The sequence below is a fragment of the Polyodon spathula genome, chromosome 12, assembly GCF_017654505.1.
Source record: "Polyodon spathula isolate WHYD16114869_AA chromosome 12, ASM1765450v1, whole genome shotgun sequence".
Classification (NCBI taxonomy): Eukaryota; Metazoa; Chordata; class Actinopteri; order Acipenseriformes; family Polyodontidae; genus Polyodon; species Polyodon spathula.
Genome location: NC_054545.1, coordinates 42,346,408 through 42,481,638, shown reverse-complemented (window position 1 = coordinate 42,481,638; position 135,231 = coordinate 42,346,408). Strand labels below are relative to the sequence as shown.

Here is a 135,231-nt window from a genome sequence, read left to right as displayed (position 1 = left end):
GTTTTTGGCATTTACTGTGTAAAGGAGCACTTGTATGGTAAAACGAGTTTTTATGCAAAGTGTAAGAACGTTGTAATCTAACTTTTCCATGTAAGTGTGGCAATAGATAAATCGAAGGGTTTTAAATTACTGTACTGCACTTTTAATCCTGTCTAAATTTTATGCCCCAAACTGAACTGCAAAAGTACGGTAAAAGGCGACTGGTAAAAGAAAGGAAGGAAGGAAGGAAGGAAGGAAAGGTTACATTTCTCCCAGACGAAGCAGAGAGGGCTCACAAGCCCTGCTTAGCCAGGGAAGCTGAGACCTCGTCAGCGAGTGTGGCGAGCTGCGGAGAATCTATCATGTTGATGCTGCCAGTGGAGGAAACGTTGCTAAGGCGACGGGAGGAGCCTTCCGGAGAGGCAGTGGGTGATTTGTAGACGATCTCAGCTCCGTGGTCAGTGCGGGCTTTGGCTGTTTCGCGGAAGGACAGCTTGTGAGTTTCAATCTGTCAGGAGAAAGACATTTTCGATCACATTTTCGAACACAGACAGACATGGTTTTGCAGGTTCCTTTTAATACTCTGGGTGCTATTTTACTAGATTCCTACAGAAATCTTCAGGAGAGCATTTCAATTATGAAAACAGTAGGCAGACCGAGATCAGGCTTTAAATGATGGGGTTTGCATTACTCTGTGACACACACTGAGCTAACGTAACAGAAAATGGAGATGTAAAATATACTCAATGTTTTGAAAGTCACTGTGGCTTATAAACAATCAAACATTTTATAAGCTGTTCATTTGTACCAATCATTCAAATTACTCATACAATGGTCTCTGTGAGCCACTGTCTGATGCCTACAAGAACCAGCAATGCCCAAACCAAGCTCCCTCCAAATTTAGATGAAAGGTTTCCAGATAAGGTAGGTGTGACCTTGTTGTAAGTATTCATCACAATATCTCACTGTACACTTCAATACAAGTTTTGCAGTGAGATTTAAGAGGAAAATGCAAGCTCTTTACTAAGTAAGCCCTCCGTTAGTAAATATTCTGCCAAGTAATTCATAACCTTGCAGTGCCCACATGCCCAACCGCTACTGAGAAACTGTTTCTATTTTAGTGTCATTGAAGTGAATAGGAATGCTTCTCCTTTGAATTTAATCTTGTATCTTATCTCTCTCATTAGTGTCTCTGGGGAGGATGACTCTGCAGGCTTGGCAGGTGTGAATTCTAGGACATTTGTCCCCAGGTTGCTTTTCCCAGCTTAGACTCGTCTGGGTATACCTCGAAGATATCAAAAGGGACTAAACTGTACCTGTTAGTCAAACATCATTTTCAATAAAGAAACAATTTAATTTTAATAGCAAAGGATACTAAATTAGATTTAGTATTAGATTAGGTTACGTAATTTGATAAAGACTTTCGTCTGATCTCTGAAATTATATCTTGGAATCTGACTTGGTCAAGTTAATGTGGCCAGTAGACCACAATGTAGCACAACTGGCACTGAGGATCAGGCGGCTTCAAAAGAGGCCAAGAAATTGGGAGTGAATGGAGATGGTTCCTGCAGGACTGTCTGAAGAAATGTGGAGAAGCTCACTTTACCTTGGGCTTGCGCTATCCCTACAAAACCAGAAAGCATTTAATCTGATATGTGTATATAGGTCAGTCTCTGATTACTGGGGCTGATTTGTGACACAACGTTGTTCACGCTACAGTCAACATTCTGTTTACTTAAATACGATATCCGTTGCAATGTGAATATCATTATGTCCCAGTGATCAGATGCAGACTCCTGTTCCATTTTCAATCATAGGGCTACAGATTTTCCATTCTGGAGAATAGCAAATTCAGTTTTTCAAAAATGAACAATTCCATTTTTTCAAAAAATTAACAATTTCGCTTTTCCCACTTTATCAATTTATTTTATCACTTGAACACAAATATGCTGATAGTTAAAATAAGTAAAATAATACATGTTACCACAACTTGCTGTCTACTTTTTTTTTTTTTATCAAAGGCAAGATTTCCAATCAGACTCTTGTTGCTGTAATATAGTAAGTAAAGCACCTGAAGACGCTTCCATGTCTGAATGTTTACAGACATCACTTGGCTCATTGCTGGCATTAAAATAAGCAGGAAAACGTAATCATACTAAAACAGTTCAGAAAACAAATGTCCCGCACTGTTGTGAGACTCGGATCTACAGTCTTCCACTTCCACTTCAGTCTACAAGGTGTTTTGAAAAGACCTGTTTAGCTTATTGACTACATCCTTTACACAGTAAAGCGATCCATTTCCTTTAAGGATTGTAGAGCTAGAAAAAATAGCTTTGAGCTTGTTTCTTCATCGTCCAGATAATATAATTGAATTAAGAAATGGGGTTGGTTTAACTTTGCAGATGTATGGCTTTATTAAATGCAGGTAGAGTGGAAAGAAATAAACTACACAATAATGAAATACGATACTGATTTAGCTTGCTTACTTCGGGAATGCCTCGCCCTGAGCGCAGTACTTTGGGTCTTAGTTTTTCAGCACCGGAGAATGCAGAGCTTCCTCATTGTTTGTTGCAGTCTTTTAAACTTTTTTGTTCTCTACATGTTTACGACTGGCAATATGATCTGTAACGGTATCCTCCCACAGAGTACCAGAGAATGTTTCAGCTCTACTGTCTTTTGCTGAAATGTTGCTTCGCTGGTGCAGCCGGCGTGTTGACTTTCAGCAGAGACGCCTGTGAAGTCACATGATGAATAAACACAACTCGGCTGGGTGTAGTGCAACACCCCCCCCCCCCCCCCGCCAAAAAAATGCAGAAAACTGGAGTTCTGAGGAGAAAAGGAAAATTCCATTCCCAAAATCCCTAATTCCGTATTTCCATCCACGATTCCGCAATTGCGGAAAATCAGTAGCCCTACCATCATAAGTCTGTCCTTCTCAATTGCGGGCACAACCACAAAAACTGCATTTTTGCCCAATTGGTAAACAGTTAAGTGATAAGCGAGGTTCGTTTAGTAACGAGTTATACAAAATCACCTCTTTGACTGATAATCATTACTAAACCCTTGAGTCTGTGGAGAGAGGGATTGAAGGGAAAATGAGGTAACACAGCTAACAATGAGTGACAAATGCATAAATACAAATGAGTTACAGCAGAAAAAATACTAAGCTTCTGCACATTATCCACAAAAATATTACAGAATGCTTGAACTAAACTATTTGATGTAACAATATGCTTTTGCTATTAAAGTTAAGTCAAACACTGCTTTTGTATGATCACAATGTTCACTAGATCCTCCTCCAATCAGAGCCTTTCTTACTGTGCCCTGGCGGTGCGCATACTTACTGGAGTCCTCAGCTTGTAACACAGGGGATTCCTCAGGAATGACCGACTCACTAACTGGGGACTGGCACCCTGTACTGGGGCTGGGACTCTGACAGTCCCCGTTTTGTGAGGCGTCTTTCAAGCTCTTTGACGTTTCTTTCACCTTCTCCTTCTATGGATGAAAACCAGCGAGTTGCAAAAAAAACATGCATCGCCATTGAAGAAACCAAATGAAACGGGTAACAAAAATAATAGATCAAAACTGCCATATGGAAATAAAACATATTACTATAGTTGCATGATGCACATGATAGACTGGCATGTATTTTTTAAATATATGAAAAAACATATATTTAAATATGTTACATATGTATTATTTTCCATTTGGGCAATTCGAACAAAAACAAAACAAACAAACAAACCAAAAAAAATCACTTATGCCACAGGTAGGGTTTTTTTTTTTTTGGAGTGGTTTTTTTAACACAAACGTGTCCTCCCATCTAGCAGTCAGTTAGCAAAGCTACTGCTATCAGTTTGTATAGTCCAATAAATGTTTTCTTTCTCCTTCTCTGTGACACAGCGAGTTTCAAATGAAAACCTGAAAGTAACGGGCAGTGAAAGTGGAGAATGGAGCAGGTGCGGGTGACACCAAGAGAGACATAAAAGCACAAAAGAGAAGGGAAAGAAAGGCAGGGAGTGAGGCAGCGACAGCTACAGTCGTTCAGGAAATGGATGCTGTCCGGCACCAAACAGGTTTGCCCTTGAAGCTAGCTACCTTTTCCGAGACTCTTCTAAATGCAATATTAAATGTGTTAAGACCAAAAACCACCAAGAAAATGAAAAAGTGGATTTTAAACGTTAAGTTAAAAACCAACGATAGTAAAATTGGAGGAAAAAAAAAACAGTCTGAGGCCTTTCAGGGTTTGCTATGAGCTCACTTTTGCCCAGCTCAGTTCTTTCTCTCAAAGCTCTGATGTTATTTAATGTCTAAGGTTTGCAGTAAAACCCAGAATGACTCTGAAAGCTGTCATGCAGTGTGAGGCTCATCCCCAATGTTCTACTGTACAAACAATCAATATATGTCCCTTAGTATTAATACCTAAAACAACAGAAACACATGTAAATATGTAACCTGAAACTGTTAAACAGACCAATCTAATATGAACGAAACATTCCCTTTATATGAATACCTCAACTATTCGTCAGTCTGGCACACAAGTCACTTCATTTACCTGCAGTTTTCAGAGCTCACTCAGCCTGCTGGACAGCCATACGCCAATGTGTACTGTACATCTCTTAATAAAACCCTCTTCAGAAGCTTTTAAAGCTAATTGAAACCAGCATGATTGCAGTAAAGAATGAAAGAGTCAGCAAGCCAAGATACTGAAGTGGCATCATAGAAACTGATAGGACAGACTTAACAGAATCAGAGATGTCTTTACACCATCATTAACATACACATCAATCTTTTAACATCCGATGAGATCTGTAAATTGTATCATGACAAATAACCTACAAATATATTAAATATTACATGTATGTGCATAAAGCCGTGAATGAATGAATTACCAATTTGGAAATAAAGCCTTTTTTTAGTCTCAAAAGCATTAAATAGTTAAAATACATTACTTGTTTGTTTTCTAATGTATTATAATATTATAGACTTAGTGTAATGACATTTTCAAAGCATTTTGCACCATTTTCTTATTTTTAATTTCAGTTATTTTAATTTAATTGAGAATGTATATATATATATAGAAGGAAACTGAAAAACAATCTTCTAGCGCTGGTGCGTGTATATATATATATATATATATATATATATCTATATCTATATATATATATATCGATATATCTATATCTATATATATATATATATATATATATATATATATATATATATATATATATGGATTACATATAAACTCCTTTATTGTTGGAGGAAAAAGCTTTGGAAATAGACCTTAATGCCTGCTGATCCACACTGTAAAAGAAGAACGCATCTGAGAATCTTTTTCTTAAAACAGTAATCTGATTGCCAACTGAAATTCTCTTTTACCTTTTTCTGTCCTCCTCCCGGAACATGCCCGATGTTATCGAGAGATCCGATCTTTGATTGGACCTTGAAATCCAGCTTCTCTTTTTTGATCTCCACATTGCCACCACCTGGTTAAAAAAGGGAACACACCATACGTTAACCACCACACCCTTGAAAGACTTTTCTAGTCTTTTGTCATAATTGTGGCAATGAAATGATTAGCGTTGAATAGACAGAAGAGGTTAGGCCAATAGCAGGTGATGGGACAAAACAGAGTGACTGAGGCAGGCCCCAGCACAAAATATATAAAATTGTCACCGATATCACTTTCCCCTTTGTGAAAACCCACATCTATAACAGTGCCTGTGAGTCACTAAGACAATTTTGTCTTATCTTTAAATGTTAGTTATAGATACGAGTCTCGTATCTTGTAAAGGCTTTGTGATGGTGGTCCACTATGAAAGGCAAAATAAAGATTATTATTTATTATTATTTATAAGCCAGGGTTGGTCCTATTTCTGCAAAATGTAAATCAGAGGCATTATTTAGATCTTCCACTATTTGCTTCAAGTGAATTAACTCCAATGCATAGCCTCCACAAAAGACCTGCTGTTTTCTGTCAGAAATGATTCTACTGGGTTGACTGCACATGGTTTCTTTGTTGAAGTTGAGTACTGTATGTGAACCAGGTCTGCCTGTCACTCACAACAGGAATGAAAGAACAGAGGGAGTGATTCTGCACGAGAAGCAGTGGGCACAAGACGGTTTGCCTGGTCGAAGCCCAAAATAACTTATTCTAATCTCAAGCTTTGCCCAAAGTCCGCGGGCAATTCATGAATCACCCGGGCATTGCCCGCATTTTGGGGTTTGCTCGTAACAGACACCAGTGGAAGCTACTTTGGGAACAGGGAGATATATTGTATTTAGACTGGGAAATCGTAATGAAGAATACGGTGGTTTTTGGTATTGCTTTTTGAATTCCTCTGAATAATTTAAGCAGCTCAGTGTCTTTTCAAGGTCAGTAGGGGGTGGGGGGGTGGTGGGGGGGGGGGGGGGGGGGGGGGGGGGGGGGGGGGGGGGGGGGGGAATTGATTAAATAAAAACAGGAATTCATTTTTATTCACCCGTTTTTTGGAAACGACTAACCTGAAAGAGCATCTGCACTGAAATACGAACACAAAAAGGAATTATTGTTCTGTTTGAATATACACTATACAATATACATTCTGTCATATTTCCACCTTACCAGACTTTCAATTTAATGTTTATTACATTTCTAACACATTTTATACAGATGTACATTTTGGTGACCAAGGATGATTAAAAAAAAAAAAAACAGTATTAAAAGAATATCTATTGTTCCCCACTATCACCAGGCTTTAGGGTTTTTAAATAAAACCAGGAAGCTATTGGGCTTGCATATTAATTAGAAGAGAAGCTGTTTCAATACCTGGTTTGTGACGGATGTTGTCCTTGGAGCCACATTTTGATGACACATTAGACACATCGACCTTTTTGTGGACTATTTGAACCTGAAAAAAAAAAGGTTTAGTTATAAAAATGATCTCAAGTCCTTCATAACACAACACCCAGGCACCCGGCTGCTGCAGGCAAATGGACATGCGCCAACACCATGACTGTTTCCAAAGCGCCAGATTAGTTTGTGGTAAAAAGGTACTCTTCCGTTTTCTCCTTACAGTAACACATTTCTTAAAACCAAAAGCAAAGGGAGCTTGATAACTCTTAGAGGCGTATTGAATCCTGTATATTGTTGTTTGTGGGCCACAATAAGTGGTACCCATGATTTACTGAAGGGTTTGGTGACTTTTAAACGCACAATACTAAATGGAATTCCATTTACAAGGATTTGCATATCCACTTTAACACAATTTAATAATTTCAATCAGTGTCACACTAGCAGAAAATTACTAAATATTCCTCCTTTTGTTTTATAAAGGCAATGGATCTTCTTTCGCAACTGAAACACCAAATCAGAAACTGCTAATGGTATTTCACGAGTTCCTTTTTATTTTTTATTTTTAAGAAATGTTATTGGAAGAAGAAACTTCTCCCAGGGATCGCAGTGAAAAGAAAAAATAAGATATTGGATGATCAGTGAGTTTAATGAAAAAAAAAATGTAGGACAATAAAAATGAAATACCTTTTTGCAGTAAAACTTAAAGATAATGTCGAGAAGTACTGAAACAACAAAAATAATAGTTTGTATAATGAAATGTAAAATGTTAAACCAAAGCAACAAACAAATAAACAAGATGTGTGCTAACGGTATACTGAAGATGATCTTTACAGATTATATGGGGCTATTTTAAAACAAATTAATAATAAAACAAAATTGTACAATAAGAAATAAATAACTCAGATATTTTACTTGGAGGTGGGGAGGGAGTTAATTAAATTAACGGTGTTTACGCAGAAAACTTTGAAGACAGCCCACATACTATGCCTCAAAACGTATGGTGTAAATGACATTCAACACCAATAGAAAGTATATTTCCCCCTCTTCTTATGTACATGTTTGATATAAAGATCTGTTCTTGAAACCAGCAATGTAGCTCTGTTCTTTAAGGGAAACATGATTGTATTTACAAACACAACAAACTGACACATACCACCTGTTTTACACACCTTTGATTCTTCAAACTTGGCTAGATCCTCTAAAGAGTTCTGAGTTTTACAGCAAACATGATATAATCTGAAATGTTATACTGACATGCCATTTGTTAAAGCTGCAGTGCCCCACACACGTGTTTAATTTAACCCTAAAATACATTTGCTTAACCTTGCTCCAGTTCATTGATTAGCAATGTGAGGTAAACTGCTTTATCACAAAGCAGACCTCAGCTCTAAAGACTCAAGCTTCCTCTACAAAACAAAACCTGCTTACAATCTTCCACTGCAAGTTCCATTTTACAAACCATATGGGACACTACACCTTTAAAAACTTGAAGTAGTCACTCTCTGACAATCCTGTATTTAATTAGCACTGCCATTGTCTTTAGCCAGCTCTCAGTCAGGCTGGTACGCACTACAAAAGCCACGATGCTTTCCACCTCAAGACAAAAAACAGTCTCCTCATGCACTGAAGTCCAAAGATGCAGCTCCTCTGGGAAAATAAGTCAAAGGGACTAAAATCTTTTCAATACTGTCCCCAGTCCCTTAGGGCATGCATCCAGAGGATTCCACACTGTGACTGCCTCAGTGATAACCTTGAAAAGATTTCTGTATACTGAAAACTCAGACAGGTTTTAAAGGTTGGTCTGCATTCTTGTTACAGTATGTAGATCAGTAAGTATTGTTAGCAAGGTGAGGGTGTGAATACTGCTGCTGTCTTACCAGGACAGCTGATATCTGATAATGAGATATCTCAATGGACACATCTGTATTCAAGTGGTATACTGTTGCTTATACTATTACAGTGGCAGTTTCCGTGAATGTTGATTGATCTTGTCTTAATTTTGCCAATTTGAAAACAGAACTTCAGTAAGAGGTATCATTGCTATTTGGTAGAAATTATGTCAAGCAGACACGCGTTTTAGCCAAAGCCTCCATCAGCGTGTTTTGCTTTTTTTTTTCGTTTTGCTGTGAGACATGTGATTCTTGGAAAACAATATTGTGCATTTATATCGAATGCTTTGATACTTTTTCATTGGTTCCTCTGTACTGGTTTTTGCCTCTCCCAGGTAACTGGCAGAAGCAGTTACTCTACAGAATATAATGGATATTGTTAGGGCTGTCAAGCAATTAAAAAAAATGAACCGCAATTAATCTCGCAATTATTATTATTTTTTTAACTCTTCGTTAATCTTGGTTTTTAATCGCATATTGAATTGATACAATAACTACATCCATCTAATTCAAGTTTGTTTATTATTGATGTTATTGTTCTTCTTCTTATTATTTATAAGGCCTTACATGGTCTTGGACCTTATCTTCAAGATCTGCTGACCCCACGTGTCCCTGGTCCATCCCTGAGATCAGAAAATGCTAATCTTCTGAGTCAATAAAAATTCGTTTGAACTCTGTCGGAGCCAGGCCATTTACTTGATCCCAATTCATATCAGGAATGCTAGCACAACTGAACCTTTTAAATTCTGCTTGAAAAAACTAATTTTTGTTTGGGTCTGTTTATTTGTAGCTGGATTATATATTTAGGGCTTCCAGTTTTCAGTTTTTATTTTCCTTCTCTCTCCCTCACTTTAAATCTTAATTAATAGTTGTTAAGCCTTAACTGAATACCAGATTGTTTAAATTAGCGATGCACTGCTAGAAACTACCGCAGTGGAAATTAATAAACTGAATTAGATTAGAGCCCAACGTAATGCAGCTTCAAACAGAATCAGGTGAGATCAATGCATGTCATTTGTTAACTCAATCAAAACATGAGGGTAAAAAGAAACATTTTATTATTATTATCATCATCATCCAAAAAAAAACAACCCAGCATAAAAAAACCTCTTGTCCTGTGTCTGGATTCATATTGTTGCCCCTTCTTTCCAGTTTTATATTTATTCACACAGAATTATACAGAACACTCCAGCATTTGCTGTACTGACAACTGCAAAATCACAATGGAGTGAGTTTATAACTCATCTTAATGCATTTCAAATGATACTGTATATTTTCTTAGTTTCCTTTAAAAGGGTCTCCTTTACTGATGTGTTTCATTGCCATTTAATAAAAAAAAAAAAGTATTTTATGAACTTAAAATTGTCTAAATAAAACAAAGCATTCACTGAGTAACGGCTATGTTCTCTTTAATTGTAAATACTGTTACAGTATTATACTTTTAGTATTTTGCACTAATTCTCTATACGACTAACTTTCAAAGCAAACGCTGACACGCTCAATGCGCGCGAGTACATAGTTAAAATGGTGCCATAAGGAATGAATTACGGTATGCTAAGGGTCAAAACAGACGAGTGCGATCAACACGCCTTAAAAAAAAAAAAAATTCCCAAAAATGTACGCGTTAATCGCAGAAGTTAACTGCTAATAATTGACAGCCCTACTTATTATATATCGTATTATTACCGCACTGTACATATTGATAAAACAATATAAAGTTTTGGGTCTATTGCCACATGCAATGTTATAAGTTATAAACATGACAGCCTGGTGCTGAAGACGCTTTAGTGTCGTGGTAAAGATTGATAACATTAGGACAGCAGTCAGATACTGCCTACTGTTGGAAGAGTTTACATGCAACTCGTCAATGGTTCAAATAAGAACTGCAATTGGTGTAATTTTTATTTCACCTTATTCTGAAACCTCCATCCTGTTGCTGGTTCAGAATGTAGATACCAAATAAGTGGATTCAAATCTGATGATGGGACTTTACAGCGGTGGCTGAAAAATTTAAGGACAGAAACACAATGATACAAAGTTTACATATTTATAACAGATGCCAGCCTTTGTTTTATTCCCAGCATCCATTAGCACTGTCAACAGCATTAGAAGCGCAGTCTCATCTAGGATTTGGAGTCATGGTATTTGGTATCTTGCTCTTAACTGTACCGTAATTCTTGATATGTATTTTATTTTTTTTTGTAACCCTAAGTCGACCTGGGTAAGGGCGCCTGCTAAGAAATAATAATAATAATAATAATAATAATAATAATAATAATAATAATAATAATAATAATAATAAAATGAGAATGCGGGCAGAAGTCAACTGCTAATATACCGTCAAAACTAATGGCACCATTTTGTTGGTATTGCGGGATTTTCAACAGCTTAGACACTGACTGCCATTCTGTCCTTGAACTTTTGGCCAGCGCTGTAGGATGGTGATAACTGCAGGAAGACTCAAGCATCGCACTGAGCTCATCCCCAAGTTACTCACATTGCCACCTGCAGGGAGATGCTTGATATTGTCTTTGGAGCCACACTTAGACTGAACATTACTTAAGTCCATCTTCTTATTTAATATTTGCACCTGCAATAGGTAGGAAAGATAATTATGCTTTAACTGGTCGGGTCTTTCTATTACTGCATTTGCTGACTGAATATATTTAAGAGATAACTATAGTGATAGCCTGGCAAGTGTACAATTCAATACCATAGCTCATGAATTTCCTTCCACCACCTCTTACACAATACATTGCTTCTAATGGGATCTGGGTAGAGCACTTGCAGCCACTGGTTGCTAGCAACTAGCAACTGGATATTGTATTTATTGGTTCCTAGCTGATAAGAAGACTCTTGCACTGACTGATTGAAGAGGATATCCTAACTCAGCTGATGTACCCTCACCACACAAGCTGTACTACACCAATGGAAGCAGACGAACGCAAGGACCAGGGAAAATTCCCTTATGATAGATCCTCACTTTATCTAGAGAATCCTAGTTCAGCAAGGCCCTGCTAAGATGTGGTTTATTGGAATTAATATTTCATGAATTGTGTTGCCTATTGGTTAATATAGTTTATAATTTTATGACTGTAAAACTCCCCTGAAGAAAAAAAAACAACTACTCTATAAACGCCGAATGAACATCAGAGACTGACTGTTTTGTTCACTTCCTCCCTGTTCATAGTGCAGTTTACTGTATTTTAGAATAGAGGTACAGCACACACTGAATCCCATTGGTGCTGTTATTGGAATTGACCAGTTCTCAGGAAGCCTAAACACATCAAAACTTCTGAATAGTTACTTTTGGACAATACTAGAAAAAACTCCAAAATGATTAACTATACATTCATTATACTAAAAAAACCTATAAAACTTACTAACTTTGGAACTTAGCTCCCACTCTAGTACAAATGAACATAAATGAAGTCCTCCTTTAACCTTATACACATTGCGTCTCCCCTTACATTGCTGGAGGACATCCAGTCACACATGGAGAAAAAAAAAAAAAAAAAAAACTCTTCATGAGTTCAGAGCTGATTTAGCACTGACCTGTTGCTCAGATTGCTGGTGCTGATCACTACAAATCTCAACCTCGTCAAGACAGTAATGAAAATGGATAAGCCCCAGCCTTGAATACATAATTCATTACCATTCTGAACAGCTTTAATCAACCAGAGCAACATGGTGCTTGGGAAAGCGGGAAACTCCACTCCTGTTGTTAATCTTACCTTCCCGCCTCCCGGCTGGTGTTTAATGTTATCAATTGATCCGATTTTGGATTTCACGTTTTTCAGATCCGGCATCGGGGCCAGGGGCACGGGGGTCCTGTTTTTGATGGAAGCCGGGGATTTAGGTGGAGTGCGCACCACGGCTACCTTCTTCACCTCCTTGGTGGCCCCTCCTGGCGGCAGGTGGGAGCGGCTGGAAGGAGACTTGGGCATACTTGGGCTGCTGTAGCCACTGCGCTCAGGGGTCCTTGGGGAATCTGTTTGGCAAGAGAGCAGGTAAATACAAGGGAGGTGAATAACACGCCTCCACCAAGGATGAACCGACATACGTCTGCAGAAGAGCACCTCATAACAAATACCCATGCGTTGTTTCATCAAGTTCCCAAGATAGAGCCTTCTTCAATCTATCCAATCAGTGTCTGCCATTAAAGGGTAGGCCACCATGACAAACATTCATTCTCTGTGAACTTCTCCTAGTAAGTGTGCATGTCTTTACTCTCCCTGCTCCTTTACAAACCTAAACGAAGGCTTAAGTAAGATCGCCGAGATATGCCCATACCCAGTGGAGGAATTCTGCAGAACAGCTAAACACTGTCAACCACAATTTCATTCATTTATACATCAGCAGAGTTTTCTTTACCTCTATCAGATTTTCCAGTCCCCGGTTTTCTGTCATCTGCCTTAGAAGCTAAAATATAATATTACATAAAGCAAATGAAAAATAATATTACATAAAGGAAACGCAAAATATTAAACATATACAAAATATTTTTTCCACACTATGACTTTGGATTATACAGGATCCAGTGTACACAGCGTATCGCATTCTGGTAACTTGCACTACTTGATCTTACCAGGAGAACCAGCAGAGGGTCCTCTTGGAGCTACGGCAGTGGGTGTTTTGGCAGGGATTCTGCTTCCACTAGCAGGCGCTCTAGCACCACCTGGTGGCCTGGAGGCTGGGCTCTTCACATCACTCTTCGCCTCCACTCCCTGCAGCCAACACAAACACTGGTGTCACAGTCTGACAACAACGCAACCATCTGCAGTTGTTACATGTTTTAAAAGTACTACCCCAAGAGCCACGGTAAGTACATTCAAAATCAAGCAATTCTGTGACCTATGTAATCTGGTGATCATGAAAAGTGCAGGATTCTATCACTGGAGACTGTGTTCTCCATTTAATCCACTAACATGCAAGCTTTGTTGTGAACGTTGAGATCAAACTGAAATGCTTGAGGATTATTGCATTAATGCCACCTGCACACCACCTCAACTTAAAAACTATGACTGTACTCATTCTATATCTGACTCTGACAATCAATCAATCAATCAAATGTATTTTGTATAACGCCTTTCATGCCAAGGCATCCCAAAGAGCTTCACATGACAAATATACTATACAATAATATAATATACAATAAAACATCAAAAAAAAAAAAAAAAAAAAAAAAAAAAAACGGATGGGGAAAATAATAAAAAAGATAAATAAAACAAATACAATACATATTAACTGCAGAAAGATGTGTTTGAAGCTTTGATTTAAATGCATTTATTGAGTCAGCTTTAAGGATTTCAAATTGGAAGATTGTTCCATAATACAGGTGAATAATGACTAAAGGCTCTTCCACCACAAGCGTTTGATGATTGTAATCACCGACAGGGGGATAATACTGAGTAAATAATGGGTTATCACTCCAAAAGGTGGGGAGAAACAAGCAGAAGCCATCTAGTGGCAAGTAAAGGAACAGGGGGCTTGTTTTCATAAAGCATTAGAGTGTCGGTCAATGTAGAGGACTGCAACGCATTGACCGGCAGGCTAATACTGTATGCCAGCACTACTTACCCTTGCCTTCACCTCTTTGGATTCTGCACTGGTGGCTTTGGCAGTGACTGAGGAGGAAGCAGGTGTGGACGAAGCCGGGCTGGAGGTTTTTTTCAAAGGGGTTGTTGTGATTGAGGAGGGTCGTTTTGGGGTGAGGGTGGCTCTAGCTTTAGCAGAAGATGGTGTGGGCGTCTTTGTGTTTATAAAAAAATAAAAAATAAAAACAAATAAAAAAGGCCAAAAACATAAAGCAAACAATTTACTGAACAAAATTTAAATAAATTAAATGAGACAAATGATATGCTGATGAAATAAACACAGGGAAACCCGGATGGGTTTTTGCTAGGTTGGTATGAGAAGTTGCCAAAATAAAAATGAGAAAATTAATTTATATAATTTTTTTTTTTTTAAATTTAGAGAGACCAATTATTATTTGTATTCTTTGCACAGCCTGGATGCGAACTGGCACCGTTCAAGCTGTGCGACTCATCCTGCGCTCCCCACGGCAGCGCTGTAACTGAATTAAGGGACCCACATTTATGTTATTCCAAAATAATTACATACTTTTATTTTTGCTTTAGTGGGCAGCTGCTAACAATTTCAAATACCAAACTTAAAAGAAAATGCTCTAAAAAAATGTAAATTGAAGAAAGCAGATGTTTTCCAAGCAAAATGATTCAAAATGAATGTCAGCAGTAAAGCCAGCGCTGTATAATTACAGTGGATAAAATATGAAAGACCTCTCTTTTACCAATTGTGGTTCTTGACGTAAAGATATATAATAAATGCAATTGCAAAGCTGACTAAACAGAAAGCACTAATATGGCAAATGTCCTATATATATATATATATATATATATATATATATATATATATATATATATATATATATATATATATATATATATATAGACACACACACACACACATATACTGCTTATTACTGCATCATGAACAGGCACAGGAATAAGTCCATTAAACTTATGGAACAAAACCTGTTACCAGTAGTGTGACCAGTTTTGTGTAGTGCAAAGCGAGGAACTAAATATTCCACACATACCTTTCCCTTTTTATCAGCAGCCACGGCTTGTTCTTTATCACCTTCAGCCTTAGCACTAGCTATGAAGGAGGGAAGCAAAAATCTTTTTTTTTTTCCCAAAGCACTGCTATGAAAAGTCTAAGCATAAAATCTTTATTTTTTTTTTTTCCCATTTTATTAAAAATTTCAGTGTAACAACCATAACCCGCCCCCCACCCACCCCCCCCCCCCCCCCCCCCAGTGTATGTGGTGTACCCCCCCCCCCCCCCCCCCCCCCCCCCCCCCCCCCCCCACTACCCCCCCCCCCCCCCCCCCCCCCCCCCCCCCCCCCCCACCCCCCCCCCCCCAAAACAGTAGTTCATAATAGTTATAAGCCATCAATCACAGAATTGCACCTCACAATAGTAGAAACAGAATGAAGTGTCTTATATTGTGTGTTTTTTTTAACCTAGGGTTTTACTGAGTAAAAGATGTTCCTCTTTTACGGCACCATTCAGTATACAAACCTAGAAACATAGGAGGGTAACCCCCAAAACTCACCACAGTCCTAGTAAAAGTGTCAACACATTCTAAAACCCTTTCATCTAGGGACACATGCAGGATATACTGCAACTCTGGAAAACGTTGCAATGGAATAGGGAAAATTGCTAGTGCGGTATTATTATTTTTTTAATTCCTTCAAATCTTTTTTTTTTTTTGCTAATCATTAAATCATGAACGTTGGACTATGTTGGGTTGTCATTACAGCACACTGGAATATGTCAGATATTCTACTGTATCAATCATAAGAGGAGATTACATCATATCTGTCTGGCACTTGCCAGCTGAAGATGAAACATTTTTGTAAGCTGGAAAGATATTTGGTTATACTGTATACTAGCAAAGTGGATTGCAGTACATGAATTTACTGGAAATGATATTGCTTTGTGAATAAGCCTATTTATTATAAGTAGTTTCGTAGCTATCACAGCTGTTGGTTGTCCTTCAAAGCCAGTCTCTAAGGAGCTGAGCTTTTACTTCAGTTATTGTAGTTCATGTATTGTTGTCCAAGTGTAACTGTACTCACATATAGTTGTTCTAGTTAAAAACTATTTTGTTTTCGAATCCAAATAAATACCGTCCCCAATACAAAATACACTGTCACTATGGCATCCTGGCTGGATATTGAATAACTCTGCCTTGCAAATATCATGTGTAGAGTTACCAGGTTCACAACCTTTCCTGCTCTATCAGCTACGCACGGAGCAATCAAATTCATCTGTCTGTATTTACAATAACAGAATAACTCGGTGCATCTCTATATGAGCACTGCTGAATTATATACAGATTCTGAACTGTATTGTAGTTGTACATTTAAAATGAAGCAATGTAGTGGGTTAGGGTTCCAATGTGACACATCTTAAATGACACCTAACACAGACTAAAGTTACTGCTGTGTGCTGTGGTTTTGCTGACAGGTCAATCTCTTTAAACTCTCTTTATAAGGGTTATAATTAATGCAGAACACTCTACCATTGCCCTTTTACAGGCTGGTGCTGTCAATATGAAATACACAGCTGATAAGGTTTACTGCTAAATTCTGATTCAAGTTCAATGTTAAATGTTAAATGCTTGACATTAGAATATATCGTGTTGATATTTAGCACAATGTAATAAAAAAGTATAATTTAAAACCCTTTTTAAATGATAATAATCAATATTTATCAATAGCATGCATTTAATGGTTTAAAAATACAATATTAAGGTTATTAAAAAGTTTACAGGAAAATGTTCAACAATTCTGTTTAGATTCAAAATCGGTAGTAAACTTCAGTAATTGAAATGGTTAAGCACAGATGTGATACAGCTGCTTTTCCTAACAAGCACTAAAGCTTTCTTTGGCTAGATAGGTTGTTTTGCTGCTCTTTTTATATTTCCTGTTTTCATTCTTTTTCCAAATTTGAACAGTATAAAACTCAGCAAAAACAAAAGGAACCAAACTGTTTATCATTCAGCAGCCAAAAGATGGCATTAAGAGATTTACCAGTGCCAGCCGGGGGGAACAAAGTAGGTATTTTGAAGCATTTTTTCCAATAGTTTCAGTAGCCAAAATGACAAAATAATAACACTTAAATTATACATTGGGGTCTATTTTAATGATCTTAACAGCAGCAGACCAAATACTGCCAACTTTAAATCTATGAGAACTGCAGTTACAAATAAGGCTATTTGTCATTGGTGCTTGTTCAGTTCCTAAAAGCTAACAGCTTCCAGAAGCGCCTCCAGACAGCTCTTCAATGATCCTGTAAGAGCACATGACTCTTGATGGCCTCCAGGGTATTTCATTGACCCCCATTTAAAATCACTAAATACAACATACAGTACACGAGACAAAACGCTTCAGAGAGTAAAGGCAACTGTTTAAAGATCTTCCACTATTCAGATAACTGAAAATGTACCATGCAGTACTGCAATGACACTGTAATTTGTATTTATTTTTAATAAATAATTCTATGTAATGTATGTGTTACAGTGTAAAAAATGCTACTGAAAACAAGGGGTCTTTATTTGTAAAAACATAAAAGCAAGTGGGTATTACAAATCCATATAATGTTTAGGTAAATTAAATTTCCAAACACCACCCCCCCCCCCCCCCCAAAAAAAAAGAAAAAAAATAAATACATAGAGAGTATTTCTAAATACAGAGCATTTCTAAATGATTATTCTAGAAGCAAGGGATTCAACCCCAGGCAGTGGCTGTTCCTGCCGTGCCTGGCAACTTTTAATTGGTCATTTTTCCCACTGAAACCACAGGAAGATATTTACAGCAACTTTAATTAGCTGACTTCTATTGTGGTAGCCATGGAAACCCTAGAAGTACACCAGGTAATTGCTGGTTTCCAGCTAGAAAGAGACACAACAATTCAAAATTTATTTACATGATTACACCACATTGGTGGATAATGGGAGGCAGTACTCGACTCACTAGTTGCAGAGTCCATGCATTTAAACACTTCTAGAGGAGGCACTGTTAGCAGTCACTGACACTACCAGGGTTAGATTCGACACATATGGCATAAAAACCTACATGAGAACTGTCAGGTCTCACTAAGGATTTCACAACCTGACAGTTCCCGCGAGGGGGATTTTAAGAAAAGAAAGGCCAAGAGAATGGTGGTGACATGGAATGCTCACAAACATGCAACGTGACATGCAAAAAGTCTCACAAACAGCCAACAAAGTTTCAGATGCAAAAAAAAATCAAAGAAATCTAATTCAAAGTTAACCACTACAAGCAGGAGGCTCATCTTTGTAAATCATAATTAAGTATTTGAAGACGCTGTGGGCCGTTTCAGGGGTGCTGGTTGACTTACTCAAAAGCTCAGCTGCTGTCGAAAAGAATTTGTGCAATAAAATGGGGTTTAAACAGAATTAAAACAGACCTTTTCTCTGTAAGACTGGAACGCCTGTTTTTCTTGCTGGAGAAGCCTCCCTCTTCTGTAATTTCTGAAATGTGGCATTAGCCTTGGGTGATGCAGATGCGTCTTTTTGGGTATCTTCTTCTGCATGTTGTTCTAAACTCTCTTTAGCCACTGTTACTAGATGGAATTCCTTATTTTCACCCTGTTCTAACGCCTCTACGCTTTTCTCTTCAACAGATGTATCTAAAGTTAGATCAGATTTTGCTTCACTGTCTGTTTTTTGAGCTGCTTTGACGGCAGCAATAAGGTCTTCATCTGTGCTCTCCATATACCCTGTTTCTAAGGCACACAAGTCCTTATCTGGTTTTCTTTCTTCATCTTTTTCTGACTTGGGTTCAGTTTCCTCATTGGTGGTTGTAAAAGTGCAGGCCACAACATTCATAGCTTCTTCCTCCTGTTCAAAGCTTGACGCTGCGACCAGAGAAGAGAGTTCCCTCTTGGCATCCAGTTCTGTATTTGGAGATGCCTCTGATTCTATCGAATCCTCGTGGCAAGAGTCAGCACTTTCATGCTCTGATGGCATCTCTGTAGGCCTTTCTTCTCGCTCAACTGCTTCAGCTGCTGAATCTTTATGGGCATCTTCAGCTTGATGGGAGGATTCTGTGTAATCGAAAGAAAGCCCTTTGTTTCTGATTAAATCGGAATGGTCATGAATATTTAAGAATTCGGGCGATTTCTGATCTGAGAAGTGTGAACCAGCTTCGTTTTTGTACTCAGTTGGGGTCAACTTAAGGGACAACCCATTATCTTCTCCTCCAGTTGGTGACAGTGACTGACCATTCTTATCAGGTACGCTAGGCTTCTGAACTGCATGGCTGGCCTCCTCCATGGCAAGGTTGTCACTGCTGACATCTGCTGGTAAATGATCACGTTTCACAGATTTCAGAGTTCCATAAGCTTGAAGATCATCATCCTCTGTAAGAGTGTCTTCCAGGGAAATTTTATCAGAGGGACTTTCTTTCAACTCGGTCTCATACTTTTCATGGCCTATAGCTGCAGAACCCAACAGCATCTGCTCCTCGTTCCCAAATGAAGATTCTGGAGCGTCAGTCTTTATGAACTGTCCCGGAACAGCTTGGTTAGCAGACTGAATCCCAACCTCAATCTCGTCCTCAACATAATCCTGACCTTTAATCTTCCAGCTCTCCGTTAGACTTTGGGTTCCTGCTGGAAGTTCCTCTAGTTTTTGAAAAGCAGAATAATAACCACATTGTGGATGAGGGTTAATACCAATCATGTTTTTAATCAACATCAAAAGAAAAAAAAAATCTATATGTACAAAATAACTATAGGAAGGAGACAACAAGAAAAACAACCCAAATACAGAGACAGATAAAACAGGATGTTCTGACCTTTTAGAAAAGACAGTGGAAATAACTACCGTGCTACAGTAAATACATCAAACGTAGTATAAAAGTGACGAAGGCACATTTATGAGAAGAGTGTAATGGGTTTTAACAAAATGATTGTGAAAGCAGGTCCTTCACCGGCAACTACATGTAAATCTTCAAGCAAAGTATGAGGAATCTTAACTCAGATTAACAATGCTTCACATCTGCTCTACTAAATGCACACATTTAGACAATTATAAATGTAATGTGCAACAGTCATAGCCACTGGAAGAAAGGTACTACAGTGGGACAGTACAGCATTTATATTTTGACATTCAAATCAAAGCACAAACTGGAAAGGCACTGCAGAGTCAAGGTACCATATCAGGACCACTGTGGAATACTTCTTCATCAGTTGTGCAGGTACTGCTGGCAATGCTGTGGTAAGCTCATGGTTATGATAAGCTTTCTAATTGTAATCTATTGCTAGTATAATCTAATCTCAAATGATATGGTTCTGAAGAAGTGACCTCGAAGGAAAGGGTCAGTATAGTAAATACATGGTATTTACTATACTGATATTGGATATTTTTCTATTTTTTTTTTTATAAGGGTTTTGGAAAAAAAATGTCATATTTTAAAAAGGTTGTAAGTACTGTAGCTGTTCTTTCATTTATAAATGTGCCTTAAAGTCAACACAAAATAAGAAAAAAATAATAAAATGAAAAACAAGAAACACTGTCTATGTAATTGCACACACTATTACAAGTTATGGTCATATCTCACCTTGGATTAGAAGCAATGTGAAAATGAATTGCAATGACAATGAAAACAATGCAACGCTAAGAGCGGCATTGTCTGTTATGAACAAGCATTTCATCAGAAAAAAAATGTAATAAAACAAAACCTTCACACGGGTGTCATATTAGGGTTGAGCAGCTTTTAAAAAATAACGTGACTGACCATCTCTCCTGTTGACTGAATTCAGTGTCATTCCTGAGCTTCTCTCAAACTAAGTCTGCTGAATGGCGTGGGTGTTTTGTGACTACTGTAATATCCAATGTTGTAAGCTGAGCCCAGCACACTCCCTTTGCTTGTGACCTGCGCCCTATGAGAAAGCAGGCCTCCACAAGAGAAAGGCACGGGAGACTACTAATCTAGTCTGCCATATTACAGAACACACCTTCCAAGCTCCTATTACAGTGATCGAATAGCCCACTTCAGGTCCATTACTGAGCGGCAGTGAACGTTTACATTAGTGAAGCATAATAATTCAAGATCCATTATCACAGACAGGCACAATGTTCTGCATAAGGTCTGTTTGAAACCATCAGTATTCTGAACACGTCACCTGAAGAATCACCTTCAAAGTTTATAGGTACACAGCCATTCTTAATTCATATGGGCAGACAACAGCTGATGATTTCTGGTCCATTATCTCACAATACAGGCACTGGTACTTATTCTCATCATACGTTCTGGTAGGAATTCAGCAGCACAACACAATTTCATGCCATATGATCCAGTAGTTGGGATGTAGTTTCTGTATAGCTAGTTGTTGTATTACAGCACAACACAATACAATCAAAAGCAACAGGAAATATAATCATACCTTGATCTGCCACGGGGGTTGTCTGAGGAGCTGCCAACCCTGCTACAGGAACTGCTTGTGCCAATATGTTTTTAACAAGGAATCAGACAACATGGGACACAGAGAAAGGGAGAGACATAGTTAAATATCTGGCAAAGAGTGAGTGATATGGTAACTCCATAAAATAAATTTCTTATCACTGTAAAACAAACTAGCCTGCCACACTGCAAACCTGGAAACTTTCACAGGATAGTGGGAGTTTCATAGGACAGGTTAGCACGTGGCAGCATTTCATACAAAATAAATGGTTTTACTATTCATTGTGCATTGATGAATCAGAACCCAAAGCCTCATGAACACGTGCTCCCCCAATCTCATCTGTTTTGCTTCTGAACAAGCATCGCTATCATTTTTTATCTTTTTACACATCATACAAAGTATCAGGACCATAACATGTTTTGTATTGCGATCTTATTATATTGTTACAACCCCAATCAAAATGAACATTTAAATCTCACACAACAAAGATGAAATGTGTAAGGAAGAGCCCACAGCCCCATTAGAATCCAATTGCAGACTCCCGTTCCACACATTATATAAGATCGATGACCTTACTGGAATGTTAGAAGATTTGATTTAGAAGCAGGGGAAACTCTCCAGAGACCAGTTCTATTAGAGAAGGGATACTCATTCAAAAATCTTATCTAATGTTACATTTGAACGAGTCATAAATAATATAATACAGGGTTGTCCAAAGGATGGCTTAGAAAAGCAGCAAAACTGTTGTTTAAAAACATGACACACAAGGGAAATCATATGATTTGTCGTTTCCTTTAAAAAGTATCGAATGTATTTATTTGAACATTGATATTTCATTCTAAGGTTTTTTTTTTGTATAGCTGAAAAATAAACAGTTAGGCAATAAAAAAAAAACCCACACAATTACTTTGGAAACATTTTTTTTTCTAGAATGTCAAGGTAAAACCAAATCGATACCAAAACTCATTAAAAGGTCTTCTTCACAGGCTCTCTCAGTGACAGTTACCGCATATCATTCATTTACATACAGTGCATTTTTTAACATACTAAGTCCTGGCTTGGTCAAAATATCTGAAGGTAGTTCTAAAGTCCAGGACTGGGTATGGGGCTAGAACAAGTTACAAGCCCTGAGGCATTAAAACGCTGTGTGAGCGGCTGGCTTGTGCTCAGTACTGTGGCTGTAACTGCTGTGCTGACCTGTAGTTCCTTCTGGAGATTCTGCAGGATTCTCTTCCACAGTTAAACCTTCCTCCATTAATGGAGTCGAGGCATCTGTTAAACCAACAACATTAACCTTTAACCTTAGTTTCCATAAGTGAAAGCAAATCAATACCTGCAGAACACTACTGACTAATGTTTAGGTTTAAAATCAAGAGCATGAAATAGTACTAGCGGGAGAAAGGCAGCAAGAACAAAGCAGAAAAGCAGGGTAGGGCACTTTGGATACTTCATTAGCCATTTAAAGGCATCGGCTGGACATAATAAAAAAACAAACAAACAAACAAAAAAAAAACTTTGCCTGGATTTATTTATTTCGTTTACTGCTTTTATCGCTTCCCCTGTTGTGTAGAACATTCATTTTGTGTATGTATTTACAGATTATCTACTGTATTCATTATGTTTTATTTGCAACAGCAGGAGGTAGAAACCGTTTTGGATATGCATTAACAATGTTGCGTCATGGTCAGGTTGCTTATTCTTTAATGAAAACTTCAGCTACACAATGATCAACCTAGAAGCGAAAACGACTTGGAAAACAGAGCAAGGGACAAACATGACTGATATATAACAAGTAAAAGTGACAGAAGAATGCGCCAAAGGTAGACAGGAGCACAAAGAACAGTTAATAGAGCAGATGAAAAGAGAACTGAGTTTTTCTTCAAAGCAGAAGAGGAAGAAACGTGCAGTAGGCTGCATGGCAACCTGCCAAATACGCTATACAAGAAGAGCTGCCACTACAATTACATCACCAACTGGATGTTAAAAGCAGAACAGTGAAAGAAACAGCATTTGAATGCAGCACTTGTTTTTACTGACAAAGCATCGAGGAAACAAAAGCAGTGGATAAGATAGAGAAGAGATGGTTTTTTTTTTTTTTTGCCAAAGGAAAAAGTATTTTGGAATAAAGAACTGTTAGTGTTCAAAGGTATATAGCTTTCAATACCAATTTAATGTAATGTATTTTTTTCTCTTTTAATTTAGCTTTTCATATTGTTTGCCATAATTGAGTGTTTCTAGCTTGCTGAGAAAATATTTATTTCTAGGTCACTGACTAATTCCGCATTCTAGAAATAATCATGCAACACCAGTACAGTATATTATAGAGCATGTGAAGCTGACCACTCAGAACTATTGCCTGTATCATCAGAAAGTAAGGAAAAAGATACAAGCACCATGCTCCCTTGCTATAAGACAGCCCTTTATATTGTGAAAGGAGTTTGGCTCTGTTACCTATGGCTCTTGATAACAGCTTTTATAAAAGGAAGCACTGCAACAAACAACACAATAAAATGGCATCTCAAGCATACAAAATTGAGGTAAGGACCAGGAAAGAGAGAAACCCACTTACAAAGGCATACTAATATATATGATACTAATTAAAGCTGAAGAAAAAGGAGTCGGTGTGAAATGGATTCTGAAAAGCTATAAAGTGCAAAGGAGGAAAAGGCGAGCTTCAGTCTGCACTGGCATTCACAGATCACAACTTTGCTTCTTCAAGGCACAGCAGGTTTGGAAATCCAGCAGCACCAATTTGCAAATGTTTAAGTTCATTGTAATGGTATTTAAGGTGTTTTAAAATACCATGCTAAGTTAACTACCAGCAGTAGAAAACTAAATTGACCTGCCTTTTTTTGGTTATTACAATCTATGTCCTATTCATTTGGAAGACTTACTGTATGGAGTTGGATACAACACAGCACCCTGCATGAACAGGGTGGTAATCCCAAAATCCATTTAAATGAGAAAGTTGCTTACAACTTAGCACATTAATAAAAGCCCAGCTTAACTTTTATGATTGGTCAATGACTGAAAATGCAGTGTAAATAAACTAGGTTTGCTGAACAGATGCTGCTGGCTCTTAAAGCAGAAGAGTATATACTTTAAGGGCGTACCCTGGGAACCTCCCTCAGTACAGGGGGCGCTCTTAGCTTCGCAGACCTCGGGCCCTGACTCTTCACATCCTTCCTCAGTGCCTGGCTCCTGGAACTCAACTGAAAGGCAAACATTTATTATAAAAAACTACAGACATTTTTTTAACCCCCTTTACATCTGAAGCATCCTTTTATAAAATGTAAATACAGTACATTTTAACGAGGGACACACAGTACTAGTCATTCTCTGCTACAGGGTTAATAAGAGTGCCCAAATGTCTGTCTAAATATACCATGCATAAGGGTGCAGCTACAAGAAATGCTGAGAATTATTTCACTTTTAAACATTTGTGCTAGTTACACAATTGTCACACCATAAACATACAATTGGCAAAAGGCAGGGGTTTCATAATATAAAGAACTACAGTTTAAGCATATACAGAGTGACCCATGACAGTTGTATTGCCTAGCACAGGGGTTCCCTAAATTTCCTGGCTAATGTCCCCCAATGAGATTGCACATCATGACTGAAAAACCTGAGCCAATGAATCCGTAGACATGTCAAATGTTGTTCTCCTTACAATCACCCCCTTCGGTTGTATAATTCAGTAGGGTTGGGACAATATTGAAAATCTCTGAAATGATGATCGCAGGATAAAAATCGTGATAATTGCAATTATCGTGGAGTTTGCTCATTTAGATTCCACTGGTTATGCAGTAGTCCCTCGCTAAACCGTGGACAGTTTAAAAAACTAAAACTAAAAAAAACCATGCACGCACATTTTTACTGCTCAGTTTATTTGAAATGTATTTCCCTTTTGGCTAAAATACCATTCCTGTGTTGTGTTCCTTGTACACATTAAGAATGACTGTACAGTACACAGTATACAGATAGTAAAATCAAATGAATACCCAGTGCATTGCTTTGCTTTAGCCCTTAGGCTACTGTAAATGGTAACAGCAACACACAAAATAAATCATGTCTTCCCTGTACACATTATGGTGTGATACCACACAGTACCTTATATACATATTGCACACAATAAAGAAATAATAAGTCCATTTTAAATGTACATAGAATAGTTTACAGTATATGCGTGGCTGCAAGAGAAACGCATCACCTATCTATTATTTTCAAAAATATTGTTTTCTGTTGGTATGATAACCTCAGTGTAGCATATTTTGCACACAGGGCACCTCCATTTTCTGCAAGAATCCCGAAACAGATACTGAACTTGTAGCACTTTTCTTTGTTATGCTGTTTTGAAAGAGAGTGCTCACGGCTGCTTTCTCTCGTAAAAGCCTCCCAGCCACTGTCGATGCCGCTAGGGAGGAAGTGGTGGTTGCACTGATACACTGCAAGATGTACTAATTCAACATTACTGAATACTTGGAATTACCTGTGGAACAACGAAACAAAAATGCAATATCGTACATTTCCGATAACTCAGTAATTACTTTTATAACGCCATTTTGTTACCGTGAGTTCTGTTCGATATGATATTAAAGTTATTGTAAATCGTCCCAACCCTATAATACACCGTTATCGTGGGCACCAAAAATAGATTATGTTACATTTCTAAATAACCCCAAAGAATCCGAACAGCAGATCTCCCAGCCTGGGGAAAGCTGTATTTTCAGGTGTCTTGTCACTTCATGCATTGCGTCCTCCTGAAATCATCCTGCAGCTCCTAGTTTGAAACCACTGGCCTAGTACATTGTGACTCTTCTAAGCGATTACATGGACAATATAAAATGTAACATCCAAAATGCACGTCACGCTAATAAATGGGGGATTACAGTATTTGAAACATTAGTATTTTTTGTTTGTAAATTCTTGTAGAATTTACAGAACAATAGGACAGAGAGGTTCAACTAATTTACAGCGCAAACACTTCCACACATCTGTAGCAATAAACACTGTATGGACCTGACTCCCATCTGCAGATCAGTAAATATTCACTTCACAATGCCATTTTAAACAGTGCTTTTATAGTCCAAATCCCAGTGTTACTAAACCACAGAAACAGGATATGTCACCACTGAAGCTGTCTTATACAGCTAGATACTTTTACTGTTTTGAAAGAATCTAACAGCAGTTTTGGAAAAAAAAAGAAGTAATAACAAATTATATTTAAGCAAAATAACTTTTTCAAATAATATTATCATTTTACAGCAGGTTTTTCAACCAAAAATGATTAGTATGAAGTCCAGTTAACTCTGTTGGTCCCTTTGTCAGTGTGCATGCTATGTTAATATTTAAATACAGTACATGTGGAAATCACTAACAACTATATAACACTCAATGGTGGTGTGTAATAGAACTAAAACTAAAATTAAATGACAAATGACAAGAAGTCAATTAAGCTGAATTGACCCATACAGTATGTGCATTTTTTCCCATGATAATTATTGTAGTTGAGGAGTGGGCTAAGTTATAGGTGCGCTGTAAACATTTCTATTGGTTTTTCCAATACTTACTCCCTCCCAGTCCATTTCCTCCCGATGGAGCTCCTCGGCTGGGTCACACAGCCCCTCCGTGCCTGCATGTGGAGCCACAGGGATTCAGAAGGGGGAGAAGGATCGCACTAGCGAAGCCTGCAAGCCTGGGAACGCTAGGCTACGCACTACGCACACCATAGCAATGTTATCATTGCGCCAATACAAAGGAAGGTCACAAGGGTGGGAAGAAGTGATGTTTTAATACACCAGGATTAAGGATTCGCAAAAATGACCTTGCAGTCAGCTGCGGGCGGTGAGGTAAAAGCTCCTGATTCTCCACCTTTAAAGACTAAATATGAATATGAAGAATGAAGATTGTGCTGCGTGCTGTATGATCCAAATGGAACAAACTGATCAGTTAATTTATGAGCCCCAGTGCTACTGCTGCCCTTTTAATCAGAATTCCACATTAATACAGGAGGATCTATTTATTTATACTGCCATAAAAATTTTCAAAGCCACAACAATAGACTGCATTCATTAAATATTAGCATGATAAAAAAACTAAAAAGAACTCTTTAGCCCCAGTAATGTTTAAATAGCTAGCCCCAGTAATGTTTAAATAGATAGCCCCAGTAATGTTTAAATAGCTAGCCCCAGTAATGTTTAAATAGCTAGCCCCAGTAATGTTTAAATAGCTAGCCCCAGTAATGTTTAAATAGCTAGCCCCAGTAATGTTTAAATAGATAGCCCCAGTAATGTTTAAATAGCTAGCCCCAGTAATGTTTAAATAGCTAGCCCCAGTAATGTTTAAATAGCTAGCCCCAATAATTTTTAAATAGCTAGCCCCAGTAATGTTTAAATAGCTAGCCCCAGTAATTTTTAAATAGCTAGCCCCAGTAATGTTTAAATATTACGGTTCAAAGTACAGTATACAACATGAAAATGGTGAAACTGCTGACACTGACAAAGACAGGCTAATGATTTGAAATGGTAGACCTCTAAGTTGATATTTTCATGTCAAAACGGAGCAGTTTCATCATGCCCGCTTGCGTTCAGCCGATGAGTTTTAAGGAATTGACCCAGATCCCGGGATTAGGACTGTGCTGCTGCAATCAGATACTGAAGACCCGTGAAGCATGTTGTTACAGACAGATTAAAACGCAGCTCACAAGAGGCCGATTCAGTTTCATTTGTTGGTTCAACATGACCAACAGCTTTTACAGAAGAAAAGCAGAATGCAGACTTCACTTTGACTTACTGTGCCGACCACCAGCACTATACATCCTGTGCATCTGCACGTCCATGATGGACCTCGCCTTTCACAATCAGCATTTCCTGTGGTTTGATAAAAGCACCAAATTGAACCCCCCCCCCCCCCCCAATGACTACATTAATAACTGCTACAGTCACTATAATAAGGGATTTGGTGCCCAGGCATTTTGTTACTCCTAAACCCATTCTGTGAACAATGATTGTTCCCTGGTCACTCGGTAGAGATCATGTATAATTACAGTCTTGCAGTGAACAGGTGTGCAAGTTGCTTTGTTAACATGCAGTGCTGTACCTAGCATTTCAGATCTCAATTACCTTTCATTTGACCTTCCCCTGATCCCAGGTGTGCTGTGACGGGTACCCCGTTCTCCTTGACCTCCACCCTAGGGAGAACAGCATTCTGGAGGGGAGCGTGCCCCTCCTGCCCTGGGACCTCCTCTGGGACTGTCTCGGCTGGGGCTGCTTCCATGGGCTCTCCTGAGTTGAACTGTAGAGACTGGCTCTCAGTGGCAGCTGCATTCATTGTAAAGTCTTGGTGTTGCTGAGCCATGCTGACACGAAGTTAGCCTGGTAATAAACAAACACACGAGAACAATCTTTAATGTAAAGTACCTTGTGGGCGTGGGGTTTCCAACCTTCTTCAAAGTGGGGACCTATCTCGGGTTACTGGGTGGTAAGATCAACTCACACACTTTCATGACCTGACTTTACAAAGCACACAACTTCAGTACAATTTATAGCACAGTTTCCTAATATTTTATTTCTTACTTGTTTCATTTCCTACTATGTGTGATCTGTATGATTCCCTATGGTTTCTGAAAAGACAAGTCTGTTTGTGGGGAAATAAGGCGAGGAGTGTTTTTAGAAAATATTGTTAGGCAGGAAGTTGCTGTAGTAAGCCTGGCACATATATGAAATGACAGAGAAGACACAAAGGGATATTAAACAGGTAACACATTAATACTAGGAAAATGTATATGATACAAGATAACCCTTCCTTTTAATAAAAATCCACTTAATTGAAAACCTTCCATCAAAAATATGGATAATTGTGGCTAAATCACTTCCCCTTTAACAAATGAACACTTGATAGCCATATAAAAATAAAGGGGTTAAAATGTGTTAATTGCTGTATTTGTGCAGGATAAGTGCACAGACAACACATGAAACAACATGACAAGGCTACTGCAGGACCTGTCACTCAGGAGCTGTGCTCCCTACCAATGTATTCCTTTAATGAGGAACTTCTGTCTTCTTTAAAACAAATCTAGAATCCTGACCAATACGCTACGTATGTTGTTCCTCTAACAATATGAATAAATGTAGGCCTTGTACCTGCAGTACTTCTCCAAAAGAGTACCAAACTAAAAATAGCTATTCACACATTTTAACATACAGAATACTGTCACTTTAAAATTACCAAACAGATTATAAATAGCCCTGTTTATCTGTATGCCTGAACGCTGCTGTAGACTTTAATTACCGCACTTCACTGTATCTCCCTCTGTGTATTTTGCATTTGCAGGATAAACTGAAGGGAGGATCGATACAATCACAGTAAAACTTAGTATACTGAAGGCTAATTAAAAACAGAGAATGTAAGTGACACAGTGGATTAGTTCCCCAGCCTTACTCCTCTAGAGGCCCAAGAACAGGAGTTGGAGACGGGAGGGCCAACAGGCCACTGCCCACTCACTTTCTAAACAGGGGTGCCCTGCCCACTCACTTTCTAAACGGGGGGGCTGCCCACTCACTTTTTAAACAGGGGGGGCCCTGCCTATCCACTTTCAACAGCGAGGGCGAGAAAAAAAAAAAAAAATATATATATATATATATATATATATATATATATATATATATATATATATATTTTTTTTTTTCAATACCTCCCCCGGTCTCACAGATGGGATCTATTTCATTACAGCTACATCAACTACAGCATAGTTTCAAATCTGTAAAACACAGCAATATGTAGTATTGAAATTGATAAGGGAGTGCCCTCCCTCATTAAAGTTTATCATGTTTATCATCATTTTTCAGTTTTACCATGCGCTTTCTATGGTTATTATACTATGCTTTTTAATATGCCTTACTAAACCTCCCTGGGTTTAAGTACTACCATGCTTTCTCTATGCTTTATTACACATTCTTATACTTTTACTATGAAACACCTTTATAAGACCTCAGTGTGCATGAAAGTTTGATAAAATAGCACCCAAGAACAGGGAAGTAATGAGGGGCACAACGAGCTGTATTTTTTATTGAATTATCCACTCCGAAATTGGAGGCTATTTTGCTAATGCATGATCAAATTAGCAGCCCTACTTTCTGCTACTACAGCAGCCTTGACTGCACACAGGGGGATTCTAAAGTGCTACAGTATATACCTGCAAACTGTACTGCTAGTTTGTACTGCAGCCTCTTGTTTGGAATTCATGACATGTGTATCCTGTCACTTCTTTAACATGTCTTTATTTTTTGGACATCTGGGGCCCTTGAAAGGGTGAGGTGTTCATCTGAGGTATCCTTAAAACTTCCTGTTTCCAAGCTCTGTAACTCAACAGTTACACCCCAGGTAATTATGCACAGAAAAAACACAACTATGCAAAATTATGCGGTATCTCTGTACAAGTATGTGCAAAGTAACAAAAGTATTGTGCAGTTGTGTTGGGTTCATCTCCCATATGGGATATCAAAATAGTAGCAGAAGTAAAAAAAAAAAAAAAAAAAAATTTGAAAAAAAACAGAATATTTTTTTATTTTAACATAAAGTCTTTCTAAATTCCAATATTGAAATAAAGGAACTCTTTGTTTGCCTTCCAAAAGAGAACGCCTCCGATCGGACAAGACAAGACTATACAGCTAGTTGCTGCGCACAGCACCAGCTGTATTTTTAATGCATTTATGTATCTGAAAGTTAATGTTTTCAAACTAAGAAGATGGTCAGCTGTCGATGACCAAACCAAGCCGACGGCAATTTCCCCTGGCGGTAGAGCGCTCAGGATAGCATAGGGTGCCACCTTCACAGTGTGCAAAACAAAAAACATCTTTTACTCTCTTTTGCTGATGTGTCTGCAACGTGGGACCTTTGTCGTGGTATTTTCTCAGTGTGATCCGGCATTTTTCTCTATCCTTCTCTGTTAGTGGCAACACTATCTAATATTACACGCCTATGCGTGGTGATACGTTTTATGCGTAAAATTACACAGGCGTAAACAGTAATTACATTTATAATTTACGGTATCTGGATGCCAGACTTGTAATATTATTTTTTGGGGGTTTTTTTTGTTTATTTGTCTACTCAATAAACACTAACAAAGTCTGTAATGCAAATGATCCACTAATGGCAGCTAAAGCAGTCCTGTCTAACATGCATGCTACATTTTACAAAACATGACTGTAGGAAACACAACTTGTGACTACTGTGCTGAATGCCAACTTTATTTTTTAGTCCAGAACAAAAACTAGCCCCCCATTTACTCCACGGTCACCAACACAGTTAGCATACACATAATATGAAGCCAATATCTCAAAGGGTTAGGTCTCTACTATTCACAAACCAAAATGCCACTATGGCGGTCAAGGGACAAAGTAGCGCATTGCTATATTTTGCCCTAGGAGTTTCTATAAAGCCATCATCTCAAATGATTTATGAGATACTGTATTAACATACATATCACAGTGACTACAAGACAGACCAACAAACAAACACTTGAAATGGATGTGTATTGCCACACTGTACCTGAGCACCGATGTGTTTCATTTAGAAAACACTGATTGGAAATAGCTATGTCTCACTGGTTAAAACTACTTTCAAAGTATTACTCTATTATACAGTACAAACAAAACTTACACAAAAAGCTCACCTATTCCAGTAAATAATAGTAGGCAGCCAGACAGCAAAACATTCAGTACTGAACATTAAATATTTCTCACAAACATATTTTATAACAGCTGTTATAAAAATTAAAACTGAATTCTCTCAAATCTGAAAAGGTACACTGCCTTGTGACATAGCATATGCTGACACTACAGAATTGGTGGAATCCTGGAAAGCTACAAATGCAGGCTCCAATGATATAAAATATTTTACAATCATTTTGAGCAAAAAACAGCCAAATCTACCTTTTTGTGTAGCGTGTTCAGATCGCCAGTGACATCGTTTTAAATAATGACGGTAAAAGACGTTAGAAACTTCTGAGCCCTGCTTCTAAGGGTGAGTTGCCCTCCAACGAACGCTGGGTCTTTATCTATCACTCCAAGTGCCAGTCTCACAAGACAGCCTCTTATCTCAATCCACCAGCCTGACCCACCCTCTGAAGAAAACAACTGATATGCAATCATGTACAGAAGAGAACTTTTAAATGCAGCCCTTGATCCCAACTGGATCTTGTCGTTAAACTCATAATTGTAAACTTTAACCTCTTTGCTGTCACATACTGTGTAAAGCTCTGACCAAAAGTTTTGCATCACCCTATAGAATGAACTAATTTTGCCTCAAAGTCGAATGAAACCTGCTGAATAATGTTCCGTTAACAAATTGAATTACACACCGCTTTGTAGTTTTCCACATACTTAACGAAAAACTGAAACATTTCGAAATCTAACATGAAATACTGTACTACTTCTGAAATATCATTTTGTAGTATCTTTGATTACATGATGTTAAAAAAAAGGTCAAAATTATGTTCATATAGTTTTTATTTTTTTTATTATGTCTCACTCCTAAAATTGTAAGTGATGCTAAATTTTTTGGCCATAGTTGTACTTTTCCCAATTTTATTCACATGACAGGATGCGCTAAACAAACTACTGTATGTGCCTTTAAAGTTCTCTGGGTTCAGGGTCTGTTATCTGTGGCATATTAACACTGCCTTCCTAAAACTGGACTTAAACTGTTTTTATATTACTACATATAAGGAATGTGTCCTTCCCAAGGATTCCCTAAGGAAATCCTAGCATATACTACACGATTGACATTTTAGAACCTTAATAAATACACCCACTGCTCGGTTTTTATTATAATCAACAAGGTGTTCACGTGTGGCAGCAGTGCACTAGCAAAAGCCCCAAGGCAGTGTCGTCAGCTCCCTAGCAACAAACCTCCTCTGTTGTTATTGGGAATGGACTATTTCAATGCAGCAGGTTTGTGCATTTCAGAAAGGAGAGAAATTTCTCATGAAATTAATTGGAGACTGAAGAAGCAATTACCCTCCGCTGTATGAATTAAAACGGTGTGCTGCTTTTTATACGAAAGATGAGAAAAAGCAGGTTGCGTAGAGGATTTATTCTGGAACCTGACGCCCCCGATAAAACGAGGGAGTGCTTGTACAGTATTTATTTATTGGCCTATTCATTTTTCTAGGGGTCTCTTGCTTTATCGCGGCCCTTGATATATAGCAGATTTATACTGGACCCCCACACCCGCGATATATCGAGTGGGTGTGTAGTTTAAAAAAACAAATCTGCACACTTTTACATACAGTGCACAAACAGCGTTCAGAACAGTGCGATCACAAACTAGCCACTATAGACCTATTCGGCTATTCTTACCTCTGCTAGTCGTCTAATTATTAGTCGTTTCTTCTAAATAGTGATGTGATGAATCATTGTTTAACAAAGGTTTATCGACGTGACTCGATGTGAAAAGTCTGCTATAGGTCTACAAAACGTTCCGGAGAGATGTGTGAACATTTGCTGATTACTGCCCCATTCCTCTCTGGGAAGTGGGAGATAGAAATATATACAGTAAAACCTGCCTTTATATTAATCTATTTCCTTACAATATATCAGTATTCTGTGCAGTGATCGCGTCCTACGTGTGTACGTTATGGGCATCCCCTTCACAAATGGAAATGGTTTCTCCTCATTAGAACTGGACTGGATCATTTTCACAGATCAATAAAGACATCATAAGATTTCCATGCATGCAGCCACCTCCAGATCTCCCAGCATGCTCTCTGTTGAACACAGCATGTTTACCAATTAAGCCCACAGCCTGACTGGTACTGAAGTGAAGCAGATGTAATGTAATTAAAGTAAGGAAGGTCAGACACACTAAAGACCAGCTTTAAAACCCAGCTATGCCACTTGTTTATAAATCTCCATTAGTATTCAAAAAGTGCTAACAACCTTACAGTAAACAAAACTAGACTCCAATGAAGCCACAAGGTCTAAAACTGGCTGCAGAGCAGACCTACACTACAGTATTTATACTGTCATATGGTCATTCGATATTGCTACATTCCCAGGTAATTTCTATCATTTGGGGAAACCTCTGTACATGTGAGACAACTTGCTCACTAAAATGTTTTATTTTAATTTCAGAGGATGCGATGGTCTGTTCTGGGATATTTGGGTCCCGTGGGGTCTGGGTTGAGTAAAACTGGCAACAAAGGCTCTACTACCAGTTGTTCTGCATTCACCCATGTTTGAAGATTGCAGTGCACTGAGTAAATTGTACTGTATCTCTGTGATAAAGCAATTTGTGTTAGCAAGAAGCAACTTAAAGACTTCAGGACCAGTTCATTTATTTAATTTTTTTGGTTACCAGCCTTCCAGGCCATCTCTCTGAGAAACTGCTCTTCTTTAAAAAAACAAACAAACAAAAAAGCTTAATACTACAGCTGGGCCTCTTTCTGTATTAGCCACTCAACATCAGTTAAAACCGTTCAGCATTTCATGTTCTGTGACTGGATAAGAAACACACGCATTGCAACATGATGCAGCAGATTCCAGGTTAAATGGAACATGTGTAATGCTACACCCACAGCACTCTTACAGTGCCTGACTAGAGTTTAGCACAACACACATCTCTATAATGTAAAGCTGTAATAAAGGAAAGAAAGCAATACATTTAATCAAATTTCAACAGAAACTATCAACATGAAATGTCATTCGTTTTATTTGCAGAAATCACCTGTCAAATGTAATGACTTATTTATATTAATTTGATACCACCCCCATCTACTCTGTTTACAGAAACGATATGTTGCATCTCAATGTCTTCAACGGTCATTTAAAAAACTGTAAATAAATGAAGCTAGCAAGGAATCTTTCAAGTCTCTCTACACAGCATTTTAAAATGCCGCAAGTGATTCCAGCATCCCACTGAAGACATCCTGCTCCATTAACCTGACTGTTCTCCACTGCACATGTTTACTGAGCTGTACCCTGCTTTAATTAACTGAACTGATGTACTGTGGATTATAATGAATGCGTGCTCATCCTGCATTCTGCTAAGTAGTGGTTTTGGTGAGGGAGCTTCGTTACTTGACAGCAAAGGGGGCAGGCCAGACTCAAACAAACTCAAATTTCAGACCCTAAAAACACAGAAATGAGAACGTGCCGTAGCCATAGGGCCAGGTGTCTTGTGCTGTGCATGTTCTATTGTTATCTACTCCCTTCATACCACTAAAGAATCAAGTTGGGTGATATATTGTATATACCGGTATAATTTTATTCACAATAAAAATATTATGGAGTTGGATTATATTGTGTTTTTTTCTTTTTTTTCCCGCCAGTATACAAAAAAGATGCAAGCTGCTAAATGAAAATAAATAAATAATGAAATAAACCAAAATGGTATTATGTGAGAAAGTAAAGAGGAAGGCATCGCGCACAGACGATGTTCGGGCATTTCAATCACCAGGCCACTCCAGTGATGCTCCTCTTGCACAATGTGATGGCGGTGACAAGTAAGCAGGGAGAAACAGACGAGATCAGGGAAGTTTTAACTTCCCAGCCAAATGTAGGAGATGACCTGGTACCAAAGAAGGGCACAAGCTCAATAGTTTGCACTATATCAGTGAGGATAAGGTTGCCACCATCCAAACAAGAGTGGTGTCAGAGTTGGAGAGCACGAAAGGAGCTCCACTGGCATTGCCAGCAGCAGCAGCACTGAGACCAACCCCCAAGGAGAAGGGGGAGCACCAGCCAAAAGGACCAAGAAGACCTTGGGCAGATTTTTCAAGATGAGCACCATGCCAGGAGCTACAGCTGCCCCCAATGTCCCTGAGAAGGAAGCAATAGATCTTGAAGTGAATCACTACTTGCTTGCTCCTCTGGGTTGACAGTGAATCAGATCCACTGACCTGGTGGAATGCTCTGCAGGTGAACTCTTCAAGACTGAGCAAACTTGCACAGAAATACCTGTGCACTCCAGCATTCTCCATCTGAGAGAGTCTTCAGCACACGTGGAAACACTGTCACGTGCAGTCGTTCCAAACAAACCTGAAGCTGTGGACAGACTTGTTTTTTTTGGGGGGGAAAAAAACTTAAAACAGCCTGGACAGCTGGGTGAATTGCACTTCACTGCATGAGAGTAACTGGGGTAGGTTCTCTACTATTACATAAAAGTGACAACATGTTTTCAGTTGTTTGGTGGGTGAAGGAATTTCGGGGAAATTTATTGTCAAAAGAAGGCAGACGTGATTTCTGTTTTGCATTTACGGGTAATTTCCAGCACTTTAGGGAGTAAGTCTTTTGTGCTCATTGTGTGTTTTTAGAGATGAAACAGTTTATTTTGTTAAACTTTATTTTGTTAGTTAATTTCTTTTTTTGTACAGCACACTCTGCTCAGATACCATGTGTATTTATTTTTGTGCTTCTCTTGTTACATGCAGCCTTTACGTTCTTAGCTTGTCTCATTCTTTTGTTTCTGGTGTCCTATTTTTTATTAAACTTTCATGCTGTTCTGGGGCACTACGCAAAATAAAGACCTGTTAATTTAAAAATCATTAAAATTCTTTACATCTGCTGCCCCACTGTCCTTTTCAGGGCACGTAATTAAAAGTAAACCTCGATACAAATGTTTAAAATATCGTGATATATATCGTTATCATCTGTAAGGTCGAAAACACTGTGATATTATTTTTAATACATATTACATATCGTCCATCCCTACTCCCACATTCTTTGTTTAGATAAGCACATAGAACATTATATTTGAAATTATGAAATTAGTCATGACACTGAAAAGGTTTAAAAAGGACACAATCAGTAGTTAATCACATGTTTACTAATTACATTGCTATAGCAGTGAAGAGGTGGGAAGTGGTTAGAATTTTGCAATGCAGGCATTTTGAAGACATTCGCCCCAGAATTAGAAGCAGCACATCTACAGTACATGTTCTAATTGGGTTAAATACATTTATTTCAGCCCTGAGGAAAAACAGCACAAGACGATACTCTCTGTTTGTGTTCCGTGAAACCGGGACACGACACTAACTGAACAAGTTTTCTTTCTTTCGATGTTGGTTGAGAGTAAAATCACACAGCACATATGTCTCATGCAATCTACAGTGCCTGCAAAATCAATTCAAAGCGAGTAAGTAATGATTACTTATCTCATTGTTATTGTTTTCCCAGGAGAAATGCACTTGATACAGGTCACTCAGGGTGGTTTCTAACCTGCACTCTGAAATGTCCACTATAAACTGGAGGTATTATTTTTCAGCTTGTGGAACTGGGATCAGGTTATACCTAGACATTCATTTCCAAGGACTTGGCTTATAATTTATAATTTAGCCAACATATTGCACTGTACAGTACAGTAAGTTCTAAAGCTGACCAGTATGTCAACATGCCTGAATGCCTGAACTGAAATTAACAACCATCTGTCCACTTGCTTTCTGCAGTACAGTAATATGCATGCTGCGCTGCTGAACTGAGCCCTAGGGCTCAGCTTGTTAAGAGCCTCATGAGTTCCCTGCACCCTTGCACAGTCTGCAATTCCAATGTGCACGAGGCATTTAAGACCTTAGGGTGTGCTTGAGTAAAGATTATGTCTCCACAGGATTTGGTACAGTATTTCGGATGTCGTTTCCGGAAGTCGCTTCTCCCACTGAAGGACCATACAATGTTTTATATACAGTGCTACAGATATGAAATAGCTTTTTTTTAAAGAAAAGGCAGGATTCCCATATTAAGTCTGCCTTTTACAATACATTGTTTCTAATCATAGAAAGTAAATTGACAAGTGACAGGTTTTTGATGTATTAACATTGCAATCACTATTTCAGTTTACAGTAATACTGTACAAACTTTGGCTTAAAGTTTATTTTACAAACCATGCTAACCGCCCTGGGCTAAATTGTTATGCTTGGGCTGAACTGTGCTTTGTCTGACTTCTACGTACAAATTGATCTTCAATGACAAAGCAAAAGGTAATGCAATGGTTTGGTTCTGTAAGGTGCAATGGTAGCACAAGGGCAACTACAACTGGCCCCAGCAGTTTTCTATGACCACGGAATTCAGTGCATGATAGAGTATCTTTGGCAGCTTAGTAACAAAAGAGACTTTACTTCTGCCTGACCTTGCAAAGCTCCCTCTGTAAAAGAATGCTGATGCAATTCCAGCCCTGCTGCACTACATAATGCTGAAAACAATACATGACAACAGGGGGGACAAAAAACATCCAAACCCCTGCCAGACTACAACAAATACTGTGAAGGGTAAACAAGCTATCCTGGCAGGAGCACCCCAAATCCAATTAAGTGTGGGTAATTACCATCCAATATCTGCCAAGCCAGACCTAGTGCACAAGAGCTTTAAAGGCATGTGAGACTGCAACTTCCTAAAAATGTCCTTGCTGAACAACAACTACTTCATCAGAACCCAAATTATAAACATTACAGACATATCTTACAAAGAACACACCACCTAATTCCAATATATATTTTTTAATCCTTTTAAAACTATTCCTTCATTTCTGTGATTTAGGAGGCTGTGTGGTCCAGTGGTTAAAGAAAACAGCTTGTAACCAGGAGGTCCCCAGTTCAAATCCTGGCTCAGCCACTGACTCACTGTGTGGGACCCTGAGCAAGTCACTTAATCTTGGTCTTTCGGGTGAGACGTTGTTGTAAGTGACTCTGCAGCTGATGCATAGTTCACACACCCTAGTCTCTGCAAGTCACCTTGGAGAAAGGCTTCTGCTAAAGAAACAAATAATAATAATAAGTGAATACATACAGTATGTAAGGTGTCTCTTACTGTATGAGACGTCACTTCACAGTTTGAGCAGCCAGAACCGCTCAGCTTGGCTTCATGCTCCTCTCATCTAAACTGCACGAGATGACCTCTCTTATTCAATAAGAGACACCCTGCACGCGAGGTATTAACTAGTAGTATAGGCCTAATAATAATCTTTCTTTTTATATAGCGCCTTTCATAGTGGACCACCATCACAAAGCACTTTACAAGATACGAGATAATAGTTTTCTACAATGTGTAGCGTACAGGATGAAACTCCTTCGGAGTAGTACGGCATTAGTGATATCTGGCAATTGAAAATTACTAACGAATCACTCACATTTCTCTAATACTGTAAAGTGCAAAGATGTGGAGGCTAATTGGTGTGAACTGGGTTCATTTATTCAGTTGATGGAAAGGGATATTTAAATTCCCTCTCCTATTCTCACTCCAGTGCCATTCACTTCAATATTCTGTGGTATGAATAGGCTAGAAATATAATTGTGGTTTAAATTATTGAAATAGGGTCCCTCCTAGCACATTCATTGACTTAAACTAAAACAAGCTCTGATATTAGAAAGTTTTTTTTTTTTTTTCAATTAGCTTAATAGAAACAATGGTAATGGAGTTGAAGAGCGAGTCTAAAATGGCAGATGCAGTGCTTCCGTTGCCAGTTGTCTCAGCTAGATTCTCAGACGATAAAAAGGTCTACTTAGCAATTCTAGACCTTTAGTGCAGCTCATCAGAATTCTAGCTTGGCAGCAGAACTGCTGGGCCGAGGGAAAAAAAAAAAAAAAAAAAAAAGGAACAATGGGAATGAATCAACGAGGGGAATACAAAGAGGGAGAGCCAGACACTGCCCGGCCTTGTTTCAGATTATTAACACGGCAGCGTGTATCTCAAATAGGACTCCATCTCAGACTGTTTTGGCAATTTCATGTTTCTGGTGAGTCATGATCACATGGAACATTCAGATGGAGAGACCATTTCATAAAACAGAAGATTAGTTTGGATTGCTGTCAGCCACCCTACTCCTCATTTTTATCCAAATATTGGTATGCATTCTGGAATTATATTACAGTACAATCAAAGAGACAAGGGGGTAGATGCACTAAGATGGGACAGTCACAGCGTCATATGCACTAAAAAAAAATATGTTAATGAAGACAGCGGCTATATACTAATTTAAATATTATTTGCTTCATCTTAGCGAGATCTCTAGCGCGAGTTGTGGTTTGCTGCAGCCGAGGGAGCCCGAAGGATAACGTCTATACATGCAAGAATCAAAATAACATTGTTTATGTTAAATGCAAACGTCATCTGTACAATGCATTCTGTTCCGTCTTCATTTTACCTATTTTAATACTGTTTATATATATATATATATATATATATATATATATATATATAAACAGTATAAAATAATATATATATATATATATATATATATATATATATATATATATATATATATATATATATATATATATATATATATATATATATAAATACTGTTTACATAAAAAGTGCAAATAAAAACTGTGGCTGCAAAGCATTTGTTAAAATGATGCAAACAGCGTTGCGTTTGTTTAGTATGTTTCACGCTACACTTCCGACTGGTTTGCATGTGATTTGCAACGATTGCGACAGATGCAACACTTTAGTACATCTACCCCATGGTGTCTTCAATTGATAAATCTGAAACATTATCTTCATACCAGCAAACAACCCAGCAAACCACTAGCGTTTAAGTGTGTATCAGGCCTTAACCATTTACAAAACACTGACAGATGCCTGGCATTATTTTGTAATCTTCCAATAAATAACCCACACCTAGTTAAATGTACCTGCAGGTTTGTAAGTCTGTTGTTGATGACATCATGTTAAGGCAAACTCAGCAGTTAAAATAAAAATCTTCAATATTTTCCTGAAGGAAGCTGCAGTATATTTACCAACTTTGTAAACCTTTAACCTTAAGAATTGGCTTATCTTGTAGCTGATGTTCAGTAGACAATATAGATCAAAACAACAAGTCCTGAACTGACAGGGGGAAAAACAAGGACCAGCAGAAAAGGGCTTGGCATGATCTGATGTGCTTGGCGGCTACAGAGGGTTTTTAAGAGCAGTGGAATAAAATACCCACCTGACTCTGACTGCTGCTGAGTGCACTTTAAACAGGCTTTGTGTGCCACAGACTAGCACTAGACAAAACCAAGCACTGCTGTAGCGCCTTATATTTTAGAATGTCGGTTACAGTTTTGGCTTTTTAAGTTGGTGTTTCAGCAATTGTATGTCTTTCTTAATAAGGGGAAAGAATGCTGCCCCCCCCCCCCCCCTCCATTTCCTTTTTGGGTATGCAGTAACCCAAACCATGTAACCAAAATCAAGCGGTCATATGTTCATACAGTATCCTGACCAGTAGAGGGAGTGAATACAGTTTTTTCTCAAGCAACCAATTTACTGTACATTTGGAGCTGTCGAGCAAAATCCACCTTGAAAATGGTATATATATATATATATAAATAAGTAAAAACACATTTTTAAACGTGATTCAAATCCTGATTATTTCTTTCCTTGTATAAGTGAAAAGGTACACTACAGTAGCTATGCAGCAGCATTTACTTCTATCCCAAATAAACAGTACTCTACATTCGGTATTGAGACAAGCTGTCTCAATATATTGTGTGTGTGTGTGTGTGTGTGTGTGTCAGAGAGAGAGAGAGAGAGAGAGAGAGAGAGAGAGAGAGAGAGAGAGAGAGAGAGAGAGAGAGAGAGAGGGAGAGAGAGAGAGAGAGAGGGAGAGAGACACTGAAAGAAAAATCAACTTAGAGCTTAAAAATAATTTTACCCTAGCAGGGGTGTTATGCAAGATCCATTCATAGCATCTGTCAGCAGTGTCTAACCCTGGGTTGTCCTCAGCCTACACAAAATTAGCTCTGCAAGACGATCTAGAATATAGAATAGCACTTAGGCTAAATCGTTTTAAGAACCATTAAAATGTGCTTCTCCAACCAAAAATAAATAAATAAATAAATAAATAAATAAATACAAAATTTATATATATATATATATATATATATATATATATATATATATATATATATATATATATATATATATATATATATATATATATATAATGTCACACAAAACCCCCATATTTAATGACCTAGAGTAATTACATGTATTTTCTAAGAAATAATCTTTACTGTTAAAGCCACCTCCCCGTTTTGACCAACGTTAAAGATTTGTATATCACTGGCTTGGTTTTATAAAGCCTCAAAAAAAGCTGACAGTTTTACTGAAGCTGGACATGACTTACCGCAGTATGTAACACACTGATAGTACTGTTCTTGTAAGTGTTAAATTCCTTTAGAAAACCAAACATATATACTAACAGCAGTGTTGACACCCCACCATACAAAAGGTACTGGAACTCCGACAGTCCTGTATAGTGATTTTAACACCAAGAATCTGTTGAAGGTCTCACGGATTTCCGCTGCACTGATGAGACTGTAGGTCTGCTGTGGGAATGTGACTGTAGCTCTCCAGAACTCTAGTGCAGCTCTCTCCAGATCTTCTGGCCCTGGACTCGCTTTGCAATTTGAAGTCCCCGCTCTGTGACTCTTGCCTGCCAGCTACAATCACTCAATCTCCTGGTGTAGATCCAGCTGCCTCGCCCATCAACTGCACTACACAGAATACGCTACACGCATGTATTCTTTTCTTTACAGAGACAAACATGATCTTAATTTAAAAAAATGTGATTGCTATTGTGGGAGATATAGAAAACATATATTTGTACAAAGATGCACATTATTGGCCATAAATATTTTACCATTAATGTAATCTAAAATATGGGAGTTTAGACATTCTACAGGAATTCTGTAAATAAGTTAGACACACCAACTACTTGCCAAGATAAGGTTTTAAATATGGTTGATTTTAATTATTATTATTGTTATTATTATTATTAACTTTTTAAAACTTTTTTTTAAGATATAGAAATAACCAATACATTCTACAAGGTATACACTCTGATTTCTACCTACCATTGTTTTGTTACAGAGGTAATTCTGCACAACGGTCTCTATTCAGAGTTCATGTTGCCTTATACAAGCACCCAATCCTAGGGCTTTACCTTCCTATACAGTACAGTATGTAGCTTTGTAACAGTTCTTATTAAGATGACAAAACGTTTTGTTGAACACACAGATATACTGACACAGATTCGCCGACCCTGTACAGTATGTGTTTATAACATTTTGCAGTAACATGCACATAACTTTTCATGGTTGACTGCTGTTGTTGGTTTGACCTAGTTTTCAGAGCCATGTGAGGAGGATTGCAACATGACCTCATCACTACAATACTGACATCGATGGCTACGCCTACTGCAGATCACTATAGTTAGTGCAATTCTCATGCAGACCTAGTGCTGGTAGGGTCTAACAGATTGAAAGGTATTTTGGTGAACTGGAATGGTTTATAAGCTTGGAACATTCTGTCTCAGTTCTATCTTTAACACAGTGGAAAATATGAGAACAGGATCCAATTTAAATGTTCAGTGCACTATTACTCTCGCTACACACCAACTACAGCAGGGATTTAAAAGCACCATTCTTTTCAACATGAAAAATGTGTAAAGGAACACCATATTAAAAAGTCATTGCAATTCTTGTTTTGTGTTCACAGAACTGTGGCAGTGCCCTGCCCCTGTGTGTATTTTGTGTTTTATGTTGTATGTGGCGTGTTTTGTGTTGTCAGTTATATGTGGACATGGTATATAAATGGGTCTGTGTAGCACTAGTGATTTAAAATATAGAGCTGTATTTAGGCACAGGGATTGCACAATCACTTCACGTGTTGATAAAATGTGTATTAGTATGTGAGCACAGGGATTGCACAGATTAGTTCACGTGTTGGGATTCAAGTTAGTAATTCATTAGTAATTGATTCTGGCATAACTGTATAAATAGTTGCACAATTCACTCACTCAGGGTTGTGTGTTCTTGAGTCGAGAACGGGTGTGGTGAGGAGATTAAAATAAGAATAATTAAAAATAACAATAACAAATGCTACTTGGTTGACCATAGCTATTTAGCAGACGCCTTTATCCATGGCAACCTACAGAGACTAGGGTGTGTGAAGTATGCATCAGCTGCAGAGTCACGTACAACAAAGTCTCACCCGAAAGACGGAGCACAAGGAGGTTAAGTGACTTTCTCTATCCTTTGGAAAGTGTAAATGGTATTTATACAGTTTAAGATACTTAACGTACTAAAAATCTAAAGCATTTGTAGAACATAAAATACAAGTTCTAATGGTGCAGAATTTAGTTGAATGCCGACGATATAGTTAAAAAACCCTTTGCACAGCGTTACGCCACACAAAGTTGTCAAGATACTGGAACAGTGTAGAGACAGTGCCTTGCACAGAATACCAGGAAATCAAGCATGAGATGTGAACTGAGCCCCAGGGCACTGTAACAGGAACCACCAGAGACTGTATCACAGTCAGTGATTCAATAGCACAAGCCATTCAACTCTAAGTGGCTTAGTATCAGAAACCCTATTTTTCCCCATGCATGATTGCTATATACAGTATTCACATGTCCGGCTGAAACCCAATACAATGGCCGAGCTGTTGTTATCTCTGAAAACAAAAACTTTGTAAAACCTGGTAGTTTCATGATAAAGCGCACACACTACATGAGCACTGATCCTGGACTCTGCAGAGCTCATCCAGATGAAATATTTACAGACTGTGCCCTTTCAGCCAAATCCTGACTGAGACTACTTAATTAATGTTAAAATAGCCATGAAATATTAATTGAGAAAAGTATTCATGGCAAATAATCAGCACTATTGTGTTTCACAGCCAGCCTATGATAGTCGTTAAAAATACACTTGCCAAGAAAAAAAGAGAATAGCTGACCTGTGCTATAGAGACTGCAGAAAGAGTTTCATTCACAATATGAAATTATCATTGAATTCTTTAATTAGACACACCTGGTAAAATTGTAGCAGGCACTTCAATGTATGGGGGGGGGGTTAAACATTATAATGAGGGTTGGTGAGGGCTTTGGAAATGCTACGGTACACAAACACATACTATATGGGTAGCCAAAATATCAGGCTTTTCATCACACCCTGACTGCTGGGTATTAACATGTAAACATGACAAACCAGCACAATAATGTGACACTGCTGGTACTGCTAATCTTTTATTATAATGTGTTGGGTTTACAAAAGCTCTAATACGGCATGCACAACATAGTTTGACTCTTGGGAATCGGATTCTCGGTTTACCACGATTAAGAAAACACTCTATAATTTTTAACACTTATGGACCGCTGTTAATAGGGGGCATAACACATTGTTTTAAAATAAAATACGGTGCATGGTGGGATACTATATTAATTTCCACTGTTCACTGCACTGCTAGGAACTGTAACCAAACTATTCTAATAGCATTAGTGTGTGTACGCATTACACCCGACTAAACATGAAACGTTACTTCAGTGGGGACCCTAAAGTTTGAGCTGGATTCAATAAAATGTTTTTGAGTACGTTTCTCGATCAGTTATGTAGTGTGGACAGGGCCTAAAAGTAAAGATCCTTAATATTGCTGGCAGAGCCGCATATGAGGCTTATTGCTGCCATCTACAGGACTGGAGTGTACCTTAATCAATGCTGTTATATTGCAATACAGGTTGTTTTTTTAAAACAAGAAAGTATTTTAGGGTCACTGCTGCAGTGGAATAGATTACCATGAATATGCATGTCTGCGTCCCTTTCCAATATATGTCTGACATCTAGGGTATATATTATATATATATATATATATATATATATATATATAGAATATATATATATATATATATATATATATACTCGATTACTTAAGTTAAATAATGAATTCAATTTTAGATGTGTGTTTGTATATATGTGTGTGTGGATATACACACCCACTATCTAAAATCAATCGAGCTAAATCAATTCCTTTTAGTATAACACACAGCCAGACAAACAGCCATCATTAGAAACAAACTGGAATTATTCTGTGCAGATACAAGCCTTTTCAGGTTAGTCTAATGGCTTGGCTGAATGATCTCATTAAAACGACTGGCAGGTTTGAGTGCATCGCTAATTGGTGTGTTTAATTAACCTAATGTACTTAAACGTATATGTTTACAGAAAGGTCTCTTTCACGTACAGTTAGTTTCCAAATCAACTAACTTTACAGGGATGCTGATTAGCTTTATATTTGAAAAACGGAGAAATGCATGGGTCGTGGGACAGTGGCACAAAAGTTAGGAGCAAAGTGTGCCATAGGGTGAGGAGCCACCATGGGCATCTCATGAGTCTGCAAGGTGTTTCAGTTACTCTGAGGGATACATGACCAGTCCTCGACAACTACGCCTACCCCCTCCTTCAGAGGACGTGGGTGTGCAAATCTGGTCTCCAGCTTGGCTTGATGATCACTTATCACATCTGAGATGCACTGCTTACTGAGCACCTACGGTCAGATCTGCTGTCTTGTATTATATAAAACAAAATACATGGCAGGGACAAGGAAAGCACTAGCTGTATGCATCCTCCACAAAAGACACACCCTGTCTACATTAACAAAATATACTGTTACATTGCACGCCTAATTCAAAATGATCACCTTTACAGATGTCACCTGTAAAAATGATTAAGAAAACGCTATTTGGACTTTTAATTCTCAGTTTTTTAGTTCTGCTTCCTGAGCTGAATAATTCATGCATAACTTTCCACTTCTGCAAGAAGCGAACACACCTATGTGTAAAAGAGGGGAGAAAGCTTGTGCAAATCTAAATAATTAACGAATGTTAACAGACATCATCACATTGCTGTACACCAAAGGTGCACTACTGAACAGGGCAGTTTAACTGGAGGTCTTATTTCCTTCACTGGTGATACAGGCCTGCAATTATATAGGGTTGACAACTGAAAGGATGCCTCACTCTAGTTGCTATGCTGTGCAAAAGTTATCAGGCTTGAATAAGTCCACACATGCACAGCAAATGATATTGTTCTTAAACAGCCTTGGATTCATCTTAATAATAAACAAAGCCTATGCATTAAGTGCATCAACTCCTTCAAACACCAGGTAGCAGCTTGCATTTCTTTGTTTAGTCATCTCTCTCTTGACACACTGCAGGGCTGCAATGCCCAGCCTGCAGCACATACTGTACAGATCTGTGCTCCCATAGAGAAATCTCTTTCAATTCCTTAAATGTAACTAAATAATGTATAATAGTATTATTTTTCCCCAGATGCACATTTATACCCTTCTCAATTACAAGCCCTTTTCTGCCAGCCAGTGGTTCAAAGGACATGTCCCTTTCATTCACACTGGAAGAAAAAGGTGTGTCCCTCTGCAAGAAATATCCACGTTCTATAATGAATTTAAAACTAATTTAGGACAACACCAATAATAGGAATTATCTAGAAAGTGCTACATCGTTTTTTTTTTTTTTTTTTTTTTAAGCAATGCATTTATTATCTCAATTAGAAGTTATTTAGAAAAGGAAGCATTTGTATCATGGGCGGGTTTGAAGCGATGCAGAATTCGGCCTACGATTTAGTTTATGAAAAGAAAAAAAAAAATCATGTATTTTTGCAGCGAAAACAATATGCTAATAGAATATTCGGTTAGGCAATGCAGTCTTTGTTTTAAAATGTTCCAATGGCGCACAATCGAGAAAGGGATTACAGAGCATGTATTCTGCACAAACGTGAAAGCTATGGCGTGCTGCCATGATGCTGCAGAAATGAAAGGCAATGTTGTTAATATGGCTGTTCACACGTCCAGACACACAAATAACGAAGAACATGTTAGAAAATTTGTACAAAAAAAAAAATCTCACTGAAAACAATTAGCCTAAACAAACGATTCTATTACAACACTAATTGACAAAAAACATATTGCGTAATTTTTTCACTTGAACAATTGATGATGCAGAATATGTCATATCTGTTAAAAAAAAAAAAAAAAAAGCGCACGAAGGCACGCGGCACAGCTGCAGACACGCATGCATCAGCACCAACCACCACGGAAAGCAAAAGTACCATCCGAACAAAAGATCGTCAATAAATACAAAATCGGCAGAATGCAAGGTGGATGTGCGATTGCCTTTCTTGCACACGAATTGCGACACTCTGTTATTACCTGTACTCAACCATTCGCGCAGAAAGATCTAGAATAAAAGCTAAAATGAACTGCAGTATTACACCACCTCAGCACAAGGTTTCGCTTTCTTTCTTCGGTCCCGCCTATGCATTCAACTTACCAATGTTTCTCATTCAAATACCTGTATGTGCCATTTCAATATGCAAACACATAAACCGCCAATATGCGCTAACTATAACAGAAGCTTTGCTTCTAGTACTATATTAAAACGTTCTCATATTGTAGAAGTGATGGTAGTAAATGTAGATACGATATATAGCTATTTTTATTTTTTAATAAAGCATATACATTAATATGTAATGCTCCGCAACATTATTAGCAAAAAGTGCATGCACACAATCAAAAATGATAAATAAAACATGGTTTAATTCTAGCATATATACGTTACTTATATTCTGGCCATTCACTAATGCACCCTATTCGTAACGTGTTTAATTCAGCGATGCAAAAAAACACAGGCTGAATCTCAAACCGTAGTAAATAAGACAGCTGGCGGTTTATTAAATTGTTTAAACGCATAAATGAATCGGAATTTCTTTATTCCTTGTAGTGGGGACGGAGGCATTATTTCCGATCTGGTGATAGAAGCTCTGTCAATGCAGGCAGGCCCAGTCTCTCCCACCCAGCGGAAGAAAATATTATTATGTCAACCCGACGACAAACCCAAACGCCGATTTCAAATCCTGTCAAAACGACTGCAAACAAAAAATGGCAATGACTTGAATGCAAGCACCTGTCTGTTAGGTGCATGCTAATTACGTTCGGTTTGGGTTTTACTGTCTCAAATGAGAAGCAATTTTGCTTACCTGTGTGTAGCAGACAGTGTTATTGTCTCTCCAGCTGCAGTCGGTGACTGTGAGAAGGCAACTGATTCCTGTAGTTCTATTAGAAGGAGGGGAGGGGGCGCTATAGCAACGTCTGACAGTGACATTATGCACGTTTAATACAAAGAGAAAATATGATAGACATGTATACATTTTCACGGTAATTTTACGGTATTTGCCACGCACTTTACTATGTTTTACAATATTATCTTGCAGAGATGTGTGTACCCTCTGCACTGTACATCCACAAGTTTAAATAATAAAAAAAAAAACAGAATTATTATTTTGTTAGTAAAAGTGAATTTATCCCACAGTTATAAACCACTTGTCTTAGTGATTCAATATTGCTGGACAGAGGGGGTTGCAGGCTGACTCTTGGGTTTCCCACGCATCAGTTTTACACTGGAGCCTCCTTTCCTTTTATTGTAAAATAGGGTTTGCAACTGCCTCAATTATGAAGCATCAAGCTTTGCTGTTGTTTTACTGTGCTATACTGCTATAAACGCAGTTGCATGAAGTATCTCATGCTTTCTAATGAGTTTTCTTAACGGTAACGCAGCCTTCAGAAAGAAGCAAAACACCATGAACGGGTAAAGAGTCAATAAAAAAATATATAAATTAAAACAAATAAGTCTGACATTCAATTTAAAACTTGTCGCTCTTTAATAATAAGTGGAGACTCGAATCAGTGCTCAAAAAGCTTACTACAATCTGTTTCAGTTTTAACATTTAGAGCAAATCGTTCATGGTAGGCAAAAAACACAGAACGTGTTTTTTTTTTCTTTCAGGACAATGATCTGTCAGTTCTAGACCTTTAAATCACTGATGTTATTAAATGCCGCCGTCTGCAACCAATCCGACTGAGTCCAATCAAATTACTATAAAACAGGGAGGTCTTGGGGTTACGATATGATTATTTATCATTGTGTTCTGCAGTTTCAAAAGCCTGGCATCTGCTGTAGTCTGATGGTTAGAAAAGTGCTCTATTCAATAGATTGTATAGGGATTTATGACTGAAGACATTTTAATATGCGATTGGGATAAGGTTCTGGAGGGGGAAAAGTCTATAGCTGACATATAGCTTATTATACAAATCATTTCAACTAGTTCATTTAATTGAATTCTATTTATACAGTCAACCCCACTTAATATCACGCTTTTTAAAGCCCCTTCACTTATTATCACCACTCTGATAATGGAGTCAATAGGGTCAAGCTTCTAATAATATCACTTTGGTTCCTACCACACTCTGGTTAAAATAAGGTAATCAATAACACACTTAGTATCATTTTGGCAAAGCGTAATATGAAAAGCTTATATGTAAATAGGTTGCTGTACGGCTTTGTTCCAGACACAGCATACAAACCAATGCCATGTGTACGTTTACAACATTTGATATTTTTCATTATCACGATGGCGTGCACAGTTACAGCGTAGTGGAAAATAATATTATTATTGAATCAATGCAATACCCAGTACTCCAGTTTCTCAGCAAAACAGGCATATCTGTTGTACATAAGAACATAAGAAAGTTTACAAACGAGAGGAGGCCATTCAGCCCATCTTGCTAGTTTGGTTGTCAGTAGCTTATTGATCCCAGAATCTCATCAAGCAGCTTCTTGAAGGATCCCAGGGTGTCAGCTTCAACAACATTACTGGGGAGTTGATTCCAGACCCTCACCATTCTCTGTGTAAAAAAGTGCCTCCTATTTTCTGTTCTGAATGCCCCTTTGTTTAATCTCCATTTGTGACCCCTGGTTCTTATTTCTTTTATCAGGTTGAAAAAGTCCCTTGGGTCAACATTGTCAATACCTTTTAGAATTCTGAATGCTTGAATCAGGTCGCTGCGTAGTCTTCTTTGATCAAGACTGCATAGATTCAATTCTTTTAGCCTGTCTGCATATGACATGACATGACTCTTTCTAGAGCAGCAATATCCTTTTTGTAGCAAGGCAACCAGAACTGAACACAATACTCAAGATGAGGTCTTACTAATATATTGTACAGTTTTAACATTACTTCCCTTGATTTAAATTCAACACTTCACAATATATCCGGCATCTTGTTGGCCTTTTTTTATGGCTTCCTCACACTGTCTAGATGAAGACATTTCTGAGTCAACAAAAACTCACAACTGTACATCACTTCTGCACTTATTGTGGCAAGTTATACTCTAGGTGATGTTAATAAAGATTTCAATATGCACAGTACACTACAAAACAAATCGTATGTAACAAACTACTTTATATCTGAGACGTCATCCTAAATTGATTCATTTTCCAAGTCAACTAAAAACTGTGGATTTGTTAAAGAAAAAAGCCTCTTCACCTTTCAAGTTAAAAAAAGTGCTAGTTAAATGGAATAAAATCATTTAAATCAGGTTAATACAACCAGCAAGTGACAGGGGTAGAGCAGACCAGTGGGCAAAGTCGTGTCGACTGTGTTCAAGCAGTGGTGTGAAATTAGCCTTGAGGAGGGAGGACAATGCAGGTGTGACTGATATGCCCAAGTATTTGAAATTACCAGACACCTTCTTAATGGGGCAGAGCGTAGAGGGTAGGAACGAGGCGGAGGTGTTGATAGGGAATAGTTCACTTTTATGTAAGTTTAGTTTGTAACCACAGAAGCTCTCAAATTGGTCCAAAATTGACAAAACATGTGGAGGGGAAGAGATTAGGTTTTTGTAATATATAGGAGGCGGTCATCTGCATATAAAGATACTTTGTGCTCTGGCAGCTCTCGGTCATATGAAATTTCCCCATCCTTGTTATATACAGCGTGTGGTCCAACACAGAAAGATGTGTCCTTTATGTAAGGTTATGCTACAGAAGCCCATTGTGTTGGATTACTACAAAGCCATGATCCTCAACGTCATCATTATGTGCATTAAAAATATATGTGTGACATAAACTGAATCAGATTATAAACTTTGCTAAAGAATGTCAAGTTTTGTTTTTAAAGTAGTTTGTAAAGCATGTTGAGATTGGGGCCTCTGTGACCGGATTCTTATTTGAGTAAAAGAATGTCCTTACCAAGTTTCAATTCCATAGATACCTGTACTTAAAAATGCAATTTTGACATACATACAATTCTTTAGAAGACCACCAGAGGTCGTGTTTTCTCCAAAATATGACCTATTTGTTCTCAGCATGAAGGTTAAATGACTGGTCTACCCTGTATTATGGATTGGAATGAGCCCAAACCATATCAGATTACTGCTTTTACACAGATAAAATTGCAACATATTGTATAAATGCACAATAGTTGAAATGACACATGTATTGACTCACTTGTCATATATAGTACAATCGAGTACTCCTACCTCTTATTAAAGTTAATTGATTTTGAGAAAAGTGTCCTCAGAAATGCTGAATAATAATTCAATGAATGCACCCAGACCCCTGTGGAGCCTGCCAGTAAATGCTGCACTGCACAGCTGCACCCTGACGACAATCGATTGAACACAAACTGCACTGGGACTATTTCAAATTGATCTGCCTTAAGTAAAAAGATTGGCTTCTCAATGCTGTACTGTAACTTTCTCTTACAAATTCTTGACTAGTGCAAGGTGATACAGCCATGGTTTTAAACACATTTTGCTGGCCTCTTGACAACAGTATCCGAATACCTTTATTGTTATGCTGTTGACTTTTTTGTTTCCAAGACTTAGTTCTCATTTTGATTCTGGAAGTACATACATCATATACAAAAATCGGACGCTCTGTTCAAAAAAGATATTTTGAATTGTCGTGGGTTAATCCTAGCTTAATGAAAAGAGAGAAGTGTATTTACTCGTAGGGGTGTGAGGGGAACCTGGTTTATTACCATTAATCTAATTCCCTGTGGTTCATTCATATTTTAATTGAACATTCAGTTAAGATAATATTCATTTGCTAGGATTCTTTTATTGCACAGCTTTGCCAAATAAAACTTCCTGTTCACTAAATAGATCTGGCAGCAGCAGAACTCCTGCGTGACTCTTTCAGTCTCCACAGTCTCTCTTTCAGTTCAAACTTGTTTCAAGTTATATAAAATGAACAGCTGTTTTATGTGTTGGGGATTACTGTATCCTACAGCTGGATATTTAAAACATCTGATTTCAGCATTAATGTGTAAAAACAAAATAAAGGGAGCCAGAGATAATGCTGCTGGTGATATATTAAAAAACAAACTGTCTATACAGACTGACCAAGAGACAGAAAGCTGCAGTTAAAGCGCTGGTGCGCATGTTTATTTAAAGAAACCAAAAAACTGGAACAAATGAATAGGGCACGAGCCCCCTGAACCCCCCCCCCAAAAAAACATCCGCCTGCATGCACCTATGCCCGCCCGCACGCCCTCCCGCACTCCCACCCGCTCGCTCGCCCACCTGCATTCACGCCTGCACGCCTGCACCATGCTTTTTTTTTTTTTTTTTTTTTTTTTATATAACCGGCCCGCTACCCAATTAGCAGCATTTACCTAATTGGAGAATGGGCCCATCTTGCTGGCAGAGATAATTGCTAATCAGGGCTGTACTGTAAGAATCCAGCCATGACAACAATCCAGCTCTTCATTATAGATAAGGCAAAGCCCTTGAGTGGAATGGAAAAGGGTGTTATTTTCGTCATCATAGGTGTCAAACACCCAACCTATAAAAGGACATCCCTATTGTCTCTGGATCAGGTATCAGAAACTTATACAGGCCTCCTTCATCTGTGAGAAATTCCTCAATAGCATCAGAGTGTTCCAGAGCTGCTGATGTCAGCTGCTTCTTTTAATTCCATAGTTCTAGAGCCCTGGGGAGACTGCTGCCCTGTTAAGGGGGTGGTGGGCTATAGAGGAAGGCAACAGCTGCAAAAACATGTATTCAGAACTAGCCAAAAAATAAGTAGTTGTCTGATCTTTCTGTATTTATAAGATAAACAACGGTTTCATTTTCTATCAAGGTGTTTTAAAACCTAGTATCGACAAACTGAATGATAATTATGTTTATATTTTTATTGTAAAATGGGTTTGACAATACTGTCTGAAAAGCAAGCCTGTTGACATTGTTTTGCATAAGTAAATCATTAAAATCCTCTGGGCTGACTGGTAACATCCTCCCAAACATTTTAAAAAGAACAATGAACTTCATTTTCATTCCTTTCTCAAACCCACTCCTGGGGACCCCATGCGTCTCCTGGTTTTCATTCCAACCGAGCTCTCAATTACTTAACTAGACCCTTACTTGAACAAGTAAAAATGTCTAATTAAGCAAATTATTAGTAATATGAAGGGTCTAGTTAAGTAACTGAGAGCTCGGTTGGAATGAAAACCAGCCACAGGGGGTCCCCAGGACCGAGTTTGAGAAGCCCTGTTTATACACTGTAAATAAAAAGATAATCCACTTTTTTTTGTCCACTTTAATTGATGAAACGACACAGAAAAAAAAAAAAAAAATAAAACATCAGACAACGGAACAATATATATATTTTCTTTTATACAAATCTTTTTACTCAAAAAATGCTGCGCACAGGGTGCAGGGTGTGCTATACTGCTGATCTCATTACCAGCTTTGTTTGCAGGTTTTGTAAGTAAATGTTTCAGGTCTTGGGAAATGTGAACTTTCATTGAAGTTTGGGTTTTAGATGGTTCTCTCTTCAAGTTCCTAAAAAACAGAAACATTTGTTGTTTTATATTTTTTTCAAGTTTTAATTATTGCTAGTCTCAATGTTTTATTACATGTGGCAAAGGAATATTAGAACTTTAGTTACAGTCAAAGGTCCTTTATAAAAGTTTCCCAAAGTAAAAGTGTAGTAAAGCACAGTGAAAGCATGGTAAAGCATAGGTAAGCATTGTAAATAGCAAAGTATGGTAAATCATATTAATACACATGGTAATCTATGGTAAATCCATAGTATAATCATGGGAAAAGTATGGTATAACTGCAAAATACCATGGTTAACTTTTATGAGGGACAGTGCAACTCAAGTTATGCTTAAAATATGCAACTTTCCCAAGTAGAGACTAGTACAAGATTTCACCTGGGTTAGACACAAGACAGTGAACTTACTTTGCAAGTGTAGTTTCAACCAGACATGATGTGTTTGACAAAAGCTGAAAAGAAATGCAAACATGTTTTTAGAATTCACTTTTGCAAACAATGTTACTGGACAAAGGGTATGTTTTTAAAATCAATTTGAAAGCTGCAAATGAAACACCTGAGAATAACTCGAGGTACTCTAGCGCAAGAATCTAGCGACATAGTGCCAAATGTGTTATTATTATTATTATTATTATTATATTATTATTATATTATTATTATTATTATTGCTAAGGGTGGTACTGCTAAGACTATGAATACAATTATAACTACAAAGATAAATTATGAAGAATTTAGAAAGAAAATAAAGGGAGTTAGTAAAATAAAGTTGGTGTGTGCCTTTGATCTCTACCTTCGTAGTTAATGCAACCATTGGCATCTTCATGACCAGCCATCAGTAGTTCCACTTCATTTTCTGACATTTTCTCGCCTGATTGGTAGATAAAGGGTTAACCGCTTTAGAGGACAATACCAACAGTAATGATGCTACAAAGAACTAACCCCATAGATATCTGAACCCAGATGCTGCCTTATTCATAATACTATTTCCGTACTTCAGTAAATGTTTTTTTTTTGTTAACTGTATGGTGTATCTTAAGTGGATATTGCGCTATCACCACACGTCATCATTTCTGCCCAAACTATCATTTTTTTAAAAAAAACGCCCAATTTACCAAGTGTGGCGAGGACGTGGCGGAGCTCAGCGCCCATGACGGTGCCGTTGCCCTCCTTGTCAAAGACTCTGAGACCCTCAATGAAGTCCTCCAGTGTCCCCCGGTCCTTGGACTTTGAGACGTGCTGCAGTAGGGGGAGGAAGGTCTCAAAATCCATCATCTTCACGTTCATCTCTGTCCAAGCAACACAAGCAAGCTTATTAGCCGATTTCACCGCGAGACGTATCGTATCCTTTCTATATTCCAGCTATATTGAGCTATATATTTAATTCCATACTAACAATACCATAATGCAGTATGGGTTGTAGCATTCTATGGCTTTTGGTCTGGACCACACAGCGCTCTGATGTCGCAGTGGTCAGGACCACACAAGCAAAACTATGGTACAGTGTCTTGTGTACTGCGGGGTCGTCCGGACCACTCAGGCTGACGCTGTTATATTCTAATTCACAGTTTTAGTGTGAATTTTGCTTTAGGCTAATTATTTGCTTTTCCTAATACTCAACTTACAATAATAGATGGCAATGTTTATTTCTAATAAAAATGTGTTTTGAATCACTCGAGCAGTTATCAATAGTTCATCACTTTATAAGGAACGGACACACCGTGGATGACCTAAAGTTTGTGGTTTTAGAAAAAATAAAATTATATAATGTTCAGTATAGAAGAATACAAGAAACTAAATGGATACATTGACTAGATACCATGATGCATGAAGTTTTAAATAGAAAGGAACAGTAGATTGGTACATCATTAGCTATATAGGGTGTGACATCACAAAGACATCAGATTTAAAGAGAAACAACTGTGTGGTTACCATGGTATCTCTGTCTCTCTCTCTCTAGATTAACAATCATATTTGATTCTCTTCTTTCTAGTCAGTATGATAATTCTGTGTGTACATCAAAATGATATACATTTAATGGATCGTTTAGTGAGTAGTCAGTCTTTTCCATATTGCAATTGATGATTATGTTATGTTAGAGCCATCACATGTCTAATGAAATGCAGCGTGTCTCAATATTGCTTGGTAATCTCATCAAGGGGTTCTGCGCGACATTCATAAACCACAAGCACTAAACTTTTAGGAAAGGTCACCGAACCCCAAGATGTTATTATGCTCAGTCATTAGAACAGTGTTCTATTATCCCTACAGTGAATTATGACGTGTGCTTGCATGGGTTAGGCTGCAGTACGCGCTGTCCCAGTATACAATGTTGCAGGGAACATCCTTGCGCTCTCGCACCTTCTGCTTTGGGTTTGCCGAGCACTTTCATGACCTCGGCGTTGGTGGGGTTCTGTCCGAGAGCGCGCATGACCTCTCCGCACTGAGCGTAGGAGATTTTATTCTCTCCAGTGGGGGTTCGGTCAAACAGCATGAAAGCCTCCTTGAAGTCTGCAGGGACACGAGCAGAGGGAGAAATTATATGACACGATCTTGCATTTAATCATGCATTGATTACATTACACATATTGTGTAGTTCAGTCACAGAATGAAACTGGTAAGACATTTAGCCATGTTCTAATAAAGGCTCATTAATATAAAGGTTTTTGTGTGGCGCATATCCGTTGCTTAGCAACCATAATGGCAGCTACTACTAGCGCTTTGCGTGACATGGTTACTACAACGTGTGTGTGTTTTTAGAATGTATTCAAAAAAGAAATGCCATCTTTAGGCTCTACTTGGGCATTAAGGTATTTTATTTCGAAAGCAATATAAATAACAGAATTCAATTTAGGCTCAGGTGGGTTTTTTCTGCCCTCATATGTCAATTTTCGCAGTTTCTCTGGAAACGTTTATTGCCAGCACACTTCTGTTACACGCTTAATGGTATTCTGTGGTTTCCTCTGCGATCTCATATTTAAATATCCATCACCAAGGAAATAATTCTGATACGCACTTTGCATTCGGGAAGGAAGCAAAGACAGAGAGTTCTGGTCTTTCTTCAAACAGAAGTGTTTACATAAACGTTACCCTTACATTTTTAAATAATTCGATTTCTCACATTTGAGATTAACAGCAGCCAGTCAACATAGTATTGCCATTTAGTTTATGGAAGGACTGCAGCGATCTTAGTTCTGTCAGGTTGCGGTTTCTCAGAGACGCAGATGGGACGCGAACCCGGGACCTTCCACACTGAAGCATAACGCTTATACTACTGTACGAAGCAGCTGGCTCATATCCGGTATCGGGCTTTTTTGTCTTCATATTTGATTGCGTCACTTACCAACCCTGACCCCAACTACCCCTGTGCATGCTACTATATTAACCTGTTTTCATGTTTTTAACGACATAAATAAAGACACTAAGACGAACTGTTGAATATTTCTATTACCATTGATCAATGCCCTTTAGATATATATATATATATATATATATATATATATATATATATATATATATATATATATATATATATATATATATATATATTTTAATACATTTCTCTGTAAATGACCTTGATTGCCTGTAATGGTAGTTTTGGAAAGACATTATACATAAGGCAGGACTCTAGATGTGACTGGTTTTAAGCATGTAAACTGTGGAAGTTCAGAAAAGCCATCAGAAAACATTAACAGAACTTACCCTCAATCTGCTCACCATTGTATTCAATCTGAAACAAATACGCAAACATTTAAAACAAACTTCATATGATGTACTGTATTTCCCCAAAATACAATTTAATTAAAGGGATTTAACAAACATGATCACCTTAATGAAAGTTTGGAATAGGTTGTGACCACTACTGACTGTAACACTTTAGTTTAGGGTAAGTAGTTAGATACAATGATGGGAAAAAAAAAATAACGAAGAATTACAATTTTGAAATCATGTTACAAAAATGTTAAAAATATATGTATACAACTATTTATAATGCATTCCCAAACTAAAGCATGACCTAATTCTGAATTATCCACCAAAAGTTAGAAGAACTGTGCTGAGAACCAGAAACTAGAATCAAAGCTAAGGGTTAAATAACTTTGCCATTCAGCACCCCACAAGTATTTGAGTTGTGTCAGTAAGAAGTTCCCATAGGGGAACAGGGGTGCATTCCCTGGGGTGAAGACTGAGGAAACCTCACAAAAGCTTATCCTTACTATCAACACTAAAGCTCTACAAGACAACTCCAGTAACAATGATGATTACACCATACACTTCAACACTCAATCTTTAAATGAAGGGCTTCAAAGTAGGACTCATTGCTTCTCAATATTTTAAGTATCCAGTCCAGCTGATGTATGAACAGGACAGCTGGGTTTTGTTATTCTTTAGCCAAAAACAAAAAGAAAAATAGTTTGAGGTGCTGGTGTTTGGTTTCTGAGATACCCAAGTGGGGGTGTTATTTCAAAGCATGCTGTCAAGGTCAGTACTAGGCATCATACTTCCTTGATAACAAACTTCTAATAATACACTCCCATGCGAAACCTTATCTCCCAGATGCCTGTGGAAAAATAGCAGCTAATTTAAAACAATACGGAGGAAATTCTCTGGTATCAACATGTATGGCTGCATTCAGGGACCAGAGAAGGACAGTTGATCTATATGCAACGTTACAAGTTCAAATGAAACTATGGTTTATTATAAAAATGGTGACTTTCCAGCTCAGAGTTTAAAAGGTTAATTTCACTCTGAGTTGACTGTCTTTCATCCATCCTAATCTCTCTCTCTAAATTATGGGATTGGAGCAGTCAATGTATTGAACTGAGTAGTTTCTTGCAAGTTAAATTATTTGCATGCCTCTCAAGGCCCATAAAGTAAGATTAGGGCAAACACCATGCCAGAATAAGTATTAAATGCAATATTGCCATATCAATATTCAAAACAAAAATACAAAAAGATGTACCTGTACTGCATTTTCTATAGCACCTGTAAGTGCTACTGTATTAAACAGTTGTCATAAGCAATACCAGTAAATCCAAATTCTCATGTAAGTACAGCTTCTCACTTTTGTTTAGATCAGATTGTTAAAAAAATCACTGATTATAATTCTGAAATAACTTTCTGTCATAAGCTTCACTAAGGGAAAAGCCTAATGTTTTACCCAGGCAATGGAAAGCAATTCACCTCTAAAAATCTACCAAGAAACAAAGGAGCTCGTCTTGCAGTAGCTCAATGGGATCTCGATGTATAAGCAAACGCAATTATGTAACTGAAGCATTAATAAAGGTTTATTTTTGCTTTGTGAAAAAAAAGGATGCAGAATTTGTCCTGGGGCAATGCAATCCTAAAAAGGGTTTGTATATACCTGTAGTTACTAAAGAAACATTAGCTGTATATTAGGTATATGATGCAGCTACTGTAGCTCAAGTCTCACAAAAGATTGAATCTGCACCCTTCAGTCTCTTCATTAAGGTATTGGTTAAAATAAATCTAAAACCGATGTATCTCAGTCACAACTTACAGTGATGCTCTTTGGGTCAAACTCTGGCTCCTTGGGTGCCACTGGTGCCGGGGGAGGGGTTGGCTTGGGTTCCTCCTTCTTGGGTTCAGGCTTCTTGGGGGCCATGGCGCTGGATGTCTTCCAAGGAGAGTGGTAGGAAAGGGTCTTGGTAAAGAAAGCTGCAAGGGACAAAGAACTAAGCCCATTCCTTTACCTCTTATACCCACCCATCTCTGACACAAGAAGGGGCCGACCAACTGGAGCAGCAAACACTACTTACTATAAAAGGAAAATGTCTAAACACAGTCCGTCCATCCTCCCCCCCAGTTGACAATTGTCTATTGTCATCAGCTCCTCTCGCCTCGAACTTGACAGGCCACTGAAATGCATACGCATTTAGCAGCTCGATCAGCCTGCCCAAGTGATTTTTATGAAGTTTGAATGTTTAAAAACCTTTTTGGAAACTCTATCCCCACTTAAAGGAAAATGTTTCTACTTCTTGTTTTTTTTTTATCAAGCATTTGGGAGGTTTGAGTTAGGGACCAGAACCAATAGCTGGCATCAGGAAGTATTTCAATCTGATGCTTTTAATCCCCGTCCCTTCAGAGTAGCTTCAGCTGCTAACTAGGAATGCAGGATTGCGTTATTTAGTTCTGGCCATGTGGTTTAGAAGAGACTTGCTAGAATTTCAGTACCCATCTTTTTACCACTGGGACACTTTGGCAAACTAAGGATTTTCAGTTTGGGGTTTCACACAGTGTTATACAGTGCTGTTATAAGAATGCAAACCTTTTTACTTCTCTGCTGCATAGTCATTCCACATTCTGGAAGCTGAACTAAGCTGTTTATATATACTGTGTAGAACTGTATATATGTACTTAGATGTACTGTAGTTGGTTTTGTTGGTACAGTACTATATTTTCAACAGAAGTATTTTAATTCAGAACGATATGATTCTGAAAATATCACTTGCCAAAAGACACAACTGTGGACATGTGGACTGTAGTACAGTGCATACTTTTAAATCCAGTACGTATTGTAGCAGGATGTAAAATATCCTGTTAACAACCCAACAGCAAAATGAAATCAAAATGTTACCCATGCACTGAACTGCATAAAAAGTAAAAAGACAATGCAATTTTGCAAAAGATTAGAAAAAAAAACAAGTTTCCAGAATTAAAACAGTATCCAATGTCAGTCTTCAAAATTGCAGAATATAGTGCTCGATAAGGCACAGTCACAGTCACAGTTCACTTGCAAATGAAAATATATAAAATCAACTAAAAGATCACAGATTAAAAAAAATACATCACCATATATAAAAGTGTTTAATGGTTAACTTTTACATTACCACAGCTTGCCTCGTTCACATTGCTTTGGCTGCATTTTCATCACTTCGAATTGGAGGAAGCCCTGTGTAACTGCACAATAAAGACAAACATTTGGCATATGAGAAAAAAAAAAACAGGCTGTGACAGATAAACAAGTACATTGTATCACTGAAGAGATGGGCTTTGCATCAGAAAACTGGTGACAGAGTTGGAAACTGTGTGTGCATTCATTTGTTACGTTATATATACAAATTACATACAATATCGGAGTGCTGATTGTATATCTATCCACCTATCTATCTATCTATCTATCTATCTATCTATCTATCTATCTATCTATCTATCTATCTATCTATCTATCTATCTATCTATCTATCTATCTATCTATCTATCTATCTATCTATCTATCTATCTATCTATCCATCTATCTATTTATCTATCGATCTATCGATCTATCTATCTATCTATCTATCTATCTATCTATCTATCTATCTATCTATCGATCTATCTATCTATCTATCTATCTATCTATCTATCTATCTATCTATCTATCTATCTATCTATCTATCGATCTATCTAATCACCTATTCTGCCCAGTTTGTAGCCTACGTACATGTTTGTGTCAATGTAAGGAAGTCATTGCTTGATTTTGTCTCATGTGAAACAAGTTTATTGGTCTGATTTTAGTCCTCAATCTATTTCAAGGGTGTCCAAAGTTGGCTCTTTTCCAGCCCGTGTTTGATTTCCTAGTCTCGCTGGATGCCTGACCAGTAGGGAACGTTGGAGAGTGGACTATACCAAGAAGATTTCCCTCCCTAACCAAAATGGGCACAAACTCAGTCCTGTTGGTCCTGTAAATATACGCTTGCAATGACTCACCTAGTAAAAGCCCTAATGCGCATAGTGGTGAAATAAACACACTTCTTCTAGCTAGCAACATGCCACCCTGTGTACTCATTGTCTTTGGGTTCATTTGGTTCTTACTGTTCCTGAAAGGATGTATTGAAGTCTTACTTCACTAACAGGTTTGTGTCAGGGCACCTTTGTGGCTGAGAACTTTCTAGTCTTTTCCAGCACATTCTCAGTCTCCGTTTCACCCAGTGACAGGCGTTCCTATTTGAGACAGGCCATTCCTTACATGATAAAGGAATAAATAACTAATGCACATAGACAGCTGGGGACCTGTTGTTCTCTTAGGGATTATGCTGGCCAAGAGCACACCTCCTACAGCTTCACACAGATTTACACAGCTGCTGTTACAGAACTGCCATGAAAATCTTTTTTATTTTTCTCCACTTGATAATTACAATTTGGAGGCTAAAACTGAGCTGTTATTTAATATCTATAATTAATTACTCACCAATCTGTATATGTTTTTGCACCTGTGAACTTCTGTCCTGTTTGTCTATGTCTAAAACTCCCTTTTCTGCATTTATTTAAATGTGTATATGAACTGTTGCAAACAGTAAGTTTGGGTTGTGTTTAAGGACATGAGGATGGTCCAGCATTCAATAGTTCAGAAATGACATTGTTAATGATTTTAAAATGAAGCATTACCATTTTTTAACTGGCTCCCACTGCTTCATATCTTGTGTACAGATAAACAAACTGCTGGGCACAAGATACTAACAGGCAAGCACAAGGTGAACTCAAGAGAAGCAAATCCAAACTAATCCCAACCCTTGTATTAGATTTAAACATTACAAACAGCTTCCAAGTGTATTCAGTGAGTAGTGTCTGTTGGGTGCCACTACATGAAATATTAGGAAGCACCTGCCAACTGATCGCCTACTACCAGATCTATCATCATAGGCCATCTGAAATATAACAGAATAGCCACACACACACACACACACACACACACACACACACACACACACACACACACACACACACACACACACACACATATATATATATATATAATATATTACAAAGCGTTGGATCACACCACACAGGAGTATATAGGTTTCTTATTGTATATATATATATATATATATATCTATATTATATATATATATATATATATATTGTATATATTAAGCTGTGTCAGGGCCACCTAATTTCGGATGGAAAAGCATGTGCTACATATGTTTCTTTGTTGGCTTGACAATTGTAAATTGGACTGTGTCATTAATCTAAGACAATGACCATGTATAGGCTTACAACATGGAAAACAAGCCTGTAAATGGACACCTTGAACAGATGGGTGGTCTTGCTGCACTGTATCTGACCTGCAGCCATGTACTAAGTTTGTTTGACCTTTCATTGTAGGACAATCACAAGAAAACCGAGACTGTGCTTGGGGGAGAGAGGGAGAGCGACAGGGAGTGGGAGAGGAGAGGAGGAGGGTGGAGGAAAGGAGAGGGAGAGGGGGTGTGGGGGAGAGAGGAGAGCTGCAGAATACTTTGAATGACAACTCTGTCCTAGCCTGTCATGGCAGATAATTTTAGATCACTTTTAAAGGTTAAACTTTGGTTAAAAAAATAACGTGAATGCCACTGTTTCATAGGATCTAGTGATTTATTTTTTGTACAGTCCTTTGGAATATTTCATTTCAGTTCGTATGAAGTCTTCTGAGCATTGAGAATACAAATTACACAGACCGAGAATGGACGCTCTGCAGGTGCCTTGTGGAGAAAAAAAGCTCAGACACATCCAAGGACACATGCAATATGTACCACACAATTGTGAGCAAATGAGTTTCCCTCGGTTGATTAATTATGGAAAAGGAATCCTGAACATATATTCAGCAGTATCTAATAGCTGCATATGCCTGTTAGTGTTGGCAGTTTGAGCATTTGTCTTTGGGAAAATGCAACTGTATAGTTGAACTTTTCGATCTTTAGTTCGTGGTTAGTCCACAACACTAGTTCAGTAAGTTATAGTATGTAGGGCACTTTAGAAGAAGGGGATGGGCTTTTGTGTTTATTGCTGGTGTTGAGTGCTTATGGATTGACGTCTTTCAGATGTCCCCAATGCAGCTGTCACCTTCTGACTGCACAAGGACTCATTAGTTCTTCTGTGATGTTTAGCTTTTTCAGTGGAGTACATGCTGTAGTCTGGGTTGTAGAATCTTGGTACTACCAACAACAATATGGCTTTGTCTACCTGCCATTTTAAACATTTACACGTTGTTCTCATAGGTCCTCACTCCAAATAATAATTTGTATTTCCATAGGAAAGGGAAAATACAAGCATACACTTGAAAATCAATGTGTCTGTACGCTAACTTTGAGTTGCACAAGTGCAGTACTGTGATAGTGAGGACTGAACTCTATATATTAACAACATGCATTTACAGTTACTTTCCTGATCCTAGCCTTTTGCACATGTACTAAACAATGTAACCAACACTTCAGCACAGTGTAACTGCAGTGCAATTAATATACCTGGATCTGGAAGTCCATTCTCTGAAATAAACAAGTCAAAGGGGGCTTGTAAGTAGTGTTTTAAAATTGTACCTTGTTATTTTGAATAATTATGTGAAGTTAAAATCTACACAGATCACACTGTTGAACAGCACAGAGGAGTGATGTGCATTGTATTATGCAGGCAGTCAGTGTCATTACTGAAAAGCCCAGGCAAACAGATGCCACTGTCACACAGGGTAAGCATTCCAAGGCAGGCTAGGACAGATTTGCACTGAGGAGACAATGCTAATTGTAGAAGACTTCTATCATATCACATCCTGATATATAACGTCAGTAGAAAACAATATTTCAGAGTTTATATTTCTTTATTTTGTGTTTTCAAATGCAGTCTCACTTCAGTTTAAATGTTATTTATTTTGTATGTATTTCACTTACTTGTTTGTGATGCTCCAAGTTGCTTTAATGTCATATTTCTGTATAAGATTCCACCTGGCATTCTATGACCAAAAAGGAACAAAGGGATCTTGCTAGCATCAAGCAAGACATGCAGGACCATTAATTTAAGTGTAAAGCAATGCCCATGGAAGTATGATACAATGATAAGGACTGATTCCATGCATCCCTTGCACAAAGCTTGCATAATTCTTGCTGTCATTTAAAAAAATAAAATAAAACCTTGCAAATCATTTTGCGATCTATGCTTTCCTTGCAAAAAACAAGCAAAACCCTTTATATATATATATATATATATATATATATATATATATATATATATATATATATATATTTATATATAAAAGGTTCAATATTTTCCATTTTTTTTTTTTTACAAGGTATATTTTGGTACTGGCTGCCCTCTGTTGGTCTATTTCAGCTATTGACCTTTAGTTTTCAGTGCCTTCTTGCTACTTGGCTCTGCTTGGTCAGTTAAATTCCATGCCATTTTATTTGTTATTAGTTACAAAACCTCTGCCAAACATGAGTGACATTCCACCTGTTTCCCTTAATATATGTGGGGATGAAACTCCACATAACTGATACAGCACCAGCTTGCTGAGTGATGACATAGAAAATACAAATGAAATAAGTGTATCAGAAACTGTCAAGAGACATAACAGTAGTGGAGGAAAAGCCAAATGAAATAGAAGAAAACAAAAGATTGAAAAAACGCTAAAGAAAATTACAGCATGGGCTGTTAATGTACTTAAAGACTGGTTTAAAGAAAAAAAATCATTTTAAGGAAATAAGTTAAACAAGTCTCAACAACATAAGGGAATTTAATGCCAATGCAAGAAGTTCAACTGGGGACCGGTATCAGTCTCCAGTTTTATAATGCTGAGCTGGACAAAATAGATATTTTAACAGTAGACGTTGTAACATCTCTGCTGACAGCAAGTTTAAAAACAACAAGAACGTATTCCTGTCAGTTGTGAAAACTTTTAGAAAAGCCAGACACCACACCCCGAATTACCGGCCTGGATTTGAAGCGTCTGCGGGAAACTGAGGCACTGTCCCCTGACGTTGCGGTCAGATTGGTGCGTAAAGTCTGGCTTGATTTTCAACTTAATCTGGCACGACTTGGACGTAGGGTGTCCCATAAATAACAAAAACATCTTTTAGAGATCGGAAAGGATGCTCCTTTGCTCCCTTACCAAAAAGTACTATAGTATAGTATACTATACTACTTTATAGTCCTACTATAGTCCATCATAGAAGCACTATAGTACAGTATAGTATACTATACAGGAGGAAAGAGACCCCCCTGGTCGGCAGTAGCTAGCTCTTTTTTTTCAAAGGTAAACAGGATGCTGGAGACACGCGCCCAAGGCTTCTAAGAAATTAAAAAGAAAAATACCCCTAGAGTCTGCAAGAGTGGGGGCGGAAAATGACTCAACGCTGGATAACACGGTTAATGACTTAGGAACGGAAATGGATATGAGAATGCAGAGTACTTCACAAAAGACTATTTCAAGATCTGCAGTTAGCAAAGACATGGAACTCCAAGTTTGTGTCTGCGGCTGGAGCAAGGCAACAACGGTCAGGGGTTTGAAGATTCATCAAGGGAGAATGAAATGCTTGAGAGAGAAGGGACAAGGGCCTCGCATTGATCAGTATTTCTTACGAAGTCAGTCAAGTCAGTCGAATGAAATCCAGTGACAGGAAGCAAACCACAGTTCACAGGATATCAGCACCCCTGTCATAGAAGTGAGGAGGACTTGCGTGGATACAACTAGTGCTGAACCCAATGATCCTTGCGAACCCGGTCAGACGAACCAGCGTAAGAGAGAAAACAACCTCAACGGGCACAAGCCTGGAGTTAAATGGACAAGAGCTTGTGAGAAAACTGCATGGGACACAGCAAACACGGATCACTGTTTTACTTTGGAAAGGTTACATGGAACAGTTGAAAAGAAGCTGGATAAATTTGGGGTCATCATCTACGCATATGGAAGCGAGAAGTTTGGAATTGAAAAAAGGAAGGAAAAAGTACAAACTATTCCTGGAAAGTCTAGACGGCAACAGAAAATTGAATGCTTAGAGAAAGGAGGCAGTTGAGGAAGCAATGGAGAAAAGCAGGACAAAGTCAGAAAGAGGGACTCCATCTGTTACAAAGGGACATAAGAGATGAGCTTGCAACATTGCGCAGAGCTGCGCGCCTACGGAAACGCTACAAAAAGAAAGAGCGTGCAAGCACTAACTTTTATAAAGATCCATTCAAATTTGTAAAGAAGATATTCACCAGTGAGAAAAATGGCACAGTAAAATCATCTAAGTTTGAGCTGGAGAGATATTTGGAGGAAAACCATACAGGTTCAAAAAGGCAGGAGCCTATGTCAGTTCCTTCAGATATCAATCCACCCGAATACCAAATGGAAGACTGTGCACCTAAGTGGAAAGAAGTAGAGCAAGCTGTGAAAAAAGCAAGGGCATCATCATCTCCAGGGCCTAATGGAGTTCCATACAGCGTGTTCAAGAGTGCTTCTGGAGTTCTACGAATCCTGTGGAAATTGATGAAAGTGGCATGGGAAAAACAGGTTGTACCAAGAGCATGGCGCCAAGCAGGTGGGGTCTTTATACCAAAATAAAAGCATCAGTTCTACAATCATTCTACAAGCATCAGTCAGTTTTGTCCTATTTCCCTATTAAACGTAGAAGGCAAGATTTTCTTCACCATTATTGCGTAGAGATTGTCAACCTACAGAACTGCCACTTCAGTACAAAAAGCAGGCATTCCAGGTTTCCCAGGATGATTAGAACACATCAGCGTAATCTAGCAACAAATTCAATCAGCAAAAGGAGATGAAGGAGCTCCATGTGAAATTGGCAGGGATGGGGTTAATTTCCCCTACCTGCCTGTGTTTATTATGTTCAAGTGGCTGGGGTTGATTAGTTGATTAGGTTAATTAACGATCAATCAGCGCCCAGCCACCTGACATAAAAGGAGGCCTCTGCTTCCCATTAGGAGGAGAGAGCTGAGGAAGCAGGTTGGTGGTTTTTTGGTTATTTGCGGTTTTGAAATTTTGCATCCAGTGAAGGCATTGCCCAGCCTGGAAACCTTATTTTTGTAAGTTTTTTTTTTTTTTTGTTTAGGTATTTGTGTTTAAACATCTTTGTTTTGCCCTTGTGCACGTTTTTTTGCGTTAATTTATAATAAAAGTATATATTTTTTGAACTGCAGTCTGTCTCTGGTCTACTCGCCAGCCTGCCACAGGCAGCATTTGATTTTTTCAGCCTACCGATGACAATAACAAATTTAGTGAAAGCCTACTTTGAAGATTTGCAACTTAGTTTTTCAACTTCAGAATTCAGCACTACATGCCAATACCTAGAAGTTGGAATAATGGCAGGATGTACCATTTCTCCACTGGCTTTTACCATGGCAATGGAAGTAATTATTAAGATATCAAAATGGGTAGTGGGAGGAGAGCGATTGGCTTCTGGAATGCGACTACCACCAATCTGAGCATACATGGATGACATGACAACAACGACTACAACAGTAGCCTGCACTAATCGGTTATTGGGCAAATTAACCAATAACTTTGAATTGGCACAAATGCAATTCAAGCCCACTAAATCAAGGAATATCTCTATAATTAAAGGCAAAGTAGTAGATAAAAGGTTCTACATTAATGGTGAGGCAGTACCACCAGTGTCCGAGAAGCCAGTGAAAAGTGTAGGAAGATGGTACGACGGGGATCTAAAGGATACAGTTCATGTGGGAGAAGTTAGACAACAAGCAGTGGAAGGGTTGAAGAGCATAGACAGCAGCACTTTACCAGGCAAACTGAAACTCTGGTGCTTTCAGTCTGGTCTACTGCCAAGACTGCTATGGCCACTGACTGTGTACGAGGTTTCCTTGACAACAGCTGAGAAGCTGGAAGCTTTAATCAATTCATACATCAGGAAATGGTTGGGAGCTCCACGCTGCCTCAGCAGAGTGAAACTTTATGGTAAAGGAATACTGCAGCTACCAATCTCTGATCTAACCGCAGAGTTTAAGTGCGCCAAAGTCCGACTGGAAATGACATTAGTAGATTCACCCGACAAATGCGTAAGGGAGGCAGGACCTGTGTTGAAAACTGTAAGAAAATGGATGGCAAAGAAAGCTGTGGAAGATGCTAAGGCTGCCCTTCGAATCAGAGATATTATGGGGCAAGTTCAGCATGGAAAAGGAGGTTTTGGTCTCAGTTCAGCTCCTCCTACATGGCACAAGGCAACCCCAGCTCAACGGAGGAAGCTGGTATTCAATGAGGTGCAAAAGCAGGAGGAAAGGATCAGGTGTGTAAAGGCCATTTCCCAGGCCAAGCAGAGAGAATGGATGAGAGGGGAGAGTGTGGAAAAATCCAAGATCAGCTGGCAAGACCTGTGGACAATGGAGCAGAGCAGGATCAGCTTCCTCATCAGATCAGCAGATGATGTTCTCCCATCACCACAGAACCTAAACCTCTGGGTGGGTGAGGATCCCTCATGTCCTTTGTGTTCATCACCTGCAACATTAAGGCACATTTTGACAGGATGTAAGGTGGGTCTTAGCCAAGGACGGTTTACATGGTGCCATGCCCAGGTGCTGCGATGTTTGGCCTTAGCATTGGAAGACAAGCGTAACCTGACCAATAAGATGCCACCAGTTCCATCAACGCATTACACACAAAAGACAATATTCCTCCATTCAGGAGAGCAACCACCAAGAAAAGGTGTTAAAACCAAGCCTCACCCAGGACAACTGGAAGCTGCTAGAGACTGGAAGATGCTGGTAGATGTTGGTCAATGGCTTATTTTTCCACCAGATTGCCACCATTAACCTTTAACCTTCGACCAGACATTATCTTGTGGTCTGGATCAGCATGCCTTGTTCATCTGGTAGAGTTAATAGTGCCATGGGAAGAAGTTGTGGATGAGGTGTATGAGAGGAAGAAACTTCGATATGCTCAACTAGCTGCTGAAGCTTAACAGCCAGGATGGAGAGTCCGAGTTTACCCAGTGGAGGTGGGTTGTCGAGGATTTGTGGCACACTCTAGAATTCGCTTTCTCAGAGATGTCAGGTTCAGTGGCCAAGAGTTGCATCGCACAGTGAAGAACTTATCTGAAGCAGCAGAAAGGAGCAGCAACTGGCTGTGGTTGAGACGGAAAGATTCTGGATGGGGATCTCAAGCACAATAGAAAGAAAGCAACGCTGATGTACAGGTAAGTAAGCTGGGCTGAGCTGAGTGGGGGATGGAGGGGGGGTGATGCTGGGACGCCAGAAGCACTGTCGCGCCCTCTTGAGGTTTCGTGGGCTAGTCAACGAAACACAGAGGATGGAAGGTGCCCACTTGAAAACCTCAGAGATGTACCCTAGTTAGCTCAATCCAGATGGTTGTCATGTTGATGCACTGGGGAGACTGCACTGGGTTGATCCCCAGAGCCAGCATCGCAGCCGTTGTTTGTGCTGATGAGCTGGGGAGGCAAAATAAGCCAGCATTACACTTCAGCAATCAACACCAGACAGAAGAATATCTACATCATCAGATGGAAAACAACGCAAATGGATGGAGATGCAGATGGATCACATTCGTTTACTGCAAAGCTACGTCTTAGTTGGTGCTTATCTTGTTGACAGCCGAGTTCAAATCAGCATGAAGTTCAACATCTACTCTAATGTAATGGAAATCATGTGCAGTACAGCTGTGGCCAAAAGATTTGCAGCACCCTATAGAATTAACACATTGTGCTTAATAAAATCAAATGAAACCTGCTGAATAATGTTACGTTAACATATTGAATTGCATAGCGCTTTATAGTTTCCCATATAATTAACAAAAAACTGACAAATTAAAAAAATGTGACATTTCGAAATCTAACATGAAATACTGTACTTCTATTATGGCTTCCGGTAGAGTTTTGTGACATAATTTCAGTTTGCTTGTTTGAAAATGTGAAATAGTATCCACTTCTGATTATTAAGAGACATTGGGGAATATTTTCAAAGCATGTACTCCAGTTTCAAATGAACTCGGTAATTTTTGTTACACTGAGATTTGAGTTAACGCTTTGAAAATATGGCATAATACACGTTTGTGCACCATTAAAAATGAAATTAGGCTTGATTGTTGTAACGTTTTTGTGTTATTTTACATCGTTACCCAAGAGAAAAATAGGTTAACTTTTCAAAAAAAAAAAAAAAAAACAAAAACAAAAACCAACGTACACATGTATTGTAGGTGATATTTGAGCAGATTTAACTTGCTGTTTGTTGTTCATTTTGTTTAATGGTTTGACAATACCAATATGCAGTAGGCTCCCTGTAGATCTGTTGCATATGTTATCTATGTAATATTTTGTGTAGATATATTTTAAAGCATTTGGTTGTCTAATTTTTCTTGTGATTCACAATGATAATGACATGATGCTCCTGGATATCCGTTTGTTTGTGTAAAACATATATTTTGTTATTTATATTTGCCATTTACATGCTCCACTTATCTTGAAAATATATTGAATACACATTCCTAAAAGTTAGAGTTTGTTTCAGTGTATTTTGTAAATAGTAAAAAAACAACAACTCTGTTTTGTAAATGTTAATTTCACTGCACAGACTCAAAATAAAGTCTACACATCAATCTTTACATCATCATTAACAATATGTTTGTAATGAAAAAAACGACTAAGGAGTCTATTAAAACTCTACAGGAGCTTGCAGGCTCAAATGCTGGCCGCTTTGAGTTGTTGATCTTGGCAGTAGGACCCACAGGGGAGGGAATTCCTCTGGGGATGGTTTGCCTTACTGCGCCAGAGAGACCTCTACTGGTCAGGCACCAGATGGGATGAAGCAGAACCCTGAATGAATTAGCCTTGGCCTCAAACACACAGCTTTAGAGCTGCCCAAAGTATATTAACCAGGTGACATATAGGCATCAACAGCACTTTTTAGGGCCATATTTTCCTTTATTGTAATTCCAGTGGCTTATATGCCATGCCCAAAATGTACCACTAGCCAAAATGTACCTAAGGCACAGAATGTGAGGATGTACCACTAGCCAAGTGACTTAGTGCCAGTCCTGTACATTACTGGGTGCGTTCCGTGCCCTGCAATATTTCTCTTTGTCCAGCATAGTATATATACTGAATATTTCCATATTAACACTAGAGGGTGCTAGTGATATATCCTTTATATCCCTTGTAGTGTAATTTAAGATACTTGCTACTTCTGCCAAACAGATTTAGGTCTCACTTCAATCAAATTTGTAATGTGTGAATAATCGATGCATGTTTTCTAAGACATTGAATCACTTGCAAACTCATAATATTCCCAATTCCAAGTCAGTCACAAGGATCTTCGTGTATTTTTTTCACTAAATTGCTTTGGGGTTTGTATTTGTCTCAAGTTATTAAAAGGGTCCAGGGCACAGCTAATCAAATGACTACATTGCTGTGCAAGAACACTCAATAAATAAACCACTGTTACAAACCGCCTGTCTTTGATCTATTCATTAACCCAGGGTTCAAAATTTCAGAGGATGTCATGATTACATTCTGTGTAAAGCATTCTTTGTTGCAAATCAGCCTTTCAAAAATATACAGAAGAATTTAAAGGGAGCCACAAAACCTAAACGGGTTACACAACACTTTTTTATACTGTAAGTGTAATTCATACAATGATATTACAAATATACTATTACGCAATTCCCTAATATCGAATTTATTTGAGATCTAGTGAACAGCTAATTTGGATACCAGTAGCCTGCTGTAATCCTTGCAGTACACAGCTGTGCATTAAAGGCACTTAGTGATATAAAGCTGGTCTATTCTCCGTTACACATTGTATGCCTATGGCAGGCAACTGGAACTGAAGAGCAATACAGGTAAAAGCATCTTTAGATGAGACCTCTAGATTAAAAAAAAAAACACAATATCTCAGTTCTTGCAATAAAAAGCACTCTGAATGTTTATGCTATTCATAATATAATCAGATTAATATTATCATTTATATTTTGTATTCTTGGTACATAGCAGCACACATGTTTCACTAACATTTATCATAGTAGTTCATTCAACACTTTTGGCATGTCAGTCGGACTACCACTGATAAACACAGGATTGGAATTGTATTACATTTGAGATATTTCACAACAATTCACACCTTGAAGAGTCTCACTACATTTGTAAAATGTCCCAATAAAGAACTTTAAGAGTAACACAATGAGAGTGAGGAGTTCCAGTCACAGCACTGTTTGGAATCTGGTTCAATCAATCAGAGTTTAAAGAACATTTACGCCTGCAGATGAGGCATGCATAGTAATCAAGCACAGATTGAGCCAGACAATAACCTTCACATTCCTTTCAATCTTTTCAAGGCAAATTTAAACCATTTTTTTTTTTTTTTTTTTTTTGGTGGGGGGGTTGCCAGTCAAACTGCCTATATTTCAGTGCAGGCTAAAAGATTCAATTATGCATGACTGGTACACAATTGTTTCTAAGGCTATCCTTGGCAAAACCTTAAATTATTTTAAGACATTGTTAATTACCTTTAGTAGTGCTTATGATCTTAGATTTCAGACTGTTGTATGTTTTTCAGTTGCAGGGGTTCGCACAGAATTTAGAAAAAAGGCTTTTAGTTTTTAATTTTACCTCCATGGCCTTCGAAAAAACTTCAGGAAGAACTGAAATTTACTGTCTTGGGCCCTTTAAAGGAGTTCAAACAAAACATTTTAAGCTACGTTTTTGTCTGAATAACTTGTTTGTATTGGTTGTGCTCATTTGAATTTGTGTGTTCTTTTGGATTATATACCACCTTCTTGACAACGGGATTGTCCTGGTTAAAATAAAGGTTACAAAAAAAAATAAAAATAGATTACAAATGCAAGTTTTGAGGGATCAGAGTGCAAAAGCAAGACCATACACCAAACAAGCAAGTCAAAGCTTCTGGTTATAAAATGTTTTTTTTTTTTAAATCTCAAGTTATCCAAAGTGAATGCTCTGTTCACCCAAGCCTTAATATTTGATTACATCATGGTTATAAATTTGAATTCCTCTAATGTTTTTTTTTTTTTTTTTTTTTTTTAATATTTGTACTTACTGTAATTTAAAAAAAAAAAAACCTGCATGAGAAAATATTTGTGTTTTTATTAAAGTGAGATAATGCACGATGGAAATGCAATGGTCCTGCACCGAGGAGCTAGGTATACAGTAAGAACAGCTACAATGGTTTACGAGCAATTGGTAAAATGGTATCACAGTGCTTCTCATATACTTTTTGACATACTGTACCAATCATGGAAGGAACAAATACACACTCAAACCCTACGTTACACTGTTTCAGGACCGATGTGCTATATTTGTTCCAAACCCATTGTGTTACCAGTGTTGCTGTGGTCAGCTAGTGGTTCTTCAGGGTGGCATCACTTTGCTGCATGGGCAGCCTATTGTAGAGAAGTGAAAATGGATACAGTATGTTTCAAATCCTTAGCACTAGATTTCACACAGGGCTTAGATGAAGAAAGTGGTCCCTATTTCAACACCACAGGAACAGGTTAGTTATAGCAAACAGTTAACATCAAATGGAAATGAATGGCTTGTGCATACCTTGCTGATCCAGACAGCAAAGCCAATGTACTCTAAAGGCAACTGTGGATACAGAGAAGAAGGGTATTTATTAGGATATATGAACTCTGCAATGCATGCACACTAATTATTTTGTCCACTGCTGCAGCAAGCGAGGGGGGGCATGTCCATTTAACTACTCAATAACTGTAGCACTGCTGCACCTCACAACACCAATTTATTTTCATACAAAAACCCTTGAAAAGTATGCCAAAAATAGACAGCCCTTCATTGAGGAATGGTATTATTAATATTGCGATTTTGCAATAACACCTTCCTGAAAACTACTGTATAATTAATTACATGTTCAGAATCACTTTAAAAAACAACAGTGTTAATAAAATATTGTTATAACATTTGTCTCAAAGCAAAAGTATTAGAAAATTCCAGATTTCAACAGTCAGAGCCATTAACTCAAGGACATCTGTTAAACAATATACTTTTCAGTTTTACAGTTATACATGTTATCAATACTTATATGAATGTTCTGCTGTTTTTTTTAAAGCTATAAGAGCGATTCTGCACAGTTATACTATCCTATGCGATATAACTTATATGACTTCTTAAAAATAGAATTCCACTACTACTACTACTGCTGCTGCTGCTAATAATAATAATAATAATAATAATAATAATAATAATAATAATAATAATAATAATAATAATAATAATAATGTTTTGAAACACCTGTGTTTCTGACTGAACTGGATGTGTTTTTCATGAAACATATTTTCCACATGTACTCTGTTTGCCAGCGTTTGAATTTAATTTCAAAGGTAAAACGTGTTTGACTAAATACTACAACAGTTTATATCTTCAAGGCAAACCGCCAAAATGGCAAGGCTGCCTTCAATATCACATCACATGAGCGACCTTAACCATTGCCAAAGCACGGTTCTCATGCATTGCGACTTCCCGAGCGCAGGTCCAGTAGAACTCGAGTTTTACTTTTAGCGAGCATAAGAACGTAGCACGGCCGTCAAGAGTTGACTGTTTTAATAAGTCACCGACGGTTTTATGCATTTTATTGTTGTTAATATAGGGCAACTCACTAAGTTAATGAAGTTATCCTTAATTATTAAAAAAAAAAAAAAAAAAAAAAGATTAGGTCTAAAAAAAATACAGCCCATTCAAAATGACATACTCCAGTAAATTAACTGTATGTTGCAGTATAATGCAGTCGTTTTTACACTTATAACGCAGCCCGGCTTACTTCTGCTGTAACTTTAAAAATAAATAAATACATTCATGAAGTAACTTCACGTCAAGTCTAACGACCTCTCCAAAGTTGATAGCTTTACTGCATCACTCATCACTCGTGCTATCCTGGCTGGCAAGTTAATATCTTAGAAGTAGACCGGTCTCTGCTGCCTGGCTGCCGCTCGAGCCGTGCAGATTGTAAGTGTCAGAAAGTTTGAGCAAAGTGATGATTCTACCTGAGGTAATTCTCAGGTTTCACTCAAGACACCCTTGCGTCAGCAACAGCTGTCCTGCAGAAGGGACTGGCGGGGACTGCTCCGATAAACACTCCTTAGTAAAGTCAAGACTTGAAGGAAGAGTGAAAGTCTCAGACTATAACTTGGTTGTGTGGAAATTTTAAGTTTGCTTGTGCAAGGTAAATAATAATAAATAATATAATAATAATAATAATAATAATAATAATAATAATAATAACAACAACCTTTATTTTACTTTGTGTGGAATGGTGCGTGTTAATGCTTGTGTTTTGAAATGTTATTGTTAAATTTGAAGACTGAAAAGCTTTACTGGTCAAAATATATGTGGTTAGAAAACATAATATTGTTGGTATATCTATCTGTCTATCTATCTATATATCTATCTATCTATCTGTATTTAATTTTTTTATGTTGCTTTTTTGGTGACTTTCCACCCTACCAAAACACTAACACTACTGGTTACCACGTGACATATTGAAAAGGTTAATTATTGAGGAAATGGTGTAGTTGTGCTAAACCTATTTGATATTGCATGCCAGTTTGTAGTAAGGTACAGTGCTAGTAGTATATCGTACAAGGCTCTCTTTCTGTGTTGGGACCTGATGCGTTGGTTTTGTGTACTGTTCTCTAACTGAAATGATACTTAATTGACAGACATTTGATCTGTCATATGTGTCCACTGTGCAGTGTCTTTCGAAATGCTTGAATGTCTTCCTAATCGAGTAAGGCATCATGCATTGCTCACACAAGGAACTCGACTTGTATTTACTACATTTTCTGACACTTGAATTAGCCAGTATATCAGCCAGCGGTGTTTGTTTATCACAATAATTAAAAATATACTGTGATAGTGTATCTTTCTGATTAGTTTTTTTGCTGTACTGTTATAAGGTTTCCTGTTTGCAGTCTGTCAGCAATACTGTTGGGGTTATGTGCATTCATGTTTGGGAATTTGCTTGACCATAAGTCAACGACAGGGATGGTGATAGAATGATTACGAGTATGTAGTAAACCAAGATTTAATTACAAAACACGTCAGGTTGAATGCAATTCTGAAAACTGTGTATGTCTTGCAACTCTCAACAGTTAAACTGATCATCTGTAGTATTTAAATCATGATGCATCGTGGACCAAAACCAAGTTCACTGCAATAACCCCACAGTGAAGCCGGTACAATATCTTCATACTGCTTATATAATGTATGGTTTAACTTTAACTAACGGAACTGCCTGTCATTCTAACATACAGTACAGTTGTGAGCAGAGCTGTCCAAGTTTTTTTGCAGGAAGTCACACTGAAATATTGAAATCGGGTGAACTGTATGCTGCTCCACCAAGCACAAAGCAGTCATTGATATCCACAACCCACAAGCGGCTAGTTTGTTTTTGGTTTTTATTTACCAGTTCTGCAGAGTTGAGGCGGTGTCTTGAATACGGTAGTCCTTAAGAAGGTAGGCTTTTTACTTTTTGTTTTGTTGTATAATGGTACAATGATAAAAATGGGGATATTTCACCTGTGGTTTCACTGCAGGGAAATAACAATTGAAAAACAGATCATTTACACATCAGGCCTTGTAAATGCATCTTTTTAAAGAATTTGAAGACCCCACTGTTTACTTTGAATATTGATTTATTTGGTTGCACATGATCGTTGACTTTTTTTGAAAGAGAAAATTGCTCATTGGGTTAAGAGCCCTAGGTTTATTCAAATAGCTTCAATGTGCTGTTTGCTGTGGAAAGGAGAGAAAGACCGTTGTGTGCCTGGTAAAGATGGAAGCTTTATTGTAGACCAATACTAGGTATATATAATTAACAGAGTAGCTGGCAGATTTAAACACAGAGTTGATATGTAATATGCTTGTTGCACGGACAGAAATCCACTCCGGTTTGTTTTGTTAAATATTCAGACCATTGTGTGGAATGACATACTAAGAGTGTGATGAGTTTCTTTTAGTTTAATTTTATCTTTGATAAAATATTTTAAAAGTTAAATAGCTTTTAAATGATAAAACATGATGTTAAATGTACCTTCAATGATGTACTTTGCAATGATAATGAATTCAAGAGGGTTTAACAGCTAAATCTTTGAATGCAGCATCATGCTATTTTCAGTCAGGTCTGCCATAACACTGTCAATAAGGTACAAAACCTCCATGGGTTGACTCTGCAACGTGTTTACTTTGCTCCAGAGTTTTTTTTTTATGGTAAAATTTGTCCAATTAGTGTAAATCCTTTACAAAAAATGAGGTGCCTTTGAGAATACAGAAATATACACTAGAATTAATTTACATGCAATTTTATTAAGTCAGTATTAAGGTAAATTTACCATAACAGTGTGATATTTGTGTACAGTGTAACATTGTTACCTGTTCTTTTTATATGATATTTGCAATCATTATTAGTTGTTCTTATCCCAATTTTCCAAATACTGTGGTTTCATTTTTTTTTTTTACAAGGCTGTGTTTAGGCGCTGCGCTTCAGTTTTAGTTGCATGCCATGGACATAATAATATAGTCTAGATCAGCCAGTGGCTTTGCTGGCAATCCATTTGTCTGCACTAGATGGTCCTGGAGCTCACTAACAAAAAAATACACCTTGGCTGATCTCTCCTACATTACAGATCTCTATGGCAGTTCATTAGCACTGGGGAACAGCTCCTGAGCTGATAGTCACATTAACACAACACTGAGTAACTGTATTAAGAAACAAGTGACAATGTTTCATCTGCTGTATGATCTTTAGTGGACCCGTTGTCTGCATATTGTGACAGACACGGACTTCCAACAGGGACATGAAGCTTTTCAATATTGCATAGTACTTGTAATGAAACTGCTAATAATAACTTTTAACAATTCACTGTTATTGTAGAATCCAGCCGCCCTGCCCACGCCTAATAGAAAGACTTTACAGTAGTTTTTCTTTTTTTAAACATATTCTCAATTAAATCAATTCCCTTGCTTAAATGTTATGTTTTTCCATATTGCCTCGTAGGACTGTTTGTAAAAGCTGGCCATTGCTTTTGACCCTTCACATAACACATCATTGTGGTTGTATGAATAATCTATGAATAATCTCTTGTACTTTTGCAAACCAAGTGCTAAATGGATCTGGTGGAATTTAATGGATTGAACCAGTTTCTCTGAGTGAATTGGTTTTGTTTTTTAAAATGTCCTTGAGTGATAATTCTCCTTAACAGCATTCTCCCCTCCCCTCTCAGAAATACAGAAAGCTAGAGATACTTTACAGATTGCAAACATTCCAAATGTCAAGTGTAGTGTTTTTAATCTTTATGTTTAAACGTTCAGGAAAATAAATGAAATCTACCTCTCCTGCAGCTGTATTAACTACTCTGGGGTAAGTTTTGAAGGGTAGTCAGACGGAATTGATCTGAATATCTCAATTGATTTATGCATTTGTTTTGAATGTGATGGGAGATAATGTTGAAGTTGGATCACCCTTCAGTGCTATACAACAGCCTTTTTTGGCTCCTCTGGAACTGTGATTGTTTTATTATTTCATTTTAGGCAGTGTTCAGAAACTGATGTACAAGACAAACAGTTTAAATGATGTATGACAGGCAAGACTCTGGGGTCTATTTTAGTGATCTTAACAATACGGCCAACCTAAAATGTATACATCTTTTTTTTTTCCACAGACCTCATTTCACTGTATTTTATTTTGTGTAGTAATATTAATAAGTGAACCCTTGTAGGAAGCCGCTGCTGGATTAATATAGAGGTTAAGAGCTGCAGTATTGAGATACACCACTGTTTTGGAATAGACAGTGTGATATACAGTATTAACACTATTGCTCACAAAATATGTATTCTCTTAAATACTTGACAATGTTCTGGCTACAATCAGGAAACTCTTAAGGGGAGTAGTATTTCTTTGGTGGTAGATCTGGAAAGTTCAGCTTGCCAACTGCCTCTCACTGGACTAGCATTAAAGTACTTGCGTGCTGCATTTTCATAACAGTTTCTAAAATGAGCTGAGCTTGACTGTAGCACATTGCAGTTTTCATGAGTAACGTATACACGCCTGTACTGGTGCACTCAGGGTTTTGGGTAAAACATTAAGTAAGCTGCACATGTCACTGCGGTAGCAACATTTGCACCAGATCCACAGCAGCCCCTGTGTGCTTGCGATATTTATAGCTGATGGCTTCATTCAGACCTTTAGGGATGCTGTATACACTTACACTTAGTTTTGTAGAGATATACACAGTGCTCTGGTTTGTGCAGCTAGGTTGAAGAATAGATGTTTGAAAACAGACACCAGCCACTGTGGTAGAACTGTTTTCTAGTATGGACTGGGCCATGTTATCATAAGAAGATTAACTGTCTCTTGCCCAGTGATGCTGTTGTTGATGCTGAGTTGTCTAAGTACAGTGCATTGAACGCTTATTCTAAATTTTAAGAATCTGAGTTACAAATTATTCATGCAAGATAGTAGTGATAGCCTTTTTTAATTAATGCCTAACGGTGGAGTTGAGAATAATACACGTTTTAAAAGAAGAATTTTGCTTCTGGCAGTCCAAATGTGTAATATTGCACACTTTAGCACCATTTGAACTGAGGGTTACTTGAACTGTGTTTTGGGCAAATAAAAATCCAATTTGAATCACAAAGCTAGTAATAACCAACCAAGCAGAAGGTACATTAGGGTAGACTGTCCCTAAGGTGCGTGCTTATAGTTCTTTTTTTCCTTTTACATTTTTGTGTAAAGACTAAGGCCCTAGTTACAAAGTGACAGATCTGCTAGTAGAGTATGGTATTTATTATTCATGGAGATACATTTGCATGACTACCTGAAAAGAATGAAAAGAGGAACTAGGATAATGATAAATACCTGACTAGCTGAATGATACCATATCACCTTTGATCATGATTTTTATTTATTTTATTGGGATTTGAACAAAAAAAAAAAGATGCATTATAAAATAGATACTAGAAAAGAAACTGTAACATGGTGCAAATATACATTCAGTAACTAAAGCGCCCTGCGATTGAAGAGAAAAAGCACAACAACTTGATTCCCACAGTAGAGTCATTTTGGTTAGTTCTTTTTTTATATATTTAATTTATTCTGAGAAATGCAGATGTTTGAAGGGAAATGCTACGTAATTAAAAACTGATTCTGCTCCAGTGGTTCATGTGAACTACTGTGTGGGAAGTGACTACATTAAGGAAGAAACTGTTCTGATTTTTTAAAAATTTATATCTGTAATACAAATTGAATCTTTTATATAGAAATTATTTAAGTCAAAACAGTTGTCAAAGAATTGTACTAGTTTTTACCAATGTTAAACACCTGTGTGTTTTATAGTTAAGAATGAACTCTGTAATTAGTTTAACGAACAGGGCAGTTATGATCTGTATGTATGGTTATAGATTTATTAACTTGGTTAAGTTCCCTTAGCCAGTTGATGCCACAAACACCAGCCACCTGTTTGTAGTAAAGGTGAAACACAACTGGTTCAATCTAAATGTGTTAGAACCAAGGTTTAAACAGACAGCAGTACTACCTCATGCAACTTTGCATAGTAATTCTGCAGTTTCCACATTTTTTCATCCATAACTTCAATACACTCAAAACATAATCAGTGATATTTTAGTCTACTTGACTTTCTCCACAGTACTTATAATATGCATTTTTTACTTGACTTTCTCCACAGTACTTATAATATGCATTTTTTCATTTTTTTCTAATATTGTACAAATTCAGTATGGGCTTTACTATGCTTGCTTTGGCTTTCTCGCTATGCTTTTACAACCACAATGTCCAGTCATATTTAAGATTTCACAGTTGCCCAAAAGTACCTTGCACACAGCAAAATTCCAGATAAATTCTGAATCAAAAATGCAGAAATTATTTGCATGAAAAACTGACCTCGATATAACTGCACTAATCAAGTAGGGAGGGGGGGATACTCTGAAAATATTGTAAATCAGGCATTATAGCAACAATACACCCAGGAAGGATCTTGTATTTTCTAGTGACACCAGGGTAGGGTTTAAAACCACAAGCTTTCTTCTCCCTTGATAGTTCATTTAGTTGCAACTGGGGAATAACACAATCATCTCCGCTTGATGTCTGACTGTTTAGATGACTTTGGTAGTTACTCCATAGGAACCCATCCAGGTGGAAGGCTACGGGGAACTGTAAAATGGTCTGTTGAGTTCTGTTGGACAGTTGAAGCACACTGAAGTAAAATTATGTACAGTGTCAAAATAATACACAATTGTCTAATAGTATGGTTATGCATGTTACTCCTAAGTTGATAAACTGGCTGATGATAGCTTTTAGTTCCTTTTATTCGTCTTTCACTGATCTTTTAGGTGCAAAAAAATAATAATAGGTTTTTAATTTTGCAGACCAGGCACATTTATTTCCTGCTGTTTACATCAGTCAGTATTTCAGCTTTTTAATGTTGTTTTAGATGTTGTCAATTCGGCAAATTGTACAGTGAACGTGTTTCATAATTTATCAAAATGGACAATTTATCAAATTAGGCATTTCATATGTTTTGAACAATGGCTCTTCAAAACATAACCCTGTATACATTTTGCTAAAGACACAAGTAGACTATAATTTCACTGATAAAGGGGCTTTCCATTTCCTATTTGTCTTGAACTAGTATTGGACTCTTGGACTTTTAGGGCTAGCTCTGATGTGCACAGATCTGACATTTCTCACAAGAAACATATGAGAGTGTTCCTAATAAAGTGACCACATACACAGTGCTGGTTGATATCTACCCTAACTAACCTCTGTTACTGATGATTATTTGCATTGAGCAAAGAGTCTGGAGCTGTCATCGTTATACTATACTTAGACTTTTACAATGACTATACTGTTTGGTTTTGCTCATGAAATAATCGGCAAATTTTCATGTGTTTACTCCAGATTGTTTCTGAAAGGTTGTTTATTTCTAGTTGGCTTACTTTATGTGGTCGCCTTTCTGAAAACAAATGTGCAATTGACCATTTGGATAGGAGCTTTGAGAATATAAACCTGTATGTGTGAACGAGTTTAAAGGATATTAAGCCAATTGTTTATTAGCACAAAAGAGGCTATTAAATGAGTCTCTCAAGTGCCTATCACAAACCCAGCATAATGGAGGCCATGAGCTTCTATAATTTCTGCCTTGATGCTATCAGACCAATGCACTGTAACTAAGCTTCCTGATTATAAGTAGCAGCTCACATTCCTGGTCTGGCTAATGCAGCACCCAGGAGCCATATAACCATGTGCATCTCTGTCAGTATAAAGAACATTTCATTAAATGGATACATTGTATACAGGAATGCAATAATAATTAGTACAATTGATTTTTTATAACCGTTTATCAGTATGCATTTACAATCATTGTGTTGCATAGAACACAGTGCCACTGGTGGCAAAGTATTGTAACTGTGTTTTGCTGTCATTGAAACTGAATTTGGTACACAGTGACAGTTGGTGGCCAAGCATTGTCTCGAGTCATAAAGGGAAAGTAAACTTCAAAATAAAGGGCATTATTTTCTCTAAATGTTTTTACATCAGGGTGGTGATTCCTGGATATTGTCATTGAAACTGAAAGTTGTCTTGTATGTGAATATGTGAAAGATCAATGCACTAACACAGCCGTTCCATTCTTTTCCTCTTTATCTTAGAACACTGCCGTAATCTGTTGTTATTTTCAGTCTTACATTCTACCATCCTAAACCATTGCATACCTGTTTCTACAGGATAAATGGGGTTTGACAAGTCCAGAGTCCTGAGGCTGTTCACCCACCTGCTAAAGTAACATTATATCTGACTATCAAAACCATGTGTCCTCTCTCTTTATCTTGCTCCATCTCTACTCCCAGAACACACACAATACAATAGGCAGTCCCCTCAGCACAAGAAGACTAAATTATGGAATAATGTATTTAATAGACACCAAGGAAATTAGATACAGTGCAAAATTGTGTATGACTGCAGAGCTTTAAGAGTAAAGATAAATAAATAATTCAAATCACCTACAATCATGTATTGAAGGTGATTTCTATTAAGCCAAATATTTTGATACCTTAGATGTGTGATGAAATGAACTTGAAACTTCACGAGGAAGTTAGGGATTGGAAAAAGGGACTCTGATCTACCACGGCTAAAAGCTAGAAATGCAAAACCCCTATGTCACTTATTTGTACAAAAATAGTATGAAAACATATGAGCAACCCAAGTGGTTCTGAGTCTTAAAAAAAAGAAACCACCTTGGGAATATCTTCAAAATACTTTTCTGTGCACAGCAGAAGCCTTTTAATAGATAGAGAGAACGGCGACTTGTAGCTTAATAGCTGTGGGAGAACTTGCCAGCCTTTTCTGGAAGAAAGAATGAAAGCTTAACTTTAAGCGACATATTGGATTTAGGAGAGGGCGGAAGCAAGGGGATTTTTGCTTGAGTAAAATATAAAGTTGGAGAGTGGGAGCTGGTAAGCTGAGTTGGTATTTGAGCTGTTTATCGGTGTGATGTGAGAGATCGAGGTTTCAGTGCTGCAGGAATGAGCCGAGTCATCTCAGTGCAGAAACCTGATACCGTCGCTGATCGTCTGCAGCAGCTGAGGAACCATCATATCACCCCCACACAACTTTCCAGCGCCACTGTCTTAAAGCAAATCTAGAAAATCACCAAATCCATTTCAGCCATATACTTTATTGTTGTCAAATTTGTGGCCAACTGTAATATTAATAGTAAATGCCTTGTTAGTTTGTTGTACAAACCTGTACTGGTAACCTTTCTCTTAAGACATGTGTTTGAAATACATTTTCTGTTAGCCGAAGGAAGATTCAGATAGAAAAACAGCTGTTGGTGAAATGATAAATTATAGTCATTTACATTAAGCTAATTCAATTGTTAACTCCAAAATACTGTAAACGCTGAACAAGTTGTTTGTAGGTGGTGTAAATGTGTGTTTAGAAAGTAATAAAATGAATGTAATATTCCAGAATCCACAGAATATTCATGTCTAGTTTAGGTAAAAACAAACAAACAAAACACATAGGTTATTATCATAACCCTGGTTCCCTAAAATATGCGTGTTTACCTTCTAAAGACCCGAAACCTGAATAAGATATCTCAAAGCTGCCCGACGAGCCTGTGATGCAGTCATGGCCTGCCACCGGGTACATAAAAGCACTACGGTCACAGACCTTAACGTCATTGTTCATTCAAGCCTGCTGCAATCATGGATGCAGAGACTTTCAAGGTTAAGTGTTACATTTCTATTTCAGGGTACCATTACCGTATGGGTGTGTCAAATCTACGCCTGTGTTGTAAAAGTCGACTGAGAAGCTGTCCTTAACACTAGTTCCAAAACCAGGGTGTTGGGGATCCACAGCATTAAGTCTGCAGAGGTCTCTAAAGGTTTGGGGAGTAGCCCACACTACTGTACGGTAAATGTCCTTGACAGATGCACCCTAGAAAAAAAAAGCCCATGAAGTTACCATGCCCCTGGTGGAATGGGCAGTGAGTTTATCTGGAGGGGGCAACTTGGCTCTCTCATAGGCAGTCCTGGCTGTGTCTGCTGTCAAATTTGGTCAGCCGCTGATTACGCAGGCCTGGACCATGGGACTTTGCCCTATAGCAGACGAAAAATTGTTCAGACTGCCTCCAACTTTTCGTCCTATCAACATAGTACACCAGGGCCCGAACCGGGCAGAGCGTGTGGAGCTGTCGCTCTGTCAGACTGGAAAGGCGGCAGATGGAAAGCCTCCAATTCCACAGACTGGTTGACATGGAATGCTGATATCGTCTTTGGCAAAAAGGCAGGATTGGTATGGCACGTAACCTTTGTCGTGGCCTCTGTAAAAATTAAGCAGGCTTTTTGCAATGGAGAATGCATCCCTGTCTGACTGAGCTGGTCACACTATTTGGGCAGCGCTAGCGGTCAGTGGGTCCCCGCCTCCTATTATGGAGAACCAGAGGAGACAATGGGTTGATTCCTGGGAGGCAAAGAGAGCTATCTCTGCTCTCCTGTATCTCTCCAAAATGAGGCTCACCACTCTGAGGAGCTGGGGACTCTCATTGAGTGGAGGTCCGCCGCTCAGTTTGTCCCCACAGGCAGATGTACTGTCCATAGTGAGAGGAAGCTCTAAAACACTGATGTGGAGACCCTGCCAAGGGGGGTTCCACACCTCTGCCATTCCACACAACACTCCAGCCCAGCGTCCGTGGTGACAACCTCCCTTCTGGTGACACTGCCCAGTGGTACGCCTAGGCATAGATGGCAAGGCTGTTTTCACCAAGAAAGCACCTTTAGACAGTGACAAGACACTGTCAATAGATAGCCTCTGTTCAACACGGGCTAAAAAACCCTGCAGGTTGAACCATGCCTGAAGAGGGTGCATGTGCAGGAAGTCTCTAGGAAGCTGCTACCATCAAGCCCTCTTATGTTCTTATGTTCTTAAGTCTCTGGAACATCACTACCGTGAGCACTCTGTTTAGCTGAAAAATCTCTAAATAGGCGGCTATTCTCTGCACTCATCCAACAGAGTGGACAGCATGGACCTGGAGTCCAAGTACACTCCTATATAGGAGGCTATCTGAGGAGGAATGAGCTGGCTCTTTGCATGATTCTCTGTAAGGTCCAACCATTGAAGGTGGTCGGTGACCAGTTCTGTGTGGGCCTCTGCCTGTGCTGGAGACTGGGCTCAAATGAGCCAGTCGTCCAGATATTGAGTACTTTGATGCTTGAGGCTTCTGTCTCTGCGCCAGCAGCAGAACCTATTAAAGACTCCACTGTGAGGAGCCGCGGGCCAGCTCTGAACACCACCTCTGGCACCAGCTCGGTCTTTGAGGCTGCTGGGGCCTAGGGTGCTAGTTTACTGCTGGTTTGCACACTGGGGTGGTCACTTGGGAAGCAAGCAAACCAGCTTCTACGCGCATCTCATCCACCGCGGGACCAAACATATACCTTGGTGTAATAGAAGCATCCAACAGCAGTGCTTTGTCTCTGTCAGACGTGCGTGCCTGGGAAAGCTAGACCTGCCTAAGTGCAGCTATCAGCTCAGCCAGGTTCCTGTTTACAGCCTGGCCATTGTGTTTTGACATACAGAGCCGGTTCTTATTAACTAGGCCCAGCTCCAGCTGTTGTAGTGATGGCCTGTGACTGTTGGGAAGGGACCTCAGCAAATAAGACTGGTGGGCTACCAGAATACTATTATAGTTGGCGAATGCACACGCTTAATAGGCACGCTCGAGGATCACCTCCGAGACCCAGCACAGCTTGTAGGGTCAGATGGACAGGGCAGGAGCACTAAATGATGCGCCTGTACCAGAGCAGCCATTGAGGTCCCCAGCTTCTCCACATCATGCACCCTATACAGGGTGTCCATCAACTGGGAAACAACCGGAGCAATAGCAGGGTGATCCCAGGACAACCGGAATTCAAAAAGAAAATCCGGGTGCACTGGGTGGGGGCACAGGAGAGGTGGCAGGCTCATCATCAAAGATAGGCCAGGGCACTTGCAAGACTGCAGTGGCCCTCTTGATCAGTGGGAGAAGCTCTGCTAAAAGAGAGAGCTGAACCTCAGCGGACGTGCTGTCCGACTCCACATCCTCAGATGGGAACGCCAGCTCCTGTTTGCCTACCTCCTCAGAGGCGCCGATGGACGCTATGTCCTCCATTGAAGCAGCCAATTTGTTTTGACTAATTGTTCACCCAACCCTGCATTATATACTGTAAATATCAACTTAGTGTGCAAAATGACATTTTGTTTCATGATTTTTAAGCACTTTTTTTTTCCAACAGGAAAAACGCACCCAATAATGAATTAATGTTGGCGGGTTAATGTAGAGAAGCATGCCTGCCAGCATGTGATAAGAAGAAACTGATGCAGTAACGTAGCCCACCCAACAACTGCAGGGTTTCTTTGTAATATCCTAAACTGGTGGACGTTTGGGGCTTGTTTTAAATACCACAACGCGACTGACAGTCTGAACAACTGAGCACAGCCGCCAGTCTGTAACAGGTTTATCTGAACAGCAATGGTATTTTTTTAATAAATTTTTTAAACATGCTTAATTCACGAACAAGAGGGAGAACTATTATATTTGTCGCCACTGTATGCAAATAGGTTCTTAGCATCTTACATAATATGTACTGAGATGACATAGAGACTAAGACATACTAGATTCATAAAGGAACTTTTCCTTTTGTGAGTGGCAGGGTATGTGTTTTATAAAGATAATATGCTGTTGATGTAATCGTAACGCTGGTATTTTAATGCTAATGGTTACATACAGTACAACATATAGAGAAAGGCGTGTTTGTGACACTTATATAGCACCGTTCACAGTATTGCTGCCTCAAAGCAACCATTTACTGTAATTCAAACAAAATGATCAAAAGCTTAATAAAACAAATAGGTATTATGATGTGATTTTAAAAGAACAGTGTTTAAATTCTGAATTTCAAAGGTAGCCACTGAAGATGGGTAAAAACTCACCTATAAGTTGACCATGTCTTGTTTTCCTTATAAAAGTTTACAACGTTATTTTTGCATGCTATGTTTTGCAGTTTTACCATGTTTTTCCTATGGTTATACAATGCATTTACCATACTTTACCCTGATTTACCCTGTTTATTAATATGTTTTATCATACCTCATTATTTTCATCAGTGCTTATACCTATGCTTTAATTCATTTCACTGTGCTTTATTGGTGTTTGTTATGCTTTTACTATAGTGCACTTGTGTAACGGTTATAACAGGGAATAACAAGAAACAAAGTCAGCTGTAATTTTAAAATCACACACACACACATATATATATATATAATATATATATATATATATATATATATATATATATATATATATATATATATATATATATATATATATATATTATATATATACACCTTAAAAAATGCTGTTCTGTCTTGGAGTTTTGGTATAAAGTACTTTGTGGCAAATGTTTGTTTGCCTGGAAAATGTTGAAATTGATTCCTTTTATTGGACCAACTAAGATGTTTAAAGTAAAGCTTCAAGACCACATTGGAAATTTCTTCAGGTATTTGACATAAAAGAGTGTAGAATCTTGTAATTTATAATCAGATATTTGACATCAGTGCATGGGTGGTGGAAATTGTTTTTGTGTTTGTTAGAAAATGTCAACAGGGTACATATTTAATTTAAAAGACAATTATTTATCACTAAATGTGAGCCAATATGTGAGTTCCCTAAGTTATACTACAGTCCATTTCCACCGTGCTGTCACATAGCCACGTTGATTCTGTCATCACAGTTGTTGTCATCTTGACATCTGACAACATTTCAACAGTGTGTGAACAAGACTGATTCTCAACACATTGTAAAGATGATAGGAATGAGGACATCTATCAGCACGTTTTATAGTAGCTATGTAATACAGTATTATATAATGTACCTAATTGTATATTTACTTCTGTATAGTGATTCCTTGTGTTAAAGGTGTTGACCGATTCAGTTTTCTAGTTACATACACTTCAGTCTTATGAACATCCTCTATTCTCTACAATACGTGTCCATAGCTGAGGTTCTTCTAAGGCAGTTTGGTAAAATGACACCTGGAACTCCAGTCATATAAAAGACAATATGGTAAAACATGCACTTGATGACTTCAATTCATTCATTTCAGACCCTTGCTGAGAAGCAAGCAGAGAGAGGGATCTCCGTTAGTGCAGAATGAGAAGATGGCGTGCCTGCTCCCACCAACAGGCCCTGATGCCTTCCGACGCTTCACTCCAGAGTCCCTGGCCGAGATCAATAAGCGGATCATTAAAGAGAAATCTGAAAGGGAAAGGAAACAGCATGTAGAGACCGTGGACGAGGAAGAAGCCAAGCCGAGCGGCAACCTTGAGGCCGGCAAACCCCTGCCCTTTATATACGGTGACCCACCTCCCGAAATCATTGCAGATCCAATAGAGGACTTGGATCCCTTTTACAGCGCAAAAAAAGTTGGTGAACATGACCGTTTGATCTTTTTTGTTACTGATGCTTAACAATATAGTTAAATACAATTGTCCCAATAACAGAACGTGGCTACATTCATCTAGTCAGAAGTGCTTTACAAAGCATGCATTTAGTTTTACTGTGCTGTACGCAATTACCATTCCCGTAATTGCGGAAGACACCTTCGTCAGAGATACTGATTTAAATAATTGATTCCTACAATTCAAATAACATTTTACTTTAAGCGTTAATATCTGACACACAGGGAATCACCATTTTTTGTCAGTAATTGGTGTTGGCGATAACAAGAACTTAAAAGTTCCAGATTTATAATTCCCTCAATTGCAAGATAATTCCATAGTGATAAAACAACTATTCCCTTGTAAACCAAGTTGCCAATAAATTACAGCTTAGCCCATTTAGCTTTTATTATCAGATATGTTCTAATGTGCAAAGATGCATCTCAAAAATGGAAAAGATGCAGTTAATCCACTTTTTATAGACAAGGGTCCATTTAGTGATTAAGTACCTGCCATACTCAGCGTGGTTTAGCTTCTGATAGCTGACAAAGTCAGACTTCAGGGTGGTATATATGAGGAATCTCAGTAATGTTGTAGGGGGTTAATCCACTACATTAGTTCTGGGTTCCAATGCAGGTTAGGCCCCATGCAAAGTGAGTTTGATCTCAAATTCAGCCTCTCATCCACATAACAATACAATAAGGTGCCATACATTATATAGAGTACTGTACACTAATCAAGCTGACTGCCTTTAGTCCAGGACTGAATAGTAGGGTTAAGAAGATCTTTGTTGGGAAGCTTACATCTGCAGAACATGTATTAAGTAACACTCATGGGACAACAGGAGCCCCAGCAGCAATGTTGCCAATAATTGTAATGTGTAAATGGTATTTTGTGTTTTGCAGACTTTCATAGTCATTAGTAAAGGGAAGACAATCTACAGGTTTAATGCTGAGCCTGCCTGCTACATACTGAGCCCTTTCAATCTGATCCGGAGAGGAGCCATCAAGATTCTTATACATTCATATCCTTTTTGATATCTGTATTGGTTCTATTAGAATTGGCTTGGCTTGGCATGCAAAGGCACTGTATTAACTTGAGACCATGCAGCTTTTCTTGTAGTCATTCTCTAATCATTTAAATGGTAAAACTAGTTGTACACAGTATACCGTTACAGTATATGGTAGTAATAGTTTTCCAAACACTTCTGTCTCGTGGAATATCTTTTTTTTGGGGGGAATACTGAAGGAACAAAGCACAGCAATCACACATAGTGGATGTGACACATATACCGCTGTGTCAACTTATTATTGATTCAAAAATACCAGTTGTGCTTTTTCAAATGATAAAACTTTATGATTTTTAACCTATTGTGAACATTTCAAATGTTTGCAGTAAGCTACACTAGATATAGTACAGTAAACATGACATGTTCTAAAATGTCTGAATCAGGGTACATCTACATCAGGGGTATATCATTTTTAACAATTTTAAAAGTTTGGTCTGACAAGTAATGCTTTTTAACAATTACATACAACACATCTATTCCTTTTTTACAGTGTTACAGTGCTTAATGTTACACACAGTATAATGCTGAGGTGATTGCTTTCCTTTGCTGGGTTCTTTCCTTGACTCTATTTTAAATTGTTTAGTTTTATCATCATGGTAACCATTTTAACAAACTGTGTGTTCATGGCAATGAGCAACCCTCCGGCCTGGAGTAAAAATGTAGAGTAAGTTATAAATATATTTTATATTTGTTATTATTTACTGACCTCTGCATCCCATGTAGAAGACAGCCCTTGCTGTGTGTTGATTTCCACCCCTCCCGATTGGTAAGCGGTTTGCAATGGGGTCGTAAAACACGGGTACAATCGATCAAAAAGTCTTGATTCTAATTTCAGGAGTGTACGTTTTAAGATTTTTTTAATGCGTAGTTTTATTTAATTTACATTTTTAGGTTTGTCTAGATATCAACACCAGAGCCGAGCTAAACAGCTCTACAGTTATTAATTATTCTACAAGTGTTGAGTTCTTGAGTTGAATAACGTTTTCATGCTCAACGCTATAGAGTGAATATGTTCTTTTTTTTTTTTTTTAACAGTATTTTTTTTTTTTTAATCTACTTACACGTTAATATTATTTTTAAGGTGTTTCACAGCATCATGAATTTTAGATTGCATTTAATAAAAAGCACTTCATAATAAGCAATACATTTGTGAATTTGCAGCATAGCAGATCTACTTGTGAAACTAGGTCCTTTGCGTGTTTGTGTCTATGTATGTGTGTTAGTTTCTTATTATTTTTCTAACATCTTTCATTTCAGGTATGCTTTTACAGGCATTTATACCTTTGAAGCACTGGTCAAGGTTTTAGCAAGAGGGTTCTGTATTGGTGATTTTACATTCCTTCGAGATCCGTGGAACTGGCTGGATTTCTGTGTTATTAGTATGGCGTAAGTAGATTCTGTACACTGTGACATTTAGTCTGTAATGACACTCAGTGAAACTGACTTAGGAGTTCACCGACAGCCTGGCACGATAAACATTAAAAAACATAAATCAAGTGTTAAAACTACACACAGTTTAGCCGTGGAACTCATTCCAATACGACACAGCAGCCTACTCTCATGTAACCCTTTTTATCTCAGGTTTTTACTTTCCAAAGTGATATCAAGTTGAGTGGCAATTAGTTGCATAGCTGTTAAATATGAGCGATATCCGAGTGTGTCTGGTACATTTCAATGCGGGGCAGTAAGCAGATAGAGCCGTTAACAGCACTGGGTTTGACTGTATTGTGCAGTCTGATCTTCTTGTGGTAAAGAGTCCAGCTGATTGATTATGCTTAGTGTAGGGTTACTACTGTACCAGCAACCTAGCATAAAACCTGACTGAGTTTCCAGGATTGTGATGTCACACATTTCAAATCTAACATGAAATGTGCTACTATTACGGCTTCCAGTAGACTTTTGCAATATCATTCTGTAGTTTCTTTGATTACATTATGCTAAAGAAAGATCTACATTATGTTCATATAGTCTTTTTTTTTAAATTATGTCTCAATCCTAAAATTCTAGGTGATGCTAAACTTTTGGCCGTAGCTGTGCTGAATGTACGATTCAGCTTTGCAGCATTTTAGATGAAGAGTATGGATAATACAGCAGAACTCTATGAAAATAATTTTACAACCTAATTTTTAGAAGTGTTTTTATTTGTGTTCTTATGCTGAAGATAAATAGATATTCTAAATGACAAATTATAACTATGCTAAAAAATTAAGATCATATTTAGAAATCATTATAGGTAGAACTTACTCGTTGAAGCCCTCATATAAATTTTTAAATCTGCATGGAAATGGTGCAGTTTTCTCATGGCTATGTATTTACAATACAGTGGTTTGCCATGTTGTTTAATCCTCTCTGGGATTGATAATCCTCTCAGAAGCTTTGCAATGCTTTTACTGTGCTTTATTACAATGTATTATGGTTTAGCTATTGTGCTGACAGACATCCTAGATTGCTGTAGCCAGTGCGTTCCACATCGCCTTTCCTGTACTGAAAAAAATAGAGTCCTTCTTCCTTTTTTTTAATTAGTATATCCCTTCCCTTCCTATATCAGTTCAGGTATTTGTGGTGAATACCTGCATTTTCTTTTGGAAATTGATTCATAACCAAATTTACAGCAATGTCTCTGTTGTCTTATGGCATATTTTTTCAAAGCAAATAAATAAATACATAGTTTATAACATTACTGTGTTTTTTTAAATAAACGTGTAGCACTTATTTCTGCATTTATAATATATATTAAATCTTAAATGTAAGTGTGTGTTTTTTGGTGGCTTTAAAAAACACAATTTGGCTACTTCGTCATCAGCAGTTTTACAAAAAAACATTGTTAGCCCTATTAAACTTTAGTGCTGTAGTTTGTGATAGAAGTTCTTAATGTTCTCTTCATTGCATCACAAGAATGACTGACTGAAACGTGAGTGATGTGACTCTTCAAGCATTTCAAATACATGCTGGTTATCAGAGACGGAGACTCCGATTTGTGTACCATCAGTAGTGGCACGTAGGGAATCTGGTTCCTAATGCCTGTTCAGTGGCATGGCACAGAAAGATTATTTCGATTTCCACATGGAAAAGAGATCACTTCATCGGTGCACACACATCGAAATTATTTTAAGTTGATTCTTAAGTCAAGGTTCTGCCTATTGAAAAAAGTACCAGAACGCTGTTTTTATATATATATATATATATATATATATATATATATATATATATATATATATATATATATATATATATATATATATATATTTTTAATATGACATTTAGATCTGCCCTATTTAGTGTACAGCTAGCACTTTTTCCCACTAGGTGGCTGGCTGGTCCATTTATTCTCACATCACCTGTCATTTTATGTATAATACTACCATTTGGCATCATTAGTGGACAGATGCCTTGATCTAAGTTTAGCCTGTGTTAAACTATATCTGCAGTATTACATTTCCTTTTGTATAATGTATTGAAAACATATGCAGAAGTAATGACTTAATGCAGCAATATCACGTTGACACTTTTTGACCACCTATATAACACTTTGTTGCTTTTTTATTTCCAGGTATCTCACTGAGTTTGTGGATTTGGGCAATGTTTCTGCCCTCAGGACTTTCCGTGTACTACGAGCACTTAAAACAATCACTGTTATTCCTGGTAGGTGACATTTAAATGAAAACATATCCCTGTATATTTCTATCTAAAGTGATGGTTGCCCTGTAGCCATTGAGGTGTAGAAATGCATTTTCCTGGCCTCTGTAAGATTTTTACTGCTGCTTTCTTGCAAGTTCCCCATATTAATTTTCACTTCCTGTGCAACAGGCATTAGGACACATCCATCCTGTAAAGTGAGTGTGAAGTTCAGGTAGAGTCCTAATACCTGGGCTGCATTTGATTATGCAAATGTTTGAAAGTTTTGTAACACGATAATGTCTGAGAGCAGCAAACCAGCAACCAGGCACATGACAAGCCTTGCTTTTTGCATAATGGTCTTAACCACTACAGACGTAGTTCCAGACTTATCTTCAGCGAATAGACAGGGGTTAGAATCGATTAGGTAGTTAATCGTCCTTCTAATCTTCCCTCTCAGATGGTGATCGACTGCAATCATGGCACCAATTTAACAGACTGTGTGCAAACTGGCGGCCGCCACATTACAAGCAAGCTTCTTAAACAGATATAAAGAAAGTCTGTTTAGGCTTACGTTCACTTCTCAAATAGTCACACCAACCTTAGTTTGTAGAGTGAAGTCCCAGAGACCAATTCAGTTCAGACCACTCAAAAATAGGACAGGCTTTACTGTAGTCTTTTAACAAATATTTTCTTCATTTTATTAATTTAAACATGTTTTTTACTAAAATGAGCAAATAAACAAAAGAAATGTTGAAACACACAGTTCTACCAAACAGGTCTTATATAGATATATATATATATATATATATATATATATATATATATATATATATATATATATATATATATATATATATGTATATATATATATATATATAGAGAGAGAGAGAGAGAGAGAGAGAGAGAGAGAGAGAGAGAGAGAGAGAGAGAGAGAACCAGATTATTTTTAAAATAATTATTAAAAAAGGACTTTATTACATATTTTATGCTAATAGATTTTAATGTATGCAGAGACAAAACTCTTTTCCACCAAGCTATAAAGACCTACTCAAAATAAAGACCCCTCTTTGCCAGTCCATTTCACTTTCCCAGTAGTACTAATACCTTCCCCCTCTGTTTTGAACAATACATTCAGTATTTTTAGGTAAAATCTCTGTATTTGATTAATTGAGTTTCCTCTCATTCCACAGGATTGAAAACTATCGTGGGCGCTCTGATTCAGTCAGTGAAGAAGCTTGCAGATGTGATGATTCTCACTGTGTTCTGTCTCAGTGTTTTTGCTCTCATTGGTCTTCAGTTGTTCATGGGTAACCTACGACAAAAGTGTGTCAAATGGCCCCCGCCTGTCAACGATACCTGGGTTGCCGATGGCTATTCCCTGGGTTACAATAACACAGATAATAGCACTGTTGGTGGCTTTGACTGGAATGAATACATCAACAATAATGGTAAGTGATGGGACAGTATTTTGGCAGGGTATATCAAAAAATTAGTTTCACTATGATGCCTGGAGTATAAATCTGTTGCTTAACTATAACATGTAGCAGTCTAAAATGACTATATCTATAAAGCACACTTGCAAATGCTTGGGACCTTATCAGTATACTGTATTAATCCACTTACTATACACAATAACAAGACAGTGAAATGCGGTCCTCTGAAAATCAGGTTTCTAAGTTAAAAATAACATTTCTAGAAAACTGGCCTTCATTGAAAATTATTTTTGAATGTTTGTTGTACGTAAAATTTTCATACTTTGTTCTTAAAAGTTGACTAGGCAACAGTGATTCAATTTGAATTCCTGTTCCAGGATTTATCCCACACCAGTATGCTATTCCAGGATTTGTTTGTGTTCTAACCTTTTTTTTTATTTGTTTTAATCTTTAAGACAACTACTATTTTCTTGAGGGATCTCTTGACGCACTTCTCTGTGGAAACAGCTCAGATGCTGGGTAGGTCGTTATAAATCTGCTACATGTAGATATGAATTGAAAATCAGACGTAGAAAATAAGCATTGGGTGCATTGAGTACGTCAGCACCACGTCTGATGTCCACAGCCTCTTCAATAAGTGCTCTTCTACTCTACTGGCTCTCATTCCTGAGCTCATCTCAGTCTGTACAAGTATGCTAAATTTCATGAAGATCCATCTGCATTTACTATGCATTCCTTTCATGAACCTCAGACAGAAGGTATCATCTGGCAGAGGTCATGGAATGCATGCACAGTCCCTTGGATGCCAACAAACAGTTGTTTTGCTCAGAAGAGAGGTTAGCTGTTTCACCACAGTTGCGAGAGACAGGTTTATATATATCTATATCTATATCTATATCTATCTATCTATCTATCTATCTATCTATCTATCTATCTATCTATCTATCTATATATATATATGTATTTTTTTATTGTGAATTCTTGAAGGTGAGAAACCATGGCACTTGCTACCTTCAGGCATGGTGCTGGCTACACCAGCTATGATGCCATAAGAGTTTCCCTCAGAGCTATGCAGCAAGCACATTGTGTACTGACCCTGACCATACCATGCCTGCCATTCAGCTCTGGGACTCTGACCAGCTGTGTTAACATGTGCCACATTTTGTTCAGTGACATGAACTACTGTCCACTGGAGACTAGGCTGAGATACCACTTGTGACCTGTAAAATGTGTTCGAATGTAAGATATCATATCTATAAAGCAAAATGCCACTATGGCTAAAGGTTTTGCATCACCTAAAATGTTTTAATTGAGACATACAGTAATAATAATAAAAAAGCTATATGAACATAATTTAGATCTTTCATTTATTTGTAGTTTCTTTCATAATCAAAGAAACTACAAAATTGTATTGCACAAGAGTACCAGAAGCCATAATAGTAGTACAGTATTTCATGTTAGTTTTCAAGATATTACATTTTTCAATTTTTGTCAGTTTTTCGTTAAGTATATGAAACAAAGTAGTATGTAATTCAGTATGTTAATGTAACATTATTCAGCAGGTTTCATTTGACTTTATGAAGCAAAAATTGTTAATTCTATAGGGTGATGCAAAACTTTTGGCCACAGCTGTAGATCTCAATTGGAAGCAGGATTTGGAAGGTAAACTAATTTGATCTACTCTTTCAAAGCCAAGTGTTAACTGCCTTTCTCTATTGCTGCTGTTCAGACTGATTCTTTATCACTATTGTTTGACAGAAAGTGCCCAGAAGGATTCGTCTGCATGAAGGCTGGAAGGAATCCAAACTATGGCTATACCAGCTATGACACCTTTAGCTGGGCTTTCCTCTCCTTGTTCCGTCTCATGACTCAGGACTTTTGGGAGAACCTCTTTCAACTGGTATTGATTTTTAAATGAACCCCTTTTAATATCAAAGACCAAACGTGTCATCAGCAAACAAATAATTTACATTGAATCATCTTTAATGTTAATGATTGCACTACAAAGGCAATGTAAAGGTTCAGAGATAAGGGACAATTGCAGAATAGTACATAATTTTCATATTTTGACACTGACCCATGCTATCATACCAGTATAAACAACTGCAATTAGTACCACTGATCTTAGTTTGAAATCTATTGTTCTTGCTGGTCTGCTAATGGTTCTGATAGCTTTTCCTAATGAGTGATTGTGGCAAAGTGGTTAACAGTGAGCAGGTGATCAATAATCAGACAAATAACGATAACCCAGGTGCAATGAAGGTTTAATTGTATAATCCAATGCCTGATGGCTAACAGCAGTAAACAATAACAATGTTAATGAAGCAATACAGTAATACAGCGGCGTGTATTGCTTATTTATAACCCGCGGGTTTGCCCTGAAATAATAACAGTCCTGTTTCAGTTCACCCCCACGTAACACATACACAAACACAAACACCAGTCCACAGTGCGTGCTCTAGTGCTCGCGGTGAATACAGTTCTTTAGTGACAACAGACATGCAGTGCTGTTGATCCGGGTTTATTGTTGGCCTTTGGCGACAGCTCCGGATCATGTTAGCCGTCCAAATAATTACAAACATTATTGTTAATGTCAAACAAAAACAAACAAAACACTCATGTTTCACAGCACAGGTTCTCCTTCTGGTCATTTAGCGTAACCATTCACAAAGGAACAGATCACATCACTACATCCCCTTTTATAATATCACCCATGATCCCTTGGTCAACAAGCGCATCCACTCCTCCAATTCGAGGATGCCATGTCGTTTCCTGTCCTGGTCATTGAGTTTGTATACCGTAGCTTTGCCCCCTTTCTAAATGGCCGACTTCAACCTAACCCTGGGAATAAACTGTCGTGCCATTTAGTCCTGGGTATTCTGTTCCCTTTATGCAGCTGCCTCGCAGGTTGGGAGGGAGATCTAACACCAAGAATCATTCGATCTGTGTCACAGTGATACATTGCTACTGGTATTGAACTTTGCATTGCTTCTGTTTGGTTTTACTACAGGGTTTTTCTGATTGCCATTATTAGCTGTTTAAAGGTAACATGAATTGTGTTTCATTGTCCAGACGCTACGTGCAGCTGGTAAAACCTACATGATATTCTTTGTGGTGATCATCTTCCTGGGTTCGTTCTACCTCATCAATCTGATCCTAGCTGTGGTTGCCATGGCCTATGCAGAGCAGAATGAAGCCACGCTAGCAGAGGCGCAGGAGAAAGAAGAGGAGTTTCAGAGGATCTTAGAACAGATGAAAAAGCAGGAGGGACAGGTTGGTTGGTTTTATTGTATATTCATGACTTTAAACTGTCATAAGACCCTTATCAATACTAAAAGAAACAAGGAAGAACCATTCCAATTTATCGAAATATTGATCTACAGTCATTTACTGCACCTGCTGTTCTTTTCCATTTGCTTACTTTACAACTGTTGCTGTCTGACAGAGATTAAAACCTTGCTAATCCTTTATTTCCTTGACATAAGAGACTAGTAAGAATAGAATCATATATTGTATCAAACAGGAACTGAACCCGCTGACAAATGTTAAAGCACTGAATCAAAAAGGCAAATTTCTGTGTGACTGTGTTCTAATTTTTTCTGTATGCTTTTACTATATTTATATTTTGCATTTATTACACTTTGCCAAATGTATCTGTGCTTTACCACATTCACACTGCCAAAAAATCAGTACGTGTTAATGGGATAACTTGTGCTGATCATGTTTCATTTAGGTAGCCTGAATAAGATGTATGATTTAAGACACTTTGCTCTGCTTTTGCTATTCATTTTCATTGTAAACTTGTATAAAGCTTCAGAGAGATCTGTTTTAATGTTGAGCTATTACATTATATACTGCATACAACTATACAATTAGGCCAACTCTCAGATTGTCACTGTATAAATGTATGTGGTTTGACTAGTGCAATCTCATCTGCCTTGATTGGTATTTCTGGTAACAACCTTAATCAGTTAAACTTTTATTGTTTTCAGATGCACAGTCCGGCAGGTACACATGACAGTCACGAATCACTTGCTAGTAATAAAGTTCGGAAAAAAGGTGGCGGGTCAGGGCATGAATTCACTGACGATGAACACAGCCTTGGAGACGATGGAGACAAGATCAAAGACTGCAATGGAAAAGCTATGCCCAGAATCGTCATTGACAGGGTCTGTACAGATGAACAAGTAAGATTCTTTGTGCCTTTGTGAAGTCTGTGTTTGCAAGTAGTTGCGAGCTTTCTATTACTATTATTAACTCCTAATACAGAGGTCTCCAATCTGCATTCTGCTGAGCAAATCTCAGGAAATATACCCATACTATTAATCTGCAACTCCACGTAGCACAACATATCATCAATCCAAATCTGTGCCTCGTCACAACATCCTTGCTCTTTTTTATCAACGCTGAATATTACTGTAATATCCAGTATATAACATGCACTCTTATGCATATATAGTATACAAGAGGTGCACATTATACAAGGATGTAACCAAAGGCATTTGCATTATGCACAGGTTGCATATGCTAAAATTGTGCCTTTCCTGCAATACATGTTTAAATACAACATGTATTGATTTACAGTACAATGACATTTTGATGATGTACCAGATATTTGTATAGGGTGAGACGTTATTGCAAGTGACTCTGCAGCTGATGCATAGTTCACACACCCTAGTCTTTGTAAGTAATAAAGCATTGGATGCTGTAAAGAGTAAATTGCTTTTATACATTAGCAAAAACACAACAAATATCCATCATATCCCCTTGTATATATATATTTTTTCTGTCTTGTTTTATGAAAGTCTAGCAGTGATCAAGGCTTTCTAACAGGGTTGGGGAGGAAAGTCATGCGGGTCTAGTGTGCCTAATAGCGCTTTAGCGACCACTACTGGCCAGGTGCTCAATGAGTCCAGGTTGACATTATTCAAATTGGGTCTTTCCTCCAGAAGCCTGTTAATATCCATTGCTTAGGTTCAAGCAGGTGATATCAGTGATTTCAAGGTCAGTCCAAAAAACCCAGATAGGATACTAGATAATTCAATGCAAGTTAATAATGAAATCCTTCTGCTTCTCTTATTTTGCACTGTTTTCCTAGTCTTTTGCTGAGGATGAAAGGAGTAAGAAGTCAGGATCCCAACAGAATATGACCTATTTAGATGAGCCGGGTCTTGAAAAAAGAACAGCCAGTGCTTTGAGTGTCCTCACCAGTGCTATGGAAGGTACTTCAGTATATATACCTGGACATATTAAAAGACTGCATTCTGTACACTGCATGGGGAGGGCTTGCCGTAAACATGATATATCTTCTCCATTTTGCTCTTCATGTGTAGAGCTTAGAAGTTACTTATTCATGACACAAGGCTGATTTAAGAACAGTTATGGCTCCATTGACGACCTTGTCTAACACCATTGCCAACCCTTTCTTCCACTTCATCTGTCGCTCATGTTCAGGTTATTTAACTTACCTTAACAACTGTTAATGTTTCTTTGCTTTGCAGGGCCTATGCAATTAAATGAAAAAAAAAAAACACCTGTAAATCAATTTAACACAGATACAGCATTACTTTAAAACATGTGGTAATGTTAATTACAGGGGCATCAACTTTTATACAAGCACAGTTTAATAAAAAAAGCTGTAAAAATTTGTGTCTGTTTTTTAATTTATTTTTTTTATTTTTTGTTTATGAGGGGGGGGGGTTGTTAAATACGGTCAGATAATTTTTTGACAATGTCATTTTGATGCTCTCCTTAGCTTAGACTCCACTCAGTGTTCAGTAAGTTGTCGACAGCATTTTGCAGGCTCTTATGAATAGCAGGTTGACGCTCAGGACCAATGAAAGCTTTATGCTAATGAGGTCATCGGTAAGCTTTCTCTCAATCTGTTTAAAACATGCCTTCATAGACGAAGATCGTCGGGGCTTAACGACACATCTCCATTATCTTTTATAAATAGCAACTGCCGTTTAATAGGTGGCTATGGACGCAGTCCGATCATGTCCTCCTGTTTTCTCATTTCGACAAGCGTTAAGCCTTTATGAATAGACCCCATGTGAGAATTAGTGCTAATACAAAAACATTTGATAACCTTGATTTTTTTTACTAGGTCACGTTTCTGCCAATGTATAAAATGAATCTAACATATTTCCTGTTTTGTAACTTTTATTTCTACGCAATTACAATAAATGTGTTCTTTCAATGAATAAAGTGTTAACTAAATTTACACTAGCTTTATATACATCTATTTACAGAGAGGGAAGAGGTTCAGCAGAAGTGCCCCCCCTGGTGGTACAAATTTGCCACTGTGGTCCTGATTTGGGATTGCTGCCCGCTGTGGGTCAAATTTAAAGAGTTTTTGAAGTTTGTGGTGCTGGACCCCTTTGTGGATCTCGGAATCACAATCTGTATTGTGCTCAACACCCTTTTCATGGCTATGGAGCACTACCCCATGAGTCCTGATTTTGAGGAAATGCTCTCCGTGGGAAACCTGGTAAGAATAACAACAATATACATTTTTTTTAGATATAGTGCCTTTCATAGTTATAGATGTTATCACCTTCCATAACAATTCATCTGCAGCATGGAGCACAAGGAGGTTAAGTGACTTGCTCAGGGTCACACAGTGAGTCAGTCAGTGGTGGGATTTGAAGCAGTGACCTTCTGGTTACAAGCACTGGACCACACTGCCTCCTTAAGAAAGCGTTCAGTGTTTTATTAATGTTGGACTGTTCTGGCTTCCGTTAAGACAGAGACCAGTCTGCTGATATTCCATAATATTTTCACTTGTGCTAAAGAACAACTTTACCATGGCTCATCAAAAATGGATTAACGGTTCTCATACCTACACACACACACACATCTATATACCCAGATTCTGCTACAGCCTTCCCCTGTGTGTGTGTGTGTGTGTGTGTGTGTGTGTGTGTGTGTGTGTGTGTGCATACACAGTACTGTGCAAAAGTTTTAGGCAGATGTGAAAAAATGTTGTAAAGTAAGAATGCTTTCAAAAATAGACATGTTAATAGATTATATTTATCAATTAACTAAATGCAAAGTGACTGAACAGAAGACAAATCTAAATCAAATCCGTATTTGATGTGACCACCCTTTGCCTTCAAAACAGCATCAATTCTTCTAGGTACACTTGCACAAAGTCAGGGATTTTGTAGGCATATAGTCAGGTGTATGATTATACAATTATACCAAACAGGTGCTAATGATCATCAATTCAATATGTAGGTTGAAACGCTATCATTAACTTAAAGAGAAACAGCTGTGTAGGAGGAATAAAACTGGGTGAGGAACAGCCAAACTCAGCTAACAAGGTGAGGTTGCTGAAGACAGTTTACTGTCAAAAGTCATACACCATGGCAAGACTGAGCACAGCAACAAGACACAAGGTAGTTATACTACATCAGCAAGGTCTCTCCCAGGCAGAAATTTCAAGGCAGACAGGGGTTTCCAGATGTGCTGTCCAAGCTCTTTTGAAGAAGCACAAAGAAATGGGCAACGTTGAGGACCATAGATGCAGTGGTCGGCCAAGGAAACTTACAGCAGCAGATGAAAGACACATCATGCTTACTTCCCTTCACAATCGGAAGATGTCCAGCAGTGCCATCAGCTCAGAATTGGCAGAACACAGTGGGACCCTGGTACACCCATCTACTGTCCGGAGAAGTCTGGTCAGAAGTTGCCTTCATGGAAGACTTGCAGTCAAAACGCCATACCTCCGACATGGAAACAAGGCCAAGCGACTCAACTATGCACGAAAACACAGGAACTGGAGTCCAGAAAAATGGCAGCAGGTGCTCTGGACTGATGAGTCAAAATTTGAAATATTTGGCTGTAGCAGAAGGCAGTTTGTTCGCCGAAGGGCTGGAGAGCGGTACACGAATGAGTGTCTGCAGGCAACAGTGAAGCATGGTGGAGGTTCCTTGCAAGTTTGAGGCTGCATTTCTGCAAATGGAGTTGGGGATTTGGTCAGAATTAATGGTCTCCTCAATGCTGAGAAGTACAGGCAGATACTTATCCATCATGCAATACCATCAGGGAGGCATCTGATTGGCCCCAAATTTATTCTGCAGCATGACAACGACCCCAAACATACAGCGAAAGTCATTAAGAACTCTCTTCAGCGTAAAGAAGAACAAGGAGTCCTGGAAGTGATGGTATGGCCCCCACAGAGCCATGATCTCAACATCATTGAGTCTGTCTGGGATTACATGAAGAGAGAGAAGCAACTGAGGCTGCCTAAATCCACAGAAGAACTGTGGTTAGTTCTCCAAGATGTTTGGGCCAACCTACCTGCTGAGTTCCTTCAAAAACTGTGTGCAAGTGTACCTAGAAGAATTGATGCTGTTTTGAAGGCAAAGGGTGGTCACACCAAATATGGATTTGATGTAGATTTTTCTTCTGTTCACTCACTTTGCACTTTGTTAATTGATAAATATAAACTATTAACATGTCTATTTTTGAAAGCATTCTTACTTTACAGCATTTTTTCACATCTGCCTAAAACTTTTGCACAGTACTGTATATATATATATATATATATATATATATATATATATATATATATATATATATATATACACACACACACACACACACACACACACACACACACACGGTACCATGAAAAAATATTTGCCCCCTGTCTGACTTTCTGCATTTTTGCATATTTTTGACACTGAATGTTATCAGATCTTCAACCAAAATCTAATATTAGATAAAAGGGACACGGAGTGAACAAATAACACAAAATGTTGATACTTATTTCATTTATTTATTAAAGAAAGTTATGCAACATCCAATGCACCCATGTTAAAAAGTAAACTCCCCCTTAAACTCAATAACTGGTTACACCACTTTTAGCAGCAATAACTGCAACCAAATGCTTCTTGTAGTTATTCATCAGTCTCTCACAGCGACGTGGAGGAATTTTGGCCCACTCCTTCATGCAGAACTGCTTCAACTCAGTGATATTTGTGGGTTTTTGCACATAAACTGCTCATTTCAGGTCGTGCCATAACATTTCAATGGGGTTAAGGTCTGGACTTTGACGAGGCCATTCCAAAACTTTAGATTTCTTGTTCTTCAACCATTCAGATGCAGACCTTTTTGGTTTCGGATCATTGTCTTGCAGCATGATCCAGCTGCGCTTCAGCTCATGGACAGATGGCCTGATATTCTCCTGTAGAATTCTCTGATACATAGCAGAATTCATGGTTCTGAAGCAAAGCATCCCCAAATCATGACACTGGGCCCATGTTGGCCAGTTCAATTTTTGACTCATCTGTCCATAGAACATTGTTCCAACTCTTGAGGATCATCCAGGTGCTTTTTGGCAAACTTGAGATGAGCATTCATGTTCTTCTTAGTGAGCAGTGGTTTCCGTCTTGCTACTCTGCCATGAATCCCATTTTTGCCCAGTGTCTTTCTGATGGTGGAGTCATGAACACTGACCTTAGCCTAGTCGAGAGAGGCCTGCAGATCCCTGGATGTTGTTCTAGGGTTCTTTGTGATTTTCTGGATGATTTTATGCCTTGCTCTTAGTGAAATTTTGGCAGGACGGCCACTCCTGGGAAAATTCACTACCGTCCCAAACTTTCTCCATTTGGACAATATGGCTCTGACTGTGGTATGGTAGAGCCCCAGAGCCTGAGAAATGGCTTTGTAACCCTTTCCAGACTGATAGACATGAACAACTTTTTGCGGACGTCTTCAGGAATTTTTTTTGATTGTGGCATGATGTGCTTCTATAACCTGTGTGCTGACAACTTCACTCTGATGGTAAGGGCCAAAGTTAGTCAGATTTATACTGGGCTGGCCCAAATCAGGCCTGATTGTTAACCAAAGTATTGAAACCTGACCCTAATTATTCCTTTAATTAGATGGAGTTAACTAGGGGGGCAATAACTTTTCCACACCTTAAGATTACATGTTTAATTACCTTGCACACCAAACAAATGAAAGAAGCACCAAACTGTGGTGGTCTTTTTTTTCTCTCAGACTCCCTCTATATACTAGTATAACTCACAAAAAGATCTGACCAAATTCAACGTGAAAAATGTGCAAAAATACAGAAAATCAGACAGGGGACAAATACTTTTTCACGGCACAAATACTTTTTCACGGTGTGTGGTGTGTGTGTGTATGTATATATATATATATATATAGGATATATAGATATATATATATCACTCGTCACTCTCTGAGAGGGTTTAATTAGTTTAATTGTTTAATTATTCCCTGCACCTGGAAGTTATTGTAAATTAGAAGCTGGTGCAGGGTATGTAAGGGGTGCAGTCAGTCCGCACTGAGAGGCAGAGTAGAAGGAAGCAGGAGGTGTGCCCTGCTGCCGAGCCGTCACTGAAAGGTGTGTTCCTTTTGCTTTGATAAACTGTGTGTTTTTAACTGGTAAACAGCTTAGCTGTCTGGCTTATTTAGACAAGGTTCCTGAAAAGTGTATAGTCAGTGCTCCGAAGGAGCTAAGTGTTTATTTTGTTTGTTTATTTTTGATTATTAAAAAATAGCACATCCACGCTTTTTAAACTCAATTTTCTGTGTGCTGAGTCTCATTTTAAAGGGGCAACGAACGATCGTGAGTGACGGCTCATTTACATTTTATATATATATATATATATATATATATATATATATATATATATATGCACGTCAGACCAGGTAGTAATTGCAGCACAACATAGCAGACTGGGGTTTAAACTGAGCCGCTACGCACTTAGCTTTTTATTTACAAAACAAATAAGATTTAAACAAAACAGTTTGTAAAATATGTGTGTGTCTCTCTTTCTCTCTCTCTCAACAACCAACCCTGAGTGAGTGCATCAGGCCTGTATATATACAGCTGTGCAGAGATTCAATTACTAATGAATTATTCACTTGAATCCCAGCACGTGCATTCCCTGTGCTCACATACAATTACACACTTTATCTGCACGTGGAGTGATTGTGCAATCCCTGTACCTGAATACAACTAGATATTTTAACAACACTCGTGCTACACAGACCCATTTATTTCTTGTGCACCAGTACATATACAAACAGTCGAAGACAGCATGTGAGGCGATGAACAACTGAAACTTAGAAAGAGCCTTGCTTGAAGCCAGCAATTAAGCATGGAGAAGGTTCAATTCAAGTTTGGGAGAGCATAGACTCAAGTGGTGTTGGAAAATTGCTGAAAATAGCTGGCATATTGACTGCAGCAAAGTACAAACATATTTTAACCCACTATGCTGGAATAATTCAAATGTATTTGCAAAGAAAGAGGAAGCTGGAGTCCTTCAATGCATGGAACGGCCCCCTCAAAGCCCAGATCTCAAGAAAAAGTAAAAAAGAATCCCAGCAGCTTAGATGATCTTTGGAAGGTCTTGGAAGGTGTGATAAACACCACTATAATAATAAAAAGCTTATATTATAATTGTGGAATACAATCTCACTCCCAAGCTAATGTATGGTTTTGACTTGCCTTGTCATATATACTATCCTTAACACTGCATACTTATTTTCTAGGTATTTACTGGAATCTTTGCTGCTGAAATGGTGTTCAAACTCATTGCCCTGGATCCCTACTATTACTTTCAGACTGGTTGGAACATCTTTGACAGTATCATTGTCACTCTGAGTTTGGTAGAGTTGGGGCTTGCAGATGTCGAGGGTCTCTCAGTGCTGCGGTCATTCCGTTTAGTAAGTTGAAAACCTCTAACAGCGCAAGTGAGCTTATCTATTGTATTTTATTTAACAGTATAAGTTTTGAGAGTGTAAATCGCCTAGTCACGTATTTATCAAGATTTTTATGCTAGAGTTCAATTTGCAATATTTTGTGAAAGTAAAATTAAGTGTAAAAGATATGTTCCCGTTTTGATAAATTCATTGAAGTTTTAGTAATCATGAAACCTGAAGATAACATTAACCTAATTGTTTTCTATTCATGAATGTCACGTTTTACTTAATCCTTTTTACTCTAAGCAGACAATAACTCTGACCCCTTCTGTCCCTTTTCGTGCCACACAGCTTCGTGTTTTCAAGCTTGCAAAATCCTGGCCCACCCTGAACATGCTCATTAAGATCATTGGCAACTCCGTGGGTGCTCTGGGCAACCTGACTTTGGTTTTGGCCATTATCGTTTTCATCTTCGCTGTGGTAGGAATGCAGCTTTTTGGAAAATCCTACAAAGATTGCGTCTGCAAGATCAGCCTAGATTGTGAACTGCCTCGTTGGCACATGAATGATTTTTTTCATGCCTTCTTGATTATATTCCGAGTCCTGTGCGGGGAGTGGATTGAGACCATGTGGGACTGCATGGAGGTGGCAGGACAGGGCATCTGCCTGGTCCTCTTTATGATGGTCATGGTGATTGGGAACTTGGTGGTGAGTACCCTGTCTGATATCACATTTCCATTTCCATACCTTCTCATTGTTCATCACTTTATTGCTTATTTATTACTTTAGTACATACAGCAACAGGGCTCTAAATTGGCAACAAAAAGGGCAAGGCCAAAATGGCCTTCAGTTCATTACATTTGTAGAGGGCACCAAGGCCACTGTTATGTAATTTTGCTTGGGATTCATATATAAAGCTAATTATTGGATACATAAAGAAACAGCACAGTTTAACATCATAGTAACTCTTATATGAACTTTATTCATAAAATGCTGTTTTTTTTTGTCAACCAGCAGCCTAGATTGGAGCCTGTGAGGACATAACTCCCTGCATTGAAGCCAGACATTGGCTTTTATTGCTAATGCACAGGACCTCTTTTGTTCAGTTTTAGTTCGTCACTACGGAAATCTGCATTCCATTTTTCTTTTGTCATACCCTGCCAATGCAACCGATCTTCACCCCGATTTTAGATTGCAGTCGAAACTGATTGATCTTCAGAGGTGATTCGCCCCTAAACCTTGCAGAAGAAATTTCTTGCTGCAAGGTCATGTGATCTTGTTAAGCCAATAATGCCGTTTAATTTATCCAGGCCATTTTATAATTGTACTTATTTGCATATGTAATGAGTTACTGTATCCTGCCGCACTTCTCACTGCACTACAGATAGTGTTCATGTGCTACTCTAGTTACACTTAACAGCAATATTAGTAGGCAGCACTGGACACCAATTAAAAACTTTTCAGTTTTGTGCTGAAAACACTGTACTACAATCAGTGATGCAGTCCTACAATGAAAGTACCGGAATGCCAATCAAAATATAGATTTTTCTCAAACAAATTAACTAATTCACGTTTTATTTCTACATTGAACTTGAGGGGGTCTCGCATGCAACTTTTAGATGACTCCCCTTTGATCAGTGCTGCCAGATTGCTGTTTTTCCAGCCAAATTGGGCTTGTTTTGAAAGCATCAAGCGGGTAAGTGTTGTCATTGGTGCTTTGGTTATTTTTTGGCTTTTCTCTATTCCTTTCGATTCGATCACACAGTGTAGAACTTCAGTCACCACGATGCCCTGTATAGTATATCACATCACTCCCCCTTCTTTAAAATTAGGAATTGCACAAACGCTCAACTTAAGAACTATATCATAGTCTAGCAGATATGTGAAAAATATGGAAGAATTGTGATTTTGGTACACAGTTAGGGCAGGCCCTAATGCATTGTTTTGGCTATAGGGCCATTGCAGATATATCCTATAAAGGCCATGGCAGACATTTTACAAAATGGCCACCAATGAGCTCTCATGAATTTCTGTGTGACATGCTTGTGCTGGAGGGAACGGGCAAGGTGCAAGGGGAAGAAAGACAGAATATGATGTCACTGGAAGACTGGTGTACTGACACAGCTGCTCATGGGAGTTTCTCATGAGAAACTTTACTGACAGAGCCGCTCAGAGCTTCTCATGGGAAACTTTACAGTTAAGAAGACAGCACGTGCATTCTCTGCTATTGCAATTGACCAGGCCCACAGCAGAATAATGCTTCAGTGAAAGGTGACAGTGGAGCTGTAGGCCTGATGGAGAACTGTGGAAAAGTGGTTTGCAGTGCACAGGTTTAGAGGTGATGTGATTACAAAAATAGAAGACAGACAAAGTTCATGATCCGAACAGAAATGTTTATTTATAATCCCAGTCTGGCGACCTCAAAGAATAATTCTAGGCAATCACTATTCCAGAGTGAGTGCTAAAGTGCTAGTGGTGAAATACAATTTATTCATGTATAGTTGTGAAGTGTTGTCTGGGTTTGGTGATGGCCTTAAGCGACAGCTACGGATTGTGTTAGCTGTATAACAAGAACAAACAAGTATAATTAGACACGACAAACAAACAAAACACTCAGTTATTTTACAGTTCTCCTTTTTCGGTTCAACCTTAACCATAAAAAAAGGAACAGATCACCTAGCCATGTCCCCTTTTATACCGTCAGTCATGCCCCCTTGGTTAACAAGTACAATCGTTTCTCCTCCAATTCGCAGTTGCCACATCGCTTCCCTTCTGGGGTGATGCCTTGGTGTACAGTAGCTCCGATCCCTTTCTAGATGTCCGACTTCCATTTTTCCCTTGGAATTAATTCTCAGACCATTCAGTCTGGGGCACTCTGTTCCCTTTACACAGTGGCCTCACAGGTCGGGATGGAGATTTATAACCAAGATTCATTATTTCTCTGTCACAAGAACCCTGCAGCTCTTCGGCGCTGGATGGCCCAATGGAGAAGAGACAGAAGAGGACAGAACTTCGACATCATGAGCAGATGATGGCATTTTTCAGAGATATCAGATTACTATCTTGTGTCATAGAAGGCATGGGAAATCCATTCAATTATAGCTGCAGTGATCTCCTTGTACCGGACAGCAGAGACCTTGCACATGGACACTGTACACCAGATTGAGGAGCTTGGACAAGAGCAGTATGACCTGTTTGTCAACAAGCAGCTTGTGAACCAAATAAAGCCCATTACAGATTCCATCAAGGGGAATAACCTCCCTCTCTTCAGTCAGCCTCCAGTGCGGGAGAAGTCAGGAACATAACTTCATCTGTCTTCCTTGAAGAATGACTGTTCTCCCTTTTCTAGGCTATATGTTGCTTGCCAGATACGTGATGAGGATCTGGATTAAATCTTTGCGCATGAATTCAAGACATGTCCACCCTCATTGTGAGATGTGGGCAAGCTGAGACTTGGTACAAAGTCTTATCTTGAGGCTGCTTGGAAGGTCTGATTCCTTCACAAGAAAATGTCCCCAGTCCTAGTGGTGCAGAAGTCATCAGCCTTGATGGAGCAGATGTAGTAAAAATGCTGAGACCTGGCACGGCAAAGACTTTCTCTGATTATGCAACACATGTGTTCCTTCCTTACATCACATTTCAGCTGCAACATGCTTGCTGGTTAGATGTTGTATGGGTGAGTATGGACCAGGTAGATGTTGTGTGGGTGAGTATGGAGGAGGTAGATGTTGTATGGGTGAATATGGAGCAGGTAGATGTTGTTTGGATGAGTATGGAGCAGGTAGGTGTTGTATGGGTGAGTATGGATCAGGTAGATGTTATACGGGTGAGTATGGACAGGTAGATGTTGTATGGGTGAGTATGGAGCAGGTAGATGTTGTATGGGTGAGTATGGACCAGATAGTTTGAAGGCATATACACTGTGCAAGAGGGGAAAGGGAATTTGGAGATGCATGGAGCCATCTAGTGCACTTCCTGCAAACTGGCAGGGGTTTCTGAGAAATGAAGAAAACAAGACAGAGCTGTTCTTCCTGAGTACCAAAGCAGTAGCACTTGAAACCGACAGTCAAGCCATCAGCACATATCACAAAGAAGTACTCTGTACTCAGCCCAGAGATGTCACCGGTCTTGCTCCATGCACACACGAGGAGGCAGACACACACATCCTGCTTCATGTGCAACATGCTGTGAATCAAGGCTATAGTAAGGTGTTGATAGTCACAACCGGCACTGATGTGTTAGTTCTAGCAGTGGCATCAGTCCAGCACCTCCACATCACTGAGCTGTGGGTTGCCTTTGCCACAGGGAGGAGCTTCAGATCTGTAGCAGCTCATGAGATGGCTAGAGCACTGGATCCTGACAAGTGTCAAACCTTGCCCGTGTTCCATGCGTTCACTGGGTGTGACTTTGTGTCATCCTTCAGAGGCAGGGGTAGAAAGATGGCATGGAATACATGGAAGTATTTTGATGAAGTCACACCAGCAATTTAGTAACATGGCCTCCATGGCCATCATAGGACAAACCTGTGATGGCCTCAAAAAAGTATGTTTAGTCAATGTCAAACTGTGCACCAATTTTCACGCTTTTATCATCAAAGTCTCAATTCTTACACATGTCTGCTGGACTATCAGTAGAATTAGAATTGTTTTTGCTTTTTAAATTTATTTTTAAAGACTATCTTTCGATAGTTCTGGACAATTTAATTTTACACTACATTCTAAATTAATTTTTTTTCCCCGCCCTGGACCTATCGCATTTCATCTAAAAAAAAAACAAGCAAAACAGATATATAAATAAATAAATAGTTTATAACATTACTTGCCTGTGTTTTTTTTTTTTTTTAATTGTCACTTATTTGTGCTTCTGTAATATATATTAAATCTTAAATCTAAAAGTGCTTGTTTTTGGCTGGTATAAAAAAACACAATTTGGCTGCTTTTTACTGATTACTTCCAAAAATCTGTCAGTGCTGCTCTTGATTTACCACTGCCAGCTAAATCAGAGACTTATCTATATAAGCTTAGCTCACGCTCCAACAATTTGCAAAACGTATCATTTTGGTTTTTCAAGTTATTATACATGGGCTTAATCAGAAACAGTGAATTACACCCAATTCTAGTTATTAATTATGACGAAAGTTTGACGCACTGCTCTGAACTGAACGACTGACTGAATCTGAAAGAAATAGTTTAATTGAAGGCGGTGCTGAATACATTTCAAAATAAATTTGGAAAAACCTGAAGCCTACGTCAAATCCCATAGTGCAGCTTGATGACCACCTTTCCTGATTTACTGAATAAAAATACAACAGTTATAATATGGACAAGAATACCACATGTTGGTTGTTATCCAATTTAAAAAAAAAAACGTGATACTTCTATATAGGAGGGTGCTCAAACTTGTGTCCACTAACTGTAGGTCCACTATAGTCCACAAAAATATATAGGCCTATTAAAAAAAACAACAAAAAAAAACCCAACAAACTGTACATTGTTGAGTAATCAGGTCAGGGCTGCCAACCTTGTCATTTTGTTTTTACTGACATACAGACATTAGCAGACTAGACTATTTGTTTCATGATCATGTCTATCTGCAATTCATCACAAATGCTAATCCATGGAAAAACATCCAGGGGGGCTTTAAAAGATGTGTCTAATCCCAAAAAACTTTTGCGCTAATGCCTTTTAATGCCGTCATACAGTAACAATCTTCAAGGAATTGCCAAAATGCGTGTCTACTTAGTTTTACCTCAGTATTTATGATTGAATGTTTGAAGATCTGGATGAAATGTAAATTGGAGAATTGAGCAGTCAAGGTGTCTCATTTCTGGGTGGTTTAAACTGGTCATAGTGGCTGCATAGATTTTTAGGGAGGTCAGCAATGTGATTCCTAAGGTGCATAGTATTCTAACCCAGAAACTGGGTTCAGCGCTACCAGCATTTGAAATGCTGCATTAATGTGTCTTGAGGATCATCTAGTTAAATAGGTCCAAGGCGGCATCAGAAATCAGATCTCCCTTTTTATAAAATGCAACAGCTGCAGACATTGTGAAGAAATGTTATTCCAAATTTGCCAGGAAAGTTGTTTTCGTCACCAGCACATCAGTATAACTTAAAAGCCTTATATGGTGTTTGGGTTCAAGCTCTGGTCTGTGCCTCGGCTGCTGTTTGAAGAAAATTATTATGATTGATAACCACTGAATTGACTGAGCATCCATGTAATCTGTTTTTTATAGCTATTGCAGACTATCAGTATTAAATAGAATATACAAAAAACAGTTTCCGTTTCCAGTATCAGAGACGCCTGTAGGTTCGAGGTGACTTTGGAGGACCAGTTTACTTTAGAGCATTTTTCAGCACTTGGCAATACACCTGGATTGCAGCAATGACCTGTCCAAGGGTATACTGCAATTACAATAAAATAATTTCCTCTTTCATGGCCTGTAATGAATTATTATTGAAAACACATATATCAGCCTGACATTGCTCCTAACATTTCAAAAAAGGAAGTGCCTGCAAGCTTGCTGTTGGAGGATAATTATAAAGCTTCATATTCATGGTGGGAACCAAACTGTTCTTTACTATTAATGTCACAGACTGTATTTCCTGTTGGGTTATTCATAGAGAGAAGAGGAAATAACCCTCTCTATGAAGTAACAAAGTCCTTCTGGAAATCCTGTGCCAAAACCAACAGGGCTTCTTACCCCACCCCTTTGGCTAGTCCCAGTACTGAACACAAACATTAATGGATAGGAGGCATGCTATTTATTCAAAGGGTTCTATTTAAGTCAATGACATGAGCCAGTAAAAGCAGCTCTGACCTTGGGTATGTATTAATTCCCATCTCCTGGAACCAATGGATAGACACCAACAGCTGTGTGTATAAAAAATAGAAGATATAAGGCAAGAGGACACATGAAATGCCGATGCGCATGCACGTTTGGGTAAATCAGGTTTGTGGCCGAAAAAATGGTCAAAGAGAGGGATAGGGTAAATCTCATTTACTCATGTAAATGACAAAACACATGGAAAGTCCGCGCCCAGTTTCGCATGGAAACCCGCATTTCACCTATAAATGTTAATGAGCGTGTTTATCCTTAACTATAAATATTGCAAGCGGGTGAGTTGTTACTGTGGATTCCAAGACGGCAGAAAGTAATGGCTGAAGGGCAGTTTTATGGTTAGCAGCGGTGTAGTTCAGCTTAATGATAAGGCGGGCAGCTTTTTTTTATTATTGTTTTTTGCTGTCTGGACTGTCATGTTGTATATCTCTTGTTGGTTTACAGTTCTGTATAAATCCACTTGCCATGAACTGTGTTAATGCCCTTGTTATAGTATTAAAGCAGCTGTTTGAGAACACCCTTGCTGTAAAAACTACGCTAAAGTTAAACATGAAGTGCAAGTGAGCTGCTTAAATGTAACTGAATTAATTCCCGTCCTTTTTTATCCCAGCTATGTCCAAAGACAACGCGTGTCCGCCCTCCACGTTAATAAATATAGTTGGTGAACTGGATATCACGAGCCAGCTCGATCGCTCAAAACAGCACAACAACATATACCAACAAGTTGTTGACGCCCTCTCAGAACTGACCAAATAAAATTGCAAATTAACGTATTGATTGTGTTTTATTTGTTTGCATCATTAACATGTAATTACACAATGGTAAATCGAACACAACTTAAAAGGAGAGAATCTCTGACAGCACGAGCCTCCTCAGGTCGCTGCTGTCCAACTGAAATTGACGGCTGAGGTAACCTTCACAGTTTCCAAGCCCTGTGGAATTGGGCTTGTTTTTGAGTCGCTGGTTGTAATTTGCATAAACACCCATACTCTAACATGTGCTTGTTTTGGGCTTGTTGTGAAAGGCAGTGCCACTTTTTTTTCTCGTGAGACTGGTAACCTTCCCCGTCTGTCACATAGGCAGCTACTCATTCCTTAACACCTCATTTTGTTGTTGACAAGAGTTTGTGCAGGATACAGCAGGCAGTGGCAATTTTGGCAACAAATTAATGCACTTCAGTCCGTTTCATCAGTATCTGCCACCTCCCTTATAAATGCCCACTACCCGTATTTGCCCAAGCGTGGTGTTGAATGCTTCCTCAGCAGCTGTCGGCCGTCTGGACAGGGTAGTATATGCAGCATCACCTGATCCCCTATATGCTGTATTTACTGAATGAAAGTGATATATATATATCTTTTTTTTTCAGCCATGATGATCTGCAATACGTGTTGGTCAGTTTAATTTTATACCTCTCAGTTTATTTTTAGTTAATGAGTCGTAAGATACATTAGTTGAAACAGTATTCACTACTAATGACATTTGAAAAACAATTTGGGCAAGTGCAGTAAAACACATTATTAACCATCCAGGCACGTTGTATTTTGCTTTATTACAGCAGCTTAGATTCACTCGTGTACCAGTTCTCTGTGCATGGAAACCACATTTTCACAAAATTCCACCAGTAATCTTCAAAAACAGCACAAGTACTTTACGCATAGCTAACTTACATATCAACCCCCACCTTCCCCATTCTTTTGCACGACGTTGGGTGAAAAGCCCGGTTTACTCGAGTAAAATAAATTGAGCGAACAGAAACCCAAATGAATTCACATGGAAACCCCATGAATGTTAATACTTGCTTATGAAGATGATGTTGTGTGTTGTGTGGATATGTTCATGAATCCAGTGTGCTTTTTAAATGTGTAGAAGTGTCAAGCACAGGTAATATATGTATACTGTAGTCATTGGAAGTTCATTAAATATTTATAAAACAGTATATTAACTGTGCGTGTCCAAAGTTGCCACAAGTCATAAACCTCTAACCAAACACTGTATGTTTCCAAGTGTTCGGTGGCTAACTTTAATCAAGCTGAGAGAGTATTACTCGCACACTCTTTGATGTCAGTTCTGTGAGTGAAGTGTTGGGTCTGTCATACAGAGTTCAAAAGAAAGTACACCCTCAAATTGATTAGACTGTTCTAAACTGTTCTAAACATAAGTCATTCAATCTAAATAAAAAGCAGACAAAGCTGACATTAACATACTTATTCTGTTTATGTAGATTCTGTTGTGTTATAAACATTTAAGCTGAGGGAACACAAAGCCACTTTGTTGCTTGAAACTTGGTTTCAGGAGACTAGGTTTCAGGCCACTGCAGGCACACCAGAGGAGACTTGGGATCTGATACAACAGTTGCCTAAACACTGACACTCCTACCCAGGTCCCAGTGACCCACCTCAGGATGTGGGCTGACATGCTTTGACCCGGGTTGAGCGAGACAAAATACTTCACGGCCCTTCGTGAGCCGACGCAATAACAGCCATGCCTGTGTGAAAGTTTCACTTCTGCAAGGAACGTTTCTGTTTTTTCTGTTTGGCCATATTTTTGTTACTTGAGACACACCATGAGCCAGATTGCAACAGGGATGAAGAAACATTTTCTCTAATCAACATTAGGACCGACGGTTCAATCCAGAGAAGCTTGGATGGAAGCTTCAGTAACAAGTTGCTTCCAGGGCATTGATACGCGTATCGCAGTGTGAAATCACGTTGCTGACCCGCATGAAACCGGGTCCTGCCCGGGTAGGTTCTGACCCAGGTAGATCATGCCAGTGTGAAGGGGTTTAGGTTACCCAGTCTCTGGGAGCTAGGTTTCAATCCACTGTTCCTGAAAAACTCGCTTTGTGTTCCCTCAGCTTCAGAATTCTTTGTCATTGACTTGCTGAGTGTGAGATCTCACAGACATTATAAGGGCCTCATTTACAAAAGGGCACTAAACTTTATAATTGCAGTTACTGGGCACGTTAATCATTTTCATATTTACCATTGCAATTTTATTCATTATCACGCGAAATAGTGGGCATATTATGGCGCACACCAATTTTATTATGCCATACTATGGTAATCAGAAAGAATATGTGATTTTTATTGTAATGCATGCTGATGTATTTAAATGAGCATCCAGCTCACAATAATGAGTTGAGCTGTATTCACATGGTATTTACTAAATTACATTCATTTAGTGCATGCATTAAAGTGATCATTTATTAGTGTGTATGGGAACCAGACTTTAACCACTGATAGGCAAGCTATTTTTCTGGCCTGAAAACTAGTGATGTACAGTTTGATTCTTTTTACTGACTCAATACGTTTTGATTCATTCAGTTTAGTGAATCAATTCAACAGATCTGTTTGTTTAATTCACTAATGAGAATAAATACATCTATCTGACATACTGTTTTGCCATCAAAATTATTCTTTGAGCAAATAATCATCTGGCTAAGGATTTTGGAATCTTCTGTGTTCCGCCTCCACCTTTTGCTTCTGTCAAATCTCCAATTACTTTTTTGTTACTGATTTTAAATTTTATACAAAGTAAAATAAATAGTTTATAAACAAGCCTTCTCTTCGCTATCCTACTAAAAATTATGTGCGCTGTGTGCTTGAGGAAACAGATCCTGTGTGCTATTTGATTGGCTATTTTACTACCTCTGTGAGCTGCGATTGGCTTAATGGGAATGTCACTCATACAATGCAGACTGCACATGCTGAATAAGTGTGTTATATTTAAGAGGCGGGTTGTTTTGAAGAATTCCAAAACGCTACATCAATGTAATTTTAGAAACTAATAGGCAGGCCTTATGCATTATGCATTTATTATTATTATTTTTTTTTACATCAAACAAGTAATACATGTTCAAATGAAATGGTAAGCAGTGCAGTTTTACTTTACGTTGTCTCTGCCTGTCCCCTGCTCAGTGCTGTATCTGTTGATCACTCATTTTCGGTGAATGTAAGCCACCTCCACCTTTAACTTCACAATAAGCTACTGATCAAAAGATACACCTGGACTGCTGGGGCTTTTAAGTCTCTGACATTATTGTGCACATTACATGTAGGATGCATGATATGGTATGTAAATTAGCCAAACAATGTGCACTTAAATTAATGCGTTCTCTGTTAGTAAATGGGACACTAAATGTAGAGTGTTAGAGTTTACAGTGCATTCAGCTATGTGACTGAGTATCTTACATCTGTATATGTCCACCACTTGCATCATGAAGATATGTCCTGTATAGTTAAAATCTATGACCCGTACACCATGCCATTTATAAAGGCAATACATTGAAAATATATTTCTTTCCATGTGTGAAATCACACAAGCTCTTTCTGCGGCTTCGCAGACCCTTATTTAGGGCCTCCGCTGAATCATAACACCGACTTGGAATGAAAAAAGTCAGCATACTTAGAACCTGTAACCATGATCTCTGTCTAAATGTGAGAAAAGGAACCGGCAAACTAATGATACAGTTTTAGCACTGAAGATAGCTGTCTCGACATGGATGGCAGACAATATTTATTAGTACTTCAGGCCAATATGGAAGCACATAAATCTTTACTGTGCAATCATCATGTAAGATTAATGAGCAATATTTGACAAGAACAATCACATTTACCTGGTAGCTCACCTATACATCATCTTCTCTATGAAGTCCTACAGCTTTGTTATGTGTGTGAATAGGCCATTGCATAATGTTTGTTCCATTCAATAAATCATTAATATCAAAAATAGGATTAACTTCTATTAACTCCTGGGATTGATGATATCTTTAAAACAATGTACCTAATGTAGCTGGATGGTTGGGGCCTGTCCTCTTGTGGGCCTTAAGAGTATAGTGGAAGCACTTTGAGTATTATTATCCCACATTTTCCACCAATAGCAGACCAAGCGTTTGCCCAGTGTTTGTCGAAAATAAAATACAGTCCTGTAGTTTCCTTGTAAACTCTTTAAAAGCTTTTGTAACATAAATAGGGGTTTGTACATTGCATTGCTTTGTAAAACACACCTGTATGATCTTGTTTGCAGGTTCTGAACCTCTTTTTAGCCTTGCTGCTTAGCTCTTTCAGTGGCGACAACCTCGCCGGCGGCGACGAAGATGGTGAAATGAATAACCTGCAGATTGCCATCGGCAGGATTACTAGGGGTATCGACTTTGTGAAAAACGCAGCCTTGGGGCTCATTCAGAGCATGCTGGACAAAAAGCCAAAGGAGGAAGAGGATGATCTGAAGAAGGATAACTTTGTGCTCAATCACATGGTCTCGGGAGAGGACCCCAAGTCAGATTTGAAGTGTGTGGATGGCGTGTCTGGGAAGGACACGCAGGTAGTGGAAGAAGTAGACCGCACAGGATTTCTGGTTAATTCTGACTTGACCATTAGTGTCCCAATTGCTCTTGCTGAATCTGATTTTGAAAGTCCAGATGAAGACCATGTTAGCTCAGACTATGAGACTGAAGAAACTAAACAAGTAAGAATATTCATAATATTATTTACAATACCTGTGACTTAAAGACACCCATAAATGACAAACACTTTGCTTGAAGTCTGTTAGAATTACTATATTATTTATTAAAAATGAAATAAATTATTATAAGGGACTTTTATATACAATACAATACTCTGGGATTGTCAGTCCAGTCTCCACCCCATCTTAAGATGGAACATCTGACTGTTGAATATATCCCAAATGGAAAGCTATTTTGAGTTGAGCTGTTATTATCAGCTGGTGTCAGTATCAAATGAACCACAAACTGTCCTGTATGTGTGTCTAAATCCATAATTCAGTATGTAATGCAGAAGAGAAAACAGCATCTGCAGTTTGAAGTCTGCACATTACCATCAATCACCCAGGACACTAAAGTACTGTACCTGTATCCCACTTGAGCATGTTTCGAACACAGAATGCATTAGTAACTAAAATATAGAGCAGATTTCCAGCAGAAGTCATAAGTTTCAGAACAAATTCTAATGCATGCATATACAGTATTTGCTTTTAAAAATAAAAAGCTTGAGTGCACAGAAGGATAATCCATTAGCTTCAAATTCCTCTCACCCCTGGAGGCTCGGGTTTGAAACCTGATCATGTCACAAGTGGATGAGTGTGGTAGTCTCAACCAAGACACAGAGGACATTAGTCCACACTACAAGACCAGCATAGAATGTGGCCTAATAACAGGACTCGGGACAGGATTGAGGCATCTCTATAGCCAGAGCCATTCTCTGTCACCTTTAATAAGCACCAACAATAAACTAAATATATCCCAGGAATTTGTGATCTAAATGGGATGAAAGCAATCTGAGGATATATGGATGCTCCTGTCTATCTTTTCAGGCACATATATTTTACTTCAGGTACTTTTTCATGATACTGTTAGCCATAATCATTCATTTTTAGCTTTATACAGAATAATGACAGCATTACTGCTGAACGACGGCTTTTAGGGTGATGCCTTCCAAAACTCATCATCTGAAATCCTGTTCCCTTGTAGCAGAAGAAAGGAGATGTAGGCACGGATGATTGCAAGCCTCCTGAAGCTCCAGAGGAGGTAGTTACAGAGGAGACCCCTGAAGCTGAAGAACCAGAAGCATGCTTCACAGAAGGTATTGTGCCATCTTCAGAGAGGGCCCCTGCTCTAACAGACACTCAGTAGTTTGAGATTGCTGTTGTTATTGTGTGGTGTTAAAAGTACTGTCTTGTGGTCTGGTTTTGCTAGGAATCCACCAGGAATCAGGGTTGAATCCCTGCACATGCTATGGATTATTATGGTCCTCAAAAATGTTTACAAATAACAGCTGTTCTGTGTTTCCACTGTGTAGGCTGCATCCGGCGATGGCCATGTTTGACTTTTGACATCACACAAGGCAAAGGAAAGAATTGGTGGACTTTAAGAAAGACCTGTTTTTTAATTGTGGAGCACAACTGGTTTGAAACCTTCATCATCTTTATGATTCTGATGAGCAGCGGTGCACTGGTATGATTTGTCTCTAAGAGTCAGTAATCTGACATACTGGAAACACACATTTAAAGCTCATGTGTCCCACAGTCATGTTCTCTGTTAAATATGCCAATATTATTTTTTTCACTGCATTTTATATCTGCTGTCTTACCAGCATGACTGAAAATCACATTAAGCTTTTATACATTACATAACACATGAAGGATGTATTAATCAGTGATCTGATGCATAAAAGGATGTGCTAAATATTACATGTTTCAAAACTTCTCTCCATTCCCTGTACATTTCCACTTCCTGTTTTTCATTTGCAGGCATTTGAAGACATATATATTGAACAGCGAAAGGTGATAAAGATCCTCTTGGAATATGCAGATCAAGTGTTCACCTATGTATTTGTTATGGAAATGCTTTTAAAGTGGACTGCATATGGTTTCAAGACATATTTCACGAACGCTTGGTGCTGGCTCGATTTTCTCATTGTGGATGTAAGTATTTTTTAGTTTGCTGATTTTGAACCAGTGACATCTCTGCTTTTAAGCATCTATAAAGCAGCTGTTGGGAGATGCTTTACTTTAGCAGTTGCTAAAAAGAAGGGGTTAATATAATAGCTAAAGATAACTCTACTTCCTGAAACTCAAGACGGTCAGAGTCATGACATATATCAGTTCCATTTGGACACATAGTTTTCATAGACTTTGCAAACTAATCAGGTGTTGCATTTGAGAAATGCAAACTTGTTTTGTACATGCCATGTTGTACATCGGTTACATACAAATGAGCTTCTTTTCCTGATGGATTAATGCTGGGATCAGGGTTTAATATAAGTATCTGTACATGGATATTTACTTTATATATCTCAACAGTAGTTAACTTGTAAATAACACCATTGGAATGGCTAACATGTATTATCCAGTTTTACTAATAAAAAAATATTTCATTGTGGGGAAACTCATTTTTGGATAGTACACATACAATAGCGTTATAATAGCCTATATCACATTTATGACTATTAGAATATTTAAAGGATAAACTATTCTCACCCTATAAAGACCAGACTTATTCTGACTAAGCATCTTTGTCTTTCTTAGTTTGCAAACCTAAACTAGAGATATCAATAAAACTAGCATACATAAACAGTAAACAGTGGAGTTCCAAAAAAAAAAATACAGCGTTACATGTTCCCACACGTTTCTACAACTGTTTAAATAACACACCTGTAATTCTTTTCATTGTTAACTTCCTGTCAACTTTTTACACTTATAACTTTAAAGTCTATTTCAAAGCTCTTTTCAAAATGTCAGCTCTAGTGCACTGATAGTGTAAGGATTACTGCCCACACTGTCAAACAGGTAACACAGCAATAACGACCCATGATGTGGTACGGGACAGGAAAGCCAGAGCACTTGTTATTTTTTTTTATTTAAATCACTCTTCCTGCAGAGAGGGCAGATCTCAAACTCCAATGCATATAGCAGGCATGTTGAAAAGAGCTTTGAAACATCCTTTAAAGTTATAAGTGTAAAAGGTTGTCAGGATGTTAACAACAAAAAGAAACATTACAGGTATGTTATTTAAAAAGTTGCAGCAATACGTGGGGACGTGTAACGCTGTATTTTTTCTGAACCCTGCTACTTACTCTTTAAAGGTTAAAAATGTCGTAAAGCTGACTTTTCTTACTCCAAAATGTTATTCATTCTGTGTATGACTATATTATCATTATCACTCTTCCTTACAGGTTTCTTTGATCAGTTTAGCAGCAAACATAATGGGGTATTCTGAACTGGGACCCATTAAATCCCTACGGACGCTGAGAGCTTTGAGACCCTTGAGAGCATTGTCACGGTTTGAGGGCATGAGGGTAAATAACACCATAAATCAACTGAAACATACAGTGGTAACAAACAGTGGTGGTCATGAGTACTGTATAAAGCTTGATTTGCCAGTTATTCATAACATGCAGCACGCCAAAGTTTCCATTTTACAAAGAGTCAACACAGAAATAAAATATGCATATTCATCCAACTAACTATACATTGATAATACGCTGAAGCCGACACCCTGGGATCCTTCAAGAAGCTGCTTGATGAGATTCTGGGATCAATAAGCTACTAACAACCAAATGAGCAAGATGGGCTGAATTGCCTCCTCTCGTTTGTAAACTTTCTTATGTTCTTATAGTTCTTAATACAAAGGTTCCCATATTAACAAGCACATTTAAGAACTCATTCATGCACCTTAATCATTTCTTCTTGCTAATTATTGTAACATTGGAAACTTGGTATTCACTATTTTGATTTTGAAATCGATACTGAGTTTTGTCTTTCTTTTGCTTCCATTAAATTAATGGAACTTAACTCTTCAGGTTCTTAAACAAATATGAAATGATTGTGAGTCCTGATTTGCTGAATCTTCTAACTGTGTGCAGGTTGTGGTGAACGCTTTGGTCGGTGCCATTCCCTCAATCATGAACGTCCTGCTGGTTTGTCTCATCTTCTGGCTCATCTTCAGCATCATGGGAGTCAACATGTTTGCTGGGAAGTACTACAAATGTGTTAATGTCACCTCTGAAGAATTATTTAGTACTTTGGTGGTCAACAACAAGACTCAGTGTCTGGAGTTAATAGAACAAAATTTCACTGAAGTTCGCTGGATGAATATGAAGGTTAACTTTGACAATGTGGGGATGGGATACCTTTCATTATTGCAAGTGGTAAGTAATGAGGAATGATACCTGGTTTAAAAAAAAAAGTTGATTTTTTGTTGTTGTTTAACATTATTTAGGAAATGTTCTTACAGGGTAATAACATATTTTACTGATTTCTGCAAAAAAAAAAAAAAAAAAACCTTTTAATGCATCAAACCCCACTGCATTACAGTTTACTGGTGGTCATATTATGTCTTCTTGTTTTTAATTTTTTTAGGCAACCTTCAAGGGCTGGATGGACATCATGTATGCTGCAGTCGACTCTCGGAAGGTAAGAAAAACATTTACAGGAATTATTTATTGAAATATATGAAGTATATCAGTGTCACATAGAGTCTTCTTCATATAGAGTGTAATGTTGAAGGTATTTATGTGCTACACATAGCCGCATGCAGCACATAGAGATAGTTTGTGGTAATTTACAGAAGACATGGCCTTGTTGAATTGTTACAATGTGGAAAAGCACAGAACATTCGTCTTTTTTTCTCACTAGATTGAGGAACAACCATCTTATGAAATCAACCTCTACATGTACATGTACTTTGTCATTTTCATCATTTTTGGAGCCTTCTTCACTCTCAACCTCTTCATTGGTGTCATCATTGACAACTTCAATCAGCAAAAGAAAAAGATAAGTATCACCACAACACACAATGAATATCCATACAGGAATTGATTATTATTGATTATCCGTGCTTGTACAGACCACTTCAGTGAAATATAACCTGTTGATCCATGTATACTTCTAATATTTACTCACCTATAGACAGAGGATAGCTTGTTGATGTATTGGTCTTTATTAGCTGGCTTTTGCAACGCATTATAATGTATGCAATCATAATAACTTGTGTTTTGTTTTACTATACTTTGGAGGGACGGACATCTTCATGACAGAAGAGCAGAAGAAGTACTACAATGCCATGAAAAAGCTTGGTTCGAAGAAACCACAAAAGCCTATTCCAAGACCACAGGTACGAACAGCACAGCCCATTCGACTCACCTTTCTCTCTTCTCCTTTACTACCACGCACTCACTCTCTTCAAAGGTACAACAATGTAACATTGACGAGCTAGAAAAACAAATGAAAACCACAAAACAAACAAATTGGGCTGTTAAATGCGTAAATGACTGGCTTTCTGAAGCCAATGGGAGTGAGTTACCTAACAAAGTTATGTAGAATATGCAACAAGGCAGGCACCTCACAGATCTAAGAACTAAGCAAGGGTTTTCATTTTTTTGTTTTTTTAATAAAGTCTTTATTAAATAAAATATACTGCTTTTATTGAAACAAACAAACAAAAAAGTTTTACTTTAATATTATTTTTAGCTCATAGAGCCTATTTTTTTTGTTGTGGAAGGGTATACCTCAAAATGTTACTAACCCTGTAGAAACCTTTGTTTTTTGTAAAACGTTTATAAATCAGTTTTATAAAAGCACTGCATCTTGTGCCTAACAACCCACCGAGAAATGACAATATCCAGCACAACCCCCTTGTACGGGCCCCCTGGTGGAATAACAAATTAATCCAATGGTTACATGTAAACTTGAACTTGGAATTAAATTAAATATAGGCCTATATATATATATATATATATATATATATATATATATATATATATATATATATATATATATATATATATATATATATATATATGCAATACATTAATCTCATGGATCTGACTGCCTGAATGTGACGGACATAAGAAATGTACAGAATAAAGTTTTCGGATGTACTTGTCATTTTAGAGGAAAAATGCAGCCGTCTCGCAAAAAATGGAAGCAATAAATGCTTAGGACGAGCAAGTGTACTAAGTTAGTTACCCTATAAACAGTACCAAGTTAATCCACTTGAACAGGATCAATCACGAATCTGACTTGGCACACTGCAATTGGGATCTTGTTTAGTGTGATTTAGCAGATGATCCACCTGTGACGATTCATTTCTGGTACGCTACAATCGGGATTAGCAAGTGTACTAACTTTAGTCCAATCAAGTGGAGTAAACCTGTTTAATCCACTAGTTAGACAACTTAAGTGGACAACATTTGAAATTCATTGGAATCTGTTGCTTTAAAGTATCTCCAGACAGCATGTTTATTACACCACAGCTTGGCATTGCTGCGTCATTGAAAAGAGCAGATGATTATAATAATAATAATAATAATAATAATAATAATAATATAATAATAATAATAATAATAATGAAAGACCAATTACACATCATGGTATTTTATTAATAATTGGTGCTGATTCTGATCTTACTAAGAATACAAAGCTACTGTTTCACATCAGTGTGCTTCAATGACTAATCAGTGGTTTATTAATGAGCGACTGTGTGAAGTGCTGTCAAGTAAAGGTATTACATAGATGGTCTTATCCTTCACTTCTTGATGCTGTGTGTTTAGAGTTAACTACAAAATGACCAGATGCCTTTGCACACCATCGTGTTTCTTAGTTACTTTATATGAACTGCAACAGAACATTACATCAAATAATCCCTCTTCTTTTTGCTTTGTGTTTTTTTTTATTGTATGTATTCTGTCTGGCCTCTTCAAAACAACACAGAATGCAGTCCAAGGAGTGGTATTTGATATAATCACCAAACAAGCGTTTGACATCTTCATCATGGTCCTTATTTGCCTCAATATGGTGACCATGATGGTTGAAACAGATGACCAGAGTGCACAGAAAGAAGAAATCCTCTATTATATCAACCTGGTCTTCATTGTGATTTTCACTGCAGAGTGTGTCCTCAAAATATTTGCGCTGAGGCATTATTTTTTCACTGTGGGATGGAATATTTTTGATTTTGTTGTGGTCATTCTTTCTGTTGTTGGTAAGTTCAGCAAGTAGACAATGTGAGTGTAATTGTTGCATAGTTTATTACATAAGCGCTGGTGCTAACCAAGATAATTATCTTTCCCCACAGGCAGATAATATTGCTTGATGTCGGTTAAGAATGTTTTATTTTCTACATATTTCTATTGGTTTGAAGAAACAAGAAAGATAAATAGAAAATGAAGCATTTGAAATCAAACCAGTTATTATTAGCAATTATCTGTCTTCAACACCTTCTGAAACCTCTCAGCAAGCTTCATGTGTGTTTTAAATAGAATCCCTTGCCTTTACTGAGCTGAACAGAAAAGGTTTTAACAGATGTTTATTTTATCTTCCAGGTATTATGCTGGCCGACATCATAGAAAAGTACTTTGTCTCACCAACCCTTTTCAGAGTTATCAGACTGGCGAGAATTGGTCGCGTTTTACGTCTCATTCGGGGGGCCAAGGGAATCCGAACCCTGCTGTTTGCCTTGATGATGTCACTTCCTGCTTTGTTCAACATCGGGCTGCTTCTCTTCCTGGTTATGTTCATATACTCAATATTTGCAATGTCAAACTTCGCTTACGTAAAACATGAGTCAGGCATTGATGACATATTTAACTTTGAGACGTTTGGAAACAGTATAATCTGTTTGTTCCAAATCACCACTTCAGCCGGCTGGGACGGTCTCCTCAACCCTATCTTAAACAGCGGCCCTCCAGATTGTGACCCCACTATTGACCACCCTGGGACTGATGTAAAAGGGAACTGTGGCAATCCGGGCATGGGCATGATATTCTTCACCAGCTATATCATCATTTCCTTCCTGGTTGTTGTCAACATGTACATTGCCATCATCCTGGAAAACTTCAACGCGGCCACAGAGGAAAGCAGCGATCCTCTTTGTGAGGACGACTTTGAGATGTTTTACGAGATCTGGGAGAAATTTGACCCCGATGCCAGCCAGTTCATTGAATACAGCAGGCTCTCCGACTTTTGCGACACGCTCCTAGATCCGCTCAAGATACCAAAGCCGAACAAAATCAAACTGATATGCATGGACCTACCCATGGTCACCGGGGACAAAATTCACTGCCTGGATATCCTGTTTGCTCTAACTAAAGAGGTGCTTGGAGACACAGGAGACATGGCTGCTCTGAAGGAATCCATGGAGGAGAAATTCAAGGCTTCCAATCCATCCGAGGTTGCCTATGAGCCTATCACCACGACCCTCAAGAGGAAACAAGAGGAAGTTGCCGCGACCGTCATACAGCGAGCATACAGGAGGCACCTGCTAAACCGCTCTGAGAAGCAAGCGCCTTACATGCAAAACGGCAGGCATGACACAAAGGAGGAGAGGGAGGGTCCAGAAAAGGGGGGTTTAATTGCAGAAAAGATGGGTGAAAACTATGGGAAAGCAGAGGCAGAGGTTCCGAAGGTGGTGGTGGAGGTCACAGATGAAGTCGTTCCACTTTGTGATCCACAGACCACTGCTTCATCCACTACTTCAGGAGGAAACATAAGGGAATCTATTGTATAACGTACAGAGAAGAAATGCCTTCGTCTTCATGTTGTATCTGTGTAGAATGCCATCCTCCTCAGACTGCTGGTTCCTCACGTCGGAGAAGTCTGTGCCTGCATTGCTAGTATATTAGTCTGGAAGAATCCCTGGAACTTGCCATTTTAAAATAAATCAAACATGGGTAGGCCAGGTTGCACATACAACAAAATATTTTGGAGCGAAGAGTAGAATGTCGAGATGCTTAATTTGAAGCTGTAAGTGTATATTGTTTTTACTATCCACTAGAGGGGTAAGAGTACCGAGTTATTACGGTTTCCACCAGACACCATCAGCATTGTGTGGCTGTAGAATGCTGTCTTACTGCTTCTAAAGAAGTAAAGCTCCCCTAGTGGCACTAAAAAGTAGATCCCAAAAAGTAGAAGCCCCCTAGTGGTGACACCTTGCAATAGACATGGAAGATCCACAATAATGGGGAGGTTTACCAGAAAAAGGAATAGTATTATATAGAAGTTCTTTCATAGCAAATACATTTAGAAAGATAGAATCTAGTAATAGCTATATTTGTCTGTGTAAGCAAAACAGTGCATTTAAAGAAATGTTTCTGTGTAAAGAGCAGGGATGTGCATAACATTTGGATTTCAGGGTCGTTGCTGCAGTTAATGGAATTCACTTTGTGCAAAGTTAAGGTACTCATCAAAGAACCATTGCTCACTGTTTCCATAAATTCCTCATTTAAAGTTTACGGAAGATTTTAGGGAAAACATTTACCATATTCCTTCAAATTTAAGACACCCTCGAATTTAAGATGCAGCCCAACTTTACCACCCTCAATTTGAGGAAAAAAATTTATAAATATGCAGTTACAAAGATACAACCTCAACTATGCTGCTGTATCATACAAAACTGACACGAAACAGTGCTGTAGATTAACCACTGAGTGTCACATTTGTGCTGCTTGTGTATTCAGGCTGACGTCTTCGTTGTCTTTACTTGGCAGTCAGTCACATTGCTGTTTGTGTACTCGGGAGGTCACGTCTTTTGTTGGTGATTTTTATACACGTAGCACTATACTGCACTCGAATTTAAAAGGCAGGCTATTTTTGAGAAGCAAAAAATGGTTAAAAAAGAGCATCTTAAATTCGAAGGAATACGGTATGTTAAATAATACATTATTGTATTTTGTGCACATCCCAAATATGTCTGACATAACAATGCAATCAGCAGGAATATGGATAGTTTAATAGAAATATGCACTAAATATGCCTTAATGAAACATGCTTTATCAAAAGTATGCATTTCCCATAAAAGCAAAACAGAGGACTAGATTGTCGAAGCTATTTACTCCTAAGTTACATTTGCGTGATATTTTCACAGAGTAACAACATACCGATTGAAGTGCGGCGTGCAATTAGGAGGTTTTTTGTATACAAATAAATGTTTGTTATCTGGAAGATTTGTGTCTTATTAGAAAGTCAGTTACAAAGTTTAAGGGATTTGTTCTGTAGTGATTATTTATAAATGTGAAACAATGTGCAAACATGTTTTATACGTTTATAGCAAACAAATTCTAAAGTTTACATCATGAGAATATGGAGACATAGTGAGATGCTGAAAATGCAAATATGTGGAACTAACTGCAACCATTTAACTTGTTTAAACTTAGAATTCTCGAATATCAAAGTACAAATTATGATCCAACATTGTCCCCGTATCAATGTTGTTTATTAATTCTATATGTATAAATATTTTAAGTACAGGTTAATATATTCTCAGATATGCACACGTTCTTGTTCTAGTGAGCCGGAGGTAGAGGCAAATCTATTTCAAAGCCTAGCCTACAACAACCTACAGGCAGCAGTTCATTTGGAATTACTATTGAAGGGCTGATTTGATCAGTCTATACCCCGGCAGGATAGGACCCTGCCAGATTGCATCTTTTGGGTTATCCTGGGATATTCATAGACAGGAGGTACAGTAGATCGGTGATACGCAAACTTTTTATTTGCTGCCCCCTTTTCATAGCATACATTTCCATTTTTTTTTCTTTCTTGGTCAAAATGTCTCCGTATTTGTTGTGGTGTACATACAGGATATATAACTCAGGAAGGCCAGTATCGCTTATGCTGCTCACAGAATCTTGCAGTTTCACTGTACAGGCCCTGTGGACTTTGGTGTGAGAGTAAACTGTTTGCACATTTATGACTAGCTGTTCAGAATCACACAGATTAATACCTGAATAGGAAAACGAGTAGATTGAGATTACTAATATAGCCATCCTTTTGAGGCCTAGTGTATACATTGTAGCAACTGAAGCCCTAACAGCAGGAACCAGGCAAGTTCCACTGTTTTTAAAACCCAAGAACGTATTTGAATTTGTTGAAACATTAGGAATGTGGCTGTAATACGAATGAGCATTTTGTTGCTGTGTCTATGTACCATAAACATGCTTGCAGAAACATTTGACTTCTGTTCTATGGGTTTCATTTACGAAAGGGTGCTAAACTTTATGGTGCGCGATAATTACAGTTACTGTGCACGTTAATGATTTCCGTATTTACTATTGTAATTTTATTCATTATCGCGCAAAACTATGGTAATCAGAATGAATATGTGATTTGTATGGTAATGCATGATAATAAATTTAAATGAGACGCTCTGAATAATGAGATGAGCTGTAGTCACATGGTATTTACTAAAGGACATTAATTTTAGTGTGCACATTAAAGTGATCATTTATTAGTGAGTATGAGAGCCAGGCTTTAACCACTGATAAGCAAGCTATTTTTCTGGCTTGAAAACTAGTGATATGCAGTAAGATTCTTTTTACTGACTTCATATGTTTGATTCACAAGCACAAAATAAATACATCTTTCTGAATTACTTGGTTATGAAAATTAGTTTGAATAGAAAAATCTGGCAGCAAGGGCCATTACGTTAATTTACGCTCTTATGTTTGATAGATATAAAATATATATAAAGTATAATATATAAAAAAAAAAAAAAAAAATATAATATATATATATATATATATATATATATATATCACAGTATATAATGCTAAGTCCTAGTATTCCAAAATATAACATTTTAACAGCACTGAAAAAAAGATACTGACAAGCAGTGAAAATGTGAAACAGTAAGCAGTACCACTATGAGATGCACCTTCTTATGACTTCTGTCCAGAAACTTGACACTTCTTTTCTGGCACATTTGAAAACAATGCTCACTGCCTGTTCTAATTCTGCAACTTTTCCACCTGTTACCTGTTAATGCAGAATCCAGTGTAAGAAAATAAGTACTTCTGCATTTCTGTCTTTCATTTTTTTTTAAATGTAAGCTACCTCCACCTTCACAATAAGCTACTGACCAAAAGATACGTCTGGTCTGCTGGGGCTTTTGATATCATGGTGGTCACGGGTAAGTCTCTGGCATTATCGTGCACATTAAATTATCGCTCACAATACAAGTAGCGTGCACGGTATGGTATGTAAATTAGCCAAATACTGTGCATGTAAATTAATGCGATCTCTGTTAGTAAATGGGGCAGTAAATGTAGATTAATTACGCATGTTAGGATCACTAGTTTCAGTGCACGCGTGGGGTAGTGCCCTTTCATAAATGAGGCCCTGTGTCTACTGTTCAAGCCATTTTCAAGTAAGATAGTTTAAGATTTATTTTCACTGATTACTTACATTGTTCACATAAACTTGATGTTTAGAAAAAATAATATATATATATATATATATATATATATATATATATATATATATATATATATATATATATATAATTATATATGGTACACACACACACTTTAATGACATGTACACTTTAATGAATGTACACTTTAATGAACTTAGTTATACAGAGGTACTATAGGGAACTTTTCAGTTCTGCTGTATATCTTACAACAAGCGTTTTTTTAAACAGTTTGTTAATTCACCGAACATATTCAGTCTTAAAACATAAAAATCTTCTTTTTAAAAAAAGAAAACATGGTATGCAAGCACTTTTTAATGTTGTTCAAAAATAAAAATAATAATAAGTTTTAAAAATCTAGCAAATGACATTGACGAATCACAAAAAAAAAAAGAAAAAAGAGGTTTCAATGGCTTTTCCTGCAACCCGTAAAATGATACTCCAGGAATGAATTAAGCTGTGTGATCTTTTTTTCCTTGAAGAAAATGTAATACCACTCCATCTATATACAGTGGTTTAGAATGTGATGTTACATTTTTATAGGCGCACTGCTCAAATGAAGCTTTGCAGACTGGCAGACTAGAACGCATTTTCAATGTCACTGTCCTGTTGCTGAATGTCTTCATAGCTTTGTGCTGTAAAAGTCGCAACCCTGCCTCTGGTGGCATTGTCGATGCTACACATCTCTTCCATCGTTTGCTGTTTCCAGTTCAGCAATGGTGTGGGGAGTGTGGTCATATCAAAACTGACAGTGTTAACTAATCTAAATACGGCCACACTTTGTGTGCCAGGGTTTTGAAAAATAACATGTCTAATAGTGTATGTGCTTTAGGGTGAAAACATGTAAAACGCCAGGAAAGGTCTTTTTTTGTGAAAAGGTGGCTGTATTAAGATCTGACAAAATTTAGATCAACTGAATAGACTCCACTGTCGCCAGTGATAGACAATTAGCTAGTTCTTTATTTTCCATTCATAACATTATAGTGTCTTGTTCACAGTGAGCTATTTGTTCTTTTTTTTTTAAGTCTGTTTTGATTGATTAGATCAAATTCTGTAAGCAATAATGAAAGCAACAGTCAAGTAATAGTTTCACCAATATCATAAATACAAAATATTCTGCATTTGCCTAGTATGTATTTTTTATGAGCTCTGGATATGTATTCTTAATCACTCATCGTTTATTACTGTTTCAGCACAGCAGGACTGGACTTTGTGCAATTAAACCAGTATGCAAGGTAAAGCTTACACCAGGTAAAATATGCCAGAAACAGTAATAAATGATGATTAAAAGCTTCCAGCATGGGATAATAACAGATAAGTAATATAACTATTAATTCAGAGGGTAAACAGTATTCCCTTTAATATCTCATGAGTTAGAGCTTTGTGAGTAGGCTCGTTACTTAGTGAAGTAAATATCAGTAACGATCACACTTATTCATTATCATAAACAGACATATGGTTGCTAATATGAATGCATTTAATAACAATAAAAAGGTATGTAAGTGTTAATAGCAAGACTTGATTTGATCAACCTGTACTGCACCAGGATGTGTGACAGCTGCATGTTCCAGTACCAGGGAATCCACCTGCACTGCACTGACCACTTATTTTAGTGGTGGTCTGATGATAACCACAGATTGGCCACTAGCTATGGCTTAGGTTAAATAAATCAACCCTTATAGCATTCTGCTGTGTGATTGTATTAAAAACTGCAGCGTTTACACTATCCTACAGCTAACCTTCCTCTCCATGAAGTCTTGTTACTCAAGCCATTACTGCAACATCAAGTAAAAACACAAAAACCTGCACATTTAAAAATCACTGTACTCACAGCTGATGTCATTTCCTCCTTATTAACTTGTTACACGAGTCCATAGAAAAAATTACGAAAATTGCCGCACAGCATTATTGTTTATACTTTGGTTTTATTTATAATTTATCATATTTATAAACAAAAAAATGTAAAAAAATGGAGGAGGCTGCTG

At 38.0% G+C, this 135,231-nt stretch overlaps 3 protein-coding genes across 3 annotated transcripts; 1 reads left to right on the top strand and 2 right to left on the bottom strand.

Annotated features, from left to right (window-relative positions):
- Nucleotides 1-398: 398 nt before the first annotated feature.
- Nucleotides 399-20,017, bottom strand: LOC121324221 (microtubule-associated protein tau-like). The gene is made up of 11 exons (XM_041265867.1): nucleotides 18,727-20,017; nucleotides 15,326-15,384; nucleotides 14,287-14,457; nucleotides 13,295-13,433; nucleotides 13,081-13,128; nucleotides 12,441-12,697; nucleotides 11,204-11,296; nucleotides 6,791-6,872; nucleotides 5,362-5,468; nucleotides 3,324-3,474; nucleotides 399-487 (listed from the first exon to the last, which is right to left on the bottom strand). The coding sequence occupies exons 1-11, from the start codon at nucleotides 20,015-20,017 to the stop codon at nucleotides 483-485; spliced, it is 2,403 nt and encodes an 800-aa protein (XP_041121801.1). The 3' UTR covers nucleotides 399-482.
- Nucleotides 20,018-54,993: 34,976 nt separating this feature from the next.
- On the bottom strand, nucleotides 54,994-60,879 carry myl4 (myosin, light chain 4, alkali; atrial, embryonic). Its single transcript, XM_041267336.1, has 7 exons — nucleotides 60,694-60,879; nucleotides 58,878-58,905; nucleotides 57,537-57,686; nucleotides 56,291-56,464; nucleotides 55,969-56,046; nucleotides 55,587-55,630; nucleotides 54,994-55,181 (listed from the first exon to the last, which is right to left on the bottom strand). Exons 1-6 carry the CDS (start codon nucleotides 60,796-60,798, stop codon nucleotides 55,602-55,604), a joined length of 564 nt encoding a protein of 187 aa, XP_041123270.1. The 5' UTR covers nucleotides 60,799-60,879; the 3' UTR covers nucleotides 54,994-55,181; nucleotides 55,587-55,601.
- A 15,963-nt stretch (nucleotides 60,880-76,842) lies between these two features.
- Nucleotides 76,843-129,860, top strand: LOC121324465 (sodium channel protein type 4 subunit alpha B-like). The gene is made up of 26 exons (XM_041266387.1): nucleotides 76,843-77,075; nucleotides 90,566-90,884; nucleotides 91,805-91,923; nucleotides 92,543-92,632; nucleotides 93,226-93,354; nucleotides 95,519-95,610; nucleotides 96,777-97,034; nucleotides 97,475-97,538; nucleotides 98,778-98,919; nucleotides 100,092-100,292; nucleotides 101,012-101,206; nucleotides 102,118-102,241; nucleotides 103,271-103,509; nucleotides 108,552-108,725; nucleotides 109,053-109,409; nucleotides 120,568-121,008; nucleotides 122,030-122,141; nucleotides 122,358-122,512; nucleotides 122,809-122,982; nucleotides 124,233-124,355; nucleotides 124,923-125,207; nucleotides 125,419-125,472; nucleotides 125,695-125,832; nucleotides 126,068-126,172; nucleotides 127,771-128,041; nucleotides 128,382-129,860. The coding sequence occupies exons 2-26, from the start codon at nucleotides 90,621-90,623 to the stop codon at nucleotides 129,563-129,565; spliced, it is 5,490 nt and encodes a 1,829-aa protein (XP_041122321.1). The 5' UTR covers nucleotides 76,843-77,075; nucleotides 90,566-90,620; the 3' UTR covers nucleotides 129,566-129,860.
- Nucleotides 129,861-135,231: the final 5,371 nt, after the last annotated feature.

What these genes read in the sequence shown, in the direction of transcription:
- LOC121324221 (XM_041265867.1), bottom strand. Translation starts at nt 20,017, where the DNA reads ATGTTGATTAAAAACATGATTGGTATTAACCCTCATCCACAATGTGGT. An exon ending in CTGCTGATAAAAAGGGAAAG is followed by an intron (nt 14,458 to 15,325) that starts GTATGTGTGGAA and finishes ATAAACACAAAG; the next exon opens with ACGCCCACACCATCTTCTGC. An exon ending in CCAAAGAGGTGAAGGCAAGG is followed by an intron (nt 13,434 to 14,286) that starts GTAAGTAGTGCT and finishes TGTTGGCTGCAG; the next exon opens with GGAGTGGAGGCGAAGAGTGA.
- myl4 (XM_041267336.1), bottom strand. Translation starts at nt 60,798, where the DNA reads ATGGCCCCCAAGAAGCCTGAACCCAAGAAGGAGGAACCCAAGCCAACC. An exon ending in CGGCAAACCCAAAGCAGAAG is followed by an intron (nt 56,465 to 57,536) that starts GTGCGAGAGCGC and finishes TTGCTTGGACAG; the next exon opens with AGATGAACGTGAAGATGATG. An exon ending in TGGTTGCATTAACTACGAAG is followed by an intron (nt 55,631 to 55,968) that starts GTAGAGATCAAA and finishes ATTTCTTTTCAG; the next exon opens with CTTTTGTCAAACACATCATG.
- LOC121324465 (XM_041266387.1), top strand. Translation starts at nt 90,621, where the DNA reads ATGGCGTGCCTGCTCCCACCAACAGGCCCTGATGCCTTCCGACGCTTC. An exon ending in TCGATTTTCTCATTGTGGAT is followed by an intron (nt 122,983 to 124,232) that starts GTAAGTATTTTT and finishes TCTTCCTTACAG; the next exon opens with GTTTCTTTGATCAGTTTAGC. An exon ending in GGTCATTCTTTCTGTTGTTG is followed by an intron (nt 128,042 to 128,381) that starts GTAAGTTCAGCA and finishes TTTATCTTCCAG; the next exon opens with GTATTATGCTGGCCGACATC.